Source organism: Macaca fascicularis, chromosome 4 (assembly GCF_037993035.2).
Source record: "Macaca fascicularis isolate 582-1 chromosome 4, T2T-MFA8v1.1".
NCBI lineage: Eukaryota > Metazoa > Chordata > Mammalia > Primates > Cercopithecidae > Macaca > Macaca fascicularis.
Genome location: NC_088378.1, coordinates 58,174,207 through 58,304,825, shown reverse-complemented (window position 1 = coordinate 58,304,825; position 130,619 = coordinate 58,174,207). Strand labels below are relative to the sequence as shown.

Here is a 130,619-nt window from a genome sequence, read left to right as displayed (position 1 = left end):
AAGACAGAAAATAAAAGGAAGTAACCAGCAGGTTTCTCCTGGCGCTTCAGTCTCTGCGATCCACCAGTGCCCAGCTCTGCTCTACCCAGGCTTAGGATGGACCGCCTTTGTTCCCTCAGTCTGGGGTTTTCCAGTGAAAGCCTGAATAGGGATTTTCCCAAAGTGTTCCACGCCTGTGACTCTTCACAGGGACATGTCAAGCCTCACAATGTGAAGGGGAAGGGTCTGTAGGGGTTGAAATAGGGTGGCTGGTGTGGACCCTGGACTCCTGCCATGATTACAAAGGAGTCAAAGCTGAAGGATCTCTGGCCTAGAAGAGGCCAGCTGTCCTTTAGAAGATGGGCTTTGCACCCAGCCTATCAGGAACAAGGGAGACGAATTACCTTGATTGCCCCTGGAGACCGATGACCAGTCTCTGCACCACCTCTGCCCCTCTGCCTTTAGGGTGGGTCATTGTAAACCCCGAACACACAGCCAAGAGGGTGAGGGTGACCGCCTCAATAAAATGGAACTCTGTCTGCAAGGAGGAAGGGAAGGGAGGGCGGGACCAGCTCCAGCGTCTCCCACACAGAATCAGCTTGTGTGGCTCCAGACATCTGGCTCAGTCCGCTAGCACCAGCTTTGACCAACTGCACTAATCAGGAGAATGCAAATCAAAACGAAAACAGCTTAAATGTTATTAACAAAGGAGAAACTACATAAAATCTCTGCCTCATTCTGGCCCTGGGACCTGACAATACCTATTGTTTTAAAAATTGTACCTGCCATCTTGCAGTTTAGCGAAGTCTGGGGAACTCCAACTCCTTCCTTTAAGTCTTTGGACAATGAAATCAGTCACTCAAGGACAACATCAAATAATTTATAAAAATTCACTAAGTTCTTTCTGAGAAATTCTGACGTCAATTTTTTTCTCACTGCATAAGATGCTTTTTCGTTTATGCTTAAAACTCAGTTTTTCCTTACAACTCCAGAAATGACAGATACTAAAAGACATGGGTTTTAGGCATCTTCACTTACAGAAGAATATCCAGAAAATAGTCTCTTTCCACAGGTACGCTGGCCTTCAGATGTTCAAGTGAGTCACCCTGACTGGCAAATAGAGTTGAACCAGGGTCGCTCTTTAAATCTGTTTGCTCCACCCAGTACATAATTTATATTTAAAGTGAACTCCATATCATCTCCTCTACCCCCAGACACACACACTTCATTCTAGGTTTGTAATGGCCTCATTTTGACAGATAGAAATACTGCTTTTGCAGATTGCAAATATTGAAGCCAAAATATTTAGGAATAAAGGAATTTTTCCTAGTCCAGAGACCCCTTACATAGCTATTTAAATTCAGCAAAACCAGTGATATTTCTCATCTACAAGAACAATATATGCATTTGTTCAAGGAAAACTTTTTTTTTTTTTTTTTTTTGAGATGGAGTCTCGCTTTGTCGCCCAGGCTGGAGTGCAGTGGCGCGATCTCGGCTCTCTGCAAGCTCCGCCTCCCGGGTTCAGGCCATTCTCCTACCTCAGCCTCCCAAGTAGCTGGGACTACAGGCATCCGATGCCACGCCCGGCTAATTTTTTGTATTTTTTAAGTAGAGACAGGGTTTCACCATGGTCTCAATCTCCTGACCTCATGATCCGCCTGCCTCTGCCTCCCTCCCAAGGTGCTGGGATTACAGACATGAGCCAGGGCACCCAGCCGGAAAACATTTTTATTTCTAGCCTATTTAGTCAAGTGTTTTTAGGTGCTGGCTAATCTAAGACAATGAAGAGTTTTCAGTGAATTGAATGGTCTGGAATGTACTTTTACCTGAAGGCAATTACTCCCGGCTATGAGAGGGCAACCTAAGGATGTTTCATTTGCCAGTATCTTTTTCTTCTTAGTTTTATGTTTTCTTAACTTGGGTATGTTTTACTTGCTTCCTGAATTGGACGAAGTTGTTTGTTTGTTTGTTTGTTTGTTTAGGAATTATATAGCTCTTTTATCTCTGAATATGGTCTTTATGCCCAAAGGTTGTTAGACAAGATGGATGACTTAATCAGGAGTCCTAGAACTTTTGTCACCCCCAGGAAAATAATTAAATACACATGTTTATACTCAGATGCAAATTTCCTTAAATGTCACAATAATTATGCAACACCTGGTAATCCACTTTGACAATGTTATAATTACATCCCGGAGGCCCACAAACCTGAACATAATCTTCTTATCTTGAGTAATAAATGTCAAATGATAAGGTGCCTATATCCAAATTCTCTCCAAGATTTGATAAAGCAAAGACAAATCAAAAATAATTTTCAGTCTGGTTTTCATTACAAATGTTGAAGAAACTTATTCTGTCCTTTGGGATTCCATTGGTTACCCACAGCATTTTCCATTTTCATTCCAGTATTTCATTGTTCTTTACAGTGATAACAGCACAGCTGTTGACAGTAGAACAGTGAAGTTTTTCTTTTGGCTACTGTTTCACCCTCTATTTTTTCTCCTTCTAATTCTGGACCTTTGATTGTATCAGGCTGGGATCAATTTAGGATCGTAATTCCAAAATAATTTTGCCATTGCTTGCATTAAAAAAAAAAAAAAAAAAAAAAAGCAACAGCCATCATTGTTGCAAGTCTCAAATTTTGTCTCAGAAACTAACAGAAGGTCTCACCTCACTGTTCAGACATGTTGAAAAATGGGTGAAAAAAAAATCCATGGCTTTATCTATCCCTTTTAACAAAGATTACATATCTCTGCCCATTTCAATAAGCTTAACATGTGGGGTATATTGTCTCCTTCTGAAAAACTAGGTTCAAATTTGTTTCTAGAGGAGCAAATTATCCTCCCTTCTAGCCAATGGCCTCTTGTGCTCCTCGCTTTACCACCAAACATTCTGGAGGAAGTGTCCCTTCCCCCACGTCTCTAGGTCTTCCCATCTCATTGTGGAGCCCTGCGCCCTCACTGAAGTCACCAGCCAGCTCTGTGTTGCTCAAGCGCAGGTGCAGTTTTAGCGCTTATAAAACTTGACCTCCTGCCACATTTAACAATCTTGAACCTTTCCTCACTATTCAAACTCTCTCCTGTCTTGGCTCCGGGTACCATCACCCTCCTGGTTTTCCTCTTACCTCTTTATCTATTGCATCACAGTGAGTGTTTTTTGTGAGCTCTTTTTCCTACACCCCTGCCCTCAAGGTAGGTGTTACCAAGTTCTGCCCTGGGCTCTTTCCTTGCTCATTCACAGCCTCCCCAGGTGCTTTTGCTAGAGCTCCAACTTCCTGCAGCTTTGACTCCCACCTACCTGCCACAGACCCCTCAAATCATTACCTCAAGCAGATCTAAGGCCAGAGCTTCAGATCTGTGGCATACCACATACAGTGCCAATGCACTCCACAAATGTCTTTATATTTAAAGTATATCAGTACATAGATATAGCAATTCATGAGAAAACAAAACATTACTCCATATATATATATATATATATATATATATGTCATGGGTGGCCAGCACAGTAAATAGTACTCAAGCCCAATGTTTTTCAAACATTTTTTAAAACTACAAACCACAATAAATACATTTTATGCAATGACCCAAATATATATCCACACACATACACTTACCCATTGTATTAGTCTGTTCTCACACTGCTGTAAAAATACTACCTGAGACCAGGGTAGTTTTTGTAAGGGAAATGGATTTAACTGACTCACAATTTCGCATAACTGGGGAGGCCTCAGGAAACTTACAATCATGGCAGATGGGGAAGCAGGCACCTTCTTGACAAGGCAGCAGGAGAGAGAATGGGAGAAGGAGGAACTTGCCAAACACTTATAAAACCATCAGATCTTGTGAGAACTCAATCACTGTCACCAGAACAGCATGAGGTAAACCACTCCCACGAACAAATCACCTCCCACCGTTCCTCCCTCAACACCCGAGGATTACAATCCAAGATGATATTTGGGTGGGGACACAAAGCCAAACCATATCACCCATGTTTCATGTGATATACTCTGACACTTCCCACTCAATCTACTCTGTGTCTTTATGTTTAAAGAATCCTGGTCCCAGCATACTAAAATGAGTCCTAACCCACTAAAGGATTGCGACTCACTCTTGCAAAAAGCCCACTGTTCAAACCACTGCTGGCAGCCTTCAGGGCACTTATGAACATGAATCCCAGTTCTTCTTCATCTTAATGGCACACTCCAGGGTGGTTATTGATACCCTTGATATTCTGGGTTTTTTTCTTTTTAAATTTTTTTTTTTTTTTTTTTTTTTTTTTTTTTTTTTTTTTTGAGACAGGGTCTTGCTTTGTCACCTAATCTGGAGTACAGTGGCTTGATCATAGCCCACTGCAGCCTCTAACTCCCAGGCTAAAGCAATCCTCCACCTCCCAGCCTCCCAAAGTGCTGGAAGTTGCACACCACAATGCCTGGCTAAATTTTTTGTTTTGTAGTTTTTGCTTTTTGCTTTTTGCTTTTAGTAGAGATAGGGTCTCCCTATATTGCAAAGGCTGGTCTGGAACTCCTGGACTCAAGCAATTCTCCTACCTCGGCGTCCCAAGTGCTGGGATTACAGGTGTGCGCCACCATGCCCAGCACCCTAGGCATTCTCATTCTACCATCATTAAGTTATTCAGGGTTCTGGTGAAGAACTTTGATCCCAAATGGCTGACCAAGGGCATGCATGTGACCTCCTGGAGGTGCCACAGAAGAACCAAAGAGAAAGCATATTCTTGACATTAAGAGGCACCTTGGCCGGGCCTCCAGCCTCCCTCAGGAAATGCCCTCCAGAGTGCCCAGAGGATGAAGATGAGAAGACAGCAACTGGGAGAGCCTCTAGCTTGAGAACAAGTGTATTGTGGTCACCAGCACTAACCCATATCTCAGCTGCCTAGATCAAATTTACCCTCTGCCACTGAAGTACGGGGTGACCTTGGCAAGTTACTGAATATCTCTGTACCTCCACTTCTCCATCTGCAGCATAGCATGATCAGTGGTGCTTGTGTGTGAGTGTGTTTGGGAGGGCTGAGTGAGTTACTGGGAATAAAGCACCTAGGTCAATGCCTTCTGTTGTCTGCTGAGGAACCACAAACACAGAAGGGAGGACTGGCTCACTATGGTTCCAGCAATTTCCCAAAGGAATTATGGCCAAGGGCACACCCTGACTTCAGGGATGGGAAGAGAACAGTGGAAACCATCTCCATGGGGGTCCTGCTCCAACTCTCTATGCAGCAAATTCAATTATTGCTCCCATTAACAAGCCCCAATAAGTGGGAGGTAAACACGTATGTCCAACTGCCTACTCAGGGGGCACTAACACCTGGATGACTGCAATCACCTCAAATTTAAAGCAACCCAAATGGAAATTACCATTGCTATGATCTGAATGTTTCTCCCAAAATTCATCTGTAGAAACCTAATCGCCAATGTGATCGTATTAAGAGAGAGGCCTTTAGGAGGTGACTAAGCCACGAGGACAGAGTCCTCATAAGTGTATTGGTGGCCTTATGAAAGAGGTACAAGGGAGCTGCCTCTCCCCTTTTGACCTTTCATCCTTGCCACCTCATGAGGACACAGCAAGAAGGCCCTCACAAGACACAAAATGCCGGAACCTTGACCTTGTACTTCCCAGTCTCCAGAACCATGAGGAAATAAATATCTGTTCTTTATAAATCACCCAGTCTGTGGTATTTTCTTATAGCAGCACAAATGGACTAAGACACCCATCTGCCCAGGCTGAATGTGCTCCTCACCTCCCTGACAAAGCTCTCCCTGATGTCCCTAGTTTTAGGGCGGTATCCCCCTCATGCTTCTTATTGGCCACCACCCCGGCTCTATCATATCACCCACCAAACCTGTGCGTGATCTGTTCTCTGCTCAAATGTCCCCTCCACAGACCTTCTCTCTGCACCCTCTATGTTCCTGCCCTGTTTATTGCTCTTTCTCACTCTTATGACAGCTTGGAAACTATATATGCATTTATTCATTGTCTTACTCTCCCCACAGAAGGCAAATTTCATGAGGACAGGATGCCAGTGTTCACCTCAGTATCTCCACTTCCTAAAACAGTGTGAGACAAATAGTAGTACTGAGCGTCTCACCGTGGACAGAAGGAGGCTATCATCTGTCCCTCCCATTAGATTGCAAACTCCTGAAGACCAGAATGCAGCTAATTGGGTTATATGTTTAGGAAGAAGAATGATGTTTAGCACATAGCAGGTGCACCCAGATTAGTGAATGAGTGAGACCATCTTCACTTCTAGCTGCACACGTTTCTTCTCTTGAGTCTACAATACAAATATACAAAAATATAGGTCTCTTTCCTCTCTCCCCAATATAGTTCCAATCTGGGGGTGGTGGTGATTTTAAATCATAGGAAGTCACACTTTTGCTCTCTACCAAGACGCTCCTGTGGGTTTTACTATGTTTCCATAGTAAACAAAAGGACGATAGTCACCAATTCCTCTAGGGCCCTACACATGAGCAGAATCTCAGCCAGATGCAGTAGCTCACACCTGTAATCCTAGCACTTTGGGAGGTCAATGTGGAAGGATCATTTGAGTTCAGCAGTTCAAGTACAGCCTGGGCAACATAGCAAGACCTCACCTCTACTTAAAAAAAAAAAAAAATTATTATCTGGGTAGGGCGGTACCTGGGAAAATGAGGCTTCAGTGAGCTGTGTGTGCCACTGCACTGAACTCCAGCCTGGGTGACAGAGTGAGACTCTATCTCAAGCAAAAAAAAAAAGAAGAAGAAGAATATCTAATCACCTTTTCCTCCAGTATTTGGTTTCAGCTTTCAATACCTTGTGAGTTGGAGCCACTCATGAAATAGTGGCTGAGGAATCAGGTGTAAAATGAAATTGTAATTCCTGCTCTACTCTCACCTGGCTGTGAGCAGTCATTCTCAGATTTGCAAACGTAGGGATGGTTCTGAAGGCTCCCACCTAAGGCCATCTGTAGTGAAGGACCAATTTTGTTGTTTTGCAGTTCCTTGTGAAGCAGGGCGTGGTCCTAGAGCACAACATTATTGTATGGCCTGTGCCTCCTGCAACTCACCACGTGAGTCTACAATGCTCAGGCTGGTCTGAGCCCTGTTCTGTGAGACTAGTTTCACCATTGGTCTCATGACAATGTCACATTCCTCTAAAACTTTCTGAACACCTACTCTCCATTTATGAGCTTACCTCACCATGAACTAATTATAAACCATTCACCAACTGGCAGCGGTTCAGGACCAACTCTCTGGAAAGCACTGTGCTAAAAGTCTCATTGTGTAAATTTACAACTGGCAATAACTATAATAATAGCAATAATAATTGGGCATTGCCCTCCAGCTTGAGCAAATGACACACTGGTTTTAATTTCCTCCTCCAGAAATCTTTTATAAAAATAATGCTGATCCCAGTGACCCAGGAAGATGTGAACCTTCTGACTGAGGCTGTGTGGTTTTCCCACTGTTTGCCAGCCATGTGGTCTGGAGGATTTCTCAAGAATCCTTTGAAATCGACATCCTTGTTCTACTGGGTCTCTTAGGACTGTTGGGGTGGTCCACTGTATTAAGGTGCTACAACGGCCTCTGTGCCAGGGAACAGGGGGCTGGGTATCCATGAAGGGCCTAATATTGCCAGTATCATTTATCTGGAGATCTAAGAGGCCTTCTGGAAGCTGGAGCTCCTTAGGCACCAACAAGGGGAGGTGGGAGAAGCGACTTTACTGCGTGGCCTCATGATTAGACTCACAGGAGATGTCTAGACCCAACTATGCTTGTGTGTGATCTCCACGAGGAAGTTGGCCCACAGCCAGGGTGAGAAGGTCCTGAGCTGGACTCATCTGTAAGCAGTTGACCCAGACTGGTAATAGTTAGGGTCTAGTAATACCAAAAGCTGCCCATCACTGACACCTCTTATGTGTCAGGCACTTTATTATAAATGCTAGCTCATTAAATTCTCCCACAACCCTGTAAGGTAATCCACCTGTAGGCTGGTTTTTATATTCACTTGCAAGATAAGGAATCTAAGCTACTAGAAGCTATGTGGCACCCTAACATCACCCTGAAGTTTTATGAGTAGTGGAGATGGGACCTTATTTTTAATCTGCTGGCCTAGTTGTTTATAAAATCTTACCTACATGTTTCAGCCCCTCTCAGTTCTGAGGCAGGGTCTTTAGGGCAGGGCTGTGTGTTTATGGCGGGGTATATGGGCAGGTAGCAACCCCCACCCCCCACCTTCCATTCTAGCTTGGCTTGGTGGAGTCTGGGAACATCGTAGGACAGCATCAGGGGACAGACAGCTTCAAAAGGAACGTGCGCCCTCCCCTCGCAAAGACTACTATTTCAGTCCCAATTCTGGACTTGTCAAATATTGTTATAACTAATGAAGGCAGTTTTTCCTTTCCCTTTCTCTGCTTTAAGAACTAAAACCTGGGCCAGGAACGGTGGCCTGTAATCTCAGCACTTTGGGAGGCCGAGGTGGGCAGATCACGAGGTCAGAAGATCGAGACCATCCTGGCTAACATGGTGAAACCCCGTCTCTACTAAAAATACAAAAAAATTAGCCAGGCGTGGTGGCGGGCACCTGTAGTCCCAGCAACTCGGCAGGCTGAGGCAGGAGAACGGCGTGAACCCGGGAGGCAGAGCTTGCAGTGAGGCAAGATTGCGCCACTGCACTCCAGCCCGGGCGACAGAGCAAGACTCCATCTAAAAAAAAAAAAAAAGAAAGAAAGAAATAAAGAACTAAAACCCTCTACAATTAAATGGTAATACTAGATGGCATCTGGCAGATGTTCAGTACCATGTCCCTTGTCACATGGGCCCACCCAAACCTATTAAGTCAAAGTCTCTGGGGGTCTGGCCTGGGCACTGGTGTTATTTAAAAGTTCCTAGAAGGCCAGGCAGGGTGGCTCACGCCTGTAATCCCAGCACTTCGGGAGGCCAAGGCGGGCAGATCACGAGGTCAGGACTTCAAGACCAGCCTGGTCAGCGTGGTGAAACCCTGTCTCTATTAAAGATACAAAGAAAAAAAAAAGAAAAGAAAAGAAAAGAAAAAGAAAAATTACCTGGGTGTGGTGGCATGTGCCTGTAATCCCAGCTACTCGGAAGGCTGAGGCAGGAGGATCGCTTGAAACCGGAAGGCGGAGGTTGCCGTCAGCCGAGATTGCGCCATTGAACTCCAGCATGGGTGACTGGGCAAGACTCCGTCTCAAAAAAATAAATAAATAAACAAATAAATAAAAGTTCCTAGAGTCTGGGCATGGTGGCTCACGCCTGTAATCCCAGTACTTTGGGAGGCCGAGGCAGGTGGATCACCGGAGGTCAGGAGTTCGAGACCAGCCTGGCCAACATGGTGAAACCCCTGTCTCTACTGAAAATACAAAAATTAGCCGGAAGTGGTGGTAGACACCTGTAATGCCAGCTACTTGGGAGCCTGAGGGAGGAGAATAAATTGAACTCAAGAGGCGGAGCTTGCAGTGAGCTGAGATTGTGCCACTGCACTCCAGCCTGAGCGACAGAGTGAGACGCCATCTCAAAAATAAATAATGTTCCTGGGTCATCGCACTGTGCAGATAGAGTGGAGGACAATTGTCCCAGGCCATTTGAGGACAGTCTTAAGGGTGACAAGTGTACTCCACAAGCTCTGCCCTCTTTTCCCAGACCTCTCTCACTTGTTCCCACGCGCAGCTGCGCTCCTCTGGTCTCTGTCCCACAGAGGCCTCAGGCCCAGCAGCAGCCGCTTCCCTGCCAGTGCTTTCTCAGTCCCACAGAACACCCTCTTCCATCACTGCATAGATTTCACTCACCACTTGAGATGGATAAAGCAATTTGCCAACTGTTTTAAAATATTAAGAGTGTCATGCCTGTAATCTCAGCACTTTGGGAGGCCGAGGCAGGTGGATCACGAGGTCAGGAGATCGAGACCATCCTGGCTAACACGGTGAAACCCCATCTCTACTAAAAAAATATAAAACATTAGCCGGGCGCGGTGGTGGGCGCCTGTAGTCCCAGCTACTCAGGAGGCTGAGGCAGGAGAATGGCGTGAACCTGGGAGGTGGAGCTTGGTGAGCCGAGATCGCGCCACTGCACTCCAGCCTGGGAGACAGAGCAAGACTTTGTCTCAAAAAAAAAAAAAAATTAAGAGTGGACATTGACCGGCAGGCGAAAAAATATATATATATCTCTTCATTATAGAATAATAAAGGAATTGGAAATTGTTACATAATTGTGTAAATAAGTGAATATCTCATGCCACCAAGAAAGTCTGTTAATTAAAAATAAAAAACCTTAACAGTACTGTATTAGGCTGTTCTGCATTGCTATAAAGATATACCTGAGGCTGAGTAATTTATACAGAAATGAGTTTAATTGGCTCACGATTCTGCAAACAGTACAAGAAGCACGGTGCTGGCATCTGCTTCTGGCAAGGGTCTCAGGAAGCTTCCACTCATGGCAGAAGGTGAAGGAGAAGCAGGCATCTCATATGGCAAGAGCCAGAGGGAGAGAAACGAAAGAGGTGCCACACGCTTTTAAACACCAGGTCTAGCTGTAACTCACTCACTATTGCTAGGACAGCACCAAGCCATCATGACCCAAACACCTCCCACCAGGCGCCACCTCCAACATTGGAGATTATATTTCAACATGAGATTTGAAGGGGACAGATATCCAAACAGCAGATGTGCCAGAAACTTGTGTAAAGAATTATGTTGATCCTATAAATTACAGTATGTTGAAAATGTAGAGAATGGAGGTGAGGTGCAGTGGCTCATGCCTGTAATCCCAACACTTTAGGAGGCCGAGGTAGGTGGATTGCTTGAGCCCAGGAATTCGAAAGTAGCCTGAGCAACATAGTAAAACCCATCTCTACAAAAAATACAAAACTTAGCCAGGCATGATGGTGCACGCCTATAGTCTCATCTACTCTGGAGGCTGAGGTGGGATGATCACTTGAGCCTGGGAAGTAGAGGTTGCAGTGAGCCAGGATTGCACCACTGCACTCCAGCCTGGGTGACAGAGTGAGACCTTGCCTCAAAAAAAAAAAAAAAGTAAAAAAGTAAAGAAGACATTTCTTTCTAGCTTTCATAAGTAAGATAAATGAAAAATCTATTGACATGTGTTGCATACAGACTGTTTGAAAAACCAACCACATTATAACATTGTATGTCATGGCACAGCAATAACGTTATAGCCTAGAAAATAAACCAAACACTAAGTGTACCTGGTGTATCTCATGTAGACAGCAAAGCACTATGCTGTTGATTCAAATCCTCAGTGCCATTAACCTCCTCTGCCCCAACGGCCCAACCCACAGAAAAAGAATATTATAAAATATTCCACAGATGCCCTTTGGCTACCTGAGCCCTGACGAAGTTAGAAAGAGAATTTATAGTTGAAAGCCCAGAAATGTGACAGCCTGTAATGAATGAGGATAAGCCTCAAGGTGCCTCCCAAGCTGTCACTGCAGTGACAGTAGAAATGCAATTGTCATCACAGACATCCCTTCAGAAAGTAAAAAGTCTAGTAAGTTTCTGAATCTATTAAGCCAAGGAATATGGAGTCTTTCTGAAAAACAGGGTAAGAGTTTAATTTACCTATTATGCTTCTTCTTCTATTTTGTCCTTTAAAATCAGACAGGCAGCGCAAGGAACAAGCCAGACCCCACACCTGGGTAGGATCAGCTGGGCCGTCTGCAGCTGCCAATCCTGGAATGCAGTTGAGGGTTGGTTCCTGGCCTGAGATAAGCTGCGAAGGGGTGAACTGTGTCCCTCTTCCTAATTTCCAGGCCACCCACCTCCCCAGGTGCCTACTCCAGGTGCCTCGTCCTTCCACCACTGCCATTTGCCGGCAGAGTTTCCTGCGAGGCCCCAATGCCACAATTCCTCCCCTGCCCTCTCCTCCCTTTGCCAGTCCTCTTCCTGCTCCTCTGGGACCAAGGCAGCAGCTCGTGATGGACTAACCCAGTGGTGTGATGATGACAAAAGGCAAAGGCCTGGGCTGGGTTGGACAGTCCCCTGGCCCCCAGTCTATGACTTCCTGGAACCTCAGAATGTGGCTTCATGTGGAAAGAGGATCATTGTAGATGTAATCAGTTAGGCTGGGGTCCCATGGAGTAGGGGGGCCCTCAGCCCAAGTGACTGGTGTCCGCATCAGAAGAGAAGGGACACAAGCACAGACACACATGGAGGATGACTACATGACGAGGCATGGAGAGTGTCATGGGATGACAGAGGTGAGATGGGGGTGATGCATCGACAAGCCAGTGAACGTCAAGGCTGCTGGGAAGCAGCGTAAGCTGGAGAGAAAGGAAGAACCCACCCAAAGTCCTCAGAGGCAACGCAGCCCTGCAGACACCTTGATTTTGGGCTTCCTGCCTCCCGAACCATGAAAGGATAAATCTCTGTTGTTTGAAGCCTCGCAGTTTGTGGTGCTTTGTTAGTCCGGCCTCAGGAACTAACACAGAGCCTTTACAGGGCCATGTGTACCTGGCTGCTAATTGTGGCCACCTACAGATTGGCGTGGAAAATAAGTTTCATTCCAAATGATAACTCACATGGCTTTGCAGGGGCCACTTAGCTCTCTGTGTGGAGAGGGGCTCCAGGGCCCGGTCCAGTGTCAGGAAAGAAGCGTGCTGCAGGCAGCGTTAGTGCTGTCTGCCATGAGCACAGAACAGAGAGCCACAGTCTCATGGCCTGAAATGCCAGCCCCACTGGGGGCACTCCCCAGGGCCCACAGCCTCACACTAACAATCACCCGCTCTCCTACTGTGTTGAAATGTTTTCTGTTTTTCATGTTATAGGAGAAAGAGAAAATGAATACAAAATAGTGCACTTAAAATTAGGAGTAATCTTTTTCAAATGTCAGTATTCTAGAAGTCTAATTTTTTATTTAATGTTTTTTGTAGAGATGGTGGTTCACCATGTTGCCTAGGCTGGTCTCAAACTCCTGGGCTCAAGTGATCCACCTGCCTCAGCCCTCCAAAGTGGCTGTGATTAGAGTTGTGAGCCACTGCACCCAGCCTTTTTTCTTTTGAGTGAAATTATTAATCTTTCTACAAATACACTGAAGGTCAGCTTGTTTCTTATTAACAGATCCTAGGCCCAGTATGGAGGTATATGTAAAAGAATATTAGAGAAGGGTCCTGAAGAAAAAGACTGACTTATAACAGTTTAAAGACTTAAAATATAAAGTCAAAGTGGTTTCAGAAAATGTGTGGCCTGAAAAGATGCTTTGTTTTTTTGTTTTTTTGAGACAGAGTCTTGCTGTATTTTCCAGACTGGAATGCAGTGGCATGATCTCAGCTCACTGCAACCTCGGCCTCCTGGGTTCAAGCGATTCTCCTGTCTCAGCTTCTCAAGTAGCTGGAATTACAGGCATGTGCCACCACGCCTGGCTAATTTTTGCATTTTTAGTGGAGAAGGGATTTCGCCACGTTGACCTGGCTGGTCTTGAACTCCTCACCTCAGATGACCCACCGGCCTCAGCCTCCCAAAGTGCTGGGATTACAAGTGTGAGCCACAGCACCCGGCCTTGAAAAGATGGTTTTTATTTTATTTTTTATTTTATTTATTTATTTATTTATTTATTTATTTATTTATTTATTTTTAGACGCAGTCTCGCTCTGTCGCCCAAGCTAGAGTGCATTGCCGTGATCTCGGCTCACTGCAAGCTCTGCCTCCCGGGTTCATGCTATTCTCCTGCCTCAGCCTCTCCAGTAGCTGGGACTATGGGCGCCCGCCACCATGCCTGGCTAATTTTTTGTGTTTTTAGTAGAGATGGGTTTTTACTGTGTTAGCCAGGATGGTCTTGATCTCCTGACCTTGTGACCCACCCGCCTCGACCTCCCAAAGTGCTGGGATTACAGGCGTGAGTTACCGTGCCCGGGCTTGAAAAGATGGTTTTTAAACAACAGAGTTTAGATGATGAAATCTCTGAAGAAAACAGAGAATGGGTTTGGCTTATGACATTAGCTCAGTGACCCCCGTGCCTGGCATGGTATATGGAAAGCAGAAGGTTTAGCAAATAAATACCTGACTCCACATGCTAATTTGTTTAAACAGTTTACAGATAATTGGACACCAAATGCTATTTGGGCATTAAAATATCATCTTGATAACCTGGAACTGCTCTATACTGTTTTTCCACTCAGTTTATTAAGAGGAAGACATTGAGAATCTCTTCAGCATTCTGAAAGTTGCTATTCAAGGAAGACATGAATATTGCTGCATGGGACAATGGCAATGCTTAAACAGCCCTTCCCTAATGCCAGCCCCCGTCATACCTGCTCTACATCTACTACTGTTCAGTCCTCAGGACAGCTCATCACTTTGCAATCGAGGCCATAGAGGCACTGAGAAGTCAGGTAACTCTCCCAGACACAGCTGGTGAGGGCAGAGCCATCCAGGGCAGCCCCTGTGCCATGTAGCCTCTCCTCAGAAGCGTTCCTCCAGTCAGCATCTACGAAGGGCCCACTGTGTGCAAGTCCCCCATCTGCCATCACACAGAGACAAAGAAGCACCAAGGAGGCTCCCCAGAGAAGGCTCTTCCGGGTCACGGCCCCTCACATTCCTCCAAACCCGAATTCTGGCCCTCCACAGCCTCCTCCCTCAATCCGATCTTCACACTCAGCAGGCTCTCACTCACCCAGTGTCTCTCTCTCCCTGTGTCAGGCAGGTACAGGGAATCATCAAACTCACACGATGGGGGCAGGCATGGTGGCTCACACCTGTCATCCCAAATACTTGGCCGACTGAGGTGGAGGATTGCTTGAGCACAAGAGTTCAAGGCGGCACTGAGTTATAACTGCCACTGCACTCCAGCCTGGGTGACAGAGTGAGACTGTCTCAAAAACAAAAAAACAAAAAAAGCTGCACCCCGAACAAGATGTGAACCATGGTGTAGTTGGGAACAACCTGGAGTTTTGGCTGCTCTTCCTCAGGAGGAAAGTGAATGTTCGCAAACAAATTAATTTAGCTTGTTTTAAAAGCTGAACTGCTTGTTTACTTAGACAGCTGTCTTGTCAGATGTCAAAATTCCCCTGGACATGGCTAGCATGTCTGGGATTGAAAGGAAATGTTAACCACACAAGCAAGAAGATGGCAGTGATGGCTCTATTTGCAGGACCAAGACTGATGACTTCCTGATACGGTTTGGCCGTATCCCAACCCAACTCTCATCTTGAATTGTAATCCCCATAATCCACATATGTTGAGGGAGGAACCCAGTGGGAGGTGATTGGATCACGGGGGTGGTTTCCCCACGTGGTTCTCGTGACAGTGAGTTCTCAGGAGAGCTGATGTTTTACAAGGCAGTTTTCCCTGTTCTTGCATGCTCTCTCTCTCTCTCTCTCTCTCACCTGCTACCACGTAAGACGGGCCTGCTTCCCCTTCCACCATAATTGTAAGATTCCTGAGGCTCTCCAGTCATGCAGAACTGTGAGTCCATTAAACCTCTTTTCTTTATAAATTTCCCCATCTCAGGTATTCTCGTTTTTGTTTTGTTTTGTTTTGTTTTGTTTTGTTTGAGATGGAGTTTCACTCTGCCACCCAGGCTGGAGTGCAGTGGGCTCACTGCTGCAGCCTCCACCTCCTGGGTTCAAGCGATTCTCCTGCCTCAGCCTCCGAAGTAGCTGGGACTACAGGTGCCTGCCACCACACCTGGCTAATTTTTTGTGTTTTTAATAGAGATGAGGTTTCACCATGTTGACCAGGCTGGTCTCGAATTCCTCACCTCAGGTGGTCTGCCCACCTCGGCCTCCTGAAATGCTGGAATTACAGACGTGAGCCACTGCACCCAGCCAAGGGTATTTCTTTATAGCAGTGTGAAAATGGCCTAATACACTTCCTTTAGCCAAAACTCCTGGAGGTTACAGTACATTTTCTGTGTGTACGTGAGAAATTAGAATGGGATTTAGGGAATTTGCTAATGGGACTATTTACCAGATGTGGTCAAGATAATATGTGGATCACATTTTTCATGGACTCTTGAAACTGCCCCCAGGACACCTCCCAGGCCGTAGCTAGGTAGCTGACCCTTTATCTGCATTCAGTAATATCTGAAAGCTATTCAGAAAAACCTGAATCAGCGTTTATTTCTGAATAAACATTTGAAAACCATTAATTTTTCTGGGAAATCAGTAGCAGCATCAGCAGATCATGCCCGAGTTTTGTGGGGCAGTTCCCTCCATCTGGCCTGGAAGCCACATGTTCTGCTTATACACCTGCTTGTGTGTCAGCTACACAGTGTGCGTTCGTTAGAAAAAGCTAACTGCCATGGCAGAGACCCAAAATCTGTAATGGCTCCACCACCATAGAAGTTTATTCGGTGCTCACATATTAGTTCTAAATAGATGCACAGCCGTCCTCCATGTAGTCACTTACGAAGAGGCCCAGGCTCAGGAAAGCTCTGCTATCTTCACCTTTTCAAGTGGAAAACATTCTTGTAACTCCAAGTTGAAAGTCAAGTGGCTCTCAAGGTAGCCCTGGGTGTTGAAATCAAGTCTTCAGCAAAGGGAAAGCCCAGGAGACAGCATGGGTGGGGTTTCTTAGGCCAGGTCAGGAAATGGTATCTACCCCTTTGGCATGCATTTTATTGGGTAGGAAGGACTCAGGGCCATCAGCCACTCCTATATGGCAAGGGGACCTGAGAAACAGCTCAGCCATGGAGAAACATGGATTTTGATGATCCCTTAGCAGTCTCTGCTCCATAACAAGATATGAGATGATGGATAAACCCTGAACCTTATTCCCCACTTTCAATAAAAAGATACTATCCTGGACAACATAGGCTGTAGGAAGCCTTATAGTTAATATTTTTAAATTTCATTTTCAGGGATTTCCTAAACAAATAAAAAAACTCGCAGACAAAAATTGTGTGTATTGCAGTAATCTGTATAAGGCCTTGGAGTCAGATAGCCTGGATTTGAATCTGGACTCTGTCACCTTTGTAGCTGGTTGATCTGGGCAAGATATTAATTTCTCTTGGCTTCAGTCTCTTTATATGTAAATGGGTACAAGAATAGCACCTGTCTCACAGAGATGGTATGAGGGTTAAGTGAGAAGATGTGCATGGACTGTATATTATAGTGAAGAGCATGGGACCTGGCACAGAGTAAGCCCTGGGAACAGGAATCAAATCACATTTCACTGAGATTCCAAATGACAATAGATACCACCTTCCAAAGTAAGGCATGAGACCACCATGCAGGACTTGCAAAAAGAAAGGGGGAGAGGAGGAATCAGGCAACTCTCAAACCCTCTTTCCCATTAAGGGAATGGGAAGGAGTTGGGTGGAGTTGGGGGAAGACGGTTGCTGCTGGGTGTCCCACTCTCCCATCCCCAGGAGAGGTAGGTTGGAGGTGCCTGATTTTAAGGTGGTGAGGGGATGAGGGGTGGGCAGCAACAGTAGGACTTGGGGACACAGGTAGCCTGTGTCTAACCCAAGCCTGAAAAACTTGACAAACCTGGCAGGCTGGCAGCTGTGCCAACAGAGGCAGAAGAGGCACTGCATGGGGACAGCCACCTCCCATTGTTTCCCAGGAACCAAGCGTGGAGTCCCAGTGAGAACCAGATGTGGCCGGGAGAGGGCAAAGCGAAAGAATGTCATGGATCCCAATCGAAGGGGCCTCAGGGAGGGTTCAGCAAAGCAGCTAAAGAAGGCCTTCCTGGTAACAGAGGTTATGGAGCTGACGGCAACCAAATATGAACGAGATGCTTCACCCATGTTAGAGAGCTGCAACGGAGATCCCAGTGACAGGAACTTGGCACTGGGCTGGGCAAGGGGACTTCCACCAACTCACAAAAAGGCACAGGGGAACAAATTCATCTTTCCAACCTGCCACGCACAGAAAGGTGCTGCCGATCTTTCTGTTTAATTCAGAGTCTTCCAACAAACGTTCACTGAGCACCTCCTACTACCAGGCCTCCTCTAGGGGCCTGGGACACATCAGTGAACAAACCGGAGGCCCCGCCCTGGCACAGCTTCTGTATCAGTGGGAGAAGACAGTAAACAATGAGCATGGCAAATGAGCAAGCTGTAAGGCATGTTAGAAAGTGATGTTCTAACGAGAAAAGGCAGCTGTGAACATGACCAGCTGGGGCTGCCATTTTAATCATGGAAAGTCAACTTTCTGGTTTCTCTTCCTTGCTCTTCCTGCCCTGGACTCCAAACACCAGAGGTAGCTGACTGGGGAGGAGCCCTAGAGCCAAGCATAGAGATAGAGGGTGAAGCCCACCCCACACCCCTGCCATTCCCACCACCATCACAGCTGGCAGCTCCTAGCCTGAGGCAGTCAGAGCTACAGGAAGGGAGGAAGTGTAGGGAGGAGTCAAGCTTTGATGTTACACTGACCTGAGCATATTAAGTATCGCATTGAACCTGATCAATGAAAAGTAACCAGAAAAGCTCTGAAAACGACCAGGAAAGGTTCTGGTGCTTTCTCCTTGAGCAGGGGTCAGGGGTAAGGCCTCAGAGGAATTTGAGGGACACAAGAGATAAAAATGCCGCTGCTGTTTATATACCAGGCCAAGATTGCCAAATGTTGAAATAGCCACACACTCATTAATGGCAGCTGATTTTTAATGGAATGATCATAGAACACTATGGAATCACTTCTTAGTACTGTATACCACAGTGTGTGTTAAAAATACTGAAGTTTCCCTGTGAGGCAAAAACTTTAGGAGCTTAAAATGAGGTCCAGATATCTAAAAATATGGAGTGCCTCATTTTTAAAAATTGAAATGTTGACATTCAGAAAGAATTATATTTACTCAAGACAGGAAAAAAAGAGAAATACCTGCATACTAATTTCCTAGGACTCTATAGCAAAGCACCACTAACTGGGTGGCTTATACAACAGCAGTTTATTCTTGCTCAGTTCCGGAAGTCAGAAGTCCAAAATCAAGATGCCCACAGAGCCACACTCCGTCTGACAGCTGCAGGGCAGAATCCCTGCCTCTGCCTGGCGTCTGGTGGTGCGCCTCCATGCTGGACATTCCTTGACTTGTGGCTGCAGCACTTCCATCTCGGCCTGTGTTTCCCATGGCTGTCTCCCCACATGTGCCTGTGCGTCCTCTTCTCTTCCTATGAGGACGCCTGTCACATTGGATGAAGGCCCACCTAAGTCTAGTGCGACCTCATCTTCAATCATTACATCTGCAATGATGCTGTCTTAATAAGGCCTCATTCTGAGGTACTGGGTGGGGACTAGGACTTCAACATATTTTTTGGTGGGACTTAATTCAACCCATAAAAACCTACTAAGTCACTTTTTAAAGAAAATGTACTCCTTTTTAGGACACCGTAAGAAAAGAAAATTCTAGGCCCATGTCACTGATGAACATAGATCCTTAAGTTCTCAAACAAACAAAAACCATCAAAGTGTGGCGGGCTGTTCTTGCATTGCTGTAAAGAAATACCTGAGACTAGGGAATACAGTGAAGAGAGGCTTAATTGACTTACAGTCCTGCAAGCTGTACACGTGTGGCACATCTGCTTGGTTCTGGGAAGCCTCAGGGGGCTTTTACTCAAGGCAGAAGGAGAAGCAAGAGCCGGCACATCACTTGGCAGGAAGAGGAGCAAGAGAGAAATGGGGCCAGGTGCTGTGACTCGCGCCTGTAATCACAGCACTTGGGAGGCCAGGCTGGCAGATCACCTGAAGTCTGGAGTTCGAGACCAGCCTGGCCAACATGGTGAAACCCCGTCTGTATTAAAAATATACAAATTAGGCTGGGCGCGGTGGCTGACGCCTGTAATCCCAGCACTTTGGGAGGCCGAGGCAGGTGGATCACGAGGTCAGGAGATCGAGACCATCCTGTAACACGGCGAAACTCCATCTCTACTAAAAATGAAACACAAAAAAATTAGCTGGACACGGTGGCGGGCACCTATAGCCCCAGCTACTCAGGAGGATAAGGCAGGAGAATGGAGTGAACCCAGGAGGCAGAGCTTGCAGTGAGCCGCGATTGCACCACTGCACTCCAGCCTGGGTGACAGAGCGAGACTCTGTCTCAAAAAAAAAAAAAAAATTAGCTGGGCATGGTGGTGGTGTGCACCTATAATCCCAGCTACTTGGGAGGCTGAGGCAGGAGAATCACTTGAACCCAGGAGGCGGAGGATACAGTGAACTGAGATTGCGCCATTGCACTCCAGCCTGGGCGACAAGAGAGAAACTTCATCTCAAAAAAAAAAAAGGGGGGGGCGGGGGGAGAGAAATGGGTAGCAGAGGAAGGTGTCACACACTTTTAACCAATCAGATCTCATGAGAACTCACTCACTGTCATGAGGACAGCACCAAGAGGATGGTGCTAAACTATTCGTGAGAAATCCACCCCCATGATCCAATCACCTCCAGGTCCACCTCCAACATCGTGGATTACATTTCAACTAAGATTTGGGAGGGACACGTATCCAAACCATATCACAGACCAAATTCAACAGCATATGAAACAGCATGATCAGGTGGGATTTATCCCAGGCATGCAAGGATGTTTCAACAAATGCATATCTATTAATGTGATCACCACATGAACAGAATGAAGGACAAAATCTATAGGATCATCTTAATAGATGTAGAAAACGCATTTGACAAAATTCAACATCTTTTCCTGATAAAAACTCTCCACAAATTAGGTATAGAAGGAATGTGCCTCAACACAATAAAGTCCATATATGAGAAGCCCACAACTAGCCGTGAAAAGTTGAAAGCTTTTCTTCTATGACCAGGAACAAGACAAGAATGGTGATATGGTTTGGCTCTATGTCCCTACCCAAATCTCACTTCGAATTGCAATCCCCACAGACAGAGGAGGAAACTGGTAGGAGGTGATTAAATCATGGGGGCAGATTTTCCCCTTGCTGTTCTCAATATAGTGAGTGGGTTCTCACGAGACCTGATGGTTTAAGTTGTGGCACTTCCCCCTTCTCTCTCTCTTTCTCCTGCTGCCATGCAAGGCGTGCCTTGCTTCCCCTTTGCCTTCCAGTATGATTGTAAGTTTCCAGAGGCCTCTCCAGTCATGTGGAACTGTGAGTCAATTAAACCTCTTTTCTTTATAAATTACCCAGCCTCAGGTAGTTCTTTATAGCAGTGTGAAAACAGACTGATACAGATGCCCACTCTCGCCACTTCTAATCAACACGGTGCTGGAAGTTTGAGCCAGAGTGGTTAGGCAAGAGAAAGTAACAAAAGGCATTAAAATTGGAAAGGGAGAAGTTAAATTGTCTCTGTCTATAGATGACATAATAATATATATAGAAAACTCTAAAGGCTCCATCAAAAAACTGTTAGAAATAATAAACAAGGCCAGAAGCAGTGGCTCATGCCTGTAATCCCATCACTTTGGGAGGTGAAGGTGGGCAGGCCACTTGAGGTCAGGAGTTTGAGACCAGCCTGGGCAACATGGAGAAACCCCATCTCTACCAAAAATTCAAAAAGTTAGCTGGGTGTGGTGGCATGCACCTGTGGTGCCAGCTACTCAGGAAGCTGAGGTGGGAGGATCACTTGAGCCTGGGAGGAAGAGGTTGCAGTGAGTCAAGTTCTTGCCACTGTACTTCAGCCTGAGTGACAGAGTGAGACCCCCATCTCAAAAAAAAAAAAAAAGAAAGAAAAAGAAAGAAAGAAAGAAAGAGAGAGAGAGAGAGAGAGATAATAAGTCAGTGAAGTTGCAGAAATCAACACATAATGCAGAATCAACATATGAAAATCAGTGACATTTCTATACACTATGAACTATTCCAAAAAGAAATCAAGAGAACAATTCCATTTACAATAGCATCAGACATTATTTAGAAATTGGGGCAGGCGCGGTGGCTCACTCCTGTAATCCGAGCACTTTGGGAGGCTGAGGCAGGTGGATCATGAGGTCAGGAGATCGAGACCATCCTAGCAAAAAAATTAGCCTGGCATGGTGGCAGGCGCCTGTAGTCCCAGCTATTCGGGAGGCTGAGGCAGGAGAATGGCATGAACCTGGGAGGCGGAGCTTGCAGTGAGCTAAGATTGCACCACTGCACTCCAGCCTGGGTGACGGAGCAAGACTCTGCCTCAAAAAAAAAAAAAAAAAAAAAATTATTTAGAAATAAATTTACCCAAGGAGATGAAAGATCTGTTCACTAAATACTATAAAATATTGATGAAAGAAATTGAAGACCAGCCATGGTGGCTCATGTCTGTAATTCCAGCACTTTGGGAGGACAAGGCAGCAGGATTGCTTCAGCCTAGGAGTTCAAGACCAGCCCGAGAAACACAGTGAAATCCTGTCTTTACAAAAAAAAAAATAAAGATAACAAATTAGCCATGTGTGGTGGTGTGCACGCACCTGAAGTTTAAGCTACTCAGAAGGCTGAGGCAGGAGGATTGCTTGAGACCAGGAGTTCAGAATTACCGTGAGCTATGATCATGTCACTGCACTGCAGCCTAGGCAGCATAGTGAGACCTTATCTCAAAAGGAGTTAAGGAGAGAAGGAAGGAGGGAAGGAAGGAAGGAAGGAAGGAAGGAAGGAAGGAAGGAAGGAAGGAAGGAAGGAAGGAAGGAAGGAAGGAAGGAAGGAAGGAAGAGAGGGAGGGAGGGAGGGAGGGAGGGAGGGAGGGAGGGAGGGAGGGAAGGAAAAGGAAAATTGAAGAAGACACAAATAAATGGGAAGATATTCTGTGCTAATGGATTAGAAGAATTTATATTGTTAAAATGCCCATACCACAAAAAGCAATCCACAGAAGCAGTGCAATCCCCATGAAAATCCAATGACATCTTTCACAGAAATAGAAAAAAAAATCCTAAAATTTATATGGAACCACAAAAGACCCTGAAAAGCCAGAAATATCTTTATCAGAAAGAATCATGCTGAAGGCATCACATTACCTGATCTGAAAATCTACTACACAGCTATAGTAATCAAAACAGCACGGTAGTGGCATGAAAAAGATATATAGACCAATGGAAGAGGAAGCTCAGAAATAAATCCATGTGTTTATGTTCAGCTGATCTTCAACAAGGGTCCCAAGAATACACAATAGTGAAAGGACAGTTTCTTCAATAAATGGTGTTGGGAAAATTGAATGTCCACGTGCAGAAGAATGTAATTAAACCCTTATTCACACCGTATACAAAAACCAACTCCAAATGAATTAAAGACTTAAATATAAGACCTGAAATTCTAAAACTACTAGAAGAAAACATAGGGGGAAAGTTCCATGACATTGGTTTGGGTAATAATATTTTGTCTGTGACCCCAAAAGCACAGGCAACAAAAGCAACAATAGACAAATGGGACTGCATCAAACTAAAAAACTTCTGCACAGCAAAGGAAACAACCAACAGACTGAAAAGAAAATCTACGGGAAGGGAGAAAGTATTTGCAAGTCATACATTTAATATCCCAAATATATAAGAGACTCAAACAACTCAATAGCAAGAAGACAACCTGATTTTTAAAATGAGCAAAAGTGGTTCCCAGAGGCTGGGAAGTACAGTGAGGGTGATGGAGGTGGGAGCACTCGGAGGTAGTTACTGGGTACAAACATTGTAGTTAGGTAGAATGAATAAGGTCTAGTATTTGATAGCACAGCAGGGTGACCACAGTCAACAGTAATTTACTGTACATTTAAAAATAACAGAAAGTGGCCCAGCACGGTGGCTCACACCTGTAATCCCAGCACTTTGGGAGGCCAAAGTGGGCAGATCATGAGGTCAGGAAATCGAGACCATCCTGGCTAACACGGTGAAACTCCGTCTCTACTGAAAATACAAAAATTAGCCCAGCGTGGTGGCAGGCACCTGTAGTCTCAGCTACTCAGGAGGCTGAGGCAGGAGAATGGTGTGAACCCAGGAGGCGGAGCTTGCAGTGAGCCTACCACTGCACTCCAGCCTGGGCGACAGAGTGAGACTCCATCTCAAAAAAAATAATAAAAATAAAAATAACAGGAAGAAGGCCAGGCACAGTGGCTCATGCCCATAATCTCAGCACTTTGGGAGGCCAAGAAGGGAGTGGATCACTTGAGGTCAGGAGTTCAAGACCACCCAGACCAACATGGTGAAACCCTGTCTCTACTAAAAATACAAAAATTAGCCAGGTGCAGTGGCATGGGCCTGTAATCCCAACTACTCAGGAGGCAGCAGGAGAATCGCTTGAACCCATGCATTTGACAACATTCAACAGGCGGAGGTTGCGATGAGCCGAGATCGCACCACTACACTCCAGGCTGGGTGACAGAGCGAGACTCCATCTCAAAAAATAAATAAATAAAACAGAAAGAGTATAATTGGAAGGTTTATAACATAAAGAAATGATCAGTGCTTGAGGGGATAGATAGCCCATTTTTGCTAATGTCATTATTATGCATTGTATACCCGTATTAAAGTATCTCATGTACCCCATAAATACACCTATTGTGTACCCATAAAAATAAACAGTTAAAATTTTAAAAATTAGCAAAGGACTTAGACTTTTCTCAAAAGAAGACATACGAAGAACCAATAGATACATGAAAAGATGTTCAACATCACTACTCATCAGGGCAATGCAAATCAAAACCACATGAGATGACACCCCACACCTGCTAGCATGGCTCTCACTAAAAAGACAAAATGTAACAAGAGTTGGCAAGGGATGTGGAAGAAAAGGAATGTTAATTAGTACAGCCATGATGGAAGGCAGTATGGAGGTTCTTCAAAAAACTATAAACAGAACTACCATATGATCCTCTTCCAGGTATACATCCAAGGAAATGAAATCGGTATATTGAAGAAATATCTACACTCCCACACCTAAGATGAATGGATAAAGAAATGTGACTTATACACAATGGAACACTATTCAGCCTTAGAAAGGAAGCAAATCCTGTCATTTGTGTCAACATGGATTAACCTGGAGGACATTATGCTAAGTGGAGTAAGTCAGGCACAGAAAGAAAATTAGTTCATGATCTCATTTATACGTGGAATCTAAAAAAGTCGAACTCAGGCCAGGCGCAGTGGCTCATACCTCTAATCCCAGCACTTTGGGAGGCTGAGGCAGGCAGATCACTTGTAACCAGGAGTCTGAGACTAGCCTGGCCAACATGGCAAAACCCTGTCTCTATTAAAAATACAAAAAGTTAGCTGGGCATGGTGGCGGACGCCTGTAATCCCAGCTACTCAGGAGGCTGAGGCAGGAGAATCGCTTGACCCCCAGAGGTGGAGGTTGCAGTGAGCCGAGATCATCCAGCCTGTATGACAGAGCAAGACTCTGTCTCAAAAGAAAAAAAAAAAAAGTTGAACTGAGAAATGGAGAATAGAAGAATAGAATGGTGGTTACCAGGGTTGCACAGGGGGAAGGTCTGGGGAGATGTTACTCAAAGGATACAAAATTTCAATATGGCAGGAAGAGTCAGTTCAAGAGACCTATTACATAATCACCATGACTATAGTTAGTAACAGTAACGATGTAATGTATTCTTGACAATCTCTGAGAGTGCCTAAACCACAAAAAAAAAAAAAAAAAAAAGTATATGAGGTAATGGATATGTTAATTAGCTTGATGTAGCCCTTCACAACGTATACAAATTTCAAAACATCATGTTGTAGACCATAGATACTTGCAATTTTTGTCAATTAAAAATTATCTTAATTTTATAAAGACCACACATTTAGCCAAAGACTCCAATAGAACATACTTGCAGAGATATTACACTTTTTTGACTCAGTTCTCAAAGCATGTAGTTGAGCTGCTGCTGCCCTAGCCAGATATTTACACTGTATTCATTTAGAAGAAAAGTAGCAACAGGGAGTAGACTTCTCCCCAGAGGTTTCCAAAGCATTCACTGAAATCTGAGGGCCTCCCAGCGCTCACACCAGCACTCTTCCACCTGTGGTCCCAGCTGGCTCTGGCCCGCCCATCCAACAGTTTGCAAAAAATACTTAAATCACAGAAGAGATTCACTTCACTCCGTGTGAGAACAGTAACATTCTGATCACTTCACAATGGATGTGTCCAGTTTTTCCCACTTTCTCCTAGGAGCTCTCTCATTCACTGAATGGTTCCCCAACTTCACTGACAGTATTACATGAAATCACTCTGCTCAGAACCCCAGAGCCTCCACCAACAATTTAAGTCTCTTTAAAGTATCCAAACTCAACAGTGTCTCCTGGGTGACACAGGAGATTCTGCTTTGGTGAAGCTCTGCCAGAACTGGCTACATAATTTGGGGAGGGTACACAGGGCAAAATGACCCTCGTTGGGAAAGGATCAGTGAGTTCAAGACAGCATCAGCAGACCATTCCACACAGGCCCCAGAGGCCGGCCCTGAGCTCCACCCTCCCGCTCCCTGCACTGACTGTCCCTTGCTCCCTGAAGAGCTTCCTGAGTGATACAGCCTCTTAGTTGGTAGAAGTGTTGGCATGCGCTTCATTGTGAAACTATATTTACTCAGGTGCGGTTTGTCACTTTCTTTTGATTCCAGGCACACAGGTTCCGAGCAGAGAATCTAGACTCTGGACTCCTCTAAACTTGCACCAGGCCCCAGTTGCCTGGCAGCCCCTTGTCTATGCCAGCACTGCCTTCCCCAGGCTGGGCCACAAGGCCCCAGGCAGGGAGTGAAGCAGACGCATGCGCATGTTAAACACAGGCACATTCTTCACTTCCACCAAGAACTATTCAGATCCCACGCTGCCGGCTTTCCAGGTTTCCATGAGAATTCAGATTTTTATGTGAAAAAATTTTAAAATGTTGACAACTAAATACAATTTTTAAAAGAGACTGTGCAAGCAAAACAATGGATGGGTGTGAGTCCTATAGAGTCGTGAGCTGCAGTTTACCCTCCACAGCACCTATGCCGTCTCCAGGTGTCATTCCCGGCAGCCTGCCCACGAGGACATCCATGTGTAGGGGAGGGAAATGGCCCTTTACCCTCTGAGGGCTTCCAGCTGGGACTGACATAAGACAGATTAGCCGGAGGAAAGCACACAAATTTGATTTGTGTGTACGTGGGAGCCCTCGCAAGAAAGATGAAGACCCAAAGCAACTAGGCCTACGTGCTTATATATTACATTGGACAAAGAATAGCAACTGCAGAAAAGTAACTGAAATGTATGGGAGACTAAAGGACAGTAAGGGTTATTTTAACAAGGTCTGTTTGTACAGATTTCTCTCAGCCTCAACTTCCGTTCTCTGATGAAAAGAATGTTTCTTTTTGCTAGTACAAGATGGTCACTTTTTTTTTTTTTTGAGATGGAGTTTCACTCTTGTCACCCAGCCTGGAGTGCAGTGGTGCGATCTCAGCTCACTGCAACTTCTGCCTCCCAGATTCAAGCAATTCTCCTGCCTCAGCCTCCAGAGTTGCTGGGATTACAGGCACCTGCCGCCATGCCTGGCTAAATTTTTGTATTTTTAGTAGAGATGGGGTTTCACCATGTTGGCCAGGCTGGGCTTGAACTCCTGACCTCAGGTGATCCACCTGCCTTGGCCTCCCAAAGTGCTGGGATTACAAGTGTGAGCCACCACACCCGGCCAATGGTCACATTTTATATGGGTATTTTATCTCCTGCTTCTGAAAACAAACAAACAAACAAAAAAGATCAGCGTGCTCTTCCCACACATGCTTTTTTTATTTTTTATTTTTTGAGACGGAGTCTCACTCTGTCACCCAGGCTGGAGTGCAGTGGCACGATCTCAGCTGACTGCAAGCTCTGCCTCCAGGGTTCACGTCATTCTCCTGCCTCAGTCTCCTGAGTAGCTGGGACTACAGGCACCCGCCACCATGCCCAGCTAATTTTTTTGTATTTTTAGTAGAGAAGGGGTTTCACCATGTTAGCCAGGATGGTCTTGACCTCCTGACCTCGTGATCCGCTCGCCTCGGCCTCCCAAAGTGCTGGGATGACAGGCGTGAGCCACCATGCCTGGCCCTGCACCTGCTTTTTTCCAGTGTTTTTAGCTTAAAATAATTAATTGTCAGTGAATAGCAACATATTTTGGGGTGGCGCATCCTGAACTCCTACCCCTGCCATGAGGCTGAGCTTCCTCCCCTATAGGCCCTACTGGGTTTCATGGGTGCATGGAGCCACTGTTAGGATGTGTGTCCCTCAAGAGTGGCAGAGGTCTTGGGGGTGTGGCGGTCCCTCTGATTGCCACGTGGGTAGGGAGGGTCTCAGCAGATGACACCTGGAGGAGGTGAGAAGGCGGAGCGTGGAGGGTCTTGACGGGGTGGAGGAAAGCTGGCCCCTGATGCAGCCAGGTGTCCTGGATAGTTGGGGGCCAGTGGTGAGAAGGGGGTGGTTGGTGGAACAAGGGTGGTGAGAACAGTAGACCAGAGACCCTAGAAAGGATGTGCTGGGAGAGAGGCCTCAATAAAAAGAGACCAGTAAAGACAAGGCCACCCATTCGCAGTTCCACCCAAGGCTTCCCCTTGACATCCAGGTCTCAGTGGAGAACTCATCACGTTATGGCCTTTGGGGCCCCTGGAGAACAACAGCACTCCCCCCAGATGCTCCCGGTGGCTCCTGGTTGTGACTCAGAGCCGCCTTGGGGGCCAGCCCCCAGTATCCTCAAGGGAAGAAGCACAAAGCGGTTTCCTGCCCTGGCAGTCCCATGGGGTTCGCCTCCCAAAGGAGTTTGTGGGATTGGCCTCCTGGGAGCCTGAGAGGAGCAAACACTTGTAGAATTTGTTCATTCCTCTCATTGTAAGTTTCTGTTTGATGAATTCCATGTTCCCAGGAAATGCCCTCAGCACTTTCAATAACATAATAGTTCTTGTTGAGGTAGGGGGTGGGGGTGAGGGACAACTTTGTAAAGCCCCTGATTGACACCATGAATGGGGAAGGCAGTTGGCACCATTCCTTCCCAGAACTGTGCTGTTACCCGGGGCCAGTCTGAGCGGGCCAGCCCTGGGGTGTCAGGGAAGCAAGACAGGAGCTGGGGAAACACACAGCTGACCCTGCCCGGCCCAGGGGCTGAACTCTAGCCTGATTTTGTGGATAGGATGTTAGGCCAGAGAAGTCCAGGCCCAGGCAGGCCCGGTGTTGACTGTGACCCTCAGAGAGGACCTGAGCTTCCAAGGAGGCTCAAAGGACTGGCATCCTCTTGTGTCCCTTAGCCCCTAGGATTCAGAGAAGTGACCAGGATTTCTTCAGACCACCTGAGGCCATTGGCAATGGACACCTAGCCACATTTAACCTGTTCACATAAAGTGAGCATCAGTAGAGTAACCCTAGGAGACTTCGGGTGGACAGTGACAAGTGTTGGACATGTCCTTATAACTGGAATTATTGACATTATCTTTCGAAAACTCTATCTGTGCAACAAGGAGCCAGGTGAAAATTTGGCAGCTGCAGGACCTTGCAGATTCAATCAAAGTAGATGAAGTGTATCTTCTTGTCTAAATAACCCAGTGTGGTTTTGAATGCTGCATCCATCAACCATGTAGACTTTTCACTTTCATCCTCTCTAAATTGTATATCTTCATAGCAAATGATTTCCATTTGAGATGACTTGTGTTCTTCAGCTTTACAGGAGAGATGTGCAGTAGTTCCCCTGTTTCAAAGTTTCACTTTCCATGCTTTTAGTTACCCACGGTCAGCTACAATCCAAAAACATGACCTATGATAGACGGCTTTGAGAGAAAGAAAGAGGCCACATTCACATAACTCTTTTTTTTTCCTCCAGGCTGGAGTGCAGTGGCGCAATCTCGTCTCACTGCAAGGTCTGCCTCCCAGGTTCACCCCATTCTCCAACCTCATCTTCCCGAGTAGGTGGGACTACAGGCGTCCGCCACCACGCCCGGCTAATTTTGTTTTTGTATTTTTAGTAGAGGCGGGGTTTCACCGTGTTAGCCAGGATGGTCTCAGTCTCCTGACCTCATGATCCACCCACCTCGGCCTCCCAAAGTGCTGGGATTACAGGCATGAGCCACCGCGCCTGGCCCACATAACTTTTATTACAGCATATTATCATTGTTCTATTTTATTATTAGTTGTGGTTGTGAATCCCATACTGTGCATAGCTGTAAGTGTACAGTTTAGGGAAAAACACAGTATATATAGGGCCCAGTATTATCTGCAGTCTCAGGCATCCACTGGGGGTCTTGGAGGGTATCCCCCACAGATAAGGGGGACTACTGTATACACTTCATATATTTGTTCTGATTTTTAGAAACATCTTCTAGAGTAAATGAATGAATCCTTACAGCCTTTTACATGGTGTGTTTCATCCTCCCTGCCAGCAAAGCAACGCAGAATTTCTGCTAATTAACTAAGGTAGCTCTGAATACACTGTTTAGAACTGTAAAGATTAATTGTACTAATTATGCTTAATTGTGCCAGTGGGTAAAGGTGTAGAGGGGAGGAGGGGTGGGAGGGGAGGGGAAAAGTCAGTGTCTCAGCCCTCAGCCAGGGGAGGCGGACTTTCCCAGGTGGCAGATGCACCTTCTGAAACAGACAGATGTGGGCAAGGCTCCCTTTTCCAAGGCAGAGGGAAGCAGCCCGTGACTTTGCTCTAGCCAGGCCTGTCTCCACTGTACTTGTCAGAAACACTCTGCTACGTCAGCCTCTGTGGCTCTATCTCAGGCAAGTTAGCTTTGGTAGTTTCACCAGCACATTCAGACACTGAGCATCAAGGAGAGGTCCCTCATGTGGGGCCATATTTCCGGAGCTAGTTGTGTGATTACAGGAATGACTGACTCCCATTCTCACCCCTTCCCCAATGCAATGGAGACTTCACGGCTTCAGCCTTTTAGTGTCAAGGTTCTGGTATCTTGAGGCTCTGGTTTTGCACCAGTTTCAGTGATTTTGCACCCATTTCTCAGCACGTTGTTTCTACTTCTAGTATTGATGAAGCAAATATTTCACAAGGCACTTCAAAGTCTCAGCCTCCCCACTGAGGGAGGTGGTGGCTGTAAAAGGCATGGAGGTCCGTGCTGACCTGGAGATGGGTGGGTGCCTCTGAGTCTTCATGGTAGATGGAGTGCATCTGTGCGACGGGTGCTCTGTCCTGGAGAGTTGCTGAAAGGGGGAAGAAAGGAGGCTGGGGGTGGAGTAGGGAAGGGAAGCGTGTCTCAGGGCAGTTCCAAGGGTCCAGGTGCACCCGAAGCAGGAAACCAAGGCAGCTCTCTGCTGAGCATCTGATCAAACCATGGTGATCTCACTTTAAACCAACGATTGTTATTTCTACCATACACAGTCACACTCTATAACTGCCAAAAATGTAGAACTGAAACCACAAAACAATGGATTTGCAAAGAACCAATAAAATCAAACTTTTTGTGCCATGTATATTAGTTACTTATTGCTACACAGTAAATTACCCCAAAACATAGTGGCTTAAAATAGATATAAACATTTGTTATCTTGTAGGGATTCTATAGATCAGGAATTTGGGAGCAGCTTGGCTGGGCCGATCCAGCTTTGGGTCTTTCGTGAATTACCATCAAAATGTCAGCTACAGGCCAAGTCTGGCGGCTCACGCTTGCAGTAACAGCACTTTTGGGGGCCAAGGTGGGAGGATGGCTTGAGGCCAGGAGTTCAAGACCAGTCTGGCCTAACACAGTGAGAACTCGTTTCTTTAAAAACAGAAAAAAATCTGTAATGGCTTCAATATCTGAAGGCTTGACTGGTGCTTGAGAGCCAGCTTCAGGAGACTTCACTGGCATGGCGGGCAAGCAGGTGCTGGCTGTGGGCATCAATCCCCTGCCACACGGACCTTGCCATAGGGTTGCTTCAGAGCCTCACGACCTGGAGGCTGCCTTCCCCCAGAGCAAGTGATCAGTAGAGCAAGCAGAAGCCACAAGGCCTTTTATAATCCAGCCATAGACTGAGAAGAGGCTGGGAGGGTACACTGGAATTAGAACATGAGGGTTTGTTAAAGTATGAATTTATTCTAAAACAATGAAAACCACATTGCCAGAGTTCACATTCCAGCTCTGCACATTTAGCAGTTGTGTGAACTTGAGCAACTCTGTCACTTCTGTTGTTGACCCAGGACTGGTTCCCCTATTTAGTGTGGGAGGGGATGACACAAAGGCACAAGACCAGGAGGTGAGGATTGCTGGAGGCCATCCTGGAGGAGGGTTGCCAATCCAGGGAAAATGAATGCTACCTAAGATCACAATTAACACATACGTGTTCTTGGGGAAAATGATCAACTGCTATTTTCAGAACATCCAATTTTGTTAAAGTTTCAAATCCTTCTTCCTGCATTTGAACCATATGTACTTTAGCAGAAGTGACTGAACGCCACTTTTCTTTCTGTTTTCTGCCCATTTCTGCAACCAAAGCTCCATGGAATGCTCGAAGGTGAGATTTGCAGGAATAAAAGGAGGCAGGAACTCCATCCTTTTCTTTTGACTCACTGGAACGTACATTACCACATGTTTGAAAACACCACCAGGATGAAAAGACTGCTCTCAATTAATAGATCAAGACTAAGAAATAATTGAAATTCAGTGAAACTCAGTTCTAATATAAAGACTAAAGGAGCAATTTGCTAACATGACAGATGAAGAGTGGTAGCATCAAACTCAGAGAAGTGAGAGCAGATACAGGGAGGAGTTAAAAAAAGTTCTGATATTAACAAAGTCGCTTTCATTTAGTGTGACTGGGGCCCATGTAAGAGGAGATAACATTATCTTCCCTAAAGTAGCAAGGCATTCAAGGAAACTTTCAATTAAATGCAAACAGTATTTGTAGCACAATGATTATGTGCAATGCACTGTGCTGGTTATACTTGCAGAGGAAATCTACACACAAAGAAGCATGGTCCCAGTGCTCAGGGTGCTTAACCCTCGGGGCAAGAGCTAGACAGATGCACAAATAAAAGGAGCCTGAGTGCCCACAGGGAAGCACAGGCAAGGGATTATGGGAGAGCTGAATGAAGATGACCCCAAGGAGGGCTTCCCAGAAGAGTTGGCAACTGAGTGAGGCATTGCAGGATGCACAGAATGTGGATGGATAGGGCTAAGGAAGGAAGACAGGGGATGGGAAGCAGAGCAATTCTAATGGAAGATCTTAGCAATGAGACAGAGGTAGGCAAATGTCGGCTTCGTTTGAAGACACAATCCAGACTCTAACTAGAGTGAAGGGTTAGAAGTGGACAGAGGTAGAGGGTTGTTCTTGATGGGAGAAGAGGCTGAGAGGGTATACTGGAATTAGTACATGAGGGTTTGTTAAAGTATGAATTTATTGTAAAACAATGAAAACCACATTGCCAGAGTTCACATTCCAGCTCTGCACACTTAGCGGTTGTGTGAACTTGAGTAAGTTACTTAAACTTCCATGCCCCAATGTCTTCATTTGAAAAAGGGAATGATAATAGTACCTACTTCATAAGATTATGAGATTAAATGACTTCATCATAGAAAGCACTGGAACAGTGCCTGGGACACTATTCCATCCTTGTCATCATCATCGTTGTCATCATTTGTTTAGGGAGATAACCATGACAGTTCTGTGAATGGAAAGTAGGGACGGGTCTGTGGAATGTTGCAAAAATAGAATGGCAAGGACTGATTATTAAAATCAGTGCATGGCCGCACCTAACCAGCAGGAAGGCAGGGCTTTCAGAGGGAATCATGTGGCTATTCAGTGATCAGTAAGTGCCTCTGCCACAGAATGAATGTGTTGGGCAGGAAATAACATTTGGTTCTAGATGTATTAGTCGGCTAGCGCTGCCATAGCAAAATACTACAAACTGGGTGGCTTAAACAACAGCAGTTAATTATTTTTATTTTTATTTTATTTATTTATTTATTTATTTATTTATTTATTTATTTATTTTGAGACAGTCTCGCTGTGTCTCCAGGCTGGAGTGCAGTGGTGCTATCTTGGCTCACTACAACCTCCGCCTCCCGGATTCAAGTGATTCTCCTGCCTCAGCCTCCTGAGTAGCTGGGACTACAGGCATATGCCACCACACCCAGCTAATTTTTGTATTTTTAGTAGAGATGGGGTTTCACCATGTTGGCCAGGATGGTCTCGATCTCTTGACCTTGTGATCCACCTGCCTCAGCCTCCCAAAGTACTAGGAATACAGGCGTGAGCCATCGCACCAGGCCAGCAATTAATTTTCTGACAGTTCTGGAGACTGGAAGTTCAGGAGCCACATATGGGCAGGTTTGATTTCCTCTGAGGCCTCTCCTTGCTTTGCAGATGGCCACCTCCTCACTGTGTCCTCACGTGGTCTTCCCTCTTCGCAAGGGCGCATCCCTGGCGTTTCTGTGTGTCCAAGTTTCCTGTTCTTAAAAGACGCCAGTCAGACTGGGTCAGGCCCCACCCCGATGGCCTCATTTTAATTTAACCATCTCTTTAAAGATCCTTTCTCCAATACAGTCACATTCTAAGGTATTAAAGGTTAGGGCTCCAACATACACATGTGGGGAGTGGGGGAAGGGACACAATTCAGCCCCTAAAGGGTGTGTTGAGTTTGACCTAACCAAAGAAATCATCTAACACTTGCCTTAAGAATAAATCCAGCCAGGTGCAGTGGCTCATGCCTGAAATTCCAGAAATTTGGGAGGCTGAGACAGGAGGATTGCTTCAGCCCAGGAGTTCAAGACCAGCCTAGGCAACATAAGGAGACCCTGCCACTATTAAAAATAGTGGTAATAAATAAATATAAAGAAAAGAATACATTCCATTTGTTAGATATTGCAAAGTTTTACCCTAAGTAAAATGAGTCCACCCAAACTAAGGAGCAATGATTATAAGTGTGATTTCTGTTTAGTTTTTGACAGAACCAACAAATTAAATTTCCTAAACATGAAATAAAAGGAAAATTTTCTTTGTAGACAGAAAGAAAAGTCTGACATCTGAAATATGCAAATGTGTTAACAAAGAATGAAACTCACAGCCATGAAATAAGTAATGGATTTAACCTGGCATTCGTTAAGGACATTGAGGCTACCAGGTTGATCCTATTAAAATAAAATTAATCTCAGTGTCATACAGTAAACGCTGACAACAGGCAGCATGTCCATGATTTTGTTTACAGGATTCACTAATTAGAATTCTATGTTTTGCCATGGCTCAATCTGCATATGCTGCCAAAAATTGGAAGAACAATTTAAAATTCAATCATACAAAGTAAGCAAAAAGCAAACAGATATGTCTGAGTTTTCCTCTCTTCAATCAATGTGTTTTAGCATCCAGAAAAAAAAAAATAGGCAGTAAGTAGAATTATAAGAAAATGTGCCTGAAGAACTTTCAGTGAAACTTCGATCTAGTAAAATGTTTTCTCACCATAGTACTTTTTGAAAAGTAGACAATAGGACACACTGTGAGCTGCAGTTCCAAAATAGAATATGAGCCTGGCCTCCCCCTTAGATGGTTTTCCACAATGGCCTCTCAAGGATGCTGTAGGATCTTCTTCCTTTTTTATCTTTTTTCGAGACAGGTTCTCACTCTGTCACCCAGACTCCCAAATAGCTGGGACCACAGGTGTATGCTACCACGCCAGGCTAATTTTTATTTTTTGTGGAGATGGGGGTCTTGCCATGTTGCCTCAGCAGGTCTCGAACTCCTGGGCACAAGCAGTCTACCTGCCTCAGCCTCCTAAAGTGCTGGGATTACAGGCATGAGCCACTGCACCTGGCCGGCAAAAGCTTCTCTAGCCACCTATCTATCTGCACTATACAATTAAGCAATCGGTTATTTAACCTTGTATTCGTGATTCATATATATCCCCACCCTCTCACTTTAAGGGGAATCTACCTTACACATTTTACATCTTCCACAATGCTTCTCATGAGGTGGGACATGGCTGCCCCATGGGAAATCCTTATTACTACATTAGGGAATAATTTAACATGTTATAAAATACAAGGCTAGTCTAGGTCAGTAGCTTTCAAGCCTTCACACGCTACTTTCCACCCATCACTCAATTAAATTTTCCCTCCCCTCCTCAGGGAGTGTGGTCAAAATCATCTCCCCCAACCTCCACCTGCTCCTTAAACAGCAAGGGAGACAGGAAATCAAGGCCAGGCTAAGGTCCAGGGAGGCCCTGCTGAATGAACCTGTCTTCTTGGCGTGCACCTTCCTATAGTATTTGTGGAGGTATCCTGTGTTGTAGATCCAATGTCAACCCCAGCCACCAGCAAATACATACATAATCGACTTTTGAAAAACATGGGATTGAACTGCACCGGTCCACTTATACACAGCCTTTTCTCTCCTCTGCCACCCCTGAGTCAACGAGACCAATCCCTTCTCTTCCTCCTTCTCAGCATACTTAACATGAAGACAATGAAGAAGACCTTTATGATGATCCGATTCCACTTAATGAAGACTAAATACATTTTCTCCTCATTATTTTTAATAACATTTTTTCTCTAGCTTACTTTATTGTAGAACTACAGAATATAACACATATACAAAATATGCGTTAATCCACTTTATCTTATCGTCAAGGCTTCTGGTCAATAGACTAATATTAGTTAAGTTTTTGAGGAGTCAACAGTTATGTGCACATTATCAACCATGCAGTAGGTTGGCACCCCTAGCCAAGGGTCAACTCTATACAGTAACAACGGCAGCATGTCATAAATGCTTGTTTAGGGGGGATCAAGAACAGCACTGAATGTCCAAGAACCCACCTACTAGAGGGATGTAAGTGGATAAACCATGTACAGGAAGGAGGAACAGAAATCACATCACATTCACTGATGAACTTGGAGAACAAACAAAAGCCAATTCTGGTAATTGTTATAAAAAACTTTACGTCCACCTAAATGACATCTTTATCTTGTTGGTTGAGAATCACTAGATCATGTGACTCCTCACATCATCCCTTGTCACTGGGCAGTCAGGGAAGTCTTCCCAGGGATTGGTGGAGGACAGGACTGGAGGCAGGGAGACCAGCTGAAAGGCCATTTGTGGCTCAATCCAGGCAAGAGGAGACAAGGGCCTAGAACTAAACACCACAGGGACCAGAACATAGTAACGGACAAAGATAGCAAGGAGGTAGAATTGATGGGATTCCACAGCTAGCTGGATGTGGGGAGGGGCATGAAGGAGAGAAGAGAGGAGGCAGGAATGGCTCCCTCCTAGTGTTCTGACCCTGTGGGTTCCATTCATAATACTGAGAAGGCAAGAGGGAAAGACTGTTGATTTCTGTCTTGGACAGGTTCTATTGGAAATTCCTCTTAGAAGATTCTTAAAGATAAAGTAAGTGGAGTGAGGCTGAGTGGAAATTTAGAGCTGGGAATCCTACAGATAGTGTTTAAAGCCAGGCATGGATTGGCTCTCTTGGGCTGGGTGGGGGATATTTGTGCCTTGCAATAATCCATTCTTGGCATTCAAAAGTGAGCCCTGTTGGGAACTCTTCACATGACTGAAAACTTGTATTCTTTTTTTCCAGTTCAAGCAAATATATTAAGACATCTCGGCCAGGCATGGTGGCTCACACCTGTAATCCCAGCACTTTGGGAGGCCAAGGCGGGCAGATCACGAGGTCAGGAGATGGAGACTACCCTGGCTAACATGGTGAAACCCCATCTCTACTAAAAATACAAAAAAATTAGCTGGGCGTGGTGGCGGGCGCCTGTAGTCCCAGCTACTCGGGAGGCTGAGGCAGGAGAATGGCGTGAACCCGGGAGGCAGAGCTTGTAGTGAGCCGAGATTGTGCCACTGCACTCCAGCCTGGGCATCAGAGCGAAACTCCATCTCAAAAAAAAAAAAAAAAAAAAACAAGCAGACATCTTACATTATCACTCTATTACACCATCACACTATCACTTAAACTATCACTACTAAGAAAAACAAAAACCAAGACTGAAGCAGATGTCTAAAATTTCTCATTCTCACTCTTTCTGGCCAAAATATTGTCCCAAGGAATAACTGTGTCACCATCTGGATTGGACATCTCTCTCTTTTTTTTTTTTTTACATGGAGTCTCGCTCTGTTGCTCAGGCTGGAGAGCAGTGGCACAATCTCGGCTCACTACAAGCTCTGCCTCCCGGGTTCACGCCATTCTCTTGCCTCAGCCTCCCAAGTAGCTTAGACTACAGGTGCCCGCCACCATGCCCAGCTAATTTTTTTGTATTTTTAGTAGAGACGGGGTTTCACTGTGTTAGCCAGGATAGTCTCCATCTCCTGACCTCGTGATCCGCCTGCCTTGGCCTCCCAAAGTGCTGGGATTACAAGTGTGAGTCACCATGCCTGGCTTGGACTGGACATCTCTTATCTGCCACTTTGGATTTTTTGTTTGTTTGTTTGTTTGTTTTTTGAGACAGAGTCTCGTTCTGTCGCCCAAGTTGGAGTGCCGTGGAATGATCTTGGCTCACTGCAAACCTCTGCTTCCCAGGTTCAGGCAAGTCTCAGCCTTCTGAGTAGCTGGGATGACAGGCATGCACCACCACACCTGGCTAATTTTTGTATTTTTAGTAAAGACAGAGTTTTGCCATGTTGGCCAAGCTAATCTCGAATTCCTGGCCTCAGGTGATTTGCCTTTCTTGGCCTCCCAAAGGGCTGGGATTACAGATGTGAGCCACAGCGCCCGGCCTTATTCACCACTTTGGATCCTCTCAGCCTCTTCTATCTGTTATTTCAGCCTCCATGGGGAGGCTACAAAGGAAAAGTCTCTGGTAGGCCAATTCAAAGATTTACCTGTATTGGGGACATTTTATAGAAAAAGAAGACATTTATTGTTAGACTACTAAAAAAATAAATAAACGTTTGGTTAAACAAAGGTCACTAAATTTCTTCACTGACACTCAACTGAGTCAGCTAGTTGCAGATAATAACTGGTTTTTTGAGTAAGTCTTAATCCCATTAAAGTATATCAGAAAATTGCTTCAGTGTTTTCTCAGGAATGATCATTTCTTTCCAGAAAGTGATTATACATTTATGTCACACTATAGATTTGGGACAATCTTCCCTTTATAGTTGCAACTGAAAAACATATGCTTGCATCAGTGAAACAGAAGTCATAAGAAATAATACCTACCTTGGCCGGGCGCGGTGGCTCATGCCTGTAATCCCAGCACTTTGGGAGGCCAAGGCGGGCAGATCACGAGGTCAGGAGGTCGAGACCATCCCGGCTAACACGGTGAAACCCCATCTCTACTAAAAAAATACAAAAGAAAAATTAGCCGGGTGTGGTGGTGGGTGCCTGTAGTCCCAGCTACTTGGGAGGCTGAGGCAGGAGAATGGCGTGAACCCAGGAGGCGGAGTTTGCAGTGAGCCAAGATCGCGCCACTGCACTCCAGCCTGGGTGACAGAGCAAGACTCAGTCTCAAAATAAAATAAAATAAATAATATCTACCTTTACTAAGTCCAAGGAGTTTGACTTTTTCTCTTATTTTCTATTTCCTAATTATTATTATTTTACTTAGAATACACTAATGATCCCCAAACTGCAGTATGAAAAAAACATCCTGCTGTGGACTATTGTGTTTGTGTCCCATAGGTAAAAATAATGCCTAAGACTGCACTTTATAATATCATTTACTTTTAAGAATAATGTCATTTGAAATTAACATTATCCCTTAAGTTTGGAGGTTTTAATTTAAATGTTTGATGTTTCTCATTATGTGTCAAAGTCATGTTTTCTACGAAACACATCTGAAGTTTTATAAAGATAAATTTTTAAAGAAAGGAAAGTTCATAGCCACTTTATTTTTAGCAGCTGAAAAACAGAAATAGCCCAAATGTGTATCTACAGTGGAATGGCTAGGACAGGTAGTAGAACTGTGATATAGTCACACAAAGGAATACCCCTTGCCATTTTACAAAAGAACAAACCACTGATACACACAACCAGATGACTCTCATAGTTATTATGAGAACAAAAGAAGCTGAACACGAATGAGAACACACTGCATGATGCTATTTTTATGGAGTTAAAGAACAGGCAGGCCAAGCGCAGTGGCTCCCGCCTGTAATCCTAGCACTTTGGGAGGCCGAAACGGGCGGATCTCCTGAGGTCAGGAGTTCAAGACCAGCCTGACTAACATGCAGAAACCCCGTCTCTACTAAAAATAAAAAATTAGCCAGGCATGGTGGCACATGCCTGTTTAATTCCAGCTACTCGGGAGGCTAAGGCAGGAGAATCCCTTGAACCCGGGAGGCAGAGGTTGTAGTAAGCTGAGATTGCACCATTGCACTCCAGCCTGGGCAACGAGGGCAAAACTCCACCTCAAAAAACAAAACAAAAGAAAACAAAAACAAAAAGAACAGGCAAAAACAAATCAACGGTGGGAGAAGGCAGAGTAGCGGTTACCTCTGAAGGGGAAGGCTATTAGCTATGATGGGTCAGGAAGGAGCCTTCTGGGTGCTGGAAACATTGATTTTTCTTTTTTCAGCTTTATTAAGGTTTACTGAACAAATAAAAGTTATATATATTCTGGTGAACAACATGATGCTTTGCAATATGTATATGCAATAAAGTAATTAAATCAAGCTGATTGACACAACCATAACCTCACTGACTTATCTTTTTTTTATGGAGAGAACATTTAAGATCTACTTTTAGCAATTTTCTGGCATATAATACACTATTTTTAACTACAGTCACCATGCTATACAGTAGATCTCCAGAACTTATTCCTCCTGTCTGACTGAAACTTTGACCAGTATCTCTCCATATCCTCTTTCTACAGACCCTGATAACCTCTCTGTTTTCATGAGTTCAACTATTTTAGATTCTACATATAAGTGAGATTATGCAGTATTTGTCTTTCGGTGCTAGGCTTATTTCACTTAGCATAATGTTCTCCTGGCTCATGCATGTCACTGCAAATGACAGGATTACTTACTTTTTTTAAGGGTGAATAATATTCATTAGATATGTGCATCTATATATACGTATGACATTTTCTTTACCCATTTGTCTGCTGATTGCATACATGGGCTATTGCAAATAATGCTGCAATGAACATGAGAGTGCAAATATCTCTTCCACATAGTGATTTCCTTTCCTTTGTATCTATATGTAGAAGAGAAATTACTGGATCATATACCTGTTCTATTTTTAATTTTTTGAGGAACCTCCATACTGTTTTCCATAATGACTGCACTAATTTACCAACAGTGTACAAGTGTTTTCTGTTCTCCACATCTTTGCTGCCACTTGTTATTAAAAGAGTCTTTTTGATTATAGCCATTCTGGGAAGTGTGAAGCGATATCTCATTGTGGTTTTGATTTGCATTTCCCTGATAACTAGTGATGCTGAACATTTTTCCTTAAAATTATTGCCTCTGGCCGGGCGCGGTGGCTCACACCTGTATTCCCAGCACTTTGGGAGGCCGAGGCGGGTGGATCACGAGGTCAGGAGATCGAGACCATCCTGGCTAACACAGTGAAACCCCGTCTTCACTAAAAATACAAAAAATTAGCTGGGCGTGGTGGCGGTCGCCTGTAGTCCCAGCTACTCAGGAGGCTGAGGCAGGAGAATGGCATGAACCTGGGAGGCAGAGTTTGCAGTGAGCCGAGATCACACCACTGTGCTCCAGCCTGGGCAACACAGCGAGACTCCATCTCAAAAAAAACAAAAAACAAAAAAACAAACAAAAAAAAACAACCATTGCCTCTATATGTTTTCTTTGGAGAAATGTCTATTCAGGTCCTTTGCCCATTTTAAAATTGAGTTGTTTTCTTACTATTGAGTTGTTTGAGTTTCTTATATATTTTCTGTATTAACTCTTTATCAAATATATGGCTTGCAGGTTCCACAGGTTGTCTTTTCACTGTATTAAATTGTTTATTTTGTTGTGCAGAAGATTTCTAGTTTCATACAATCCCATTTTTTGCTTTTGTTGCCTGTGCTTTTGGTTCATAATGCAAAAATTGTTTGCAAAGACCAATGTTGGGAAGACTTCCCCCTATGTTTTCTTCTAGTAGTTTTACAGTTTCAGATCTTTTGTGGTTCCATGTGAGTTTTAGAATCATTTTTTCTATTTCTGTGAAAAAAATGTCATTGGAATTTGGATAGGAATTGCATTGAATCTGTAGATCATTTGGGGTAATATAAGCATTTCAACAGTATTGATTTTTCCAGTTCGTGAACACAGCATAGCTTTCCATTTATTTCCATCTTCTTCAATTTATTTTATCAATGTAAAACATGATATAGTTTTCAATGAACAGATTTTTTCTCTTTGGTTAAATTGATTTCTAAGTATTTTTATGCCATTGTAAATAAGATTGTTTCCTAATTTCTTTTCCAGATAGCTTGTTGTTAACATATAGAAATGCTACTGATTCTCACAGGTTGATTTTGTATTCTGCAACTTTTCGAAATTTATCATTTCTAACAGTTTTTTTGTTTTTTGTTTTTTTGGTTTTTTTTTTGCTGAAATCATTAGGGCTTTCTATGTATAAAATCGTGTCATCTGCAAAGACAATTTAATGTCTTCCATGGAAATATTTACTTTAAATCTTGGTGACGGTTACATGTAGATAAAAATGTGTAAAAATGTGTACTTTTGTATGTCATATTGCCCAAAAGAAGGAAACAAAAAGAATGTTCCACATAGATAAGCATTTTAAAGGCCACTTTTGAGGAGTGAATTTATGATAAACTCAAGTTTCTTTGATAGCATCTTACATTTTTTAATGCTGCGTACCTTTGCAACATGGCTTTGCACATGGTACAGCCGTAAAACCTTGATCATTGTTGCTTGCTCTCATTTCAGTGTCACGATAACTCTGGTGGTGCAAAGGGGCTGCCATCATTATTTTCATTTTATAAATAAGCAAATTGCAGCTCAAAAAGATGAAGAGACTTATTCAAAGTTATACAGCTGATTCATTACCAAGTCAGAGCTGTAACTCAGATTTCCTGAATCCAATGAAATAATCATTTCATAACAACCAGCACCACCCCTTTACCTAAGAATGACTCTCAGGAAGAAGCTCATTGTGATCTCCCTTTGATTGCTCCTGGACTTCAGGTGATGGCTGATGATTACCTGGTAACAATCAATAAGTATGCCACATACAACACGCAGTGTTTCCCATTGTCACAGTGGGTTTATTTCTCTCAACAAAATTATGAATAGAAATGTCTATCCCCATCTTATATTTGTAACAGCTAAGACTTAGAGTGATTGGATAACTTGCCCAAGGTCACACAACAAGGAAATGGGAGGCCTGGGATGATTCAAACCCAGATTGGCCTGACTTCAAAGTCTGTGTGTTTAAACAGTAATGGTCTCACTTCTCTAGCAAGTTTTAACAGAAAGCAATTTTCCTTAAGTGCATGCAACTATGTCCCATCTCCAACACGTTTGTGGAGCCCAGTCCTTCAGCCTGAGGACTTGCTGCAACATAGTAGCGTCTGCAATATTTAGATCCCAGAAGAGAAAATTCCTCACTTGCACCACAAAGATGTTAATGGGGTTGGGAGGAACACAGAACTTAAGGTGAGGCTCTTGTCAACATTTAAGTAACCTTAAACCTGTTTATTTATGCAAAATTAGAGAAAACTTATGCTACTGTATTAGTAGTACCAGTTAGAGTGTTAAATCTAAATGTTACCTCCATAAAAAAATGTTATGTATTAGAAACCAAATCTACACCTTAGGACCAAGGTGTTCAAAACTTGTCTCTTCACTTTGTGATTCACATATCATCTCCCTGCCTTCTATGGTACACCAGGCTGAGGTCTCCCTACAGCGCTCTGTGATACGTTGCTGAATCGGAGAAAAGCTCTTGGCAGCAGGAGCTGGCCTGGCACTCACAGCTAAGCGCTGATGTTCTGTGGGACATAATCTGACATAACATCAACACCAGGCAACAAGCACCAACCCCACTCAGGATGGAGGAAGACGAAGACAAGACCACCCATAATCACTGCAAGGCTCTTGTATCGGTTCGAACCCCAAGAGCGCGCCAACAAACACCACAAGGCAGTGTGGAGCAACACGCTGTTTTAATGAGTGCCTGGTGCAGATGGGCTGAGGCCTAAAATGGCGTCAGCACCAAATGAGGACGGGGCAGGGGCTTTATAGTCTCCTGTAAACAGGACGTGTCTCAGTCTGATGTAACTGCTACTCGGTACCCAGATGGCCTCTCTCTTGGTCTTCAGGGGGTACGTGTCTTCCGGCCAGCTCTCTTCCTGCTTCTGCTATCTTGCTGACACACGCTGCTGGCGCAAGTGGTCTTGCACCTTGGGACTGGCCCTGAGAATGGAGGAGTTATTCACCCACCACCCCCAGCTTTCAGGCCTCAGGGAAAGTCTTTCATTCACATCTGAACATGGCCAAAAATAAGAGCATTCCTGAAATCAAAATGACCAGCGTCTCTCTGTCCTGGCCAATATGAGTGGCTGCAGCTTCTTTACCCAGCAGGGCTCTAACCGCTTCCTTTTTTTTTCTTTCTGGATAAGAATGACCAAGATACTCAATCACAGAATTCACCACTTCCTGACAGCATCCAAGGCAGAGCAAAGCTCGCCTTCCTCAAGTCCTCCCCAAAACACAAGTGCAAATTCTCTAAGTCCTTTCCTACCCTCTTACTGAGACTCTCCAAGTTTCCCCATGGTGTGTGTCCTCCAGCACTGCACTGTGTGGTGAACCCAATATGTTCAGTTCCAGTGTGATCCTGTGGGCCTTTGGCTAAAGACTGATGCCCTCAGCTACTTGCCTTCCAGTTCCTGTGTCATTAAGAAGTACATTACATTTAGAAAACAAGATGAAACATGCTTCAGTATAAATCAGTTAATCCTCCTTTAAAGACTGAGAATTCTTTGTAACTATAACACAAACCAGTATCAGTGGTGGTCAGTGAAAAGGCAAGTGCTTTTGCCTAGAAATACAAATTTTAACGAGTGCCCGTTAAAACAGGTCCTCCTTCTAACTTCTACCTTACGTAATACTTAATGTAAGAAGAAGGCCAAGGGGGCTGATGAAGAGTGTTCATGTCTGCAAGGTCAGACCCCAAGGAGGAACATGCAGAGAGCCTGACCCACAAATGGAAGGAAGGAAAAGGCAGGCTCCCCACTGTTCCAGGCAAGAGCATAGCCATGAACCAGGCAGGCAGGGTCCTTGCTCACTGGAGGTAAGTGTTCCCATGAGAGGAGACAGCAAACAGTGAACAGGATAATTTCAGAATGTGGGGGTGGGGGGTTGGGGGGGTGATATTAGAGGATAAAGAGGAGTGGACTCATAAAAGATCAGTTCTAAATATTGCCGAAGCATTAGCAGAAGAAGATGAGCTATATCTTTTTTTCTACATGCATATATGCTGTCCAGATGCCACCAGACTTCTGGGAATTTCTATGATGAATTCTAGATAATGTAACAATACTTTGTACTTATACATGGCTGCCAACTAGGAGCTCAGCTGGTGCCATTGACCAGGAACCCAGGCTGTGCCATATTTGGACCAAGGTTGTAAATGCAGGTGCTGCCTATCCTTCCTCAAAATGAGTATAGGATGAGGACACACTGAACTGGCACTAAGGTATACAAATATTCAATTTCTAGGTAATTCTTTTTTTTTTTTTTTTTTGAGACAGAGGCTCACTCTGTCACCCAGGCTGGAGTGCAGTGGTGCCATCTCAGCTCACTGTAACCTCCACTTCCGGGGTTCAAGCAATTCTCCTGCCTCAGCCTCCCGAGTAGCTGGGATTACAGGTGTGTACCACAACTCCCAGCTTTTTTTTTTTTTTTTTTTTGTATTTTTAGTGGAGATGGGGTTTCACCATGTTGACCAGGCTGGTCTTGAACTCTTGACCTCAAGTGATCCACCCGCCTCAGCCTCCCAAAGTGCTGGGATTACAGGCATAAGCCACCACGCCTGGCCAATTTCTAGGTAATTCCTTATTGTAGCTATGGAATTGTTCATCTTGGAAAAACAATACTCAGGAACATAGATAATTGGGTAATGATGATCTGGGATTGTATTTTTCCATGTTTGCTCAAAATCGCTTCACGGAGCCTCCAGAATCCCCAGCGTGGAAGGCCAGCGTGGTGGAGAGGCAAAGCTGCCATTCAGAGCGGCCACTGTCTGTGCGGGTTGGAAGTTTGCCCGCGGCCAGGCAGTTCCCTCGAGCTTATGGGTGAGTGCGCCATCAAAGAGGGCTGTTCCACTTCCAAAGAGTAAAGGAGCAAAGCATGAGCTGGGGCCAGCAGCTTCAGAGAAAGTCCCCACCATGAGGCTGCCCACAGGGTCAGAAGGAGCCATCGTTCATCCTTCTGCAGAGCGACCCAGCAAAGCCCTTGACTTGCATGAAGTCCTTCTCACCCATAGCCTTCTCACCAGCAGCTGCCGCTGCAGTCTGCAACAGGCTAATGGTACCTGGGCTCACCAATAATTACACAGGTGACAGTTCCTCATTTTTAATAAGCATCAGGAGAAAGGCTTTTGCTGTCACCCTCACCCCAAAGCGTCACTTGCAGCCACACAGCACTCCCCGCACCCCTGCCCCAGCCATCTGCCCACAAGCCAAAGGCTTCCAATGACTTCCCAGAGACCTAAAAATGAAGGAAGTCAAGAAACTCTGCGCCTGGGCTCTGAACTGCGTTCCAACACAATTTTCTCCCATTCCATATCAGGCTTCCTTTGGTGCAGACTTTCTCCCTTCATTGAGTCTGCACTTTCTCATTCTATGCCTCTGCCCTCAATATCCTTCCCACCTAGGACGCCCTCCCCTTGGTGGGCAGGACTAAATTCCACCTGCTGTTTTTCAGGTCCTGGTTCTCAGGCTTCCTCCTCTCCAACACCTGCTTGCACCATCCCAGCGGAGAGGAATCTTGCCTCCTCTGAGCCCCTTGGGACCAGTTCTGGGCTTCCGACTTTCATGTCTCACCATCCACCTGCAATACACAGTCCAGCTCCCTGAGAGACCCTGGGGCCTCCAAGTCTCACTCACACATGCTTCATCCATAGCACAGCACAGTCCCTCGGCATGATAGGGACTTCATAAATGGCTGCGGAATGAGTGAAAGGGCGTGATGATACTGTCTATAAGACACACGAGCTTGGAATAATAATTCTGTGTTCTCCCTTTAACACTTCTTCCTTTCTTCATTTGTTTTACTTATGTATTTTTTGTCACCTGCCATTTGAATTGATCATGTCTGTTCCCAAATTTCCACCTCTGAAGTCCTCTGCCCATTCCAAGAAATGTTTTCTGTTTTTCCTCCCTTTTATGTCTTTCCATAAAAAACAAAAGTCTTTCACTAGAACAGACAAAAATACAACAAAGAATGAAAAAAACAGAACCCAGGAGGAGATGTGATTTTACCAGGGGTATGTCAAGACCCTGTGAACTTGCATAGTTCACAAGCATGTGGAAGCCCGAGGTAGGACACATAGTAGTGTGCTAGGGCCTTTCTAACATCTAACACACATAGGAGTGTGCAAGGCCTCTCTAACATCTAACACACATCGGAGTGTGCAAGGCCTCTCTAACATCTAACACACATCGGAGTGTGCAAGACCTAACCTCTAACACACATGGGAGTGTGCGAGGCCTCTCTAACATCTAACACACATAGGAGTGTGTGAGGCCTCTCTAACATCTAATACACATCGGAGTGTGCAAGGCCTCTCTAACATCTAACACACATCGGAGTGTGCAAGACCTAACCTCTAACACACATGGGAGTGTGCGAGGCCTCTCTAACATCTAACACACATAGGAGTGTGTGAGGCCTCTCTAACATCTAACACACATCGGAGTGTGCAAGGCCTCTCTAACATCTAACACACATCGGAGTGTGCAAGGCCTCTCTAACATCTAACACACATAGGAGTGTGCAAGCCTCTCTAACATCTAACACGCATAGGAGTGTGCTAGGGCCTGTTTAACATCTAACACGCATAGGAGTGTGCTAGGGCCTTTCTCCTGCTCAGTGTCAGGGTCCTTTCGGAGACTCCTTATGAGTCTCCAGGCTTTTATCTCTTTCCCTGTTTTGGCCACCAAAAATCGGCCTTCATCTTCTCCTAACAAAGCAGCCCCTCAGTGTCCCCTAGGGCCATTCTCTCCCCATCTCCCTAGAGCCAGTTCACCCACCACCCTGCTTTCTCCTCTTTCTCTCTTTTGCTGCCCAGGAAGCAAGTGTGTGGAAGCTTTTCTTTGTGTGTTTTTGACAGGAGGCAGGCACTAGTCAGCAAGCACACATCTGCAGAAGTTCCGGAAGTTCTTATGCTCATGGTTCCTGAAGGACCCAATAGACTTGGCCCTCCACTTACATCAAGCTAGAGGTTGTGGCTCACTTCTCCCCTCACCCTCTACCCTTCCCTGAAGGCCGGGAGTCCTTTCCTCCACCATAATCCTTCTTCCAAGACAATCTGGCAGGACAAATGTGGTCCCCTGTATCAAGTGGGGGACTTTTTGTCCATTTCTACCTAAGGAGCATATAGTAAGAGGTAATGTCAAGATTGTCAGGTGTAGTACTTGGATTAGCTATTAAAAATAATTTCCCCACGGTTACACACTGCTTTCAGGGAACAGAGGGATCATTGTCTTTAGGAAACTTTTAAAATCTGTAGAACCTCATCTATCTGGAATAATTCAGTATCTTCCCAAAGCTAGGGAAATAAATGGACCCGCTACTCAGAGCCCTCTGGTCTGTGGCCACCACCATTTATGTTGACAGCGTTCTTTAATTTCTTTGAATAGTCACGCCTTCTAGCCCAAGACAGTCTCTTCTTCATCACTAATTTGTCATAACATGTGTCTAAGCAGTTGAGAACATCCCAACAGAAACAACTTTAAGAATCCAAGACTCTCAAAGCAATGAATTCGCTGGCAGAGGGGCTGGCATGTGGGCTGTGCGTTGCTGAGGAAACCGCTTTCTCCTGGAAGGCATCCCGAGAATGGGAGAAGCTCCTCACCACTGAAATGTGGATTAAAGCCTACACTTCCTGCCACGCCAAAAGAAGAGAGGAGCCCTGTACTGAGAAAGTCAGTCTTCTCCCTTGTGAAGAAACATTTGGATGTTACTTAAAAAAAACATTTGTTGCTACTATGAAGGAACAGTAAGTTGTAAAAGGAGAGAGAGCTTCTACAGCACAGGAGTTAACAGCAAATGGTCTTTGGGCTCAGGTGGCCATGGCTTGAATTCTGGCTGTGGCACTAACTACTTTGTCCCAGTTATTTACCCTTTGTAAGTTTAACGATCCCCAATATAAATGGGAATAAACCTACAGCCATGTCACAGCACAGCTACACGGCTCCCATGAGAGGCGTCCATGTGACGTGCTTAGCACGGTTGCCTGCACACTGTCGGGGGTGGACTGAGGCTGGCTCGTGCTGCTGTTAGGATGGTTATGATGATTATTGTTTATGCATGTGATGCTCCCAGGAAGTTCCAGGTTTTTTTGGGTTTTTTTGTTTTTGTTTTTGTTTTGAGACAGAGTCTCGCTCTCTCGCCCAGACTGGAGTGCAGTGACGCGATCTCGGCTCACTGCAAGCTTCACCTCCCAGGTTCACGCCATTCTCCTGCCTCAGCCTCCCGAGTAGCTGGGACTACAGACGCGCGCCACCGCACCCCGCTGATTTTTTTGTATTTTTAGTAGAGATGGGGTTTCACTGTGTTAGCCAGGATGGTCTCGATCTCCTGACCTCGTGATTCGTTTGCTTCCGCCTCCCAAAGTGCTGGGATTACAGGCGTGAGCCACCGTGCCCGGCTGTAAGTTCCAGTTTTTGAGGGGAGGAGAGGAAAGGAGGAGAGGAAAGGAAATCCCTGGACTAAATTAGAAAGCAGCAGTGAACTCAGACACAGAAGGGGTTGTGCTGCTCAGATGTAGGTCCCTCTGGTGTCTCAGTCCCAAGAAGTTCACAGCTGGACTCCTTGGGATTAACTATACTGCCTGGTGGCGAAGGGAAGGATGTGGACAGTAGCCCCAGACCTGGAAGGGTTCTTTAAGCCTTTCCTCTCAAGGCTTATTCTGGAGTTTTCGTTTTTTTGAGACGGAGTCTTTCTCTGTCGCCCAGGGTGGAGTGCAGTGGTGCTATCTCGGCTCACTGCAACCTCCGCCTCCCCAGTTCAAGCGAATTTTCTGCCTCATCTTCCCGAGTAGCTGGGATTACAGGTGTGCACCACCACATCCAGCTAATTTTTGTGTTTTTAGTAGAGACAGGGTTTCACCATGTTGGTCAGGCTGGTCTCAAACTCCTGACCTCATGATCTGCCTGCCTCGGCCTCCCAAAGTGCTGGGATTACAGGCAGGAGCCACCATGCCCAGCCCATTCTGGAGTTTTAAAAGAGTAGCACCTTTCTAATCAAGTACCACATGTAAAGACCTGCATTTAGCCAGACTTCATAGTCTCAATAAATAACTCCACCGAATGTTTACCCCCTTGAGATGTTGTCAAGCGTCAGATAAAGTAGCTGTCTCTTTTGCCAGGTTAAAAACTAAACTCTGCTTTGTCTTATTTAACAATAACCACAAAAACCAAAGCAGGCTGGGTGCAGCAGCTCACCCCTGTAATCCCAGAGCTTTGGGAGGCTGAGGCAGAATATCACAAGGCCAGGAGTTCAAGACCAGCCAGGGCAACATAGGGAGACCCCATTTCTAGAAACAAAAATTAAAAATTAGCCAGGTGGCCAGGCTAATTATGAAGTGTATACAGTAGTCCCCCTTATCTGTGGGGGATATGCTCCAAGACCCCCAGTGGATGCCTGAGACTGCAGATAATACTGGGTCCTATATATACTGTGTTTTTTCCTAAACTGTACACATACATCTATGCACAGTATGAGATTCGCAACCACAACTCATAATAAAATAGAACAATGATAACAATATGCTGTAATAAAAGTTATATGGGCCGGGTGCAGTGACTCATGCTTGTAATCCTAGCACTTTGGGAGGCCAAGGTGGGCGGATCATGAGGTCAGGAGATTGAGACCATCCTGGCTAACACTGTGAAACCCCATCTCTACTAAAAATGCAAAAATAAAATTAGCTGGGCGTGGTGGCGGGTGCCTGTAGTCCCAGCTACTCGGAAGGCTGAGGCAGGAGAATAGCGTGAATCTGGGAGGCGGAGCTTGCAGTGAGCCGAGATAGCACCATTGCACTCCAGGCTGGGCGACAGAGTGAGACTCCGTTTCAAAAAAAAAATAGCCAAGTATGGTGTTATATGCCTGTAGTCTCAGTTCTCAGGAGGCTGAGGCAGGAGGATTGCTTGAGCCCAGGAGTTGCAGGTTGCAGTGATCTAAGATTGCACCACACCACTGCACTCCAGCCTGGGCATTAGAGCAAGACTCTATCTCTAATATATATTAAAAACTGTAGAAATTAAAACAACAGCAAGGACACTCTCCAAGGGGCAGACATTGACTCCGGAGCTTCTCCTCCTCCATTTCCCAGCCTGAAGAGAGTCAGGGAGTTGTGGACTCCTGCAGTGCCTCTCTGTGGGGCCTGGCGAGATACGTTTCCAGTTCCACATCATTTTCAACAGTGTCACTATGAAGCGCATGGGCAGATTGAAATGAAGCCGAAAACTGGTCGGCTTCCAAAGAAAATTACCATAAATGGGAAACCTGAATATAGCTATTCATCCTCTGGCTTCAGGCTATGAATGGCTCATTAATTAGGGCCAGAAAAAAGTGGTGCCGTCTCAGACAGGATGGCAAAAAGGAAATGCTTCTTAACCAGGGGCCACAGCCAAGACTGGGGTCCCCGGTGCCCAGGCCAGCTGCAGGCACATGGTAGGTGGTCCTCACATAGGGAATGAAGAAATCAATACAAGGTTGGTGTCAAAATGTTGGGGTTTAAGCCCCTGCTTCACCATTTCCAGACACCACACACCTGCAAAAATCCTTTCCAAATTCCAGATTTCCACCTCTGTAAAGCAGACAAAAAACAACACACATCTCAAGATCATTGTGAGAATTATACGGGCTAATTCCAAAGAAAAGTTTTTTTTGTTTTTTTGGTTTTTTTTTTTTGAGACGGAGTCTCACTCTGTGGCCCAGCCTGGATTGCAGTGGAGCGATCTCAGCTCACTGCAAGCTCCGCCTCCCGGGTTCACACCATTCTCCTGCCTCAGCCTCCCGAATAGCTGGGACTACAGGCGCCCACCAGCATGCTCGGCTAATGTTTTGTATTTTTAGTAGAGACGGGGTTTCACCGTGTTAGCCAGGATGGTCTCGATCTCCTGACCTTGTGATCCGCCTGCCTCGGCCTCCCAAAGTGCTGGGATTACAGGCGTGAGACACCACGCCCGGCCCAAAGAAAAGTTTTTAAGAGATACAGATTTTATGTAAGAAAGAGAGAAAGGAAATGAAGATTCCCTTAAAACCTGTATTTCACTAAGCAAACTGAGAAAGACCTTTCATAACCACTACCCCGAGTAATAGAATACAATGTGGTTTATTATCAAGTGTTCATGAATGAAGTGTTGATTGACTTACTTTATAGTGGAGGATTCGGCTGCTTCCTCCAAAGCCATCCCTGCTCGTTGGAGTGGTGGGCTGCTCCTGGACCAGTGCCGCTCACAGCCTGCTTTCCTTCCACTACCCGGGAAGAGCCGCATCCCTGGGTGGGGAGCTCAGCGTGGATGCTTGGAGCTGTAAGCCTTGCTTGGGTGGGTTGTGCACCTGGACATCAGGGCCTGGGGCAATGTGACTGGCCCAACTCAGAGGAATTGTGCCACCATTTATGATAAAGGCTGAGTGTGTTTAATTTATAGTAGGCTCTTTTTAATCTAGATTTTCTTGGGTAATCTGGCAGGCAAAATAAACAGGTCCAATTAACTGTTGACTAACAGATCAATAATGGACCTGAAAACAGACAACCCAGGTGGCATTTTAGGGTCAAATAAAACTTCCTCAACATCTGCTTGGCTTCCTCCTCATCTCACTGCTCCCTCTCCCTGATGTCATTCCCCTTTTAGAGGGTGGTGAGAGTATGCTGACAAGGAAGACTCCTAAACTTATGTAACAAGGGACAGCCAGTCAAGAAAGGACCCACCTATTAGCATTGCTTGAGAGCTGAATTCAGCCATGTGCTTAAATAAAAGAAATAATTTCCATTTACTGAGCATCCACCATGTGCTAGGCACTTTGCATGTGCTATGCAGGATCCCTGTGAAATATAAATTATTATCTTTATTCTACAGATGAGGCTCAAACAAGATAAACAACGCATCCAAGCCCACAGAAGTACATTAAATGATAGAATTGAAATCAAATCTGTCTGGCTTCTAATCTATGTTTTAACCAAAACATCCCTTCCATAGCCTACCCGCTATGGTCTGAATGTCCCCCAAAATTCATGCATTGAAACTGAACCCCCATTGTGTCGGTGTTAAGAGGTGTGACCTTTTGGGGAGTGATTAAGTCATGAGGGCTCCACCCTCCTGAGTGGATTAGTGCCTTGCAAAAGGGCTGAAGGGAACTAGCTCAGGCCCTTCTTTGCCCTTCCGCCTTCCACCCCATGGGGACACAGCCTTCTCCCCTTCTGCCACATAAAGACCCTCACCAGATACTGAATGCCATAGCCTTGAACTTGGACTTCCCAGGCACCGGAACTGTTAGAAATAAATGTCTATTGATTATAAATCACTGTCTGTGGTATTTTGTTATAGCAGCACAAACAACAAAGACGCCACAAATTGCCTCTCACATTTACAACCTAGTATGTGTGACTTCTGCTCTCCTCCCCTGGAAATGCCAGTAACATAGAGATTAGCCAATTTCATTCATGACAACTTGCTCAGCAATCAGTTTAAACATCTATACATATTTAATCACAGATCTGCTTGTAAATCGATTTCCCATGAAAACTTGAACTGGACAGGATTTGACAGTCACTCAGATTCTGGTCACTGCTGGGGGTGCAGAAGAGCAAACAACAGGCTTATAGCACAGGAGAGGCCCCGTTTAAATCCTGATTCTGTCTCTTTCTGGCTGCATCAGTTGGGTTTTCAGTTGCAAACAGTAGAACACATATGTAGCCGAAAACCGCCTATTGAAAGGGAGCTTATTAGGATGACGGGAGGGCTGGAGATTCAGGCTGGCCAACTGCAGAAGCCCAGTGAGGCTGGGCCCAGCCAGGGTGATCACAGGAACATCCTAAAGGATGCCACCCTTGCCCCACTGGGCAGTCACCTTCCTGCTGAGCAGCATCCCGGACTCTCCCCACCTCTCCCTTCCAAGTCAGCATAGCAGGAGCAGCATCCAGTGGTCATGCTCAGGCCATCATCTGCTGCCTCCCTGTTGGAGGCTGAGAGAGAACATCTGCCCTGCGGGCTCCACCCTCCCACTACGGAGCTTAAGGGAGCGCTGTGCTTCACATCATGCAGGTGTCCCGTGAGTGGTAACCCCCTCCACCTCCCCCTTCCCTTCCCTCTACCACTGATGGCTGTAACTCCTCCAGTCTACCAGACCCTTGCAAACAGTCCAGCTCCTGCCCAACCTCTGAGAAACAGGAACTGGTGACAGTCATCCCATCCTGACACTTCCCCCTCTTTGCTGCTGTGGCCACTTGCTGTCCCCTGGCCAAAAGATGTGAGCTTTTCATAGAGTCCCTGTATGGTTCTATATTGCTGGTCACAAAAGATCTTTGTTTGTTTGGTTGGTTTTTTGAGTTTTTGTTTGTTTGTTTGTTTCTGAGATGGAGTCTCGCTCTGTCACTCAGGCTTGAGAGCAAGTGGTGCTATGTCCGCTCACTGCAACCTCTGCCTCCCGGGTTCAAGTGGTTCTCCTGCCTCGGCCTCCTCAGTAGCTGGGATTGATTACAGGCACATGCCACCACATCCAGCTCATTTCATTATTATTATTTTTTTTATTTTTTATTTTTTTAGAGACAGAGTCTCACTCTGTCGCCCAGGCTGGAGTTCAGTGGTGTGATCTCAGCTCACTGCAAGCTCTGCTTCCCGGGTTCATGCCATTCTCCTGCCTCAGCCTCCTGAGTAGCTGGGACTACGGGTGCCCACCACCACGCCCAGCTAATTTTTGTACTTTTAGTAGAGACGGTGTTTCACCATGTTAGCCAGGATAGTTTTGAACTCCTGACCTCGTGATCCACCCACCTCAGCCTCCCAAAGTGCTGGGATTACAGGCACAAGCCACTGCACCTGGCCAATTTTTTTTTTTTTTTTTTTTTTTTTTTTTTTTTTTTGAGACAGAGTCTTGCTCTGTCACCCAGTCTGGAGTGCAGTGGCACGATCTCGGTTCACTGCAAGCTCCGCCTCCCAGGTTCACACCATTCTCCTGCCTCAGCCTCCCAAGTAGCTGGGACTACAGGCACCTGCCACCACCCCTGGCTAATTTTTGTATTTTTTAAGTAGAGACGTGGTTTCACTGTGTTAGCAAAGATGGTCTTGATATCCTGACCTCATGATCCGCCTGCCTCGGCCTCCCAAAGTGCTGGGATTACAGGCGTGAGCCACTGTGCCTGGACTCAATGTTTTTATTTTTAATAGAGATGGGGTTTCGCCATGTTGGCCAGGCTGGTCTCGAACTCCTGACCTCAAGTGATCTGCCTGCCTCAGCCTCCCAAAGTGCTGGGATTACAAGTGTGAGCCACCATACCTGGCCTGGTTATAAAATATCTTATTAACACTGGGCTACAAGTGAAATAATGGAAACACAGCAAATCAGTTGCAGGAAATATTCTGAGAATATCTTTTAGAAGTCATTGGGACCCCAGAGAGAGCATTTCATTTGATGACAAGTGACCTCGTTCAAAAGCAACCTCTGTTACTAACTAGTGTGACCCTGGGCCTGTGCATTCACCTTCCGGTGTCTCTTTCCTCACCTAAGAAAGGTAGTAAATAATATTTCCTGAGCAACCTGCAACATGAGAGTCAACAAGTGCCTCCCATAGAAAGAGCTGCACAAACAAAGTGCCTTTGAGAGGGTAGAGGGAGAGTTGTGCAAGGGAGGGACAGGGCTGTGGAGGGCGTCTGACCTTCCATATGGCCCCTGCTCTGCTCAGCTCAGCCCAAAGGCAGAACCTATACAGATTCCCTGGCCATGGGCACCAGCACGCCTACTTGTAGGGGCCTGTCCTTCCTACAACAGCAGTGGGTGCCCAGAATCCTGCCTCCCTAAAACTATATTCACTCTGTCTACATAGCTTTCAAAGTACATGTTCTGATGCAGTAGGTTTAAAACTCAGCCTTTTTGTATGTCTTTTCCCTTTGCTGTGGCTCTATCATGCAGGGCCTCATTGGGAACTGGCTAATACAGTTCACACTCTGTGAAGGACTTGCAGCTCATCCCAGATGACCACTTACACATTCTTACCAACCACGTAAGAACAGAGGAGCATCTTGTAAAAAGACTGAACCCATGCCCTCCTCTCTTCCCCAGCTTGGAATGAAGCAGCCACATTTACAGAGGAAAAAGACATAAAAATCAGCTTTTTCAACACTCTCAGCTCTATGGGTGGTTTCTTTCTAAAGCCAGAAAATTTGGTAAAAATGAAGGGCAGCTCAAATTTGACACGCTGCAGCCAAGGGAGAGACAAACGTAGTTATCCGAAGCAGTACTGCAGCAAAGTAAAGTACTATTGCATCCCTTCTTTGAAGATATCTCCAGCCACCATTTTTCTCAGAAGTCCTAACTTTTGAATTAAAATAATATGTGTGGGTATGAATTTATATACCCACAAATATTTATAATTCCAAGATGCAACACTCACGCTTGCATTTTCTAAAGTCAAAGGCATGGAAATGTCTGTGATGCTGTGTTGGAAATCAGATAACTTGTCAGCTGCGTACCACAAAGGAAATACAAACAAAACAAAGGATCTACAATTGTTAACTTAATGTCCCCTGTCACTCAAGGGACTTTTGAGAAACACAATTTATAACTGTATTAATCTTTTCCAAACACAGACATTAAAAATAAGCAATAACCTACTCTGATAATAACTATATAGCTATGAAAAAAATCACTCATTGAATCGTAATTTGATTAGTCCTCTTCCAGGAGGCTCTATGATAAAACTTTGCTTTACATACAGGATCACAGACTTTTGGAGACTGATGAAGGCTTGTTCTGTTCCCTAGTTTCATATTCAGATGAGCAAAGTTGACCTGGAACGGTCAACTGGCTCGTCCAGGGTCACCCAGCAATAGTGGGCATGGGAGAGCAGAATCCGCCCACTACTCTGACACTGGTGTCCCTCCATTGCCCCACCTGTATACAGCAAGAATTAATTTATTATCACCCCATTTGCTCCATGGAAGATGAAATACACAAAAGGCACCATACCAGGACCAACAAAGTCTACCTAATGAAAAGAGACAGGTCACAAAGCATTTGGCAGGAACGGAGTCATTTCAGGTGGTGACAGGTTTTAGTCTAATTTATTTCTGAGTGAGGAAGATGCATTGATTCATTTTTCTCCCAACCTAGTCAGACCACTAGCTTTTCATCATCATACATATCCATTTGTTACAAGTTCTTACCAGTGCAAGTTCCTGTTCACAAGTATTTCAAACATCAAGATTTTAAAATGTGTCTTGAATGTAAAACTATTTTTATCATCACAACCTCAACTTATAAACAGGTTGTGTTCAGAAGTCCTTTTGTAACTCATTTTTGTTTTATTTGTTTATTTATTTTTAACCCTTTTTTTTTCGTTTTTGAGACAGAGTCTCGCTCTGTTGGCTGGGCTGGAGTGCAGTGGCACAATCTCAGCTCACTTCAAGCTCTGCCTCCCCGGTTCACGCCATTCTTCTGCCTCAGCCTCCCCAGTAGCTGGGACTACAGGCGCCCACCACCACACCAAGCTAATTTTGTTTTTGTATTTTTAGTAGAGACGGGGTTTCACCGTGTTAGCCAGGGTAGTCTCGATCTCCTGACCTCGTGATCCACCTGCCTCGACCTCTCAAAGTGCTGGGATTACAGGTGTGAGCCACCACGCCTGGCCTATTTTTAACTTTTTGAGACTGAGTCTCACTCTGTTGCCCAAGCAGGAGTTCAGTGGCACGATATTGGCTCACTGCAACATCCGCCTCCCAGGCTCAAGGGATCCTCCCACCTCAGCCTCCCAAGTAGGTGGACCACAGATGCACACCACCATGCCTGGCTAATTTTTTGTAGTTTGGTAGAGATGGGGTCTCACCCTGTTGCCCAGGCTGGTCTCGAACTCCTGAGCTCAAGCAGTCCGCCCACCTCGGCCTCCTAAAATGCTGGGATTAAAGGCGAGAGCCAACACACCTGGCCTTGTACTTCATGTTTAGAACCTGGAACTTACTTTCTACCAGAAAGGATTCTAAAAATAGAAATTAGGTGCCCAGCCAGGTCTTCCCAGGAGTCTAACCCACAAAGCCCATAGAGGCACTCAAGCAGCCCCCCGAGCACTCAGGACCCTGGAATCTGAGCCCCTCCTCTTTCCTGCTTCTCCTTCATTCCGGTGACAAGAGTAGTAGGAATCCAGCCCTTTTCCTCTCCCAAAATCCACTAAAAGAAAACCCAGAGAGCGTGCCTGAAATGGAACCTCTCCCATGTGACTGAGAGCCAGTTCGCCCACGGTGTGGCCAAGGATTTCATTTGGATTCCTCCTGCTGCTGGGGAACAAAAGGCTCCCCCAGAGTCTCCTTCCTCAGGCCAATTGGCTGTGGGCCTTTTGCACTGGAAATTCAGGAAACTCTTGTATTACTAATCTAGCTGACAATGAAGGTTCCTGAAAATTCTACCACTCTCTTCCTAATTCTAAGAAGATAAACAGTTTATACCCACCTCAGTGAGATAAATACGGGCTTTGGAGCCAGAGGAAACATGAGTCTAAATCCCTGCCTTCCACTTTCTAGTGGCAGTGTCTAGTGTCTCTGTGAGACAGCGCACATGTGGGCACTTTTAGCGCTGGTGTCCAGTGCTCCCCACACTACGGTGCCAATCTCCCTCAGGAGTCTCTCTCCTCCCAGCAGCATTTCTGATCACCAGATGCAATGAAAAAGGAAAGGAAGGTAAAATGAGAAACACTAAACAAAGGAATGGTGATACGGCACAGGTTTCTCTTAGGGCTTAACTCTTCCCAGTGTCATGGGGTGAAGAAGGGGAGCTCTCTTTCCCAGGAGGATGGAGGAAGAAAGGAAGGCAGGTTCTGCGATCCCTGCAAGACCTGGGGCTCCCTGCTCACCAAGCCCCATTCTCTCTTGGCTTTCCCAGGTGTGCTGAAAGGAAGGATCACAAATACTTGGGAAGGTGAAAGAATAAAACACACTCCACAAGCCTGAGCTCCATCCTGCCTTTAGAACTACTGATAAACATCAGGGATTTTTCTGTGCTAGCAAGGAGGGACATAAGTCTAATCATGCACATCTGTTTTACAAAGTTATCCATCCCCTTCTCCCAGCAAACTCCTCTGATGTGAGTTGTACTGCAAATGCCAACCACCTCTGCAGGATTTCCCAAGATGCCTCATTCATTCAGCAGATGCACATTAATCACCTATAATGTGTTCATCACTGTGCCCAGTGCTGGAGTCACCAACCATAGGCCATGCAGATAAGGCAGAGGGCAAGTGTGCTAGCTTGAGATTGGACTTGCTCCTGGGCAGCCCACTTCGGTTCCTTACCAAAGTGTCTTCAATCGCTGGACTCCAGGCTTCAGGCTCCACCTCTTCACACAGCCCTTCACACTCCACTTTCACATCTCTCTGTCACTGAGGGACTGGGACATGCAGTCCCTTGCTTGAGTCACATGGTTGGTTAGTGGCACAACAGGAACTAGAATCATGGACCCTCCTAGGTTCCTCCCTGGACCACTAGACCAGGCTTCCTCTGAACTGTCTGCTTGGTCAAGGCTGGGGTTGAAAGTAGGAAGACATAGCCAAGGTTTAATGGAAGAAGGAAGGTGTATGAAGCCCAAATCTCATCCACATATCCGGAGTTTTCTCCTTGTGCTTTAGATTCCTTGGATGCGAAATGAAATTGGTAAATGAGAATTGGGTCTCCGGATGATTCTCTTGAACTGCCCCTCCTGGCAGAAGAGCAGGAGTGACTGTTTTGCTCCTAAGGACCAAAACCCAGCCCACAGCAGCACTCTACAAAACAGTAATTTTTTGATGTTCCTTGTTTTCACTGAAAAGGAAAATCATGTCCAGTTCTGCATTTTACTCTATAGTATAGCTAGATTTGTTTTAATATAAACAAATATTAATACACTTATCCTCTACAAATTTTTGATCAAAATGAGTCTCCGGGGCAATGCACCAGCTGACCCTGTGGTTTCTTGCACTTTTGTCACCCATCTGAGTACTAACGGGCACGTGGCTCAGTGTGAGATGTGGAGACTTACATATCTCCTAAATCTCACCCGCACATCCTGCAGGCCTACACTTGAGCTTCAAGTAAACAGCTGGGGAGTCACACTTAGGTTTGATAATGAGTACCAAGAAGACATCAATTCAATAATGACTTTTGCATTCATATGTGCTCCATATAAATGACCTCCCCCTTGCACCCACACCAGCCTGGCCCAGGACCCAAGTGACCCTTGGAAGAGGATCAGCCAGGTGCCAGGCAGAGTTGTGGGCTGGAAAGAAACACTTGCTCCCGCTTAACAAACTAGCATATCGTGGATCTTCACAATAATGTGGAACAATGAGGGATTGCTTTTAAATGTTTAAAATCACTCCATCATTTACTAATCATTAAGAAGTTTATTGTCAACTTCTTGTGAAAAGCAACCACACTTCTTCTGATAGCTCTTAGTAACCAAAACTTTTTTTTTTTTTTTTCTTTTTGAGATGGAGTCTCACTCCATCGCTCAGGCTGGAGTGCTGTGGCGCGATCTCGGCTCACTGTAAGCTCCCCCTCCCGGGTTAATGCCATTCTGCTGCCTCAGCCTCCCGAGTAGCTGGGACTACAGGTGCCCACCACCATGCCCGGCTAATTTTTGTATTTTTTTTTTAGTAGAGACGGGGTTTCACCATGTGAGCCAGAATGGTCTCAATCTCCTGACTTCGTGATCCACCCGCCTTGCCCTCCCAAAGTGCTGGGATTACAGGCATGAGCCATGGTGCCCGGCCAGTAACCAAAACATTTTTACAATCGTATTTAAGCACTTCCTTTTGTAGGGTAGCTAATGAACTGTGCAGGTGTCTGTTCAGATTTTGGAATTTTCGTGGATCCCTCATCCATCCACTGAGTTAGAACTGGTAAGAGTTTCCAGCCTTCCGATTTTCTGAACACGCAGTGCTGAGGTTACGATGGAGGGCAGGAGTTAGTGGGAACCCTTTGTTATCTAGGCGGCTTCATTTGCCTACACTTTCATCATTTCTGAGCCACCATAGGGCAGTTTATTGTATTATGAAAGTTTATTTGCATAAAAATCTTCATTTGTTTTCTTGAAATTATGTTAACTGAGAAAAAAGAGCACATGACAGTATAAACACCTCTCACACAAACAGCTATCAAGAGATAATTTAAATGTTTTCTAGGGAGGCCGAGGTGAACAAATCGCTTGAGGCCAGAAGTTCAAGACCAGCCTGGCTAACATGGTGAAATGCTATCTTTACTAAAAATACAAAAATTAGGGGGGTGTGGTGGTACATGCCTGTAATGTAATCTACCGCGGCAAGGGGGTGGGGGTTGGGGGGGTGGGAGGCTGAGGCAAGAGGATCGCTTGAGCCCAGGAGGCAGAGATTGCAGAGAGCTGAGATTGCCTGGGTGACATAGACCCTGTCTTAAAAAAAAAAAAAAAAAAAAAAAAAAAAAAATTATTTAAATTTAACATTTATGAGGGCCTTTTTCTATGAAGTTGCCTGTATTTCCCTTTCCTTCCTTCCTTTCTTCCTTCCTTCCTTCCTTCCTTCCTTCTTTCTTTCTTTCTTTCTTTCCTTCTTTCTTTCTTTTTTGAGACGGAGTCTCGCTCTGTCACCCAGGCTGGAGTGCAGTGGCGCGATCTCGGCTCACTGCAAGCTCTGCCTCCTGGGTTTAGGCCATCCTCCTGCCTCAGCCTCCCGAGTAGCTGGGACTACAGGTGCCCGCCACTACGCCCAGCTAATCTTTTGTATTTTTAGTAGAGACGGGGTTTCACCGTGTTAACTAGGATGGTTTCAATCTCCTGACCTGGTGATCCACCCACCTCAGCCTCCCAAAGTGTTGGGATTACAGACAGGCGTGAGCCACTGCTCCCGGTCTCCATTTTTTTCAAAAAGTATATCTCTATTGGAGTTAAAAATGGTTTGATGGAATAATATAATTTCAACTAATTGAAATTATATTTTAATTATTACCCATCTCCAATATTTATTATAGTCTTAGTGTACAGTTTGTTAAGCCCATATTTTCCTTGAGGACTGAAGTCACTGTGAGTAAACTGCCACAAGGTTATTTTATTTCTGGAGGTTGTCTCCCCTAAGTACTGTGAAAACGTGTCATCTTGACGGGCTGTCAACACGGACATTTTCTCATTTACTAAGTAGGAGAATTCTGCAAGCACTTTCCATTATTTAAGAATTCATGGCCGAGCTTAGTGGCTCGCGCCTGTAATCCCAGCACTTTGGGAGGCCGAGGCGGGCGGATCACCAGGTCGGGAGATCGAGACCATCCTGGCTAACATGGTGAAACCCCGTCTCTACTAAAAATACAAAAAAGTTTGCCAGTGCGGTGGCGGGTGCCTCTCGTTCCAGCTACTCGAGAGGCTGAGGCAGGAGAATGGCGTGAACCCGGGAAGCGGAGCTGGCAGTGAGCTGAGATTGCGCCACTGTACTCCAGCCTGGGCAACAGAGGGAGACTCTGTCTCAGAAAAAAAAAAAAAAATTCACAGCAAAAGATAAAAGCTTTTATTTTTGTTATTTATTTCTGTTTTATGAATGTGGCCCTTTCAGCTTTATAACAACAATCCAAATCAGTGTGCGAAAACCACACACAACCACTCTCCCGAGGAACACACATCCAGGTAACTGAAGCCTGAATGAAACAGTATTTTTTCACTTGGTTTTCGTGGAATTCCGCCTCAGGTAGTCCTACCGCCTCCCCAAGGCCTGTGCTCATAGCTTTTTCTAGCCCCTAGGAGACTGGACCCTGGCAGCCCGCTCACCTCTGTCTCGCTCTTTAACTGCAGCACCCTCTGGTGTACATTTTGATTTTAGCAGCCGAAGTCACTGGCCGTGTGTCATGTTGCTGGTGGGTCCTGGTGGTAGTTTTATCTTCTGTTTCTCTCAGGTAGTATCTAGAGATAAGTTAGAATGACAAGGGTTTGTAAGAAATAATAACAGTAAAAATTCGGAAAGCCAGACTCTCCAATGCTCACCGTAAAATGCTAAGTAAATAACCTCACTCTCCCCTAAGGACCTGGAGACATTGGCTTAGGAACTCACCTCATAGATCATTTAGGGCAACTCCCTCATCTGAAAGACAAGAAATCAAGGCCCGGAGGAGTTAAGTGACTTGTCAGGCTGATACAGTGAGTTGGGTTGACCACCGAGGCCTTCTGCTACCCCCTATGATGGAAAGAGCTACAATTCTCTGAGTATTACCACGAGCCAAGCACTATGCTAAGTCTATTACAGGCACTGGCTTATTTGAGGCCCACAGCAATATTTGAGGTAGGTACTATCATGATGCCTATTTTACACACAGGGAAGTATAAGCTTAGCGAGCGAGACTGAGGAAACATGCATGCCCCATGTCACACAAACACAGGGTTTCTGACTGCAGAGCCGGTGCTTGAAACCACAACTGATCTTACTGCCTTTGTGGCAATTGTATACTTATATATGGATATGCACATATGTAGATACACGGATACAGGTGTATGGATGTACATGAATTTACACGTATATGATATATCAGTAAGCAAGATATAGTATCATTTTGCATATTTTGAAACTTAAACCAAATGGTATTATAATTGTATGTACCTGGGGGGCAGATGGGAGAAGGATAAGTCCATTCCATCTGCTTTCTGCTGTGCCTTCCTATACTACAGAAACAGGAAAGCTAAAAACTACATTTCCCAGACTCCTTTACAACCAGAGTCAGGATGTGGTGCAGATTCAGTCACTCAAATGTGGGGGAATTGCAGCAGGGGCCAGGCATCTGCTGCTCCTGCTGCCAAGCCCAGCGGGGGAGATACTCAGTTTTCTGGGCAGTGTTAGCTGAGGTCCTGGGCTCTGGTCGCTGGCTCTGAGGTGCTGAGAGCAGGGCACGTGGCGTCCATTTGAAGCTGAAAATCCTCGCAGGCACAGTGGGATCTGCAGCGGGCAACAGTGGCTGTGGTTTCTGAGGGTGGTAGGTTTCTGATTATGGATGGATTCCTTCCTTGTCTTGGTGGCTTCCTAACTGTGGCAGTAGTGATATGGTAAAGAGTCAGCGGCCTTTTGATTCTAGTGGCTCACGTGCTCTTTGGATGGCTTCATGGGGCTGTGCAAACAGATATTGGAGTCCAGAGCCTGCCAAGAGTGGGACTGGACCCTCAGAGTAAAGGTGGACTGATGGTCAACCAGTCTTCAAACAGAAGGCAGTCCGGGTTCAAGGCTTCTGAATGTCCCAAAATATCTCAATTCCTGCAGCAAAATTCAAGCAATTTTATAGCTATCAAGTACCTGATATAAGCAAATGAAATTCATTTCTGGAGGAAGGAAATATCATGCTACCTTTTTTTTTTTTTTTTTTTTTTTTTTTTTTTTTTTTTTTTGAGATGGGGTCTCATTCTGTCACCCAGGCTAGAGTTCAGTGGTGCGATCACAGCATACAGCAGCCTCCACCTCCCAGGCCCAGGTGATCCTCCCACCTCAGTCTCCTGAGTAGCTGAAACTACAGGTGCATGACCCCACACTCAGCTAATTTTTGTATTTTTACTAGAGATGGCGTTTTACCATGTTGCCCAGACTGGTCTCAAACATCTGGCCTCAAGCCATCTGCCCCACCTCAGCCTCACAAAGTGCTGGGATTATAGGAGTGCGTCACTATGGCCAGCCCATCCTACACTTTATATTCTATCAACAGCAATTTTTAAAACATCGTACCCAGAACGTAGACAAAGATAACCAACCACATGGGAAGATAAGATAGCAGAAATGAGAACCAGAGAACCAGCTGAAACGTACAACAGAGACAGAAAATATATGGAACCTCTAGATCAGTACTCTGATAGAAATATAATGGAAGCCACAAGTGTGAGCCACACAGGGAATTTTAAATATTCTAGTGAACACATTGAAAAAATAAAAAGAAACAGGTGAAATACATTTTTACAATATTTTTAACTCATTATGTTTTAACTCAATTTTTTTAACCAAAACTATTATTTCAACATGTCATCAATAGACAAATGAATAATGAGACATTTGACTTCTTCTTTTTTTTTTTTTGGAGAGAGTGTCGCTGTGTCGCCCAGGCTGGAGTGCAGTGGCGCAATCTTGGCTTACTGCGAGCTCTGCCTCCCAGGTTCATGCCATTCTCCTGCCTCAGCCTCCCGAGTAGCTGGGACTACAGGCACCAGCCACCACGCCTGGCTAATTTTTTGTAGTTTAAGTAGAGACAGGGTTTCACCATGTTAGCCAGGATGGTCTCAATCTCCTGACCTCGTGATCTGCCTGTCTTGGCCTCCCAAAGTGCTGGGATTACAGGCGTGAGCCACCACACCCGGCTGACATTTGACATTTTTATACTAAACCTTTGAAATTTGGTGTGCACCATATACTACAGTACATCTCAATTCAAACTAATTGTATTTCAATTTCTCAATAGCCTCGTGTAGCTAGTAACTGCTGGGTTAGACCTTGCAACTTCAAATTTTAGAATTATCTGGTCAGGTGTAGTGGCTCACACCTATAATCCCAGCACTTTGGGAGACCAAGGCGGGAGAATCACCTGAGGCCAGGAGTTCAAGACCAGTCAGGCCAACATGGTGAAACCCTGTCTCTACTAAAAATACAAAAATTAGCCAGGTGTGGTTGTGTAGCAGGACGAGCCGCAGACAAAACTCCTCAGACATCGGATTAAAGAAGGAAAAGGTTTTTTATTTGGCTAGGAGCATCGGCAGATTTGCCATCTTAAGAGCCAAGCTCTCCGAAAAAGAAATTCTTGGCCTTTTTAAAGGCTTACAACTTTAAGGGGTCCACATGAAAGGTTCGTGATAAACCGAGCAAGCATGTGAAACATGACTGGGGGCTACATGCCTCAGCTAACAGAACAAAAAGTTTTACAATGCTTTTTTCATACAGTGTCTGGAATTTACAGATAACACAAGTAGTTTAGGTCAGGGGTTGATGTTATTATTATTATTTTTTTTACTCCTAGGGCAGGGTGGTGGTGCTGAGGTTGTCTGGCTATTTATCTTACTTTGGTTTCTTTCTAACTTTTTGCTTTCTCTCTCCTCCTGTCTTGTGAACTAGGCAAGGTGTGGGGAGTAGGAGTGGTCTCCTTCCTTATCCCCCTCTTTGAGAATTTTCACTAATTAGTGGGAGTTTTATTTTTATTTTTTGAGTCTTTCTGCGAGACACAGTGATAGTGTTTTATGTAATACACTTGCGTTGAAGTTTTCTGACGAACCATGGTAGGTACAAACCCTTCTTTCATTTGAAGGAGTAAATGTAATATACAGGGGAGCAGCAAGCGAGTTTCTAGTACTAGTAATACACTTACAATGAGGGTTTTAAATTTTCTTATAGCTGTAAACTATTTTCTAAATGAAGACCAAGGATCAAACCTGTGTTAAACCTGTACAGGCACATGTACCAACTTTGTCATGTCCTAAGCAGGTTAGTTTTTTTACTGGGTCTTAAAAGCTTTTTCTTAGCGAGTAACACAGTATTTTTTAATAACAAGTTTTTAAGAGCCAGACGCTTGAACTTGGGACATCTGTTTGGGGAAAGAGTTAAAGTGAAGTTATCTGGAGGCATGAACTCTTTTGCTTCTCAAGGCCATTGGTGTCTTATGTTAGCCTTTTTATAAATATAACATGAAGAAACATTTAGTCTGCTAGCAATGTTTACAGCCAACTGAGCAAATAGGTTTTTTCTTTTTTTGCTAAAGGAGGAGGTTCTGGTAACTTCTGGTTATAGTTTCAAGAATGACTGAAAGACTCGGAATTGTTGCTGGGCTGGAGGATCTGGGTTTCCTAAGTAGCATGTGTACAGTGGGGACACCTTATACAGGTGTTTCTTCTAGCATGGTCATGGAGGTTAACAACAACAAAACAATGTACAGCATATTCATATCCAGCAAGGACAAAACAAGTCCTTACTTGGGAAAAAGGTTGAATACAGTGACAGAACAATAGGAAAACAGTATTACAGGAAAACTATTAATCTTAAGATTTTTAACTCCATTTACTTGCTTGATGAGTCCTCAAGCTTTGGCCATGCATACACTAGTCAGCTGCCGGTGTGTGACTAGAGCAGGGCTTGTTGTCTCCTCAAGCTTCAGCCGTGTGTAGACTGGTCAGCCTCCAGAGTGACCAGAGCAGGGCTATCATCCTCAGCAGCAGCTTGGTCTCGTCTAGGGATCAGCCGGGTTGGATGATCTGTTTCCTGCTGGCTGGTCCACTTGTCCTGAGCTGCCGGTATTAGCTGACTGAGGGGATCCAAGACACAACACCTGCAACTTTAACAGCAGTGGGAGTGGACAAGGTTACAGTAGAGGGCCCATCCTATATGGGTGCTAGAAAAATTAGATTTTACTTTAAACAGAGTCACTAGATTTAAAGTGGTGTCAGACTTATAGGCATTTCCATTTACTCAATCATGAACACTTCATATGGCTATTTTTAAATCCTGCATTTGTTTTTTTAAGGTTAATTCCCTTAGTTTCTGGAGGTCACCTTTAATTTGACTTATGATTTGGGGGTGGCCGACTGAACAAAATCTTATAGGGCAAATACCTAGTTTGTTTGGTGGGAGTGCATCTGACTCGGAGGAGGACCGTAGGCAAAAACCTGATTTTATCTTAAATGATTTTCTGGCAATATTTTTTTTTAGTAGCTGCTCGGGTGTCCAGTTCATGCATTTTACCTTTTCCTGAACTTTGTGGCCGATAGGCTGTGTGTAACTTTTATTTTATTTTTAACAGTCTTATTAAATCTTGCACTATTTCAGCTACAAATGCTGGCCTATTGTCTGACTTTAAAGTTAGAGGTAGTCTAAACCTGGGGATAATGTCTTTTAACAGTACTTTAGTCACTTCTTGTACTTTTTCTGTCCTGGTGAGGAAAACTTTAACTTAGCTTGAAAAGGTGCAAACAAGCACTAGCCTGTACCGATAGCCTCCAGCACGGGGCAGGTCTGTAAAATCTGTAAGCAGGTTTTCACAAGGTATGGCTCTTTTTCCTGTTTAAGTTTCTTAGAGGAGGGGCTCTTCTCCCCACACTGTCCCCCTTTGTAACTCTATTTAGTGGCTTAGCCTTTAGTGAGAAATTGGAATCCAGATACAGCAGAAATCTTGCTGCTTTTGACTTCTAATGTGACCATGGGCTCCTGGGAGCCTAATGGGAAGGTGCCTAGTCTGCCCTAGTCTTTACATTTTTTAGCTCCTGTCAGCCTGATCAGATCAGTATTTGGTTCCTCCAAGGTGCAGCAGCCCTTGGCTGACGGCCTCTTTGTCTTGTGGCCTTGGCCATTTGTTTTATTGCCTTTTGAATATTTAACCTTCTAGTGTCCTTTCTTTTTGCATTTCGCACGTTAATCTCTGTCTAGCCTTGTCTGGCTCTTGAATCTTTGCCTAACTTGACTTTTTTCACGTTTATATGCATGACCACCTCTTCTCACATTGCTAATGTTTTTTTATAAGAGCTGTTGCTAATAGATTGGCTTTTTTTCTTAAGTCTTCTTTTTTTTTTTCCTGAGTTTTCCTGCTCTTAGGCCAGCTGGTGGGGCTGGGCAACGGCGCAGGCCCTGGCCCCGTGCACTGCTGTCTGTCTCTCCTGTTTTCTTCAGATTCTCTTTTTCACATTGACTCTTAGTCTTTTTTTTTTCTTTTGCTCTTTTCCAGTTTTGTCCCTTGGTCACAGTTAACATACACCTTGGTGGCCACTTTTATAGACTAGGTGGTATTCATGCCCGCAGCTTCTGCTTGATGTTACCCTGGGCTTGCTTTACAAATGAAGTATTCACTATATACTGATTTTCAGCAGCCTCAGTGTCAAATGGGGTGTAAAACCAGAATGCTTTATAGTCTCTTATAAAACTGACTTAGGCTCTTGTCAGCAACTTGAAGCATTCCTGAAATCTTTTTTATATGACTTGCTTTTTTCTACCAAGTTTTAGCCTCTGCAGAAGTGCTTCTCAGTACCTCTGCAAATGCTGAAGCTGAGTTGCATTCTCTGCGTCTTTTTTCCCCTTTTTCCTGGAGTTTAACAGGCTCTTTTCTTTATATAATGTTCCATGCACTTGGAGGGTTAAACAGGCATACTGAGAGTCAGGTAAATGTTTACAGTCTTACCTTTACTGAGGTATTTAATTCTAAGGCCCGAATTAAAGCAATGAGCTCAGCTTAACGGCAGTGTCCAGGGTTACCACCTCATATTCTGCACTTCTGTCTCCTTGTGGGTTGATGAAGCTGTTCTCGTCCATGTATAGCTCCTAGTCTACTGATGCCCAAAGCTGGTCCCGGAGGTCAGGTCTGCTAGAGGAAACTTGAGTCCAACACCTCTACACAGTCATGCTCTACAGGGCTCTAGCTGCCAGGAGCAAGGTGGCGGGTTCAGGGTGTTTTCAGTTTAGTAGATCAATGGTTGAAACGGCTGATAGATGAAAGTCTGTTGCCTCCCTCCCCTCCCCACCCCCCGGATGTGGGCTTGGTCATTATAATAGACAGGTCCTCCGTCTCCCTGAGAGGCATTTACATAGCTCCAGCAAGACCAGATCTGAGACAGCCCACTTGACTATCTTGACTGACTTCCTTGGCCTCTGGAGGCTCCAATCCTCCCCTTCGAGGTGAGAACTGGGGTGTGTTAGCTTCTGAATCTCATTTCCGAGGGGGCTGTTGGCCTTGGTAAAGCGGGGTAGTGGGCTGGGACACATGGAGAAAGACTTTCTATTATCTCTGGTGACTCCTGCAAACCTGGCTTCTCTTGCTGTTTCTGGGACTCCTTTTTTAACTCTCTGTCTGCTGGTGAAGCTGCTCTTACTTTTACTTTTGGCTTTTTTGCAATAAGCTGTTAAACGGGGCTAAATTTATGCTGGTTTTGTCTATATTATATTTAACCGTGAGTCAATATAAAGGAATTTGATCTAGGTACACTGGCTGTCCTCTGACCCCTGTCACCACCTTAAATACATGGCCAGTTGTTCTCTGTCTATAGTTCCTTCCATGGGCCATCCAACACCAAAAGAGGGCAGTTCTAATTCACACGGAGTTCTTAACCTCTAGGAGGTTAACTTAACTCTATAATCTCCTGCAAAACCTTTCTTAAGGTTCTGTAACGTGCATTTTAATAGAGTACGTTTTGATGATTTGATGACTTTCTTTTTTTCTTTTTGAATTTTTTTTAAACACAGTTCCTAGTGGAGTGGGCTTACTTTGTGTCTGACCTCTTTTTTTCTCAAGACAAAACAACATTCACACTGTAAGAAGTAAAGGGTAAAAGATCACTCACTCATCTAATTCACACTAAATCAAAATCAAAACTAAAACCAAAGTGTCAAGCAAGTCAAGTCAAAAACAAAAACCAAAGTGCCGGTACAGGCACGCCGTGGGTGATCAGGCCACACTTCCACTCAAATGGAGCGAGCAAGTTCCAAAGACCAGTCTTACCAAGTTTCAGATGTCTGGACTTAAAGTGCCAGTTCCTTCCCGGTGTTCAGTCACTGCCTTGATCTTCCGTGGGGGCCTGCTGTGTACTGCTCTGATGAGGCGTTCCACCAGGGCAAATGCCTACCTGGGAGCGCTCTCAGGATCCGCATAGCTCAAGCTGGCCAGCGTCCCCCACAGGGATGCTCTACAGGGCAGGCATAAGCTGCCTAAGGGGCTGCTTCGACAGTTGGTTAATCACCTGGCTTCCCAGTCAGGGAACCAAGAAATGTAGCAGGAGAGCTACAGACAAAACTCCTCAGACACCGGATTAAAGAAGGAAGACGTTTTTTATTCCGCCGGGAGCGTCGGCAGACTCGCGTCTTAAGAGCCCAGCTCCCCCAAAAAGAAGTTCTTGGCCTTTTTAAAGGCTTACAACTTTAAGTGGTCCATGGGAAAGGGTCGTGATAAATCGAGCAAGCATGGGAAACGTGACTAGGGGCTACATGCCTCAGCTAACAGAACAAAAAGTTTTACAATGCTTTTTTCATACAGTGTCTGGAATTTACAGATAACACAAGTAGTTTAGGTCAGGGATTGATGTTATTATTATTATTTTTTTAACTCCTAGGGCAGGGTGGTGGTGCCGAGGTTGTCTGGCTATTTATCTTACTTTGGTTTCTTTCTAACTTTTTGCTTTCTCTCTCCTCCTGTCTTGTGAACTAGGCAAGGTGTGGGGAGTAGGAGTGGTCTCCTTCCTTAATTGGGCATGTCTATAGTCCCAGCTACTCAGGAGGCTAAAGCACGAGAATGAATTGAACCCAGGAAGTGGACGTTGCAGTCAGCCGAGATGACACCACTGCACTTCAGCCCAGAAGACAGAGCAAGACTCTGTTTAAAAAAAAAAAAAAAAAAAAAATTAGAATTATCAGGCAGGGATTTAAAAATAACTATGCTTACTATGATTTAATAACTTAAAAAAATGAAAAAACAACAGAAAAAAATCATTACTTCAAATGTAAGATATATGCACTATGGAATAATCTATAAGTATAAAACTAAATAACTGGAATGAAGAACTCAACAGATGGCTTTAATAGCAAATTAGAGCTGAAGAGAGAAGTGTAAGCTGGAAGGTAGGTCAAGAAAGAGAAATCCTTTGGAATGCAGTACAGGAAGACTGAAGAGCGGAAAAATTTAGAAGAGACAGTAAAATTCAGAAGCCACAGCTGCTGTGGCAGACACTGTGGAATGGTTCACCTCACATTTAATTGGAATCCTAAAAGGACAGGTAAAACAACACAGAAGGCATATTTTGAGAGACCATGGCTGCGAATTTTGAAAACTGGCTAGGAGGCTGTTGTCAAATTGATTGTCTTTCCTATGGATTATATTTTATCAATAATTGCTTTTAAATTTTTCCCTTTTAAGTTGTTCTCTTCAAACATACTTTTCTTGAAGACAACCTTTAAGATATTCTCCAATTTCATCACAATGCACCTAGGAGTTAATTTATTTTTATTTATTCTAATTGAGATTGGTTATGTTTCCTAAAATTGAGAATCTATGTCTTTCATAAAATCTGAAAAAGTTCTTAGCCATTAGCTCTTTGAAAATTTCCTCTCCCTCATTTTCTTCTCTGCTTTTGGAAGTCCAATTAGAGGCAGGTTGGCCCTTTTCCTTGTACATCCATATCTTTATACTTCTCTCTTGCAGTTTCAGCATGAAACTCTCTCTCTACCAAATTTTGAATGATTTCTTCAGATCCATCCAGGTCAGTGACTTCATCTCGTATTTAATATGCTGCTTCTCAGTGTGTTGAGTTTCAAATTTTAATTAACATATTTTTCATTGCTGTAAGTGCTGCTTGGTTCTTTCTATTTCAGATATAACTAGTCTTTTTGACAATGTCTCAATGGTTGCAGTGGGTTTTATTCTTTTATGTCTTTAATGATTTAAGGATACATATTTTACTATTTTCTTTTTTTTTTTTTTTTTGAGACGGAGTCTCGCTCTGTCACCCAGGCTGGAGTGCAGTGGCCGGATCTCAGCTCACTGCAAGCTCCGCCTCCCGGGTTCGCGCCATTCTCCTGCCTCAGCCTCCCGAGTAGCTGGGACTACAGGCGCCCGCCACCGCGCCCGGCTAGTTTTTTGTATTTTTTAGTAGAGACGGGGTTTCACCGTGTTAACCAGGATGGTCTCGATCTCCTGACCTCGTGATCCGCCCGTCTCGGCCTCCCAAAGTGCTGGGATTACAGGCTTGAGCCACCGCGCCCGGCCTACTATTTTCTTTTTAGTTCTAATATCTGTAGTTCTTCAGGGCCAAACGTACTCTGTGGGATTGGCTCACTCACTTACTGTGATTTGACTCTTGATATATTCTGCAGGTTTCTGAGCTTTTTTGTGGCATGGCTTTTTTACTGCAGGAAGCCTCTGCTGCCTACGTGAGGTTGTGTTCTGCAGAGATATTATGTTGGATTCTGTTCAACGCCTGTGGATCTCCACAAGCCAGGGATCATTTTTGTTCATTTTTTGGCTCGCACATTCCCGGAGCAGTCAGGTAGAAAACATTCTAACCCTCAGGACAGCTGCAGTGACGAATCCTCAGGGCAGAGTGCTTTACTGGATTTTACACGTGCAGTGCTGCTCTTGCTGGGCATCATTGTTGCTGCTGTGGCTCTTTGTTAGTTTCTTGGGTAGAGGAGGCACCTTAGCAAAAAAGCTTTTAAAACAAGATTTGAAATAACTTTATTTTGAGCAAAAGATATTCCTGGTTTTCTTGCTCTGTTGTTGCTATGTCATGTGGTGCCTGCCAGTTAGAGCTAAACTGTCAGTTTTGCTGTTTCTAGGCAGAAAAATGCTCAAATCACAAGTAAATATCTAGGCGTCCCAGGAGGTGACTCTGGTAGTGTGTATTTTCATTGCTCATTTCCACTCTTAAAGGTACAATTCTCCTGATGTTTTAACATTTTCTAGGGTGCCATCCTGTATGTTAAATCCAAAATTGATGATTTCTTCTCAAAGGCAGTGTTAACATAATTGACACAGTTTAGATACATTATAAAAAAGTATTGAAATCTATTCAACATTGTTCATTAAGCTTCTGTTAGGGTCATAAAATATCTTGTCATGTCTGATTAATTCAAGTAAGTTCAGTTTTTAAACGACACTGCTGTTCTACAATGTGCTATTTATTGTTAAAGCCTAGAATTTATAAGTGTTTCCAATAACCGAAAGAGACTGGGTGTTTTACTAAGATATCTATTACAATTATCATAAATTAAGACTGTGGGCCGATTTTATGAAATCTATAAAATATAGAAATGATAGGAAGTAAAAATGAATTTAATGTAGTTCTAGCCTTCATTTTGTCTAAAAGTCAATGTTCAGTGAAAACATTGCTGTTTTTCTCTTCACAAACCTGAAGCAAGCACTGCTAGAAACGTGATTTTCTACAGAATTGACAGATTGGTAAGATGATTCATGACTGAAGTAATATCATTCATCTGTTTAACGTTTATAGCCTGGGAACACATCTTATAATATGGCCAAATGCCTATGTATTTCAATACGCTCCCAAAGATAAGAGACTTTAAGCTCCTATGTTCACAAAGGAGTATTGTCTGTAAATTACATCTCAGTAAGTTTCATATTTATAAAATAGGAGGAGAGAAGACTAGCACTAGTCGAATAAGAGAAAAACAATAAGCTTGTACAATCTACAAATGCATCTGTGAAAAGGTAGGTTAAAGTAGAAACCATTCTCCACCTCCTTGAGACTGTGACTAAAGGCCTAGAACAGTACAAATCCACTGGGTGAAGACAGGAAAGAAGCTCAGGCTTCTGGCTCCCTTTCGCAAATTACCCCAGGGAAACAATGGAAGGAAGAAGGAAACACTTGGCCCTCAGGCTACACAACAACAACCCTGGTTGCAAGATAACAACAGAGTATTCTTTCTCAAATATGAAGAAAAAGAACTTGAGCCTAGAATTTTATATCCAGTCCAGTTCTCATTTAAATAGGAAGGTATCTTTTCTGTTGCAGTGATAACAAATTGCCACCCACATACTTACCTGCTTAAATCAGTACATCTTTATTATTTCATATTCCTCTAGGTCACAAGCCTGAGATGGCTTGATTGGTTTCTCTGCTCCCAGTCCTCAAGGTCAAGGTCAAGTTCAAGGTGTCCACCAGCTGGGCTCTGATTGGGAGGTTCTGGGAAGCATTTCCTTCCAAGTGCATTCAGGTTGCTGGCAGAATCCAGTCCTTGGACCTGTGGGACTGAGGTCCCAGCTTCCCTGCTGGCTGTCAGCCCTTCCCTAACTCCTAGAGGCCCCTCTCCAGTCTTGCTCATGGTCCCCACATCTCAGAGCCGGCAACAGTGCATGGAATCCTTCTCATGCTTAGAATCTCTCTGACATTGGACGCATCTTTCTTGGCTCCAGCCTGAGAAAATTTTCTGCTTGTTAGAGCTCATGTGATGGCACTGGGCCCACTCAGAGAACCCAGGAAAATCTATTTTAAGGTCAACTGATTAGTAGCTTTAATTATGACTGTGCAGAGCCTAGACTAGCGTTGCCTAAACTCACAGTACCTAGACTAGCGGTGCCTAGACTAGGAGCAGCTGGTTTCTCTAGGCCCCTCACCCCTTATTCTCTGCATCCCCTTCTTCCTGGCCCCCTTTCCTTTCCCATTTCCATTCCCACTTTCACACACATTCTTTCTTTGCTTAAAATACTGGATTTTCCTGCCCCTGGTGTGCTCCAGGCTTAAACAAACAGGCTAAGACAGCAGCTAGTTGTCCTATCATCAGTGTTTTCTAGAACATATCGTTCTAGAAACAGTACAGGAAACTTGAAGGGGCAGCTACCGAGTCCTGCCCACCACAGTGTTTTAGAAATATTCGAAACACAGAAAACCTGAAGGATATTTGCCTCCTAAAAACCAAGTTGGAAACAGTTTAGAGGAAGGTACCTCAATAGCAAGAGAAACACAGGAGATGTGACAAGAGAACCGAGGAGGACAAGTGACCAAAGAATCTGTTCCAGATTACTGTTATCTCACAACAAGGAAAATGTGAAGTTAGAATTACAGAAAGAAGTGTAGCTAAGAATAACCGAGAATTACAGCTAGGAAAGATATCAGGAAAATGGGGTTGGAGGTGGCACGCAAAAGGAATAGGAAAACATGCTGATACTTCTAAAATTAGGAATAAAATGAAACCATTAATACCAATAAATGTGATACTGATTGGTATGAGTCATAGGTTAAGGACGGCCACCCTGAGAAGAAAACTAGAATGTATAGCTTTCAAACCAACCAAAGAAAACCTCAGTATACTAAATGGAACACAGGTATGGAGGGGATCACGAGACCAGCCTGGCCAACATAGTGAAACCCCATCTCAACTAAAAATACTAAAAAACTAGCCACGCATGGTGGGAGGTGCCTGTAATCCTAGCTACTCAGGAGGCTGAGGCAGGAGAATCGCTTGAACCTGGCAGGTGGAGGTTGCAGCAAGCCTAGATCACGCCACTGCACACCAGCCCGGGCAACAGTATGAGACAACGTCTCAAAAAAAAAAAAAAAAAAAAAAGCAAGAAAAAAGACAAGATTTTCCTGGCCCTGGTGCACTCTAGGCTCAATCAAACCAGCTGAAGACAGTAGTTTGCTGTCCGTCATCACACTATGTTTTCTAGAAGATTCTATCCTGATGAAGCACTCCCAGACTGGTTGAAAACCAAAGTTACTCTTCCTTGGAAAATCTTTGTGGACACCAGGTGGAGACTGAAATTTCCAAGTTGGTGCCAGGCGCAGTGGCTCACGCCTGTAATCCCAACACTTTGGGAGGCCGAGGCAGGCAGATCACCTGAGGCCTGGAGTTTGATACCAGCATGGCCAACATAGTGAGACCCTGTCCCTACTAAAATTGCAAAAGTTAGCCGGAGGTGGTGGTAGGCGCCTCTAATTCCAGCTACTCAGGAGGCTGAGGGAGGAGAATCGCTTGAACCCGGGTGGCAGAGATTGTAGTGAGCTGAGATCGTCCCACTGCACTCCAGTCTGGGCTACAGAGTGAGACTCTGTCTCACAACCAACCAACCAACCAAGAAAACAACAAACAAAACCCAACAACTAAAAAAGGAAAAAAGGAAAAAAAAAAAAAAAAAATTACCAACCTCCATGCTGCCACCTTCAGGCCCCTGGGGGTTACAACCTCCGCTCCAGCTCCCCTCTGCACCTGTGCTGTTCCTCTGAGCCCCATTCACTTCCACAACTCTCTCATTCATTCACTGGTTCACTCAGCCTCCAACCATCCTTAAATCATGTCAGGCTCACCAGGTGATGGAGAGAAAAATCATCCTCTGTGGGTCTGAAAAACACGCCTGAGTCCTGATGGTGGGTCTTGCTTTCACTTCCACCCCCTTACAGCACCCCCAGGACCATGAAGAGGCCACGGCCTGGGCTCAGAGCTCCAGCTGTCCTCAGGGTGGGCCTGGCATTTGCTGACTTCAGGGAGAGCGGGAGACCTCACAACTGAAATAGGAAACCCGCCCTAGGCCCATGGATTTGGGTGTAGTTGGCCACAGATGAGTGTGCAGCTAAGTGAGCCCCACGCATGCGTAGACCCCTCCCTCGGCTTCTGCTCTCCATGGAAACACAATTGATCACATGATGACTGATCACGGTCGGCCACTAGGACTTTCTTTTCTTTCCTTTTTTTCCAGAAGTCATAAAGGCATGTAGAATATACTCAAAGACCGCCTCAGCTTTTAGTGGAGAGGCAAAGAAGGTCCACTCCGGACTGGGAAGCGGCTGCGCCCTGGACGGAGAGGGGCTGGGACTCTGGGCGCAGGCTGAAGGAGGGCGGGTGTCGCTGACAGAGGCGGTGACGCGGCCGCCACTGAATATCCCTGTGCAAGTTTCTTCGCTTTCCTGTGCATCAGTGGGTAATAATAAATGCTGTGTTAAAAAATTAAATGAGGCGGTCAAGAAGGAACCGTGTCCTGGCCCGCGCGGCGCCAGGGGTGGAGAGTAAGTGTTGGCTAGAGGGGGCCGCTGTCAGGCCACGAGCCCGGGGCGGCATGGGGCGGAGCATCCCCAAACAAGAGCAGGCTTAGGCTCCCCGGGTCCCAGCCCGGGGTGGGGCGGGGAAGGGCGAGACGGGGCGGGATAGGGCGGAGCAGCCGTCCAAACTTGGGCAGGCATAGGCTCCCCTGGATCCCTAGGCGGGGCGGGACTGGAGCGGGCGCCTGGGCGGGACGGGACGGAGAGGGGCGGGACGGGACGGAGAGGGTCGGGGCGGGCCGGAGCCTATTTAACCACTGGCAGGCATGGGAGGGTGGAAGTGATTCATCCGCCGGTCCCCACATCGACCGCTCCTCCAGTCAGCTGCGCTCCAAGTCTACAATGGCAGTGGCCGCCAGCCCTGCGATCCTTCTGTGCCTCCTGACTCTGTACCTGCTATCCGACTGGTCCGGGACGGGGCGGGCCGGTAAGTTTGGGGATGGAGCCTCAGCGGGGCAGGGGCCAAACCTGGGGGGCTGTGGACTGCAGCGCGTTTCAGAGGAGGGAAGGCTTCTAGAAGGACCGGCGCGATCTCCCCGGTCTGCTCCCTCGCTCAGTTCCCATTCGCTGCTCTTTTTCGCCAGGTCCGCTTCCTGAGGCTGCTGCTTGCCCCGCAGGGCAGGAGGGGGGTCAAAGAAGGCGAAAAAGGAACCGCAGGAGGGTGGAGGGGCCAAAACGCTGCAGAGGGCTAGGTGGGAAGGGGATCCCTTGGTGGAGCCCCGCAGCCCCACTCGCCCTCGGGAAGGAGAAACCAGAGCCCCTGGAACCCGAGCTGGGGTCAAGACAGGGGTGAAGGGGGGTTCCACAGAGACGCGATCACTGACACCCCAATCAGCCACAGGTCTCTCTGCTCTCACCGGCTCTCTACCACACAAACCCTCCAGCATCCCCAGGGCTCCATGCCCTGGAACTTCCCCCTGCGCTTTGCTGCAGACACTTAACTGCCCCCAGCGGCTCAGCAGACACTTCCTACTCCTCCCCTCACTATTCACTTCCACTACTCAGGACGCATCTTTTCACTCCCCATCTCAGCCCAGCCCTGTCACCCCACAGGCCTCCCTCACCTCCCCATCCAAGAAGGGGCCCTTAGCACCTCCTCCACCAAATAACACCTTCACCCCCTTTGCCTGATCACACACCCCAGCGGACACACCCCAGCAAACACACCCCATGCTTTCCACAAAACCTAATGCAGGGGGGATGGGAAGTACCATGTCCCCCAGGATGACCCTGGGAGCGCCCGTGGGTAGAGGCGCCCACTACTGCCCTTGGATCCCAGACCCGCCTGTTCTTCCTACTGGGGAGCCAGCGTCATATAGAGTAGTCACTAAGCAGACAGGTATCAGCAAACCCTTTCTAGAAAGGAAAAGCTGAAGGCACTTTGGTCCTTGCTGGCCATGGGTACTCTGTGTGTCAAGTCCTGTCCCTTTGTAGAGGAACAGCAGGCAATGGCAACTTGCAAATAAAAGGGAGACCAGATGTGGACACCATCCTAGGTTGCTGACCCCAGGTGAAGGCGCATGCTGGGTCCTGGCAATTGCTGCCCCATCCCCTGGGGTGTCATCTCCAAGTGGTGTAAGTTGAAGAGTCACAGGTGTGTCCGACCCTGCCTGTGGCTTCTGGGTGGTGTGGGTGTGATGGATGCGAGTGGAGGTTCTATGGTTCGGGGTCAATGCCCCCCTCCTTTGCTGCTGGGGGGCATCATCGGTCCCTTGGGGCGATCAGGGACCCTCCCTGAAGCCTCAGGTGTGAGCTGAGGGTGAGGGGTACACCCATGTAGTGTCCTAGGGATCGGGGCCAACTGCTTGTGCAGCTTCTTGGTTCCCTGTGGCCCTGCTCCGGCCCATCCCAGGAGACCCACCTGCGTCATCTCACTGCTGGGCCTACCTTCCTAATGACCTAAAGGGTGAGGAGCCCACCGTGTGATGGGCAGCTCTGAGGCTGTGTGGTCACTGCCCTCCCATAGATGGAGGCCCATCTCCACCAGGGCCCAGGACCACACCTGGAGCCACTTTTAAGTGAGGGGATTTCATTGCTGTGAGTGGCACAGCCTTGCTTCTGAGCAGTAGGGGACCCTGTTGTGATTCCGTGGTTGGGAATAGCCATGAAATCCACATAGCACCTTTTCCAACCACACATGCCTCTGGGATCTTAGGGAGTCCAGGGTCAAATAGCCATAGTGGCAGGTCCAGCAACACTCCTCATGAGAGTGTGTATGGCTGCATCCCAGCTACCAGAGCAGCATTCAGTAGTGACAGGGGATGTCATATGACCAGCACAACCTATAATAGTTACTACATTAACTACAAACACTAACCATTCCCGGTAGAAATCCAGGAAATGTGAAATTACCATCGAATGGGTCTATGAACCCAGCACATCCCTCTAAGCTGGACCTGACACAGGCGTCCATCTGTTACTTTGCTCCAAATGCACCTCATGAGTAAGAGGGGAGCAAGTTAATGCTTCACATCTCAGGGAAGAGCTCAGATCGCACACTGTGTCCACTAGGAGTGTCTGGGTATTTGCTGTTTCATGGTGTACAGTTACCAGAGTGAATGTCCTTCTTGCTCTGTGGGGGAGTCTGAAGGAGTCATTGCAGTTGCTGTGGGGTTGAAGGGGCCCACCAGGGGCTCTGGGCTCTCCTTCTAGTAAGGGACTCTGCATCTGAGATGTGGCTCAGATCTCAAAGCTGGGCAAAGGAGCTCAGTTATTTCCTGGGGTGGCAACTTTCAGCCTCCTGGTCATCCATCCTTGCATTTTGTCTTTGTGGTAATTATTTAAATCTAGTAGTATCCGGGTGGAGTCTCCCTCTCTTTTGGATCTTGGACCCTTTTTTTCTATGGGGCATAGCTTTGTAAGACTGAGGTCCCCAGCTGGCATTGTTACTTCTCTAATTATTTCCATCATTGCACCCTCCTTCCTGCTGACAGTTGACGGCCTCCTCTTGAGATCTGTTATTTCAGGATTTTCCACCCCCATTACTACCGGGAGCCCATTTCAGGAAGAGCATCTCCTACCCCTGACCCTGGCCTTCAGCAACAGGCATCCCTGAGCTTCTTGACAGTCTGCTGCCTTCTCCTGGAGCCTTCTTTATATGCTGGGTAAACAGGAGTCTTCCAGGCTTCCCTTGAGCACAGAGGGTGGACATTGTTCTGGATTCCATACTGCAGTCACTGTGGCATGGGCACTTCTCTTAGTCTTTTGTTCCTTCCTCTACAACCTGCCATGTAAGACCTGGGTTTTCTGTTTCATGCGGTGTGGGTCATTCCTTTCTCCAAGGTTCCAAGGGCAACCTCCTAGCAGATGACCACATTCCAGGGAACTTACCATGTCTTGTTACCCATAATAAATGAACTCACCCTTATCCAATGTTGACTACATCGTACCCACTGCACCATGCTCCAACATCCTCAGGGTGCCTTCCCACACTCTCCCGCCTCCTGCAGTCCACCTGGGCTGCTCCTGAAGATCCTGCCATCTAAGTCCTTCCTCCTGTAGCAGGCCTGCCACCTCCCTGGCAGGGTGCTGTGCTGACGGATGTGAGTATAGGTCTGGGCAGAGTGGGGAGATGAACATGTTGGTGACCCATGGTTCCTCTACAGGCAGAGACCACCGTCGAGGAAGAGAAATCCATGCTCTGCTACCCCAGCCCTTCAGGAAACCCTCTTGCTGTCCCAGTGTTTGGGGTCGTTCCCCGACACCAACACTCTCCGGTGTTTTTTCTTTTTTTCCATAGATGCTCACTCTCTCTGGTATAACTTCAACATCACTCATGGACAACAGTGGTGTGAGGTCCAGGGCCAGGCTGATCAGAAGAATTTCCTCTCCTATGACTGTGGCAGTGACAAGGTCTTATCTATGGGTCACCTAGAAGAGCAGCTGGATGTCACAGATGCCTGGGGAAAACAATTGGAAATGCTGAAAGAGGTGGGGCGGAGGCTCAGAATGAAACTGGCTGACACTGAGCGGGAGGATTTCACACCCAGCGGTGAGTGGAAGAGACCAAGGACAGAAGGGAGCAGAGTGTGGGCTCAGGGGCTGCACTTTGTGTGGGTAGAATAAATTAGACATGGGACCTCCATGAAGCCCAGCAGCAAGGGCAGGACTTGGAGGAGACAACAGGACCCGGTGAGAAGGGTCTCAGCATAGGAGGATGTGGGACAGGGAAGAGAATGTGTAAAGACCAGAGCTGATCTCTTTCTGATTGGGGCAGGACCCCGCACGCTGCAGGCCAGGATGTCTTGTGAGTGTGAAGTCGACGGACCCATCCGTGGATCTTGGCAGTTCAGCTTCAATGGACAGAAGTTCCTCCTCTTTGACTCAAACAACAGAAAGTGGACAGTGGTTCAGGCTGGAGCCAAGCGGATGAAAGAGAAGTGGGAGGACAGCGAACTAACCATGTTCTTCCAGAAGGTCTCGATGGGAGACTGCAAGAGCTGGCTTAGGGACTTCCTGATGCACAGGAAGAAGAGGCTAGAACCCACAGGTAACTGACAGGGGAGCACTGGGAGCACCCTGGAGATGCCATAGAGTTACACCCTTGTCTGTGAGTGTCTGAGTATGGTGGGTGTGGGTGTATGGGTGTGAGTGGGTGTGAGTCTATGTGTGTGTGTGAGTGTGTCAGTGAGTGTAAGAACATGAACCCCTCATGGGGGGGCTCCTCCTGGGGATGCCTTGGCTCTCCCATCCTCCTCTTCTCTCTCCCTCCTGACTCCTCTTCCTCACTGCACTTGCTTTTGCTCCACTCACTGTGGATTTCTCGCCAGCCTTGAAACTGTAGGTGTCATTGTGTTTCTGGGCCTTTCTCATTTCCCTCCACCTAGGATTACTTTTCCTTTCCTCTCCCTTGGTCTCTTTCTGGAAATCCATCAAAACCACCTCAAATGCCAGCCCCGAGACTCTCCTGTCCCTGACCCTGGGACATCACCTCCTCTTCCACCAGAGCAGGAGGGTGGGCTGTGCTGTCACCTTGCTTCCCTCAGCAGCTATGTGAGCTCCCTGAGGATGGGGACACCCCCTCTCCCTTCCTACCCCAGGAACTGTCACAGCGGCTGCCCCACAGCAGGGGAGACAAATCCTCTGCCTTCCAGGATGACCTGGGGCAGCAGGAGCTGAGGAGGCATCTCCTCAGATTTGGGGCATGGACAAGGGCTGTCACTCCTGTGTTTCTGTTTCAGCACCACCCACCGTGGCCCCAGGCACAGCCCAGACCAAAGCCATGGCCACCAGCCTCAGTCCCTGGAGCCTCCTCATCATCCTCTGCTTCACCCTCCCTGGCATCTCAGGAGAGTCCTTTAGAGTGACAGGTACTGTAGGCAAAACTGTGAGGGGAACAAGAGACAGATAGGGGAGGTGGGAGGAAGGGAAAGGAGAATTCCCAGAGCCCCACCCCTCCCCATGGCCAGGACCTTCTCATCCTGACATGAGACAGATGAATGAGACCTGGTGTCGCCTGTTGGCAGTGACCTGGGTAGCTCAACTTTAGGTTCTGATGGATTCTCACCATCAGGGCCAGAGGGAAAGGGAGGGGCCCATACCAAGCCTCAGGGCCTGTTGAGTTCAAGAGGGTTTAGACAATTCAGGCTTGTTTCAGAGCAGGTTTCTATTCGGGAAGGGTAGTGGTGTGTGACCTGCAGGCAGCAGGAACTCAGGCATGGGCAGTCCGCACAATAGGAGAGGAGCAGCATGGCCACTTCACCTAGGATGTCAAGGGAAGGGGCGTCCCTGGAAGAGGCTAAGAAGAGAGAGACCTGGGGGAATTCCAGGACGAGGGGGCTGTGAGGGCCTTGGCCCACCCAGTTCCTCCCAGTTCCTAAGGCTGCATTCCCAGAGAAAGCAGCTTGAGTCCCAGCAGTTAAGGTGGAAGGTGAAGAGTAGAGCATGTCCAGGACGAGGTTTAGGAAATGGCCAAGCCCCTTGGACCCATGGGATTCCTGGCCGGGCCCTGGGGTGATGCCCCTGCCATTCTGCCTCCTGCACACTCCAGATCCTGAGCCAGCTGATGGCCCTGCCTGGAGCAGAGTGGACTCAGACAGGGCAGCTGAGCTGCTGCTAGAGGTCCATGGTTGCCACTGAGCTTGGCTGGGAATGAATGGGGCGGGGCAGGGGCAGTCCTATTCAGAGCTATGGGTGCAGCTCCCGGGGTGAGGAAAGGCTGAGAGCGAAGGGGAAAGAAGGAGGTTTGCCTGCAAGCCCACCCAAGGCCAGGGAACATGGATCCAGAGACCTCTCTTTGAAGAGAGCTCCCCCAGGTCCTCTATACCCTTCTATGAGACAGAGGATCAGGCCCTGAGTGAGAGTGCAGACCCCTCATTACCAGCCTCAGTTCTGAGCCCCTGAGGGCTATAACAGGACCTGGGCTGGCTCTGTGGTGTGGTGAAGGAGGGAGGAGGTTGGGACAGGCTGCAGAGCCAGGAGTAGGGTTGGAGGGAAAAACATGTTCCTTATTTGGGGAAGAAGCTCCAAAATGGGGAGGGTCTGGGAGGGATCACCCAGGAGAACAGACACAGGTTTTTCTCAGCCACTTAAACCAACACTTCATCTTTCCCAAGGTGGAAGATGATACCAGGAAGCCTTTGTTAGCCTCGTCTGGTTCCCGCTCTCCCTTCAGAGAAGGCGCCTGTCTACTTACCACTATGCCTTACTGGACAGCCAGGAGTTCAAGCCTTAGCAAGCCCACCGGCCCCCAGCAGATGATGTGGACATTGTAGACTCAACATCTCATGCCATTCATTACCTTTGCTGATGATCCTAGCAGCCATTTTTCTTAATATCTTCTGCCACTTTCTTTTGGTGCTAATGGATGGAATTCCTGTACAAGTTTTAACTGAACAAGAAATCTCAGCAAAAAGCATTTTATTTCTACTTCTTTGATTGTGGAAAAGCAGACACTTCTCTGAAGCATGACCTTATTCTTCTAAACAGTATTGCTAGTAAAATAGCATGCTGGACTTCAGGCCTCAGGGATCCTTTCCATGCACTGACCAAGAATTGTATTAATCCTTTTTATTGTTATGAAAGGTTTTTTTTTTTTTTTTTAATTTTCTCATTCTGTCAACCATATTGGAGTGAAGTGGCATAGTCATCACTCACTGTAATCTCTAACTCCTGGGCTCAAGTGATCCTCTAGACTCAGCCTCTAGAATAGCTGGGACTACAGGTGCATGCCACCATGCCTAGCAATTGTTTTATTTTTAGGTAGAGATTGGGTCTTCCTACATTGCCCAGGCTGGTCTTCAACTCCTGGCCTCAAGCAATCCTTTTATCTTTGCCTCCCAATTGCTCTGGGATTACAGACCTGAACCACAGTGTCTGTCGTAGAAATTTTTAGTATTTAATATGTAGTATTTAATATGAAAATGTATTATATTCATGATTATTTTATTTAGTAATTTATTAGACTGTACTTAAATAAAGATATCTATTTTCAAAGAACCTTATTGACTTTGGAATTTTGGTTTGTAACCCAGTAGAGAATTAATGGGATTTCATTCTTCTGCCATGTTATGTTTAGTAATACACCCAGGGATGTTGCTAGATATCTTTTGGAGACAGAGACTTTAAAGATCACTCTTAATTTACAAGCAGCCTGGCTGTCAGTCTTCACCACTGTCCTGATGCCCTGGGGGCTGGCAGGTATTCCTGCCTCTATCCCTGCTTCCAGAATGTGATGCTTTCTGGTTTGTCCCCATCCCACTCCACGCTTGGCAGTGGCTTTTCTCACCATTCTTCAGCCCTGACCATGCTCACTTCTAGTAGAAGAAATCCTCACCACAGATACATTTCTGTTTTTAAAAGTAATGCTATTCCCCCATAGACAAAAAATCAGAAGCAGAATATATAAATAAAATGTACCTAATTCTTGGGCAAATGTCATGAGCAGTTCAGAGATGCTGAACAAACCTGTGAAAGCTTTTATATATCTGACACAAGAGAACAATGGTCTACCCCTGCACACCCTTCCTACTGACAAATGTTTTTAATCTGTCTCTACTAATTGGTGGATAGGAAATAAAATATCAGAGACTTCTTCCATTGTGGGTAGGAATCCAGATTGAATCACTTCTTTGACGTCTACTCAGGCAGTATCCAGGACAGTGGATGCTGTGCTCATCCCACTAACCAGCAATCCCAGAGTCAGTTCCAGGCCCCAAACATGTTCCAGAGAGTATGGAGATACTAGACTGCTGACTGTGCTATTCATTGTCATAGCAAAAAGTTGGCCGTGAAATATTCCAGTACAGTACAGGATGCTTTTCAATGTTGATGAGAGATTTCTCTTTCGCTCTACAATAGACTACAAAATCTGAACTAGCAAAAATGAAACCATCCAAATGCTGGATGAAAATGTTAAACTTTTCCAACATGTTAGTGAGGATTTCTCATTTACACATAATAAAAATAACCACATCAATCCAGATTGCTTTCCATATTTCCAAAAATATGCAGATCAATCAATGGGACAAATAGAGCACCATAACGTATGTATTTAGGAAAATGAGGGAGTAGGAAATGCCCGCATCCATCAGCTCCCTGGATAATTGCTGAACCCTGAGTGGCATCTGAGCATGAGATGGTCATAATGTCTGCAGTGAAATCTAATTTGGAGTTTGTACAGTGGTTATCTGGAGAGTGTCCTGGTTTGCAAGGAAACCATAGTAAAGTATGGGGCATGAGGTGGCATCTCTAAGATGGGGCGTCAGTGTGACAGCTCACTCTCAAGTAGTGCAGGAAGAGAAGTTCTCTGTAATGTGCTTGCGACCACTCTGTTCATTCTGCTTGTTTCATTTTCTTTTTTTTTTTTTTACTAGTTGAAAATAGAAATTGAAGAAAAACTTACTTTTCAGAAATTGATGTGAAGGAGTGAATACCTCCATAAATGCAGCACAGCTCCTCCTCCTGCAAAGCCAGGGCCTCCAGGTGTTCCCCTCTCACCCTTTGTTCTCAGCCTCAGGCAGCTTCTCCTGCCCCCTCCTCCCCTGCAGGCAACCCCCAGGCCCCTCTAGAGAATGAAGCAGCTCTACAGAATGAAGGCCCAGAGTCCCTTCATCAATTTCTAGATACATGACCTAATCCAGATGAGACTGAGATCTTCGAAGTGTTGGATTTCCATGGGCACAGGAGCTGAGGGAGGGTTCTCCTTCCATCTAGGGCTCACTTTACCACACAGCCATCGATGGTTGCCCAGGCCTGAGTCTGTGGCTGTATCCCCTCTCCATTCGGCTCACCCCTGCATGCACCTACAACTGAGGAATCCCCAGCACATCCTCTTCTCAGTCACTATGGAGGCATCTGGAACTGTGGGCAGAAGTAAGAGGGAGATAGGGGGCCCAGTGGCTCCTGGCTGCTGGGGATGGCATAGCCTGGGGTAAGGACTGGGCAGAGACCTTGAGTCCCACTCTGCCTCCAGCCACTCAGCCCTTTACCCATTAAATGAAAAAAAGATAGGCACAGACATCCCTCTCCACACAGTATTCACGTGGGGAGAACCTGTACCTGGTGACCTTCAATCCCCAGGGTCCTGAGGCTGTGGGAAAGGGGAGGAGGCCTGGGCCAACCCCAGGGCCTGTCTCTGCTTCAGGACAGGGGCATGGGATGGCACCCACCTCTGTGACTGTGCAGGGACACAAGAACCCAGAAGGTTCTGGCCTGATGCACTAAAGCCTCTATCCAGGAGAGGCCACATGGAGGGTGGTCTGGAGGACAACAGACACATGGGGATGGGCAGTTCTTACACACGGGAGGGGCAGAGCTTGGTGGGTCCCAGGATCTGTGTGTGAGAAGAGTCCCATGTACAGGGCTGGGGACAGGAGCCTAGGTTAGTTCTGAGAGGAGGCCACTGGGAAGGCCCTGGCAGCCCCACCCCTGAGGCTGGAAGACCTGGGTCAGTGACTGGGTGAACAGGAGGAAGGCAGAAGGCTGGCAGGACAGTCCTGGGCAGGACAGCCAGGTAACAGGAGGAGGGGCCTCTGTGCACACCTGGGCCCACCTGCCTCACTCCTGCTGTAGGCTCCTGGCCACCAGACTCAGGCCCACCCAAGCTGGGAATAGCAGCAGCCCAAAGGTGCTAATGGCTGTGATCTAGCAATCATGCACCTCCTCCAGCCACCAGGGGGACACAGTACACACTTATCAGGAATCCAGAATCTTTTTCAGACTCACAGAGAATGTTTTTTCTCTCCTTCATCAGGTGTACCTGACATGATTTAAGTGGTGGTTGGAGACTGAGCATGCAACTGAATGAATGAGACACTTGCAGGAGGGAATAGGGCTCAAAGGAAAACCCAGGTACAGAAGGGGAGCTGGAGTGGCTCCTGGAACTGATACATGAATTCAGTCAAGTTTCAGCATACAAAATCAATGTACACAATCAGTAGCATTCTTACACTCCAACAACATTCTAGCTGAGAATGAAAGCAAGAACACAATCACATTTACAACAGCCACAAAGAAAATGAAGTACCTAGTAGTTCATCTACCCAAAGAGATGAAAGATCTTTATAAGAGAACTACAAAATACTGCTAAAAAAAAAAATCAGAGACAACACAGATGAATAGAAAATATATTTCATGCTCATTGGTTGGAAGAATCAATATAGCTAAAATGGCCATACTTCCCAAAACAATTTACAGATGAAAAGTTATCACTATCAAAATACCAATATTGGTTTTCACAGAATTAGAAAAATCTATTCTAAAATATATTTGGAACCAAAAAAAAAAAGTTCAAACTCTCAAAACAATCCTAAGCAAAAAGGACAAAGCCAGAGGCATCACGTTACCAGACTTCAAAATATACTATAAGGCTACAGTGACCAACACAGACCTACACAGTTACAAAAATAGACGCTTAGATCAGTAGAACAAATTAGCCCAGAAATCAGCCTGCACACCTACCGCCATCTAATCTTCAACAGAAATGAGCAATGGAAGAAAGACTTCCTATTTAACAAACAGTGCTGGGCTAGAAGAGAGTAGGCGGGAGAGGGTGGGGTGACTCTGCGGGCGGAGCTCTCTGGCTTCTCTCTGCCTTCCGTGCAGGTTCTTGCTTCCTTCCTCCTTGGACATCAGAGTCCAAGTTATTTGGCCTTCGGGCTCTGGGGCTTGCATCAGCAGTTTCCGACTTCCGGGGTCTCTGGGACCTTTGGCAGGGGATAAAGGCTGCCCTGTGAGCTTCCCCGGTTTTGAAGCTTTCTGACTTGGACTGAGCCCTGCTGGTTTGTCTCCTCCCAGTTTGCAGACGGTCTACCATTGGACTTTGCCTTGAAATCGTGTGCACCAATTTTCCCTAATAAACTTCCTTTCATATACATATACCTATATCCTATCGGGGCAGTCCCTCTGAAGAACCCTAACTGGGGCCGGGGGGTGGGGCACGGGTTGTCCCTGTGGCACCCTCTCCCTATTTTCGGAGTTGGAGTTTCTTCTGGTTCTCCTGCCACGTGCTTCTCCTTCCCTTTTCCCCGTCCTCTCTCTGAACCTACTTTTCCACACCTCTCGGGCTTTTCTCAGCCTCAGGACGTCCATCCTGGAAGAGACCCCAGCCCAGCCGAGGAACCAAGGGCCCTGTCCTCCAGGCGACGGGGTCGGGAAGGGGACGATTAGAAGCTCCTGACCCGACCCGTGGACCCTCAGGACCAAATGAGTCACGGGCGCCGCCCACCAGCAGCCTCAAAGAAAGCAGGAGGGGGATCCGCGCGGGAACCGCGCTGTTGGAGCTCCAAGGACCCCAGCTGGTAGGTGACGTCTCCGCAGGAGCCAGGTGTAAAGTCCTCCCCGCCCCCCGCACCAGGCTGTGGGAGGAAACCAGCAGTCACCTCTGATTTCCCCTCACCTCAAGCCCGAGGAAAAAAACTTATCCCTGCCACGATGGGCTAGTCCTCCTACGTCTTCCAAAGGCGTTTCCGCCCGCTGCCACCCGCCCGGGGCCGGGTCCCTCCTGATGGGACATCGGCTGCAGCAGGGCGCCCCCTGAGGGGTATCAGGCTAGTGGGGGCCAGAGCCCGGGCACAGCTGGCGCCCAGGGAGGAGCGCGCGGAACCAGAAGGTACGCGGCGGGCCAGAACTGAAACCCCCTGGAACTAACTTTCCACGCAAGTGTTTTGAGGTTGAAATCCAGGGACGCCGAGGCGCGCAAGAGGCAAAAGGCAAAAATGACCGTAGAGCGACTCCGACCCGATTTCACCACCCACAGACACACAAAAACGAACACCACAGAGAAAGTACAAAACTTAAGCCCTGCTCTTTGTGAAACACGCATTTAAGAACATAAAGAAGCAGCGCGCAAGTGGAAGAAAAGATTTGCAAAACGAAGTGAAATGATCTCCTGGGAAGAACGGGAAGCGGGAGACACGCGGAGTGAAACGTCAGGGCGTTTCTCTGCGCTGCGGTTCCACCCGGGTGACCAAAGCCCCGGACGGCTCAGCGGGAGGCGCCGACATTTCCTCCGCGCGGTGAACAGCGGTGTCCTCGGCATTCCGTTGCAAGGTCCGGGTCCCAAAGGAGCTGACTGAGGGCCCCACGTTCCTTCATTGCGTTCTGGCTCTGCCTCTGCTGCGGGACTGTTCCTGGACCGCGCGGGCCGGTGAGTTCCAGGATTGGGTCGGAGAAAGAGGAGAGGGCGTCGGGGAGGAAGGCCTTTCTGACTGCGCCTGTGCCCTTCTCCATTCCCCACGCAGGGACTCCTTCTGGCCACGTCGCGTCCCTGGGGTTGCTTCTCCCCGCTTGAGAAAACACAGTGGCAGAAACGAGGCCAGAAAGGAACGGCAGTAAAACAGCTCGTTGTCTGGGATAAATGCCAAGATTCTTGATCTGGCCGCCAAGGAAATCAAGGACGGGGACGTGCATCACCTAGTGAGATTGGAGCAGGAGTTTCATAGGCGAAAGGAAAGAAGAGCTGTCTGTCACAGAGAGGGGTCCCGAACGATTTGCCAGGTTATAGAAACAAACGTCAGGGTTTTTATAAATGGGCTAAGTAGGAGGGGGTGTCTTATCTCCATAGGGCCTGAAGAACCGGTTAGGATCAGGTGTGCCATCTGCATAGGGCAGAGTCTCTAGCAGTCCCCACCCCATTCGTTGATCATGCAGGCAGGCTCTTAGTTTGTGCTGCTCTGCGCTACTTACCTGCCTGTGATAAAAGGGGATGGTGAGTTTCTGTGCCTGTTCCCAGGCTCTTTCTTGAAGCTGGAGGCATCCCCACCCCATGCACGCTTCCGACTTCCCTATCTCAGTGTGCCTAAAGAAACGGACAGGGGCCAGGCGCAGTGGTTCATGTCTGTAATCCCAGCACTTTGGGAGCCCGAGGCGGATGGATCACCTGAGGTCAAAAGTTCCAAATCAGCCTGGCCAACATGGTGAAACCAGTCTCTACTAAAAATACAAAAATTAGCTGGGTGTGGTGGTGGGCGCCTGTCATCTCAGCTACTTGGGAGGCTGAGGTGGGAGGATTGAACCTGGGAGGCAGATGTGGCAGTCAGCCTAGATTGAGCCACTGCACTCCAGCGTGTGCGACAGAGCAAGACTCTTGATTCAAAAAAACAAAAACAGAAACAAAAACGAACGGAATACCTCGTGTTTAGGTGTTACAAAATCCAGGCCAGACAAATCTAAACTTTAATCTCACACCCAGTTCCTAGATTAGTCCCTTCTCCAGCTCAAGTTCAACCTAAGCCTAAGGGGTCTTTAGCTGAGGGGGCAGGCACCATCTGCTCCCTTCTCCATCTTGGTTCCTCATTTTTCTGTGCTGGCTTCTCTGGGGTGGGATGCGTTAAAAAGTAGGGACAGGCTAAAGGTCTTTGGCTTTTTCGTTCTGTTGATGAATGAGTTCCAAATACTAGCTTTCTCTTGTATGATATTTCATTTATTTATTTGTTAAAAATATTCATTTAGAACACACCATTCATGTGCCAGACACTGTCCCAGGGACTGAGGATAGGGTGATAAATGAGGTAAACAAAAATACCTGCCCACGTTAAGCTCCTATTCTAGGGAAGACAAAGAAGAAAGAAAACACACGTGTACTTAGTAAAATAGAAGGTTCCAAGTACTGAAAAGAAAAATAAAGCAGGCGGGGCTCAGTGACTCACATCTGTAATCCCAGCAATTTGGGAGGCCGAGGTGGGTGGAATGCTTGAGCCCAGGAGTTCAAGACCAGCCCGGGCAACACAGCAAAACCCTATCTCTACAGAAAAAAAAAAAAAAAATTTACCTGGGTGTGGTGGCATGCACCTGTGGTCCCAGCCACTGGGGAGGCTGAGGTGGGAGGATTGCTTGAGCCAGGGACTCAGAGATTGCAGCAAGCCAAGATCGCACCATTGCACTCCAGCCTGGGTGAGAGAGCCAGACCGTGTCTAAAAAAAAAAAAAAAAAACCCAGAAAGCAGAGATGGGGGCAAGAGGCTGGGGATACAAGGTACCCTGAGCTCCCACAGGTCTCTGTCCCTCTCCTGTCTCACTGGGCACAGGCCACCTGGGGCTTGTGGTTGTTTTGTGCCAACCTAATATCTTGTTCTTCCCAACTGTTGAAGGCCAGTTGAGCCTTCTTTGTCCTCCACAGGGAACAGCATTGGCCTAAACCTGCAGACACCAACCATTGATTGCAAAGGGAAGTCAGCTCAGGTGAACCCGCTGGTGAAGAATGATTCCAGCGTGGGGACACAGAGGCTGACATTTCTTGCTGTAGGTGATTTAATATTGTCCCTCAATATTTCATTCTCCCTGTAAGAGTGTGACACAGCCATATCCTTGCCAGGGCCCAAGGGAGGGTGGATAGACTTACCCATCCCACAGGGCATTTCTTGTGGCTGGGTGACTTTCTTATGCCAATGAGATTTTCATAGACACGGCACAAGCAGAAGCCTGGAATGTGTCAGCGCTGCCAGGCCTGCCCTCTAATGCTCTTGATTTTTCCCACAAGATGAGCGTGCCCCAGGAAACTGCGGCTCCAACTGCAGGATGAGAGGCATGTGGAGAACACATGGTTACAACCTCAGCCTGGAGTCAAGCCCAGACTAGATCAGCCTAAGCCCAGCCAAGCCATGGGTGCAGGAGTGAAAAACAAATGCTAACTGTCCATGACATTGACTTTCAAAGGGCGTGTCATGTTATGCAGCTCATCCCAGCAACAATGAAGGTGTTTCTCTATCAGTCAGTCAGCAAATAATTATTGACAAACAATGTGCTAGGAAGGTAGAGTGATTTGAGTTGATTTGGTCCCTAATCTCACGGAGCTTACTTTCTAGAAGGGAAGACAGATGATGGATGAATAAATATAAATTATTCTATTAGGTTGGTGCAGCAGTAATCCCAGTTTTTGCCATTAAAAGTAATGGCAATAAAAAGTGGGGAGGAGCCGGTGCTGCAGTTCATTAAAAGTAATGGCAAAAGCTAAGATGACTTCTGCACCAACCTGATGGAATAATTCCGAGTGTACAAAATGCTGCAATGGGAAAGTTCCAAGTGCTAGGATAGCATCTAGCTACCTGGAGTCAAGAGATAGGCGGTCAACCTAACCAAGGTTAAGTCCAAGTGATGGGGGCGGGCAGGGAGCAATATTTCAGTGGAGAGTCTAAAGATGAATGGTAATTAGAAAAGTGAACCCAGATGGTGAGAGGGGAAAGTGTTTCAGGCACAGAGAACAGCATGGGCAAAGGCCTATATGGGGAGGACATCGTGTGTTCATTGATCTGAGGGGCGACCAGCAGGCTGGAGCTGAGCAGGTTGAGAAGAGGATGGGAGCCAGGGCAAGGGACCTCATGCAGAGGGTACAGAGGGTACAGCAGAGGCAAAGACCCGGAGTCAGGCCTGCGCCTGTGTGGTTTGAGGAACTGACAAAGGCCTGTCTGGCAGGAAAGTAACAGCAGAGGGGAGACCGTAAGGCCAGGGCAGCGGGCAGGGCTGTGCTGGGCACTGTGGGCTGTGGATGGGAGCTGGCACTTATGCTCAGGTGGTGGGAACATGTTAGAAGATTTTAAGGAGAGCAGTAACATTTGGGGATAATATGTATTCTGGGAACCTCAACAAACTGAATTCATAGTTTGAATGTTCATAAGACTTCTGCACAGGCAGAGAGAAATAAGATCATTTCTACAACTGTGAAATAATATAATATTTTAAAATTACTAAGTTTTTTACATTTTTATTTATTTATTTATTTGAGACAGAGTCTCGCTCTGTCACCCAGGCTTGAGTGCAGTGGTGCCATCTCGGTTCGCTGCAAGCTCCGCCTCCTGGCTTCACGCCATTCTTCTGCCTCAGCCTCCCGAGTAGCTGGGACTGCAGGCACCCGCCACCATGCCCTGCTAATTTTTTTGTATTTTTAGTAGAGACGGAGTTTCACCATGTTAGCCAGGATGGTCTTGATCTCCTGACCTCATGATCCACCTGCCTCAGCCTCCCAAAGTGCTGGGATTACAGGCGTGAGCCACCGCACCTGGCAAAAATTACTAAGTTTTTAAAGGTCATTTCAAATGGTCGATTTCTATCTTACATTTGAACATAAGTAGATTGCAAGGTTGGGGAAAGCAGAAAAGTTTCCTGACTTGTGTGAACATAAAAGAAATATCAATTTGAAAGCAAAACATGTATTCATTCACTTCCTCTGCAGTTTTCTTGACTGCTGAACTTCATAAGAAGGGATTGTTCATGAAGGTCATGGAGCTGGGGACCTGGGGAGGACTGGTGTTCTAGTTTGAGGGTCATGGAGCTGGAGACTCGGGGAGGAGCTGGTGCTACTGTTCTAGTCTGAGGTGCTGCTGTTCTAGCCCCAGGAGCCCTGGGAAGGAACCAGTGCTGCCACTGATGTATTAGGGTCTTGGAGCTGGAGATCTGGATGGAGCTGGTGCTGCTGTTCTAGTTTGAGGGTTGAGGAGCTGGAAACCCAGGGAGGAGCTGGTGCCACTGCTGTTCAAATCTGAGGGTGATGGAGCTGGTGGAGCGTTGGGGAGGAGCGGTGCTGCCTTTCAAGTCTGAGAGTCACTGAACTAGGGGTCCAGGGAGGAGCTTATGCTGCTGTTGTAGTTTGAGGGTTGTGGAGCTGGAGACCCGGGGAGGAGCTGGTGATGCTGTTTTAGTTTGAGGGTTGTGGAGCTGGAGATCTAGGGAGGAGCCGATGCTGCCGTTCAAGTCTGAGGGTCCTGGAGCTGGAGGCCTGGGGAGGAGCTGGTGGTGGTGTTCTAGTTTAAGTGTCATGGAGCTGGAGCCCTGGGGAGGAGCTGGTGCTGCCACTGATGTCTTAGGGTTGTGGAGTTGAAGATCCAGGAGGAGCTGCTGCTGCCATTCTAATTTGAGGGTCATGGAGCTGGAGACCCAGACAGGAGCTGGTGCTACCGCTGTTCAAATCTGAGGGTGTTGGAGCTGGAGTCTTGGGGAGGAGCTCAGGCTGCCTTTCAAGTCTGAGAGTCATTGAGCTAAAGGTCCAGGGAGGAGCTGGTGCTGTTGTTCTAGTTTAAGGGTCATGGAGCTGGAAACCTGGGGAGGAGCCAGTGTTGATCTCCTTTGAGGGTCATGGAGCTGGAGATCCGAGGAGGAGCCGGTGTTCTTCTAGTTTGAGGGTCGTGGAGTCGGAGACCCGGGGAGGAGCTGGTGGTGTTGTTCTGGTTTGAGTGTCGTGAAGTTGGAGACCTGGGGAGGAGCCAGTTTTGTTCTAGTTTGAGGGTCATGGAGCTGGAGACCCAGGGAGCGCCGCTGTTTTTTTAGTTTGAGGGTCGTGAAGCTGCAGACCCAGGGAGGAGCACTGTTGTTCTAGTTTAAGGATCGTGGAGCTGGAAACATGGGGAGGAGCTGGTGTTGTACTAGTTTTCGGGTCGTGGACCTGGAGACCTGGGGAGGAGTGGTATTGTTCTTGTTTTAAGGTCATGGAGCTGGAGACCCAGGGAGGAGCCGGTGTTATTCCAGTTATAGAGTCGTGGAGCTGGAGACTTGAGGAGGAGCTTGTGTTGTACTAGTTTGAATGTTATGGAGCTGGAGATCCTGGGAGGAGCTGTGTTGCCCTTGTTTGAGGGTTGTGGAGATGCAGACCCAAGAAGGAGCAGTGTGGTTCAAGTTTGAGGATTGTAGAGCTGAAGAACCAGGGAGGAGCTGGTGTTGTTCTAGTTTGAGGATTGTGGAGCTGGAGACCTAGGAAGGAGCTGGTGCTGCTGTTGTAGTGTGAGGTGAATGGAGTGGAGACCTAGAAATGAGCATTATTGTTTTAGTTTGAGAGTCGTGGAGCTGGAGACCCAAGGAAGAGCTGGTGTTGCTGTTGTTTAAATTTTAGTTTATGGAACTGGAGAACTGGGGACGAGCCGGTGCTGCTGTTCTAGTGTGAGGGTCATGGAGCTAGAGACCCAGTGAGGAGCTGGTGCTTCTGTTGTTTAATTCAAAGGGTGGTGGAGGTGTAGACCAAGGGAGGGGCCGGTGTTGTTGTTCTAGTTTGAGGCTCGTGGGGCTGGAGACTCAGGGAGGAGCTGGTGCTTCTGTTCTAGTGTGAGGGTTGTGGAGGTGAAGACCCAGGGAGGAACTTTGTTGTTCTAGTTTGAGGGTTGTGGAGCTCGAGACCTAGGAGGAGCTGGTGCTGCTGTGGTTTAAGGCTGAGGGTCATGGAACTGGAGACCCAGGGAGGAGCTGCTGCTGCTGTTCAAGTCTGGGGGTCGTGAGCTGGAGAGCGGGGAGGAAGTAGTTCTGGTGTTCTAGTGTGAGGATCGTGGAGCTGTAGACCCAGGGAGGAGCCACTGTTGCTGTGTAGTTTGAGGATCGTGGAGCTGGAGACCTAAGGAGGAGCCGATGCTGCTGTATAGTTTGAGGGTCATGGAGCTGGAGACCTAGGGAGGAGCTGGTGCTACCACTGTTTAAGTCAGGGGGTCGTGGATCTGGAGGTTGTGGGAGGTGTCCATGCTGCTCTTCATCTGTGGGTAGGATCCGGTGCTTCAGTTGAAGTTTGAGGGTTTGGGAGCTGGAGATCCAGGAAGGAGCTGGTGATGCCGTTCTATTTTTAGGGTCATGGAGTTGGAGACCCGGGGAGGAGCCTGTGCTGCTGCTGTTCATGTTTGGGGGTTGTATAGCTGGAAACCCAGGGAGAAGCCAGTACTACTGCTTTTAAATTTTGAGGGTTGTGGAGCCTGAGACCTGGGGAGAAGCCATCGCTGCTGTTCAAATGGCTCCTCCTTGGGTCTCCATTTCCCCAACCTTCAAACTAGAACAGCAGCAGCAGCTCCTCCCCAGGTCTCCAGTTCCATGACCCACACTAGAACAGCAGCCCCGGCTGCACCTTGGGCCTCCAGATCCCCCACCCTCAAACTAGAAGAACAGCAGCAACTCCTCTCCAGGTCTCCAGATCCATGACCCTCTAACTAGAACAGTAGCACTGGCTCCTCCCCGGGTCTCCAGCTCTTCCACCCTCAGACTTGAGGAGCTGGAGACTCAGGGAGGAGCCAGTGCTGCTATTCTACTTTGAGGATTGTGGAGCTGGAGACCCAGCGTGCAGCTGCTACTGCTGTTCTAGTTTGAGGGTCTTGGAGCTGGAACTTTTATGAGGAGCTGTTGCTGCCTTTCAAGTCTGAGAGTCGTTGAGCTGGAGATCCAGGAAGGAACCGGTGTTGCTGTTGTTGTCTGAGGGTTGTGGAGCTGGAGACCCAGGTAGGTGCCAGAGCTACAATTCAAGTTTGAGGGTGGTGAAGCTAGAGACCCAAGGAGGAGCCAGTGCTGCTGTTCATGTCTGAGGGTTGTGGAGCTGGAGACCCAGGTAGGTGCCAGAGCTACAATTCAAGTTTGAGGGTGGTGAAGCTAGAGACCCAAGGAGGAGCCAGTGCTGCTGTTCATGTCTGAGGGTTGTGGAGCTGGAGACCCGGGGAGAGGCCGGTGCTGCTGTTCATGTCTGAGGGTCATGGAGCTGGAGATCTGGGGAAGAGCTGTTGCTGCCGTTCAAATCTGTGAGTCCTGGAGCTGGAGCCCTGGGGAGGAGCCTGTGCTGCCATTCATGTCTTAGGTTCATGGAGCTGGAAACCCAGGGAGGAGGCGGTGCTGCTGTTCTAGTTTAAGGATCATGGAGCTGAAGACCCGGACAGGAGCTGGTGCTACCGCTGTTTAAATCTGAAGGTTGTGGAGCTGGAGCCTTGGGGAGGTGCTGGTGCTGCCTCTCAAGTCTGAGAGTCACTGAGCTGGAGATCTAGGGAAGAGCCACTGCTGCTGTCATAGTTTGAGGATCGTGGAGCTGGAGACTGGGGAGGAGCTGGTGCTGCAGTTCAAGTTTTATGGTTGTGGAGCTGGAGACCTAGGGAGGAGCTGGTGCTACCATCATGTAAGTCTGAGGGTCGTGGAGCTACTGGCCCTGGGGAGCAGCCAGTGCTACAGTTGAGGTTTGAGGGTCAGGGAGTTGGAGACTTAAGGAGTAGCTGGTGCTGCTCTTCTAGTTTGAGGGTCTTGAAGCTGGAGCCTTGGGGAGGAGCCACTGCTGCCTCTCAAGTCTGAGAATCATTGAGCTGGAGGGGAGCTGGTGCTGCTGTTGTAGTTTGAGGGTTGGGGAGCTGGGGAGCTGGAGATCTTGGGAGGAGCCAGTGCTGCTGTTTAAGTCTGAGGGTCATGGAGCTAAACGTGGAGCCAAATTTGGAGAAGTAGAGAGAGAGAGGGTCACAGGATGCCACTTAAAACTGTAGATGTAGCTGTACCCCAAGCAAGTTAAGCTTGGGAACTTCTCAATTCCAGTGATTAATACATTCTTTTTCCTCTTACACAGTTTGGATTTGTTTTCTGTCTCATGAGACAGAAAGACAATGATTAATACCCTTAGGAATTGAAAAGCTTAAAAAAACTAAATGATGTTGCTAATAATAGTAATAGAAATTAAACCGTCATTATCCTGACTGACAGAGACAAAATTACACACACACTATATATATATAAAATAATCATTAAAATTCATAATCATTCTTAGCAGCAGCTGAACGCTCTTGTTGCTTTCCATTCTCCCCAACCGTTTCATTTACTGGGTTATGGGATTTTTCCAGTTTGGTGGGTGTCACGTGATACCTCATCCTGTTAGGCTGAGACCCTCTTCATGTTTTTATTGGTCATTTCTTCACATTTCCTCTTCTATAAAGGGCTGGTTCAACTCTATTGCCCATTTTCCCTTTAGTTGTCTGAATTTTTGTCTTTTTCTTTTATTATTATGATTTGAGACGAAGTCTCACTCTGTCACCCAGGCTGAAGTGCAATGGCACAATCTCAGCTTACTGCCACCTGTGCCTTCCAGGTTCAAGCAATTCTCCTGCCTCAGCTTCCAGAGTAGCTGGGATTACAGGTGTGCACCCAAACTCTCCTGACAGCCTGTCCGTCACCCACTCCTCATTTCTAGATCACCAGGAATTCAAGACTTAGCAAATCCAGAGGCCTCCAGCAGATCAAGATGATGCCATAGACTCAGCATCTCATGAGATTTAATCCCTTTGGCAATAATCCTATCGCTGGAATTTCTTAAAATGCTTTGCCATTTTCTCTTGTGCTACCTGATGGAAGAATCCCTGCACTTAAAGTTTTAACTTAGTGAAAAAGAAATCTCAACCAAAAGAACATTTTCTGTCATCTTCTTTGGTTGTGGAAAAACAGATGCTTCTCTAAACTATGATTTTGTTCTTCTAAAGTATTGCCACTAAAATACCATGGCTGACTTCAGAACACCAGGGATTCTTTACATGTCCTGAATCAGAATTTTCTAATTTGTTCATAAGAAAATATAAAGCCATGATTCTTTCCTTTAGTAATTTATCTGCTACTGATATTTAGTTAAAAATCTCTATTTTTTTGTTTTTTTGAAGGACGGAGTCTCGTTCTGTAGCCCAGCCTGGAATGCTGTGGAGTGATCTGGGCTCGCTGCAAGCCTCCTGTGTTCCTGCCATTCTCCTGCCTCAGCCTCCCGAGTAGCTGTGACTGCAAGCGCCTGCCACCCCGCCCTGCTAATTTTTTTTTGTATTTTTAGTAGAGACGGGGTTTCACCGTGTTAGCCAGGATGGTCTCGATCTCCTTGACCTCATGATCCGCCTGCCTCTGCCTCCCAAAGTGCTGGGATTACAGGTGTGATCCACCACACCTGGCCAAAAATCCCATTTTCTAAAATATTTATTGGCTTTCAAATTTCGTGTTATAATCCAGTAGAGAATTAATGGAATTTCATTCTTTCCTCATGTGATCGAGTAATGAACTAGAGATTCCGCTAGACTATTTGGGAAGAAGGTAACCTAACGATACTTCTAAACTAGAGATTCTGCTAGACTGTTTGGGAAGAAGATAACGATACTTCTAAATTACAGGTCCTCTGACTGTCAGTCTTGAACATTGTCCTGATACCCTGGACAAACATCAATGCTCCTATTCTTAAAAAACATGACTGGCTGGGCACAATGGATCACGCCTGTAATCCTAGCACTTTGGGAGGCCAAGGTGGGTGGATCACCTGAGGTTGGGAGTTCGCGACCAGCCTGACCAACATGGAGAAACCCCGTCTCTACTAAAAATACAAAATTAGCCAGGCATGGTGGTGGGCGCCTGTAGTCCCAGCTCTCCAGCTACTTGGGAGGCTGAGGCAGGAGACTCGCTTGAACCCCGGAGGCAGAGGTTGCAGTGAGCTGAGATCACACCACTGCACTCCTGCCTGGGCAACAAAACTCTGTCTCAAAAAAAAAAAAAAAAAAAAAAAAGAAAAAGAAAAAAAAACTGACTCATTCTGGTTTGGCTCCAGCATACTACAGCCTGGGCAGTGACGTTCCTTGTCATTCCTCAGCCCTGACCACACCTACTTCTATTAGAAGTAATCCCCACATCAGATTAATCTCTCTTTTTAAGAGTTATTTTATTCCCCTGTGGACAAAAGATCAGATTTGGAATGTATAAAAAACTGCCACAAATAAATAAGAATACATCTAATTCTCCTAAGACTGGGCAAATGCCATGAGCAGTTCAGAGATTCTGAAGAAGCCCATGAAAGATTTGACATGTCCCACATAATCAAGATAACACCCATGAAAGAACAATGGAATGCCCTCTCACACCCATTCTGCTGACAAGTGTTTAAATCTGTCTACACCAGGTGGTGGGCAGGAAGTGGAGAGACCTCTTCCATTGTGGGTAGGAGTCTTTATTGAATCATTCCTTTGACATAGACTCAGGTGGTATTCAGGACAGGGGACGCTGTACTCATTTCACTACTCGGCATTCTGAGTCAGTTCCAAGGCTCCAAGCACGTTCTAGAAAGCATGAAGATATTTGGTTGTTTACTTTACTGTTGTTTTCATAATAAAAAGTTAGCAATAAAACATTCCACTGAAGTACAGCATGTTTTCTCATGTTGGTGTTCGATTTCTCTTTCTATGCCAGACTAGAACATCTGAACTAGCAAAAAATTAAGCAACTAAAATGCTGGATAAAAAGATGTTAAATCTTTCAAATATATTAATGAGGACTTCTGAGTGACACACAATAAGAAGTACTGCATCAATCCAAATCTCTCCTCATATTTCCAGGAATACAGAGGTCAAATAATGGGGCAAATAAAACACCGTGATCTATATTTTCAGTAAAATAAGTAGATAAAAAATGCCTAAATCCATCAGATCCTTGCCTGTAAAACAGATAATCAAAACAACTGGTGAATTTTGAGTGATGTCTGAGCATGAGATGGATGTAATGTAGGGATGTGTGAAATCTGTTTTGGTGATTGTATTGTGCTTATTAGGAGAGTGTCGTGGTTTGTAGGAAGAACACTAAAGTATGGGGCATGAGGTGGTGTCATTAAAGATGAGGAATCAGCGTGGCAGCTTGCTCTCAAGTAGTGCAGGCAGAGAAGTTCTCTGGATTCTGCTTACAAATACTTTGCAATTCTTGCTTGTTTCAAATTGTTTTGTTTTGTTTTTTTACTAGTTGAAAATAGGAACTTAAGAAAAATGTACTTTTCAGAAACTGACGTAAAGATATACATACCTCAATGAATCCACTATGGTTTCTTCTCCTCCTCCGAAGACAGGGCCTCCAGGTGTTTCCCTCTCACCCTCTGTTCTCTGCTTTAGGAAGCTGCTTCTGCCTTCTCCTCTCCTGCAGGCAACTCCTAGGTCCTTCTAGAGCCTGAAGCAGCTCAGCCCAAAACAGGAGCTGGGGTCATTCAGGTTCACAGGCCTTGACCCTCACTTGAATGCAGGAGCTGGCAGGAGGTGAGTCAGAGAAAAGGCTTAACAGCTATTCTGTGATTAGATCAGCTGTCTTAGCTGCCTAGGTGTGTGCATGTGTGTGCACTATATGTGTGCACGTGTGTCTGTATCTGTTTATGTGTGTATGTAAGTTTCCATGGATTTTCTGCCTGGAACTCACGACTGTAATAGGAATTTCCCACACATCCTCCCTGTCCCTTCTCCCTTCCTGACATCTCTTCCTCTCTGATCCTCTATGGTAAAACCCTCCTGGCCTACTCCTGGTACTATCTTCTTGCCTCCAGGCTTTTTGTTCTGGCGCATCCTCTGGAGAGAGAGAGACAGAGAGACAGAGAGAGAGAGATGTTATTAGAAATTGCCTATCACCAGTATGCAACTGGCAAGCCAACAATCTGCAGTGTGGGCCACCCGGCTGGAGACCCAGGAGAGCTGATGGGGCACGTGCAGTCTGCTGGAGAATTTTTCTTTCTTGGAGAGGTCAATCTTTTAGATGTTTTCAGGACTTCCACTAATTAGATTCAAGCTGACCTCTCTTACAGGGGTAATCTGCTTTACTCAGCATTCACCAATTTAAATGTCAATCTCATCCAAATCACCTTCCAGGTTGACACATGACATCACACCTCCCCAGGCTAAATTATTTCCCCCTCTTGTGTCCTGAACCCATAGTGAGAGGATTTCACTGTGTGAGATTGGATTGAATGAAGAAAATGTGGTCCACACACACCATGAAAATCTATGCAGCCATGAAAAACAACAAAATGAAGTTCTTTCCAGCATCATGGATGGACCTGGAGGCCATTATCATAAGCGACCTAACACAGAAGTAGAAAACCACATGCTGCATGTTCCCATTTACAAGTGGGAGCTAAACATTGAATACATATGAATGTAAAGATGGAGACACTGGAGATCACTAGATGGGAGGGGGGGAGGGGAACATGGGCTGAAGAACCACCTGTTGGGTACCATGCTTACCGGCTGAGTGATGGGATCACTGGGGCCCCAAGCCTCAGCCTCCCACAATTGACCCATGTGACAAACCTGCATGTGTACCCTTTACGATAAGAATTGAAATCAAAAATGAATAAATAATTAAAATGACATGAGGCCAAAAAAGTAATTAAGTGACAGGAGCGAGAGAGCACTGCACTATGAACTCTATGCCTGCTCTAAAAATACACACTCTAGTCATTTAAAATAATTCTAAGGTGTATGATCATAATTTTATAAAAATTACATATGATTGCACCAAAATCCTAACATTGAACACTGCATGATGGAATTTCAGATGATTTCCACCTTGTTCTTTATACCTTTCTTTTTTGTCATATTTTCCGGTGATATTGTTTATCCTCCGGAAGTCATTGCTTCCAAGCGTCCCCTTCTGCACCCACCCCCTCCTTTTCTACTGTCCACATCAGCCCTTCCTCTGACCTGGGACTGTGGCTTCCTTGGCAATGAAGGCACAGGAGCTGACTGACTCCTTCCCCAATCTGCTTGGCTTAGCAGCTGAAGACCGACGCTGCCCGATCACCTTGGAAGCCCCCTGGACCATCACAGATGCTGAGCTTCGGGTAACTCTCACAGTGGAGGGTATGTCCATCCTCTGTTTAATCGATATGGGAGCTACCCACTCCACATTACCTTATTTTCAAGGGCCTGTTTCTCTTGCCCCCATAACTGTTGTGGGTATTGACTGCCAGGCTTCAAAATCCCTTATAACTCCCCAACTTTGGTGCCAACTTGGACAACATTATTTTATGCACTCCTTTTTAGTTATCCCCACCTGCCCAGTTCCCTTATAAGGCTGAGACATTTTAACCAAATTATCTGCTTCCCTGACTATTCCTAGACTACAGCCACATCTCATTGCCACCCTTCTTCCCAACCCAAAGCCTCCTTCGTGTCTTCCTCTTGTATCCCCCAACTTTAGCCCACAGACATGGGACACCTCTATTCCCTCCCTAACAATTAATCACACGCCCACTACTATCCCATTAAAACCTAATCACCCTTACCCCACTCAATGCCAGTATCCCATCCCACAACAGGCTTTAAGAGGATTGAAGCCTATTATCACTCACCTGCTACAGCATGGGCTTCTAAAGCCTACAAACTCTCCTTACAATTCTCTCATCTTACCTGTCCAAAAACTGGACAAGTCTTACAGGTTGGTTCAGGATCTGTGCCTTATCAACCAAATTGTTTTGCCTGTCCACCCTGTGGTGCCCAACCCGTACACTCTTTTGTCCTCAATACCTCCCTCCACAACTCACTATTCTGTTCTTGATCTTTTTTTTTTTTTTTTTTTGAGACGGAGCCTTGCTCTGTCACCTAGGCTGGAGTGCAGTGGTGCAATCTTGGTTCACTGCAACCTCTGACTCCCAGGTTCAAGCAATTCTCTGCCTCAGTCTCCCGAGTAGCTGGGATTACAGGTGCCTGCCACCATGCCTGGCTAATTTTTTGTATTTTTAGTAGACACGGGGTTTCAGCATCTTGGCCAGGCTGGTGTTGAACTCCTGACCTCATGATCCATCCACCTTGGCCTCCCAAAGTGCTGGGATTAAAGGTGTGAGCCACCACGCCCGGCCCGTTCTTGATTTTAAAGACACTTTTTTCACTATTCCCCTGCATCCCTCATCCCAGCCTCTGTTTGCTTTTACCTGGACTGACCCTGACACTCATCAGTCCCAGCAGCTTACCTGGGCTGTATTGCCACAAGGCTTCTGGGATAGCTCTCGTTACTTCAGCCTAGCTCTTTCTCATGATTTACTTTCTTTCCACGTCTCTGCTTCCCACCTTATTCAATACCTTGATGACCTTCTACTCTGTAGTCCTTCCTTTGAGTCTTCTTAACAAGATACCCTTCTGCTCCTTCAACATTTTATTCTCCAAAGGATATCTGGTATCCCCCTCCAAAGCTCAAATTTCTTCCCCATCCATTACCTACCTTGGCATAATCCTTCGTGAAAACCCGTGCTCTCCCTGCTGATCATATCCTGCTGATTTCTCAATCCCCAACCCCTTTTACAAAACAACAACTCCTTTCCTTCCTGGGCATGGTTGGATACTTTCGCCTTTGGATACCTGGTTTTGCCATCCTAACAAAACCATTATACATACTCACAAAGGGAAACCCAGCTGACCCCACAGATCCTAAATCCTTTCCCCACTCCTCTTTTCCTTCCTTGAAGAAACTTCTAGAGACTGATCCCATACTAGCTCTCCCTGACTCATGTCAACCCTTTTCATTACACACAGCTGAAGTGCTGGGCTGTGCAGGCAGAATACTTACACATGGACCGGGACCTCGCCCTGCAGCCTTTCTGTCCAAACAACTTGACATTACTGTTTTAGGCGGCCATCATGTTTCAGTGTGGTGTCTGCCACTGCCCTGTAGTTTTAGAGGCTCTCAAAATCACAAACTATGCTCAACTCACCCTCTACAGTTCTCATAACTTCCAAAATCTATTTTCTTCCTCACACCGACACATATACTTTCTGTTCCCCAGCTCCTTCAGCTATACTCACTCTTTGTTGAGTCTTCCACAGTTACCATTGTTCCTGGTCCAGACTTCATTCCAGCCTCCCACACTATTCCGGACCTGACCTCCACACCTGACCTCCATGACTGTATCTCTCTGTGATCCACCTGACATTCACTCCATGCGAGCCGCCAAGTGATCCAGGGCTTGCTTTCCAGGTCCCCAATTGCAGCAGGCGCCAGCCCAGCGTTCCTTCTATGCCTCCGCCTCTGCTCCTGCTGTCCCCCTGGTGCGGGCAGGTGAGTTCAGGAATGGAGCCTAAACAGGGCGGGGGCCAAGCCTGGGGGGCTGTAGACTGCGGGCTTCAGAGGAAGGCTTCTGGAAGAATTGGCACATCTCCCGGAACTGCACCCCCGCTCAGTTCCTCTCTGCAGCTCCTTCCCGACAGATCCACTCTCCCAGCCTGCTTCTCCCACCAGGGGAGGAGCTGGGCAGAGAGGAGGCTGGAAAGGAACCTCGGGAGGGTGGAGGGGCCAGGGGGCTGCAAGAGGGCGAAATGGGTTGGGGATCCCTAGCGCAGCCCAGCAGTCCCAATCACCCTCGGGAAGGAGAAGCCAGAGCCCCTGGAACCTGAGTTGGGGTCAGGACGGGGATGAAGGGGGGTTCCCAGGGACACAATCACGGATAGCCCCACCAGCCACAGGCCTGCTCTGCTCTCACCTGCTCTCCACCACACAAACCCTCCAGCACCCCCAGGGCTGCCTGCCCTGGAATTTTTCCATGCACTTTCCTGCAGACACTCACCTGAACCCAGGAGTTCAGCAGACACCCCTCACCCCTCCCGTCACCATCCACTGACACCACCCAGGTCACATGCTCTTACTCCCCACCTCAGCCCAGCTGGTCACCCCAGAGATCTCCCCATCCATGAAGGGACCCTCACCACCTCCTACACCATGCGGCAACTTCTGCCTCTTGCCTGAGGACACACCCCAGCAAACACACCCCAAGCTCCACACAGAACCTGTGCGGGGGGATGGGAATCACCATTCCCTCCAGGAGACCCTGGGAACTCTGGTGAGTAGAGGCGCCCACTTCTGTCCTTGGGGCCCAGACCCGCCTGTTCTTCCTATAGAGAATAGTCACTGTGTAGACAGGGGTCAGCAAACCCTTTCTAGAAAGGGAGGAAGGACGCCCTGTGATCTTTGCAGGCCTTGGATTCTCCGTCTCTGCATCAAGTCCTGTAACTTTGTAGAGCAACAGCAGGCAATGGCAACCTGCAAATGAGGGGGACCAGATTCAGACCCTGTCCTAGGTTGCTGACCCCAAATGAGGGGATTACAGTGTCCCAGTGAATAATGCTCCATCCCCTATGGTGTCATCTCCAAGTGGTGTCTCAGGTATCAGTTGGAGAGTAGAAAGTGGTCCAACCTTGCCTGTGGTTTCTAGGTGGTATGGATGTGATGGGAGTGGGAGTCCCATGGTTCGGGGCCTACTCTCCCCTCCTTTGATGCTCCTATGTTCCATGGGGGCCATCAGGGACTTTCCCTGAAGCCTTCCCTGAAGCTGAGGGTGAGAGGGTGCAGCCATGTGGTGTCCTGGGGATTGGGGCCAACTTGTGCAGCTTCTTGGTTCCCTGTGGCCCTGCTCCTGCCCATCCCAGGAGAACAACCTTCGTCTTCTCACTGCCGTGCCTACCTTCCTAATGACTTAGAGGGTGAGAACCATACCTGTAATGGGCAGCTCTGAGGCTGCATGGTCACCGCCCTTCCATGGCTAAAGGCCCCATCTCTGCCAAGGCACAGTACTCTACAGGAGTCATTTTTTAATGTTGAGATTTCCTTGATGTGAGTGGCGTTGCCTTGCCTCTGAACATTCACACGGAATCTATATTGCGATTTTCCAATTAGACATTGTAACCACATGTACCTTTAGGATATTCGGGGGTCTTGGGTCATTGGGCACTTAAGGCATTAATCCCTTAATCCCTCATCATCCATGGATTGTTTATGGCTGCTTTTGAGCTACACCAGCAGAGTTGAGTAGTCACAAAGGAGAACGTATTCCATGCACACCTTTATATATTTACAAAATTGCCCTTCACAGCAAACTCTAGTGGACATAAATATCTTTGGAGAAAGCCACAAAGAATATTTGCTCTTACTGTGGGGTTAAAGGGTCCTTCCTCACTGGAAACTGGTGTCTTCTTGTAGTCATGGGTTCAGGATATGAGAGGTGACTTAATTATGTAAATTGGGCAAAGCAGCCTTGTTCTTGATGGACTGGCTACTTTCAGCCTCCTGGTCATCCATCATTTGTTTTATCTGTGTTTGTTGTAATTACTTAAATCCAGCAGTATCCGGGTTGGGTTTCCATCTCTTTGGGATCTTGAGCTCCTTTGTTCTATGAGCCATGGTCAAAGCTTTGTATGGCTGAGGTCACCAGCTGGCATTGTGACTTCTCTAATCATTTCCATCACTGAACCCTGCTTGTTCCTGACAGTTGACAGCCTCCACCTGGAATCTGTTATTTAAGGATTTTTCATCCCATTACTACTGGGAGCCCATTTCAGGAACAGCATCTCCTACCCCCAACCCTGGCCTTCTGCAGTAGGCATCCCTGAGCTTCATCCCATTCTGGTGCCTTCTCATGGGGCCTTCTTTATACGCCAGGTAAACAGGAGTCCTCCAGGCTTCCCATGAGCACAGTGGATGGAAATTGTTCTGGATTTTCACACTCAGACCCCTTTGTCATGGGCTCTTCTCTGAGCCTGTGAGCTCCCTCTACTATCTGCTTTAGATTTTCAAATTTTCTATTTATTGCTGTGTGGACCATCTCTTTGTCCAAGGCATCCTCATTTCAGGAAGGCATCCTCATAGCAGATGAGCACTTCACCAGGGGCTTTGCCAACATGTTAAATTCTGTGACAATGAAAATTAACTCTTCTTTATCTAATTAACCCTAGTTAGTTAGATTTTCCATCCTCAGTCCATCCCACCATGCACCAGCATCCTCAGGGGCAGCCCCCACACTCTCTCCCACCTCCCGCAGCCCACTTGGGCTGCTGCTGAAGATCCTTTGCCATCCAGACCCTTCCTCCTCTAGCAGGCCTGGCACCTCTCTAGCAAGGTCATGTGTTGACTGATGTGGACAGAGGGGCAGTGGGACATGTCTGGGGACATGTGGTTTTCTCAACAGGCGGACACCTCCTCCTCCTCCTCTTCATGCAAGGGGGGAGCACTCACCTTAAATTTATGGACACCACAGTTCTGGAGGGGGCACTCCTTTCTGGGCCAGCCCAGCCCTCCAGAGGCATCCTCTTGTCGTCACAATGTGGAGGAGGGCTACATAGGGCTCTTTTTCTCCCCACCCAACCCTCACCTGCCTTTCTCCACAGACCCTCACTCTCTTTGCTATGACATCACCATCATTCCTAAGTTCAGACCTGGACCACGGTGGTGTGCGGTTCAAGGCCAGGTGGATAAAAAGACTTTTCTTCACTATGACTGTGGCAACAAGACAGTCACACCCGTCAGTACCCTGGGGAAGAAACTAAATGTCACAAAAGCCTGGAAAGCACAGAACCCAGTACTGAGAGAGGTGGTGGACATGCTCACAGAGCAACTGCTTGACATTGAGCTGGAGAACTACACACCCAGGGGTAAGTTTCAGATGGCCCAGGACAGGAGGGAGCAGATACAGTGGTAGGTTAGAGGCATTTATAGTTTTTATGTAAAAGTACAAATGGGAAGGTCATCTTACCCTGCAAGAGGTGTAGAGGCAAGGCCAGGATGTGGCAGAGAGTAAGGCCAGGAAATTGTAAGGGGAACAGGATGGGGCCTCAAAATGTGTCAAGACCAGACTTGATCTCTCTCTTTTGATGGGGGCAGAACCTCTCACCCTGCAGACCAGGATGTCTTGTGAGCAGAAAGCTGAAGGACACAGCAGTGGATCTTGGCAGTTGGGTTTCGATGGACAGGTCTTTCTCCTCTTTGACTCAGAGAACAGAATGTGGGCAACGGTTCATCCTGGAGCCAGAAAGATGAAAGAAAAGTGGCAGAATGACAAGGATGTGACCATGTCCTTCCGTTACATCTCAATGGGAGACTGCACAAGATGGCTTGGGGACTTCTTGGCAGGCATGGGCAGAACCCTGGAGCCAAGTGCAGGAGGTAACAGCAGAAAGAAACGGGGATCTGGAATGAGATCAGAAACGGTGATCTCGAGAAACTAGTTCTTGAGTTCAGCTTCAGTCATCCCAGTGTACACATTTATGTTAAAATGACCCCCTTGTGGGGGGCTCCTCCTCGGGGTACTGGCGTGCCTGTGTTCTCCCATCCTCCTCTCCCTTCTCCCTCCTGACTCCTCACTGCACTTGCTTCTGCTGTCCGCACTGTGGATTTCTCACCAGCCTCAAAACTACGGGTGTCACTGTTTTAAGACCTTTTTCCTTAGTGTTCCCTCTTTTGAGAATCACTTTTCCTTTCTTCTCCCTGGTCTGGTTCTGGACATCCATCAAAGCCATCTCAAATGCCAGCCCCGAGACCCTCCCCTCCCCAGCCCTGGGGCATCACCTTCTCTTCCACCACAGCAGGAGGGTGGGCTGTGCTGTCAGCTTGCTTCCCTCAGCAGCTGTGTGAGCTCCCTGAGGACAGGGACACCCCCTCCCTTCCTACCCCAGGAACTGTCCCAAGGGCTACCCCATAGCAGGAGGGCACAAAACCTCTGCCTTCCAGGATGACCTGGGTCAGCAGGAGCTGAGGAGGCGTCTCCTCAGATTTGGGGCCTGGACAAGGGTTGTCACTCTTGTGTTTCCATTTCAGCACCACCCACTGTGTCCTCAGGCACAACCCAACCCAGCGCCATGGCCACCACCCTCATTCTTTGCTGCCTCCTCATCATGTGCCTCCTCATGTGTCCCAGGCACAGCCCAACCCACAGCCATGGCCACCACCCTCAGTCCCTGGAGCCTCCTCCTCATCTTCCCCTGCTTCATCCTCCCTGGCTGCTGAGGAGAGTCCTTTAGAGTGACAGGTATGGGGGCAGAATTGGGAGGGAAACAAGGAGCAGGTGGGTGAGGAGGGAGGACGAGGATGGAGAATTCCCAGAGTGCCACCCCTCCCCATGGCCAGGATCTTCTCATCCTGACATGAGACAGGTGAATGAGACCTTGCATTGCTAGTTGGCAATGACCTGGGAAGCTCAGCCGTGAGTTATAATGGATTCTCACCTTCAGAGGCCAGAGGGAAATGGAGGGGCCTATACCAAGGCTCAGGGTCTATTGAGCTTGAGAGGGTTTAGCAAGTTCAGTTCTGATTCAGAGCAGGTTCCTATTGAGGATGGGTGAGTGTATGGCTTGCCAGCAGCAGGAATTCAGATATGAGCAGTCAGTCCTCTTAATTGGGTCACGTGCATCATGTAGCTTTACATGAGGTGTGAAAAGGGAAGTGAGATTCCATCTCTGAGGTTGAGAGAGAGATATGGGTCTTATCCCAGGAGGAGGGGGCTGGGAGGGCCTTGGTACACCTAATTCAAAATGAGGAAGTGTAGGACTGCCTTCCCACAGGAAGTGGCTTGGGTTCAGGAATTAAGGTGGAAGGCAAAGAGTAGAGGCTTCTCTTGATTAAAAACCTTCTCAGTCAGTCCCATGGAGCCATGGGGTTCAAGTCTGGGCCGTGAAGCAGCTCCCCTGCCATCCACCTTTTGCACACCCCAGATCCTGAGCTGGCTGATGGCCATGCCTGGAGCAGAGTGGACTCAGACAAGGGGGAGCTGAGCTGCTGCTGGAGTTCCATGGGCACCGCTGGGCTGGACCAGGAATGGATAAGGTGGAACAGGGACTGTCACCTTCATAGCTATGGGTGCTTCTCCCAGTTTGAGGAGAGGCTGAGTAAGAAGGGGAAGGAAGGATGTTTGCCTGCAGGCCCACCCAAGGCCAAGGGCACAGGAATACAGAGCCCTCTCTTTAGATGGGCTCCCCCCAACCCTTGCCACGTTTTAGGCCCTCTTGTCAGACGGTAGAGAGGGCTTTGAGTGCAGGAGCAGGCCTATCACTGCCAGCTTCAGTCCTGCAGGACCCTCCACTCCATCCCCTAGTCAGGTGCAGGGCCTGGGCTGCCTCTGTGATGTGACAAAGGAGGAAGGAGGTTGGTCCAACCTGCAGGCACCAGGGTTGGGGCTCAAAGGAAAAACAAGTCCTTTAGTGCAGGGGGCTCTGACAGGTGGAGTGACTAGGGAAAGCTTGCCCTGGAAAAGTGATCCAGGTTCTCCTCCACCTCTTTAATCAACATTTGTGTCCTTTCTGAATGTCAAAGATAATACCAAAAAGCCCCTGTGGCACAGTCTTGATCAATCTTACCCTTCTGGCTGGCCACCTGCTCACCACATACTGTGTATGTCCAGAGGCCTCCAGCAGATCATGATGACACCATGGACCCAATAGCTCCTTCACTGCCTTGATTCCTTTTGCCAGCAATTTTACCAGCGGTTATTCCTATCATTTTATGCTATTTTCTCTTGGTGCTACCTGATGGAATTCCTGAACTTAACATCTGGCTGACTAAACAAGATATGTCAGCATTTTCTTTCTTCTGCTTTTGTTTGGAAAATCAAGTACTTCTTTGAGTGATGACCTCTTTCTTACAAATGATATTGTCAGTGAAACAATCATGTTATAGTTCAGACCTCCAGGGTTTCTTTCCGTGTCCTGAAAGATAATTATTTAATTATTTAATAAGCAAAAATTATATTAATGATTGTTTTCTCTAGTAATTTATTGCTCTGTACTGATATTTAAATGAAGGGTTCTATTTCCCAAAAAACTACTGAGTTTAGAATTTTGTTGTATCACCCAGTAAAGACTTAATGTTATTTCATTTTTCCTCCATGATATGGAGTAACAAATGAGTGATTCTGCTAGATTTTGTGTGGAAACAGAGAATCTACAAAACATGGCTGAATAAAATCAGAGACAGCACAAATATATGGAAAAATATTTCATGCTCATGAGTTGGAAGAATCCATATAGCTAAAATGGCCATACTTCCAAAAGCAATTTATAGATGCAACACTATCCCTATCAATACCAATGTCATTTTTCACAAAATTAGAAAAATCTAATCTAAAGGTTATTTGGAATTAAAAAAAGAGCCCAAATAGCCAAAACAATCACAAGCAAAAAGAACAAAGCCAGAGGCATGACATTGCCTGACTTCAAAGTATAATATAAGGTTATGGTGATCAAAACAGAGTGGTACTTGTACAAAAATAGACACTTAGATCAGTGGAACAGAATAGAGAGTGTCTATTCACCCAAGCCTCCTTGCGCCTTCCTCTCTCTTGAGTTCCCCTGCAGTCCCTTTACGTGAGTGTGTACTTTTCCTTTTACAATAAATCTCTGTCCTTTCTCTGTTTTCCCACTGGTCTTTAAATTCATTTTCCCGGGCGGTGTCTAGAGCCCGACAGCGGCTGGGGTCGCCGTCCCACTGGCGTTTGGGGCCCTCCCTTTGCCCACTGGTATCAGAAGAAGAATGCAGGCCGGGCGCGGTGGCTCACGCCTGTAATCCCGGCACTTTGGGAGGCCGAGGCGGGCGGATCGCCTGGGGTCAGGAGTTTGAGGCCAGCCGGACCAACATAGAGAAACTCCGTCTTTACTAGAAAGACAAAAAATTAACCAGGCAAGGTGGCACACGCCTGTAGTCCCAGCTACTCTGCAGGCTGAGGCAGGAGAATCGCTTGAACCCGGGAGATGGAGTTTGCGGTGAACAGAGATCGCTCTACTGCACTCTAGCCAGGGCAACAAGAGCGAAACTCCCTCTCAAAAAAAAAAAAAAAAAGACGAAGAAGAAGAATGCAAATGGCAGTGACCCCAGGAAAAGGTGCTCAGTATCCGCAGTCCTCAGGGACATGCCAATTGCACCCACAAGGGGACGCCTCACCCCGCTGGAATAGCTGACCCCAAACACATTGAGGGTGGAGCGGGTGGGGCCTGTATTCCTTACAGGGCAGAGAGCAGGAGATGGAGAGTCGGTGGAGTGCGGGTGCTGTATGTATGTCACCCTCTCCCCATTTTCGTGGCAGGGGTTTCTCCCCGTTCTCTGAGCCTACCTGCTTCCTTCCTCTCCCTTTCTCCCGCCCTCCCTCGAATCCTTCTGTCCACCCATCCCAAGTTTTCTCCGCCTCACGATGTCTATGCTCGGGGCCCCCAGCCCAGAGGAGAAACCAGGAGTCCTGGACCGCGAGCGGCCGGGGTCGAGGAGGCAACAACGGGAAGCCCCGCCCGTCTCGGGCGCCCTCTCGCAGCAGCCCCAAGGCAAGGGGGATGGGGAGTACTTTTGGGGGCTACACTGTTGGAGCCCCACTAATCCGAGCGGGAAGGTGACGTCTCCACACGGAGCCGGTGGCAAAGTCCCCGCGAGGATGAAGGGGAAACCTCCTGCTCCTCACCACACCAAAACCCCACATTTCCAGGATCCTTCCATCGCGGGAACCGCCTGTCCCTTGCCGCGACAGCCGAGTCCTCCCAGGTAAGGCCGTTTTGTCCGGAGGCTGTGGACCCGGAGGCCCTGGCGCATTGGCCGGCAGCGGGGCACCCGCTCCGCGGTCTCCACCGGGCAGGACCCGGGTCCAGAGCTCCGGCGTAGCGGGCGACCTGGGAGGAGGGAGCAGAGCCCAGAGGACGTGACTGGGTGGAAACTGAAACCGCCAGGTGCGAACTTTCCCCAAAATCATCTGTGGTTGAAATCAGCAATCACCTGTAATATTTCCCCTGTGACAATACCGTTGGGTAAATATCTATAGCCAGTGCCTCGTCACTGCAGCAGTCCCGCATGCGCTTACCTGGGTTCCGAGTCCCTGGAACCTCGTGGCCCACAACAGATCTGGCAAGCCCACCCAGTGACTGTCCCCAGGACTCCGGGCCCCATTTTTCCTTACTTCTTTACCTCCATATAGTCACCTGTTGCAGGATGGAAACCATGAAAAGTCATGTGCAAAAGACTCCCCGACCCCTGCCTGCATCCACTCTCATTGGCCACATGCCCAGGACAAAACTTTATTGGATTCTTCTCATCTTTCCAGGGAGTCTTTATGCCATTTCAAACGCATATTAATACATATTCTTAATTCAGACTTGGATATTTTTGACCCTTGATGAGCCCTGTCACCCTGTTCTCCAGGAAGCTTGTACTAGTTACCTCTCTCTCTACAGTGGATGTTTCACCATCCTCTGCCCAAGCTGGGTCTTCACAATCACAGACAAGAGTGTTGCCAGCATTGCCATTCCGTGACATGAGACGCTTTAAAGGTGCATTACTTTGCACAGCAATTCTGTGTCTGGAAATCTATTCTATACAATTGAATTGAGACTCATGCAAGCACAGTTTCTGCAGCATTTCGTGTCTGTAAAAGTAACTGACTGGAGACCATCTGGATCTTCATACATAGACACTGGTTACATTTGTTGTGATGCAGTCTTTCTATGCAATATCATGCAGAGATAAAAAGGAAAAGAATCTGTATGTGCAGATCTTGGAAGATCTTCAAAGTGTGTTATTTTGAGATAGAATCTGCATGCAGCAGAGTGCCTATGGGCTTATGTTTATTTCAAAAACCAGCACTGATAGGTGTACACATCTCTACTTTTAGTAACGAAAACCGTATTTCCATAACTTATTGCCAGTCTGCTTGTCTGTTTTAGGAAAAATCAATGTAGCTGAAAAGCCATGGTTGCAGGAACCGGTCATCACCGGCCAAGATTCTACACAGTCCTACACATCCTCCCAGCTGAGGATGCCGGAGGAACAGGATGTAGAATGCAGTCGTGTTTTAGAGAGGAACCTAAAGTCAAACTGGACCAGGTATCTTGTCTTGATCTCTGCCTCTTCACCCAACCCCCACCTGGTCAGGCAGTGACCCTGGAGGGGCTGGGATGATGCTTGGAGGGCAGTAAGAATGGGGAGCCAATGGTGGGAACATGGTGAACAGGGAGAGCAGGGACCCCACAGCAATGGGGGAGGAGCTGGTGTGATGCTGGTGTAGCAGGACGAGCCACAGACAAAACTTAGACACCAGATTAAAGAAGGAAGTGGTTTTTTATTCGGCCGGGGGCATCGGCAGACTCACGTCTTAAGAGCCGAGCTCCCAGAAAAGGAAATTCTTGGCCTTTTTAAAGGCTTTTAACTTTCAGGGGTCCACGTGAAAGGGTCGTGATAAATTGAGCAAGCGTGGGAAACGTGACTGGGGGCTACATGCATCAGCTAACAGAACAAAAAGTTTTACAATGCTTTTTTCATACAGTGTCTGGAATTTACAGATAACACAAGTTTAGGTCAGGGATTGATGTTATTATTATTACTTTTTTTAACTCCTAGGACCAGGTGGTGGTGCCAAGGTTGTCTAGCTATTTATCTTACTTTTGTTTCTTTCTAACTTTTTGCTTTCTCTCTTTCCTCCTCTTTTGTGAACTAGGCAAGGTGGGGGTAGGAGGGCAGCAGGAGTAGTAGTGGTCTCCTTCCTTAGTGGGAGAAGAGAAGACTAGCAGTAGCTGAATAAGAGAAAAACAATAAGCTTGTCTGATCTACAAGTGCATCTATGAAAAGGTAGGTTAAAGTAGAAACCATTCTCCGCCTTCTTGAGACTATGACTAACAGCCTAGAACAGTACCACTGGATGAAATAGCTCAGGAAATAAGCTCCTGAGCTTATTAAAACCTGAAGAATATTTACCTCCTGAAGATCCAAGTTGGAAATAGTTTAGAGGAAGGAACTCCAATAGCAAGAGAAACACAGAACATGTGACAAGACCACCAAGGAGGACGAGTGATCAAAGAATCTGTTCCAGATTACTGTTGTCAACAAAAAGGGAAAATGTGGGACGGGCGTGGTAGCTCACACCTGTAATCCCAGCACTTTGGGAGGTCGAGGTGGGTGGATTACCTGAGGTCAGAAGTTAGAGACCAGCCTGGCCAACATGGCGAAATTCTGTCTCTACTAAAAATACAAAAAATTAACTGGGTGTGGTGGCAGGTGCCTGTAATCCCAGGTACTCAGGAGGCTGAAGCAGGAGAATCACTTGAACCCAGGAGGTGGAGGTTGCAGTGAGCCGAGATCGTGCCACTGCACTCCAGGGTAGGTGACAGAGTGAGACTCCATCTCAAAAAAAAAAAGGGTTGGTGGGGGTGGGAAATGTGAACCTAGGATCACAGAAACAAGGAATTGTTGCTAAGAATAACTGAGAATTATAGCTATGAAAGATATTAAGAAAATGGGGCTGAAGGTGGCACACAAAAGGGATAGGAAAATGTGCTGATACTTCTAAAATTAGGAATAAAACAAAACCATTAATACCAATAAATGTGATACATATTGGTATGAGTCATAGGTAAAGGGCAGCCACCCTGAGAAGAAAACTAGAATATATAACTTTTAAACCAACAGAAAAAAACCTTCAGTATACTAAATGGAACACAGGTATGGAGGGCAAATACCAGCAATAAAAAATACAGTAAATACATATGGACCAGGGAAAGTGGCTCACGTCTGTAATCCCTGCAATTTGGGAGGCCGAGGTGGGAGGATCGCTTGAGCTCAGGAGTTCAAGACCAGCCTGGGCAATATAGGCCGACCCCATCTCTGCAAACAAATATAGAAAATTAGCCCAGTGGGTGGCACATGCTTGTAGTCCTGGCTACTCGGAGGCTGAGGCAGTAAGATGGCCTGAGCTCAGGAGTTAGAGGCTACAGTAAGCTATGACCACGCCACTGCACTCCAGCCTGGACAATAAAGGGAGACCCCATATCTTTAAAAAAAAAAAAATGACAGAGCTAAATCCTAAACAGTAATAACAATGAAGGTGAATTACTAAACTTATCACATAAATCACTGAAACTCCCAGGTTGGATTTTTAAATATTGAATAATATACATTGTTTTCAAAAGGCAATGATAAATGTAAAGATTAAAAATAAAATGTGCTGTATCTGCCAAGAAAGGCTACTTTTGTGTGTGTGTGTGTATTCGTTTATTTTAGTGACTACAATATGCTTTATTGTTCTTGGAAAGGTCTCAGGGTTTGCTTTTAAATCAGACTGTGTGCTTTTCATCAGTTTCACATCTCTCTCCCCATGCCAGGCTGGCTCCAGCTAGCAATGCCACATTAAATTCCAGGGAGACCTTCAGAAACTTCCAGAAGCCTCCCCTCCTCCTGACCCCCATGTAGTCCAAGACCCCCTGTGTTTGCCCACAACCCCTGCTTAGGGTCCAGCCCCAGAACTCAACTACCTGACTCGACTTGGACCAGCCTGGCAGCAGGAGCAGAGGCTGGAGGCAAATGCCCAACTCTGCACCAGCAACTGTGCCACTGGGGACCTGAAGCCCAGGGCGTGACACACCCGGAGGAAGCAGAGGGCCCCGTGCATGAGTCACCCAGGCCCTCAAGGCTGTCACAGCTCCGTTGTCCCCGCCCCGCCCACTTGCAACTAGAGGCCATGGGGCCCTAAATGCTTAGATCCTTGCTCCCTCTCAGATCCCACCCCTTCTTTTCTCCTCTTTCCTCCTGGCCCCCTTATCTTTTCCCATCTCCATTCCCACTTTCAGACTCATTCCTTCTTTGCTTAAAAGGCAAGATTTTTGGCCAGGCACGGCGGCTCACATCTGTAATCCCAGCACTTTGGGAGGCTGAGGTGGGTTGACCATGAGATCAGGAGTTCGAGACCAGCCTGGCCAATGCAGTGAAACCCCATCTCTACTAAAAATACAAAAAATTAGCTGGGCATGGTGGCAGGCACCTGTAATCCCAGCTACTCAGAAAGCCGAGGCAGGAGAATCGTTTGAACCCAGGAGACAGAGGTTACAGCAAGCCGAGATTGCGCCACTGCACACCAGCCCAGGCAACAGTACAAGAGTCTGTCTTAAAAAAAAAAAAAAAAAAAAAAAAAAAAAAAAAAGGCAAGATTTTTCTGGCCCTGTTGCACTCTAGGCTCAATCAAACCTTAGCTGAAGACAGCAGTTTGCTGTCCACCATTACACTGTTTTCTAGAAGATTCTATCCTGATGAAGCACCCCCAGATTGGTTGAAAACCAAAATTACTTTTCCTTGGAAAATCTTTGTGGACACCCAGATGGGCATTCAAATTTCCATGTTGTGGCCGGGTGCGGTGGCTCATGCCTATAATTCCAGCACTTTTGGAGGCTGAGACAGGTGGATCACCTAAGGCCAGGAGTTCCAGCCCACCCTGGCCAACATGGTGAGACATGGTCTGTACTAAAATCGCAAAAATTAGCCTGGCACAGTGGCAGGCGCCTGTAATCCCAACTACTTAGGAGGCCGAGGCAGGAGAATCACTTGAACCCGGGAGATGGAGGTTGCAGTGAGTTGAGATCGTCCCAGTGCACTCCAGTCTGGGCGACAGCGCGAGACTCTGTACGCCGCATCCCCACAAAAAATAAATAAAAAACACCCAACAACCAAAAAGGGAAAACAGGGAAAAAAATATTACCAACTTGTGCCAGCCACGAGGTCTTCAACCTCGATGCTGCCACCTTCAGGCCCCTGGGGGTTACAACCTCCGCTCCAGCTCCCCTCTGAACCTGTGCTATTCCTCTAGCCCCATTCACTCCCACAACTGTCTCATTCATTCACTGGTTCACTCAGCCTCCAACCACCCTTAAATCATGTCAGGCTCACCAGGTGATGGAGAGAAAAATCCTCTGTGGGTCTGAAAAACACGTCTGAGTCCTGATGAATGGGCCTTGCTTTCATTTCCTCTCCCTCACAGCACCCTCAGGGCCATGAAGAGGCCTCGGCCTGGGATCAGAGCTCCAGCTCTCCTCAGGGTGGACCTGGCTTTTGCTGACTTCAGGGTGGGCCGCAGGGCTCACAACTGAAATAGGAGACCTGCCCTGGGTCCTTAGCACGTGCAAGGACAGAGTTTCTTGTAAAATTTGTCATTTTCCACATGCAGACATCCATGCCCAGAAAGCTGAAGAACTTTGCACGGGAATGCCACAATATCAGCTGACTTCCATGTCTGAATACATGGTCTCTAGATCATGGCCATTACAGTCACTTTTGAACCACTTCTGTCTCCATCCTGGGCTGGATCTTCTCACACACAGATCCCCAGACCACCAAGCTATGCCTTCACAAATCTGAGAACTGCCCACCCCCATGTGTCTGTTGTCCTCCATACCACCCTCCACATGGCCCCTCCTGCACAGAGGCTCTCGTGCATCAGGCCAGAACCTTCCAGGCTTCTGTGTCCCTGCTCAGTCACAGAGGCTGCTGCCATCCCATGTTTCTGTCCTGAAGCAGAGACAGGCCCTGGGCTTTGTCCGGGCCTCCTCCCCTTTCCCACGGCCTCAGGACCCTGGAGACTGATGGTCAACAGGTGCAGGTTCTCCCCACATGAAGACTGTGTAGAGTGGGAGGTCTGTGTCTATTTTTCTCATTCAATGGGGAACCGGCTGAGTGGCTGGGGGCAGAGTGGGACTCAGGGGTTCTGCCCAGTCCTCACCCCAGGCTAAGCCCTCCCTTGTGGCCAGGGGCCACTGGGCCCCCCACTTACCTCTGGCTTCTGCCCACAGATCTAGATGGTTCCACGGTGACTGAGACGAGGATGCACTCACGTTGCCCCTTTGAGGATGGCTGCAGGGACCATCCAGGGACTGAGCAGAGGTGTGGGTGCAGCCATGGATTTGGGTGTAGTTGGCCACAGATGGGTGTGCAGCAAAGTGAGCCCCATCAAGACGTAGACTCCACCCTCGGCTTCTGCTCTCCATGGAAACACAATTGATCACATAAAGATTGATCACGGTAGGCCTTTAGGGCTTTCCTTTCTTTTTTTTCCCCAAAGTCATAAAGGGATATATAACACACTCAAAGACCTCCTCATGCTTTTAGAGGTGAGGCAAAGAAGGTCCGCTCCGGACTGGGAACCTGCGGCGCCCTGGACGGAGAGGGGCGGGGATTCTGCCCTGCAGGCGGAGGGAGGGCAGGTGTCGCTGGCGCAGGCGGTGACGGAGAACACCGCCGCCACTGAATATCCCCGTGCAAGTTTCTTCACCTTCCTCTGCATCAGTGTTTACACTGGGGTAATGATAAATGCTGTGTTGAAAAATTAAAAGAGGAAGGAACTGTGTCCTGGTCCGCGCGGAACCCGCGCACGCCGCCACCAAGTCGCAGGGGCGGGGTGGACGGGGAGGGTTCGCCCGACCTGGCCGCTGTCAGGCCAGGAGCCGGGGACAGGACCGAGTGGAGCGTTCCCCAGAGGAGGGCCGGCAAACGTTTCAGGTGGATCCCAGCCTTGGACTGAGCGCAGCGGCGGGGCGGGGCGGAGTCGGACGGAGGGCACGTCACCGGCCTGGGCGGGGCACCCAACAACCAATCGGCTTGGGGTTCTCTTTGCAACTCAACCGCGGATCTCCGCTGCGACAGCGATTCCGGTGCCTTGCGCTGCAGATGCCCCATGGCAGAGGCCGCCAGCCCCACGTTCCTTCTGTGCCTCCCGCTTCTGTTCCTGCTGTCCGGCTGGTTCGGGGCAGGGAGGGCCGGTGAGTTCAGGGATGGAGCCTAAGCGGGACGGGGGCCAAACCTGGAGGACTGTGGACTATACCGGGTTTCAGAGGAGGGGAAGGCTTCTGGAAGGACTGGCGCGATCTCCCAGGACTGCGTGCCCCCTCAGTTCCCCTGCCAGGCTCCTTTCCTCCGGTCTTCTTTCTGTGGCTACTGCTTGCCCCACAGGCCAGGAGGGGGGCGGGGGGTCAAAGAAGGCAGACAAGGAACCGCAGGAGGGTGGAGGGACCAAAGGGCTTGCCGAGCCCAAGGTGGGGCGGGGATCCCTGGTGCAGACTCGCAGCCCCACTCACCCTCGGGAAGGAGAAACCAGAGCTCCCGGAACCTGAGCTGTGGTCAGGACAGAGGTGAAGGGGGTTCCACAGGGACGCGATCACTGACACCCCCACCAGCCACAGGCTTGCTCTGTTCTCACCCGCTCTCCACCACACAAACCCTCCAGCACCCCCAGGGCTCCTTGCCTTGGAACTTCCCTGCCCTGGAACTTCCCTCTGAGCTTTGCTGCAGACACTAACCCGCACCCAGGGGCTCACCAGACACTTCCCACCGCTCCCCTCAGCGTTCACTTACACTACCCAGGTCACATTCATTCACTACCCATCTCAGCCCAGCCCTGTCACCCCACAGGCCTCCCTCACCTCCCCATCCATGAAGGGGCCCTTAGCACCTCCCCAACCAACTAGCACCCTCTACCCTTCTCCCCAGCAAACACTCCCCACGCTTTCCACAGAACTTAGTGCAGGGGGGATGGGAAGGACCATTTCCCCCAGGATGACCCTGGGAGCGCCCGTGAGTAGAGGCGCCCACTACTTCCCTTGGGTCCCAGATCCGCCTGTTCTTCCTACTGGGGAGCAAACGTCATACAGAATAGTCACTATGCAGACAGGAGTCAGCAAACCCTTTCTAGAAAGGAAAGGCTGAAGGCACTTTGGTCCTTGCTGGCCGTGGGTTCTCTGTGTCAAGTCCTGTCCCTTTGTGGAGCAGCAGCAGGAAATGGCAACCTGTTAATAAAAGGGAGACCAGATGTGAACACCATCCTAGGTTGCTGACCCCAGATGAGGGTACATGCTGTGTCCTGGCAATTGCTGCCCCATCCCCTAGGGTGTCATCTCCAAGTGGTGTAAGTTGAAGAGTCACAGGTGTGTCCGACCCTGCCTGTGGCTTCTGGGTGGTGTGGATGTGATGGATGTAAGTGGAGATTCTATGATTCAGGGTGTACTGCCCCCCTCCTTTGCTGCTGGGTGGCATCAGTCATCCCCCAGGACCTTCAGGGACCCTCCCTGAAGCCTCAGGTGTGAGCTGAGGGTGAGGGGGTGCAGGCATGGGGTGTCCTGGGGATCAGGACCAACTGCTTGTGCAGCTTCTTGGTTCCCTGTGGCCCTGCTCCGGCCCATCCCAGGAGACCCACCTGCGTCTTCTCACTGCCGGGCCTACCTTCCTAATGGGCAGCTCTGAGGCTACCTGGTGACTGCCCTCCCATTGCTGGAGGCTATCTCCACCAGGGCCCAGAACGACACCTGGAGCCACTTTAAATGAGCCTTGCTTCTGAGCACTAGGGGACCCTGTTGTGATTCTGTGGTTGGGAATTGCCATGAAATCCACATAGCACCTTTTCCAACCACACATGTCTCTGGGATCTTAGGGACTCCAGGGTCAAATAGCCGTAGTGGCAGGTCCAGCCACACCCCTCGTTCACAGAGTGTGTATGGCTGCATTACGAGCTACAAGAGCAGAGTTGAGTAGTGACAGGGGAGGTCTTATGACCAGCACAACCTCTAATAGTTACTACATTAGCTATAAACACTGTCCATTCCCGGTACAAATCCAGGAAATGTGAAATTACCATCAAATGGGTCCATGAACCCAGCACATCCCTCTAAGCTGGACCTGACACAGGTGTCCATCCATTACTTTGCCCCATTGCACCTCATGAGTAACAGGGAAGCAAGTTAATGCTTCAGATCCCTGGGAGGGGGTCGGATCACACACTATGTTCACTAGGAGTGTCTGGGTATTTGCTGTTTCATGGTGTACAGTTACCAGAGTGAATGCCCGTCTGGTTCTGTGGGGGACTCTTAAGCAGTCATTGCACTTGCTGTGGGGTCAAAGAGGCCCACCAGGGGCTCTGGGCTCTCCTTCTAGTAATGGACTTGATCTGAGATGTGGCTCAGTTCTCAAAGCTGGGCAAAGGAGCTCAGTTATTTCCTGGGGTGACAACTTTCAGCCTCCAGGTCATCCATCCTTGAATTTTGTCTTTGTTTGTTGTAGTTATTTAAATCTAGCAGTATCCAGGTTGAGTCTCCATCTCTTTTGGATCTTGGACCACTTCATTCTATGAGCCATGGGCATAGCTTTCTATGGCTGAAGTCTCCAGCTGGCATTGTGACTTCTCTAATTATTTCCATCATTGCACCCTCCTTCCTCTTGACAGTTGATGGCCTCCACTTGAGATCTGTTATTTGAGGATTTTCCATCCCCATTACTACTGGAAGCCTATTTCAGGAAGAGCATCTCCTACCCCCAACCTTGGCCTTCAGCAACAGGCATCCCTGAGCTTCTTGACAATCGGCTGCCTTCTCCCAGGGCCTTCTTATATGCTGGGTAAACAGGAGTCCTCCAGGCATCCCTTGAGCCCAGAGGGTGGCCACTGTTCTGAATTTTCATACTGCAGCCACTCTAGCATCTGCACTTCTCTGAGCCTTTTGTTCTTTCCTCTACAACCTGCCATGTAAGAGATGGGCTTTCTGTTTCGTGCACTGTGGGTCATTCCTTTTTCCAAGGTTCCAAGGGCAACCTAGTAGCAGCTGAGAAGCATATTCCAGGAACTTACCATGTCTTCTTTCCCATAATAAATAAACTCATCCTTACCCAATTTAGACTACATTGTACCCACTACACCATGCTGCAAAATCTTCAGGGTGCTCTCCTGCCTCCTGCAGTCCACCTGGGCTGCTGCTGAAGATCCTGCCATCTAGGTCCTTTCACCTGTAGCAGGCCTGCCACCTCCCTGGCAGGGTCCTGTGCTGACAGATGTGAGTATAAGTCTGGGCAGAGTGGGGAGATGGACATGTTGGCGACCCATGGTTCCTCCACAGGCAGAGACCACCATCGAGGAAGAGAAATCCATCTCTGCCAGCCCAGCCTTCAGGAAACCCTCTTGCTGTCACAGTGTTTGGGGTCTTTCCCCCACCTCAAAATTCTCCGGTATTTTGGGGTTTTTTTTTCCATAGACACTCACTCTTTCTGGTATAACTTCACCATCATTCGTTTTCCCAGACATGGACAACAGTGGTGTGAGGTCCAAGGCTAGATGGATCAGAAGAATTTCCTCTCCTATGACTGTGGCAGTGACAAGGTCTTACCTATGGGTCACCTAGAAGAGCAGCTGGAGGCCACAGATGCCTGGGGAAAACAATTGGAAATGCTGAGAGAGGTGGGACAGAGGCTCAGACTGGAACTGGCTGACACTGAGCTGGAGGATTTCACACCCAGCGGTGAGTGGTGGAGACCAAGGACAGAAGGGAGCAGAGTGTGGGCTCAGGGGCTGCACTTTGTGTGGGTAGAATAAATTAGACATGGGACCTCCATGAAGCCCAGCAGCAAGGGCAGGACTTGGAGGAGGCAACAGGACCAGATGAGAAGGGTCTCAGCATAGGAGGATGTGGGACAGGGAAGAGAATGTGTAAAGACCAGAGCTGATCTCTTTCTGATTGGGGCAGGACCCCGCACGCTGCAGGCCAGGATGTCTTGTGAGTGTGAAACTGACGGACGCATCCGTGGATCTTGGCAGTTCGGCTTTGACAGACAGAAGTTCCTCCTCTTTGACTCAAACAACAGAAAATGGACAGTGGTTCAGGCTGGAGCCAGGCGGATGAAAGAGAAGTGGGAGGACAGTAGACTAACCATGTTCTTTCAGGTGTTCTCAATGGGAGACTGCAAGAGCTGGCTTAGGGACTTCCTGATGCACAGGAAGAAGAGGCTGGAACCCACAGGTAACTGACAGGGGAGCACTGGGAGCACGCTGGAGATGCCATCGAGTTACACCCTTGTCTGTGAGTGTCTGCGTATGGTGGGTGTGGGTGTATGGGTGTGAGTGGGTGTGAGTCTATGCATGTGTGAGTGTGAGTGTGTGTGTGAGTGAGTGTAAGAACATGAACCCCTCATGGGGGGCTCCTCCTGGGGATGCCTTGGCTCTCCCATCCTCCTCTTCTCTCTCCCTCCTGACTCCTCTTCCTCACTGCACTTGCTTTTGCTCCACTTACTGTGGATTTATTACCAACCTCGAAACTGTGGGCGTCATTGTGTTTCTAGACCTTTCTCTTTAGATTTCCCTCCACCTAGAATTACTTTTCCTTTCCTCTCCTTTGGTCTCTTTCTGGAAATCCATCAAAACCACCTCGAATGCCAGCCCCGAGACTCTCCCCTCCCCAGCCCTGGGACATCACCTCCTCTTCTGCCAGAGCAGGAGGGTGGGCTGTGCTGTCACCTTGCTTCCCTCAGCAGCTATGTGAGCTCCCTGAGGATGGGGACACCCCCTCTCCTTTCCTACCACCAGGACCTGTCACAGTGGCTGCCCCACAGCAGGGGAGACAAATCCTCTGCCTTCCAGGATGACCTGGGGCAGCAGGAGCTGAAGAGGTGTCTCCTCAGATTTGGGGCATGGACAAGAGTTGTCACTCCAGTGTTTCCATTTCAGAACCACTCACTGTGGCCCCACGCACAGCCCAAACCAAAGCCATGGCCACCAACCTCAGTCTCTGGAGCCTCCTCATCATTCTCTGCTTCATCCTCCCTGGCATCTCAGGAGAGTCCTTTAGAGTGACAGGTACTGTGGGAAAAACTGTGAGGGGAACAAGAGACAGATGGGTGAGGTGGGAGGAAGGGAAAGAGAATTCCCAGAGCCCCATCCCTCCCCATGGCCGGGACCTTCTCATCCTGACATGAGACAGGTCAATAAGACCTGGTGTCACCTGTTGGCAATGACCTGGGCAACTCAACCTTGAGTTCTGATGGATTCTCACTGTCAGAGGGTAGAGGGAAAGGGAGAGGCCCATACCAAAGCTCAGGGCCTATTGAGCTTGAGAGGGTTTAGCCAATTCAGGCCTGTTTCAGAGCAGGTTTCTATTCAGGAAGGGTAGTGGTGTGTGGCCTGCAGGCAGCAGGAACTCAGGCATGGGCAGTCCGTGCAATAGGAGAGGAACAGCATGGCTGTTTCACCTAGGATGTCAAGGGAAAGGGTGTCCCTGGAGGAGGCTAAGAAGAGAGCCATCTGGAGGAATCCCAGGACAAGGGGGCTGTGAGGGCCTTGGTCCACCCAGTTCCTAAAGCTGCATTCCCAGAGAAAGCACCTTGAGTTCCAACAGTTAAAGTGAAAGATGAAAAGTAGAGCATGTCCAGGATGAGTTTTAGGAAAAGGCCAAGCCCCTTGTACCCAAGGGATTCATGGCCAGGCCCTGGGGTGATGCCCCTGCCATTATGCCTCCTGCGCACTCCAGATCTTGAGTCAGCTGATGGCCCTGCCTGGAGCAGAGTGGACTCAGACAGGGGAGCTGAGCTGCTGCTGAAATTCCATGGTCACCACTGAGCTTAGCCAGGAATGAATGGGGCAGGGCAGGGACAGTCCCATTTAGAGCTATGGGTGTAGCTCCCAGGGTGAGGAGAGGCTGAGAGGGAAGGGGAAACAAGGAAGTTTGCCTGCAAGCCCAACCAAGGCCAGGAAACATGGATCCAGATACTTCTGTTTGGACAAGGCTCCTCCAGGTCGTCTAGACCCTTCTATGAGAGGGAGGAGCAGTACCTGAGTGAGGGTGCAGACCCCTCATTACCAGCCTCAGTTCTGAGCCTCCCTGGGCTGTAACAGGACCTGGGCTGGCTCTGTGGTGTGGTGAAGGAGGGAGGAGGTTGGGACAGGCTGCACAGCCAGGGTTAGGGCTGGAGGGAGAAACATATTCCATATTTGGAGGAGAGGCTCCGAAATGGGGAGGGTCTGGGAAGGATCACCCAGGAGAACAGATCCAGGTTTTTCTCAGCCACTTAAACCAACACTTCATCTTTTGTTAAGGTGAAAGATGATATCAAGAACCCCCTGTTAGTCTGGTCTGGTTCCTGCTCTCCCTTTAGGGAGGCCGCCTGTCTACTCACCACTGTGCCTTTCTGGAAAGCAGGAGTTCAAGCCTTAGCAAGTCCACAGTGTTGCAGGAAGTCAGGGACCACAAATGGAGGGACAGGCTGGAGCTGTGGCAGAGGAACATAAGTTGTGAAGATTTCATGGATATTTATCACTTCCCTAATAATACTTTTATAATTTCTTACGCCTGTCTTGCTTGAATCTCTTAATCCTGTTATCTTCATAAGCTGAGGATGTACATCACCTCAGGACCCCGTGATGATTGTGGTAACTGAACAAATTGATTGTAAAACATGTGTGTTTGAACAATATGAAATCTATGCCCCTTGAAAATGAACAGAACAACAGCGATTTTAGGGAACAAGGGAAGACAACCATAAGATCTGACTGGCTGTGGGGTTGGGAAAAAAGAGCCATATTTTTCTTCTTGCAGAGAGCCTATAAATGGACATGCAAGTAGGAGAGATATTCTTAAATTCTTTTCGTAGCAAGGAATATAATATTAAGCCCCTAGGAAAAGAATTGAATTCCTGGGGGAAGGTCTATAAATGGCTGCTCTGGGAGTGTCTGTCTTACACGGTTGAGATAAGGACTGAAGTATGCCCTGGTCTCCTGCAGTACCCTCAGGCTTATTAGGGTGGGGGGAAAATCCCACCCTGGTGAATTTGGGTGAATTTGAGGTCAGACCAATTCTCTGCTCTTGAACTCTGTTTTCTGTTGTTTAAGATGTTTATCAAGACAATACTTGCACAGCTGAACATAGACCCTTATCAGTAATTCTAATTTTGCCTTTTGCCTTGTGATCTTTGCTTTGCCCTTTGCCTTGTGATCTTTATCCCCCTTTGAAGCATGTGATCTTTGTGACCTACTCCCTATTCGTACATCCACTCCCCTTTTGAAGTCCTTAATAAAAACCTGCTGGTTTTGCTGCTCAGGTGGGCATCACAGACCTTCCAACATATGATGTCACCCCTGGCAGCACAGTTGTAAATTCGTCTCTTTGTACTCTTTCTCTTTATTTCTCAGACCTGCCGACACTTAGGGAAAATAGAAAGAACATATGTTGAAATATTGAGGGTGGGTTCCCCCGATACCACAGCCCCCCCACCAGCAGATGACGAGGACATTGTAGACTCAACATGTCATGCCACTCATTTCCTTTGGTGATGATCCTAGCAGCCATTTTTCTTAACATCTTCTGTCACTTTCTCTCAGTGGTAATGAAAGGAATTCCTGCACACGTTTTAACTGAACAAGAAATCCCAGCAAAAAAAAAAAAAAAAAGAGTTATTTCTGCTTCTTTGATTATGGAAAACAGACACTTCTCTGAAGCATGACCTTATTCTTCCAAGCAGTATTGCTAGTAAAATAGTGTGCTGGACCTCAGATCTCAGGGATCTTTTCCATGCACTGACCAAGAATTGTATTAATCCTTTTTACTGTTATGCTTTTTTACAGTTTTTCATTCTGTCAACCATATTGGAGTGAAGTGGCATAATCATCACTCACTGTAATCTCCAACTCCTGGGCTCAAGTGATCCTCTAGACTCAACCTCTAGAATAGCTGCAAGTACACTCACATGCCACCATGCCTGGCAAATTGTTTGATTTTTGGGTAGAGACTGGGTCTTCCTATGTTGCCCTATATAGAGAATTAATGGGATTTCATTCTTCTGACATGTTATATTTAATAATAAAACTAGTGATGCTGCTAGATATCTTTTGGAGACAGAGACTTTAAAGATCACTCTTAATTTATAAGCAGTCTGGCTGTCAGTCTTCACCACTGTCCTGATGTCCTGGGCTAGCAGATATTCCTGCCTCTATCCCTGCTTCCAGAATGTGATGCTTTCTGGTTTGTCCCCAGCCCACTCCACGGTTGGCAGCGGCTTTTCTCATCATTCTTTAGCCCTGACCGTGCTCACTTCTAGTGAAAGAAATCCTCACTACAGATACATCTCTATTTGTAAATGTTATTATATTCCCCCATAGACAAAAGATCAGAAGCAGAATATATAAAGAACTACTAGAAATTAATAAAATCACCTAATTCTTCAGGAAATGCTGTGAGCAATTCAGAGATCCTAAAGAAACCTGTGAAAGCTTTCATAGCTCTGATACAATCAAGAAAACAATGGTCTACCCCTGTATACTCATCTTACCAACAAATTTTTTTAGTCTGTCTCTACCAATTGGTGGACAGGAAATGGAATATCAGAGACTTCTTACATTGTGGGTAAGAGTCCAGATTGAATCACTTTTTTGATGTCTACTCAGGTAGTATCCAGGAGAGTGGATGCTGTGCTTATCCCACTAACCAGCAATCCCAGAGTCAGTTCTGGGTTCCAAACATGTTCCAGAGAACATGGAGATACTAGGATGCTGACTGTGCTGTCCTTTGTTGTAGCAAAAAGTTAGCAATGAAATATTCAAGTATAGTACAGAATGCTTTTCAATGTTGATGAAAGATTCCTGTTTTGCTCTACATCAGACTACAAAATCCGAACTAGCAAAAATGAAACAATTCAAATGCTGGATGAAAATGTTAAACTTCTCCAACATATTAGTGAACATTTGTGATTTACACACAATAAAAATAACCACATCAATCCAGATCACTTTCCATATTTCCAAAAATATACAGATCAATCAGTGGGACAAATACAACACCATAGTGTAGATATTTAGGAAAATAAGGGGGTAGGAAATGCCCACATCCATCAGCTCCCTGGTGATGAAAGACATTCTTAGAACAATTGCTGAACCCAGAGTGGCGTCTTAGCATGAGATGGTCGCAATGTCTGCAGTGAAATCTAACTTGGAGTTTGCACAGGGGTTATCTGGAGAGTGTCCTGGTTTGCAAGGAAACCATAGTAAAGTATGGGGCATGAGGTGGCATCTCTAAGATGGGATGTCAGCGTGACAGCTCACTCTCAAGTAGTGCAGGAAGAGAAGTTCTCCGTAATGTGCTTGCAACCACTCTGTTCATTCTATTGTTTCATTTTTTTTTTTACTAGTTGAAAATAGAAATTGAAGAAAAACTTACTTTTCAGAAATTGATGTGAAGGAGTGAATACCTCCATAAATGCAGCACAGCTCCTCCTCCTCCTGCAAAGCCAGGGCCTCCAGGTATTTTCCTCTTAACCCTCAGCCTCAGGCAGCTTCTCCTGCCCCCTTATCCCCTGAAGGCAACCCCCAGGCCCCTCTAGAGACTGAAGCAGCTCAAGCCCAGGGTCCCTTCATCACTTTCTAAATACATGGCCTGATCCAGATGAGACTCAGATCTGTGAAGTGTTGGATTTCCATGGGCACAGGAGCTGAGGGAGGGTTCTCCTTCCATATAGGGCTCACTTTACCACACAGCCATCAATGGTCGCCCAGGTTTGAGTCGCTGGCTGCACCCTTTCTCCATTCAGCTCATCCCTGTGGTCACTTCATCCACCCACAACTGAGGAACCCCCAGCACATCCTCGTCTCAGTCACCATGGAGGCATCTGGAACCATGGGCAGAAGTAAGAGGGAGGTGGGGGGCCCAGTGGCCCCTGGCTGCTGTGGAGGGTATAGCCTGGGGTGAGGACTGAGCAGAGATCATGAGTCCCACTCTGCCCCCAGCCACTCAGCTCTTTCCTCATTAAATGAAAAAAAATAGGCACAGACCTCCCACTCCACACAGTCTTCATGTGGGGAGAAACTGCACCTGGTGACCTTCAATCCCCAGGGCCCTGAGGCTGTGGGAAAAGATG

At 47.1% G+C, this 130,619-nt stretch overlaps 2 protein-coding genes, 1 long non-coding RNA gene and 1 pseudogene across 7 annotated transcripts; 3 read left to right on the top strand and 1 right to left on the bottom strand.

Moving 5' to 3' along the window:
* Positions 1–62,552: 62,552 nt before the first annotated feature.
* On the bottom strand, positions 62,553–77,078 carry LOC107129494 (uncharacterized). Of its 3 annotated transcripts, XR_012433539.1 has the most exons (5): positions 76,795–77,078; positions 70,482–71,348; positions 67,065–67,334; positions 63,647–64,291; positions 62,553–62,955 (listed from the first exon to the last, which is right to left on the bottom strand). It is a non-coding gene; the product is annotated as an uncharacterized lncRNA (long non-coding RNA). The 3 variants fall into 3 exon arrangements; XR_012433538.1 differs by lacking the exons at positions 62,553–62,955; positions 63,647–64,291 and adding an exon at positions 74,532–74,904 and having other exon boundaries at positions 65,729–67,334; XR_012433537.1 differs by lacking the exons at positions 62,553–62,955; positions 63,647–64,291 and having other exon boundaries at positions 65,729–67,334.
* A 39-nt stretch (positions 77,079–77,117) lies between these two features.
* Positions 77,118–84,960, top strand: ULBP3 (UL16 binding protein 3). Of its 3 annotated transcripts, none has more exons than XM_045391371.3 (5): positions 77,118–77,950; positions 81,263–81,514; positions 81,740–82,012; positions 82,704–82,832; positions 84,078–84,960. In XM_045391371.3, exons 1-5 carry the CDS (start codon positions 77,866–77,868, stop codon positions 84,086–84,088), a joined length of 750 nt encoding a protein of 249 aa, XP_045247306.2. In that variant the 5' UTR covers positions 77,118–77,865; the 3' UTR covers positions 84,089–84,960. The 3 variants fall into 3 exon arrangements, with proteins under 3 accessions (XP_045247306.2, XP_073893337.1, XP_073893338.1); XM_074037236.1 differs by lacking the exon at positions 77,118–77,950 and adding an exon at positions 79,544–80,627; XM_074037237.1 differs by lacking the exons at positions 77,118–77,950; positions 81,263–81,514 and adding an exon at positions 81,516–81,654.
* Positions 84,961–86,759: 1,799 nt separating this feature from the next.
* LOC135970461 (UL-16 binding protein 5) lies at positions 86,760–112,596 on the top strand. Its single transcript, XM_074039101.1, has 9 exons — positions 86,760–86,835; positions 88,567–88,693; positions 89,424–89,572; positions 89,987–90,109; positions 103,205–103,288; positions 105,399–105,479; positions 108,578–108,841; positions 109,182–109,352; positions 110,004–112,596. The coding sequence occupies exons 1-9, from the start codon at positions 86,760–86,762 to the stop codon at positions 110,204–110,206; spliced, it is 1,278 nt and encodes a 425-aa protein (XP_073895202.1). The 3' UTR covers positions 110,207–112,596.
* Positions 112,597–120,580: 7,984 nt separating this feature from the next.
* Positions 120,581–127,867, top strand: LOC123573009 (UL16-binding protein 3-like; annotated as a pseudogene).
* Positions 127,868–130,619: the final 2,752 nt, after the last annotated feature.

What these genes read in the sequence shown, in the direction of transcription:
- ULBP3 (XM_045391371.3), top strand. Translation starts at nt 77,866, where the DNA reads ATGGCAGTGGCCGCCAGCCCTGCGATCCTTCTGTGCCTCCTGACTCTG. An exon ending in GTCCGGGACGGGGCGGGCCG is followed by an intron (nt 77,951 to 81,262) that starts GTAAGTTTGGGG and finishes TTTTTTCCATAG; the next exon opens with ATGCTCACTCTCTCTGGTAT. An exon ending in GAAGAGGCTAGAACCCACAG is followed by an intron (nt 82,013 to 82,703) that starts GTAACTGACAGG and finishes TTTCTGTTTCAG; the next exon opens with CACCACCCACCGTGGCCCCA.
- LOC135970461 (XM_074039101.1), top strand. Translation starts at nt 86,760, where the DNA reads ATGCACCTACAACTGAGGAATCCCCAGCACATCCTCTTCTCAGTCACT. An exon ending in CAGGGGATAAAGGCTGCCCT is followed by an intron (nt 88,694 to 89,423) that starts GTGAGCTTCCCC and finishes CGTCTTCCAAAG; the next exon opens with GCGTTTCCGCCCGCTGCCAC. An exon ending in GGAGAACTACACACCCAGGG is followed by an intron (nt 108,842 to 109,181) that starts GTAAGTTTCAGA and finishes TCTTTGACTCAG; the next exon opens with AGAACAGAATGTGGGCAACG.